Source organism: Saccostrea cucullata, unplaced genomic scaffold, assembly GCF_032062105.1.
Source record: "Saccostrea cucullata isolate Sc308-1 unplaced genomic scaffold, CSIRO_AGI_Scuc_v1 ctg53, whole genome shotgun sequence".
Lineage (NCBI taxonomy): Eukaryota > Metazoa > Mollusca > Bivalvia > Ostreida > Ostreidae > Saccostrea > Saccostrea cuccullata.
Genome location: NW_026936258.1, coordinates 1 through 112758, shown reverse-complemented (window position 1 = coordinate 112758; position 112758 = coordinate 1). Strand labels below are relative to the sequence as shown.

General features: G+C 32.5%; 7 protein-coding genes across 7 annotated transcripts; 2 read left to right on the top strand and 5 right to left on the bottom strand.

The window, feature by feature from the left end:
• Positions 1–1173: 1173 nt before the first annotated feature.
• Positions 1174–18123, bottom strand: LOC134245119 (phosphatidylserine synthase 2-like). Its single transcript, XM_062727377.1, has 12 exons — positions 17991–18123; positions 16411–16578; positions 13868–13969; positions 13164–13246; positions 10569–10636; positions 9714–9845; positions 9502–9552; positions 8893–9006; positions 6906–7024; positions 6682–6796; positions 5680–5825; positions 1174–5416 (listed from the first exon to the last, which is right to left on the bottom strand). The coding sequence occupies exons 2-12, from the start codon at positions 16533–16535 to the stop codon at positions 5095–5097; spliced, it is 1377 nt and encodes a 458-aa protein (XP_062583361.1). The 5' UTR covers positions 16536–16578; positions 17991–18123; the 3' UTR covers positions 1174–5094.
• Positions 18124–18993: 870 nt separating this feature from the next.
• On the bottom strand, positions 18994–24972 carry LOC134245118 (NEDD8-conjugating enzyme Ubc12). Its single transcript, XM_062727376.1, has 5 exons — positions 24813–24972; positions 22551–22645; positions 21720–21862; positions 21107–21170; positions 18994–20659 (listed from the first exon to the last, which is right to left on the bottom strand). The coding sequence occupies exons 1-5, from the start codon at positions 24916–24918 to the stop codon at positions 20519–20521; spliced, it is 549 nt and encodes a 182-aa protein (XP_062583360.1). The 5' UTR covers positions 24919–24972; the 3' UTR covers positions 18994–20518.
• Positions 24973–29459: 4487 nt separating this feature from the next.
• LOC134245117 (alpha-crystallin A chain-like) lies at positions 29460–30237 on the bottom strand. The gene has a single exon (XM_062727375.1). It carries the CDS (start codon positions 30094–30096, stop codon positions 29614–29616), a length of 483 nt encoding a protein of 160 aa, XP_062583359.1. The 5' UTR covers positions 30097–30237; the 3' UTR covers positions 29460–29613.
• Positions 30238–46451: 16214 nt separating this feature from the next.
• Positions 46452–47180, bottom strand: LOC134245104 (heat shock protein 27-like). Its single transcript, XM_062727364.1, has one exon. The coding sequence runs from the start codon at positions 47077–47079 to the stop codon at positions 46615–46617; it is 465 nt and encodes a 154-aa protein (XP_062583348.1). The 5' UTR covers positions 47080–47180; the 3' UTR covers positions 46452–46614.
• A 6212-nt stretch (positions 47181–53392) lies between these two features.
• LOC134245115 (RNA-binding protein Ro60-like) lies at positions 53393–59396 on the top strand. Its single transcript, XM_062727374.1, has 2 exons — positions 53393–53559; positions 57492–59396. Exons 1-2 carry the CDS (start codon positions 53441–53443, stop codon positions 59023–59025), a joined length of 1653 nt encoding a protein of 550 aa, XP_062583358.1. The 5' UTR covers positions 53393–53440; the 3' UTR covers positions 59026–59396.
• A 1346-nt stretch (positions 59397–60742) lies between these two features.
• LOC134245114 (RNA-binding protein RO60-like) lies at positions 60743–66372 on the bottom strand. Its single transcript, XM_062727373.1, has 2 exons — positions 66233–66372; positions 60743–62396 (listed from the first exon to the last, which is right to left on the bottom strand). The coding sequence occupies exons 1-2, from the start codon at positions 66337–66339 to the stop codon at positions 60821–60823; spliced, it is 1683 nt and encodes a 560-aa protein (XP_062583357.1). The 5' UTR covers positions 66340–66372; the 3' UTR covers positions 60743–60820.
• Positions 66373–74637: 8265 nt separating this feature from the next.
• On the top strand, positions 74638–98719 carry LOC134245130 (epidermal retinol dehydrogenase 2-like). The gene is made up of 6 exons (XM_062727391.1): positions 74638–75092; positions 83827–83992; positions 91455–91536; positions 91829–91991; positions 93700–93825; positions 96959–98719. Exons 1-6 carry the CDS (start codon positions 74761–74763, stop codon positions 97074–97076), a joined length of 987 nt encoding a protein of 328 aa, XP_062583375.1. The 5' UTR covers positions 74638–74760; the 3' UTR covers positions 97077–98719.
• The last annotated feature ends 14039 nt before the right edge of the window (positions 98720–112758 follow it).

The window sequence follows — 112758 nt, the reverse complement described above, 5'->3', positions numbered from 1 at the left end:
ACGACATCTATAGTACAATTTTGTGGAAAGTATTATTTTTTATTACACTTCATGTATTTTAATTCATTAATCATTTTGTTTCACACAAAATTCGGCGTTCACATAGCGTATATGACTTTAACGCACGACGACGGACGAAAACAGATAGCGATAGGTCACCTGAGTTTACTCAGGTGACCTAAAAAGTGAAGTCAATGTCAAAGGAAAGGTCAAGGCCGAAAAATTCTGATGCAGTTGAATAGCTTACATCAGTATGCATCAGCTTATGAACTTATGAACTTTGAATTCGCTATCTTGAATTGTTTCTTTAAAACTGAGCTAAACACTAATTTTAGAAAAAGTGAGGTCAAGGTCAACAAGAGATCAAGGTCACAAAATGTTGATTCAGTTGAATAGCTTACATCACTGCATCAGTGTGTGAAGTTTGATGACACAATCTTTTCAATGCATGGTTTCTTTACATTGCAACTTAACACAAATTTAGGAAAAAAGAGTTCAAGATCGAAGGAAAGGTCAAGGTCGAAAAATGTTAATGCAGTAGAATAGCTTACATTAGTATGTGAAGTTTGATAACACTATTTCAAATAGTTTCTTTTACACTGAGCTTTGAACTGATTTTGCAAAGCGGAAGGGAAGGACAATAGATGGACATTAAAAACTCTACATCTATATATGCCCAGGCCACTTTCACGGCAGGGCACAAAGTATGGAAAACCATGTGGGACAAACTGACAGCTGGACGAGGAAACCTATAGTCCCTCCAGTTACTCCAAATGTGGACTACAAGTAATAACACATATACATTGTTTACATAGTGTGAAAGGTCACTTTGAATAAGAGCTATGCATTGTTTAAACCAGATGAAAAGTCAAGGTTGAAAGTTGAAATAGACTTCCATGTATTCTCCATGGTTTTGATTACCAGTAATAAAAGATAAATACCCTCCTAATGATTGACAGTAATATTTAGTTGTACTTTATATAAAGCTACAGCAATAAATTCCAATACACAAAGATCTACTCTCTGACCTTTACACATTACTTTATTTGTGCTTGGGACAGGTGCAAAACGTATTTTTAAAATCTTCAATATTCCATCTGTTATTGCAAGTACTGTTTGACTCCTAGTATTTGTCAATTTTTGTCACTCAATTTCTGAATTAAGGAGTCCAACTTTTACAATTAATATACATTCTTTATTTTCTAACTGAAAATATGACATTTATTTTCATCAAGGCACAAAGTGAAATAAAAACATGTACAGAGATGTAAATAAACACATTTAACATTTTTAACAAACTTAAATTGGAACAACTAATTTGTGCAAAATTGTATCATATATGTGATCTAGCTATGTCAATTCTCAGGATTTAAATTGTAGATCGAATATATTTCTGTGACTTTAGAAATGAAACTTTCAAAAATCATACTTTGAAATATGGGTCCTATAGTTTAAAATATATTTGTTAAATGTACAGTATGTTGTTCTTACAGAACTAAATTGTGCAGCACCTTTTATAATAGTGTGGATTGTATTTAATGCAATTTCTGACCAATTTGAGTTATGATTCACATGGAAGATTTCTTAAAAATATCCAAGAATTTAATTCCCCTTCTGCAAATTGTTGCAAATTGTTTTATTTACATTGTTTATATCTTTTATGTGTGACAGAGTAAGACATCAAGAGACATTTGGTAACAGAAGTCATATAAAACATTCAGAAAACTGAAAATGACTGACATTTAGAACTACCCTGTATTTCTGAACTGGCAGATAAGTGTCAATAATCTTAACAGAGTTTGCAAATCCATATAATTATCATACTAGCAGAAATATGAATGTTTAGCTAAATGGTTTGTATTTTTCCCTCCAAAGCCATCAAATGTTTTTGTAACAATGCTTTCCAAAAGAAAAAAAAAATCCAACTTAACCCAAATCTACCAAGTGTGCAGAACTAAATACATCATAATCAATGTAAGTATAAACGGTAAATAAAAATATTAATCATTTCTACATTCACTACTCTGTAACAAAAATATAAAGGACTAGCTACATATAAACTTCTGAGCTTACAACAATGTCATTTAAATATCTTAATATGATCATAATTCACAATGGTTCAAATCTGACAAAAATATAAAAGAATATAATATAAAGGAAAACATTAACTTTTTCCTTCAAGTAGGAGTACAGCTAGATTTTCCTACATTCCAAGCAATATTAACTGTATATAGACTGAACTTCAAAAGCACAATAATTTTTATGGGGACGGTATTAAGCTACATTTCAGCTTCTGCGCTCCAACATTGGATTAAATGACAGTTTTCAAAGTAAAGAAGATTAGCTTTATGATTTTCCAATAATTACACCTGTGACAAACATGACAGACTGAGATCATTGAGATAAGTGTGGAATTCCCTCAAGTAATTTTAATATGAGGAATTCAGTCAAGTGATTTTCATTCCTTGTGGCTTTAAAATGCTTAAATTTAATGGATGTAATGAATTACATATATATGAAAAGAAGCAAAATTTGCCCATTTCAGGCATTTTACCAGTACATGTATTTCATTTTTCTTGCTTCAAAAACAATTAAAGCCCTTGGAAAATAAGGTACACTCAAGTCAAAATTAATCTATTAAAGATAGACATGTAATAATTAACTAATATAGTTTTTTATGGTAAATAGTTCTGAAAGCAGAATAAGAACACAGGTACAATTTATTTATAACAAGATAAAAAGATCAGCGAAATCATTGACCAAGACTGTCAGGGATAGACATTAACGTTCAAGTCCTTTTCTTATATGGGGACAAGTGAACTCAAATTTTGACTTATTTGAAAGACCTTGATTGTCCCAAAATTAAAAGTTAAAGCAAAATTTTACTGCAAGTTTTTAGGGAACAAAAATGCCTTCTATTTGGCAAGTTCAGTTACCTGTTGAAAATTTGATGTATTTTGCTTTAAATGAATTTTTGGTGCACTTTCAAGTCCAGCCCCAGACAAACAGACTTACAAGCTTACATTTAATTCATACGACCATATTCACATAAAGAAAAAGAAGCCTCCTTTATTTCATTTTTTTACATAATTTGGGTCTTTTAAATTTATGTTCCCCCTTGAATACTTGAACAGAGATGACTTCAAAGCCATGAAAAGTATTACTGAATGGACATTGATATGGGACTTTCTATAGACCAAGAGATTCAAAATGCAAAATCAATTTTCTGTTCCATACAGACATAAAGTTTTCAATTTATTATTTAATTTACAAACTAATGTAAGATAAAGGTCATCATTATTCACTACCCTGATTTAACAAGTATGCTAGTAATTTCACTCGCTCAAACCGAGATACTTGCCCCAGCAGATTGAACATCTGTTCATAACTATCCCTGACAGTTGTTAAACATTTACATTTATTTTATTATGTCATCAATATTGCACCAAGAAATGTTCTGTTTTACTTCACAATATCATATACCCTGACATACATTTTATTGTCACAAAATGAGATGTATAACAGATTGACATCAAGGTTCATCTCTATAACATTTACCTGTCATGTTAATTAAACAGAGAGAAAAGAAATGGAGGATGCAATGTCTCTCCCCCTTTACATAAAGCACATTGGAACAGTCACACTTTTAATGCCCTTGAACACCGATGTTGAGCAAAAAGGACCCAAACTTACATGTAATAATTAATTATAAACTAAAACAGAATAACAGGTCATATAGCACTTCAACAAAAAAGACTTTCATACAATATTTCTATAAATAAAAGACCTTGGTTCTATTGGGGACATGGCATAATTGGTATGCTTAAGAAACCCCAATGGACCTTCTACTACAGCCTCAAACAACCAAACTATCCAGTACATTCATTTGAACATTCTAAAATATCAAAAATCTCAGTTAGAATCCATCACAGACTGGTAGTTTTCTCTTAACAGTTAAGAAACAACCTTATTTATAAATCTATAAATCTAGTTCCTAAGTTCTACTTTATATAAAATCTATTATACATCTAATGGTATGTTTTTCATAAACACAATACAATTATAGGCACTATTTGTAAGCATTAATATTTGCACAATATAATTTTATATTCAAAATAACACTAAACTTAAATTAAACAACAGTTTACCATTGTGAAATTAAGATGTATGGACACACATGCATTATAAAATGTTACCAAAAAACTTACGGGACTTTGAGATAATAGGCAATAAAAAAAAAGAAAGAAAATGAATGAAGAAATAAGTGATTTAGAGAAAATCTTTGCAGGAATTGTTCATTAACTTGTATACATTTACCGCTTCTGAAGGGGATTATAAAATCTGATAATTTTTGTAAGTGCTTGCTTACATGTGTGAATTAAAATACCTATCTTTCAGAGCTAGGCCCTTTCCTTTCAGTAAAAGGAATTAATAGTATTGTGGTTTAAATATATGCTGTACTTAAATCAACTTTCTCTTTTAACCCTACATATAGTTTCATGATGGTGGGGGATTGGAAAAGTATATTGCCACAATAAAGTCTTCATTTCTTCATCTTACAATCACTAAAATAACCTGAATGAAAAATACAACCCCCCCCCACTTCCTCCAACCCCTCAAAAAAAGCAGTAAAAAATAGTCCTGAAAGAAAGTTGATTTGCAGCATAGAATAATTAAAGTTGTAATATTGAACTTATTTTGGATTTCAAATTAATATATCATAAATTATACAAAAAAAGGGTCATACATCATGCTACGTAATTTGTATACTATATATATTTAAATATTTCTGTTCAAAGGAAATAGCTAATACTAATATATGTCCTCAAAACAAAAATATCTTTAAATCACAAACCTTTAAATAATTATTCTAAAATCAAAAAATTTTGAGTCTTAAATAATTGAAAAACCACCTGTTAAAGAAGCACCTTGAGAATGTGGACTGCTCAATAATAAATAAATAAAATATTGGCAGGTCTATAATTCATATCACAAAGCACATTATGGCCTGATTTCTATACATTGCAATGCAAGGTTTTCATAAAAGAGAAAAGAAAAATAGCGATTTATATAATAAATATAAGCAATTAGATATTAATTAGTTTTCCGTAATCTTGCTCTTGGAGTTACGCCATTCCCATTCATGGATGCCTGTTTATACTTTCCATTGCCATTTCTAACACCATTTGTTTCTTTTTTCTCCTCTAATAACACATCGTTTTTAACATCTCTGTAGATGAAGAATTTCCAGAAAGTAAAAAATAGAAGTCCTAGGGCACCTGCTATCCAGAACAGTGCAATGTGCTGGGGGAGGGGCTTACTGATGGTCTCCCAGTCAAACTTGACCACAATAAGGAATTCTGTGATGATTATCATCGCGATTAACCAGGATTGACGTCCAAACTTCTTACAGGACCTGTAATACATAGTAAAGTTCATAATATCTAGACCCAAACACCACTAGTGATCCAATCTGATTAATTCCGATTGTCGCTGTACAGCAACTATCAGAATTTTGGAGCATAACAAAGATCTTGATTTCAATCAGATTGCTAGTGATCTCTCAAAGAAGTTAAAATCACAGATAACCTTACAGCAAATAGATTTAATTTAACTAAATACCAATTAAAATGAGAATAACTTTGTATACTTCATTTAAGAAGTCACTATCTGACTTACGGATCATCTAGGTATTGGAATGTCTCTCTCATGGCTGCCGCCCCCATGAACAGGAAGAATGCCAGGCGAGTCAGATTGAGGTAGTGTTCTGGAGGAAGCCATAAAACAAACTTCAGATAAAACGTGTTCAGCTCCGCCACAAGAAACTGAAAGTAGATAAAGACAAAACTCAATTCCATGTAAAGCTTGATCAGAGAGTAATATTACACTTTATCAATCAGCAGAATTTCACTAAAACTATCCAATCCATTTTTTTTTAAAACTAACTCTCATGATCTCATCTACTGTATCATTTATGGCTACACAATCTGGAGTCTATACATGTAATATTTCCATTTTTTTTTCTGTGATAACTCTTTGAAAGTAAGCAGAGTTGATATCTTGATAATTCTACTGGAATGTAAATTAGGCAGATTGATAGGTCATGAGCTAAGGAGGCCTAATATGCATACAAATCTTGTGCACATCTGCCTCTAAGTCTGTCATTAAGGAAGCCAATTAAATCTTGTCTTTGTGTTTGATGTCAGTGGGTGAGGAGTAATTTAAATCTATCTCTACATTTTTTAAAATCTAAATTTACAATTTTATTTTACAATGATATGGAAATATAATGAATCACTGCCTAGTTAGTAAAGTATGCCAGAACATCAACGATAGTGGGAAACATGGAATAATTTATGCAAAACGGGATTCGCCCATTATGCAAATTATCCCAGGTTTCCCACTATCGTTGATGCCCTGGCATACTATACTAACTAGACAGTGATTCCTTAAATCATTCCAAAGAAATTTTCCTTTGCAACATGCATATACAGATGATAAGATATTATTTTCTCTTTTCCATATCACACCCTGTATCAGCCTTCGGCCAATATTAGCCCTAGGGCATCAGCTCTCTGGCTGCTGTGTCTTCAGCTGACACAGAGTATGATATGGAAAAGGGTAATATATATTATTCTGTGTATAGAACTCCCTATAATGGTATAAAGTAGTAATACTTACAATAGCTATAACACCTAACATACACAGCCATCGTCTGAGACTGGACAGAGGCCGCCAGTCAAAGTCTGTCCAGCTATACGGGGTGAACTGGAGGGCTATTCTCTTCATCTTACCCCTATAATACAAGTCAATCTCATCCTATTGATCAATTGCTCCAAAAAATGAAAGTTCTTCCATCATCTTGTACTTGATATCTATCATTACCCATTGTCACTTGTGTTTACCTGTATGAAGGTATGTTCCACATGCCCCTCCAATGATAGGGCTTCATTGATAAATAATTCAATGTTTTCATCCCCAAGTATATTCCTAGTCCATTACACACAATGGCATCCATTATCCACTGAAAATTGAAAGATTCGTTGAAAAAAATGCTGTTACTTAAACAATAAAATGCTTTTCTTTGGTTGTTAGTATGGGAATGAATGTCGCAGCTGTTGCAGAAAAAATAAGTGGGTTTTGTAAATTTTTTCTGCAATAGCTGCGACATTCATTCCCACTAACAACCAAAGAAAGACATTTTATTGTTTATATTTATATCTGTTTAAATAATCATTTCAAGTGAGATTAAAAAGATTAATTAATGTATTAATGATGCGAACGTCTTTGTATGTTTCATTGATGGAACGGCCACTGATCAAGAAATCTGTACAGGTGACATGCCAAGTGTAGTTCATGCACTGATTTACGCAATGGGTTTTCTTAAGAAATAAAGGAGGAAATATTCAGTGGATGTAAATATAAAGTTATAAAGGCTTCTCTTTGATATATTGGATTTAGATAAGAGAAGATTTGGATTTATGACATGGATATATATCAGAATACATGTTAATTTACAGTTTGTCAAAATTACTAGATACCTAGATAACACTGACATGTGGGATTGCATATACCCTAAAAATGAAGGGCAATCTATGATTTGAATATCATTGTTAGTATCACTTAAAGGCCGAAGTTTTCAACCGTACGGTTTTCCTCAGGTAAGTTTGGTGTGGGGTGGAGCTTAAATATATACACAGGATGTTACCTGAGTGTATAAATCAATTTCTTTCTTTTAAAATAATTGATATTTATAATAATTCGACATTTTTTATAAACAGTGTGTTTTTTAATGAAGTGCTATAACGAAAATACATTTAGCACCAAAATCTGTCGTTGTAATCTGGCGACAAAAAGGGAAGTAATTCAAATTACACGTCGTCTATGAAAGTGATATATTTTGAGAATAAAATGTTGATTTTTGTCTTAATAAATATCTTTTTAAGATAAGAGAACAGCTATTGGAATCATTTGCATTTTATTCCTTTCGACATGGAATTTCAAACATTATACAAAGTAAGATGTTATATTCCAGAATTTCTCATGTTCATAATTTATAAATATAAATTCGCTTGACTCATGAACAATGTTACAATTTGTCATACTTGTTTTAAAAAAAATAATTTTATGATACAAAATTTTAACTCATGTTTTGACACAGAAATTAAAATTATCGATTGTAATCGTGATATGAAATCCTCCCTTTTAAAATTAAATTTACAATATATATTATACAGCCATGATTTTTCGTGTCATTTATTTATTTGATAGATTGATTATATTTATGGCATATTCTTATGAATTTAAAAAGAAAACAACGATTTGATTGCTTCTTTATCAAATTAAAAGAAGGGCAATCTACAAAAGATATACACAACAGCAGCAAACTAAATCAATCAAATTGAATTTCATGATGTTAGGTAAATTTTAAGGAGGTGCACTTAAGTTTACAGTCAAAATCAATAAATTTTACAGTCAAGATCACACAATTTTACAGTAAAAATGATTAGATTTTGCACTGCAGTGAATGTTGATCTACAATGTATTAATCTTTAAACTTATAATGACATAATTTCAAAATTTAAATGACAAAGACATAATTTTTTTACAATGTTTAAATGACAAAGTAAAAGGAGTAATCACAGATATTTCGATTTTTAGTAATAATGGCAACACTGTTCATCAAAATCAAAAACTGATGCACTATTTAATGTATCTTAGTGTAGTCTACTTGTGTGCCAAGTTATATTGAAATCAGACCAAAATTGTAGGAGGAGTAGCATTTTGAGAAGACAACGGACAGCTAGACAGACAGATGGATGGACAAATGAAGCTCTTCTGGTCTCTGAGATATTCATTTTACAATTTACAGTAATGTGGTGTCTGACTTACATGATCCCACCAACACTCGCTGAAGTTTGGCAGCTGGTGTTCTAAGGTGTACTCCAATACTTCAAACATAATACTGAGGACCGTGCAAAGCCACCAGTCTCTTAGGATCAGTGTCTGTGAAAACGAGGAAATTCACATACAAAACAGTTAAAGTGTCAGACCCTCAAAAGCTAAAATAAATCATTAATAAATGAAAGACCCGTGGACCATGATGTTGACCTGAGTAACTTTTGAATATTGAATACATGTTATGAATATTGAAAGGAAAATGAATATTTAAAATATCGAACATCAATTCCTTCAATAATTTTTATTTTTTATGTGTGCAAAGTAAGTTACAGAAAAACAGCCTTGTTAATTTTAAAAACATAATAATAATACATCCAAATTTAATTTTTGTTGTTTTCTAAATGATATCTCAATGCTCTTCTCTGTTTTATTTGAAAAGATTATTAACTCTCTCCTGTGTTTTCTCTTTGCTGCTATTGAAGGGCTGATTTTTTTTCTGCAATGTTTAACCTTGGCCAATCAGAAAGCTGGGAAATGTTCAGTCACATAAAATTAAATAAAATACATTATCAGAAAATATATAAATATATTGAATCTTACCTTAAACCACCATCCAAAGAAGTGAGTGGGAACAAATCCATCCAATTTATCCTAAAATAATAAATCAAAGCTCACCAAAAACAATGTGCAATAGTTTGAGGATAAGGGTGACCCACGAAATCTACGGTATAAACATCGGTCCCCCACAAACCATGTAGATTCCATAGTAACCCTTGAGACTTTCATTCATTTTAACCCTTTATTTGACGTACCCAGAGGTTATGCCATGGGTCTGTGGCATTAGCATCAAAGAATAAACAGTTTCCACCATATGCCTTCTCTGGAAGTTTGACTCCAAGACTGGAATCAAAGTGCTTCATCATGGCCCTGGCATCAGAAACATTCTACAGATAAATGTAAAATGAATAAACAAGCCATTTCAAAATCTACTCAGATAAAATACTTTTGATTTCCTAGACAATGTCTAACTACCAGGAAAGATAAAACCTTCAATCCAAAAAGTAAAATTAATTAAATTCACAAACGTCAATTTACAGACCCTTTCACTGCATATGTATACAAACCAAATATTTGCTGTGTTAGCTATATTTATATTATTCACCAAACCTTTTCTGTGTATTACTGAAACATGTTTCTTTTAATTCAATATTTTTTAATTAAGATACTGTTAAGAAAACTGAACAGAAATTGCACTAGGTGCTGATTACTGCCCTTGATTAAATATAATGATTACATTTACACAATGTTCATATGTCCCCTCCTGCCAATAAAATACATTGTGAATCACTTTTTATTCGCGAGAACAAGAGAACTTTATTTTAATTCACATAATTATGCATGATAGTCTGGTCACCAAATTTTCATTTTTCTGTATACATGTATTTTTTCTGGCATGGGATATATATTGCTTCAACCAGAAAATTTTGTCTTGCAGATAAATACCAAATACCAGTACATATTTCACCACATTTGGTGATCTACAGTATGTCACGAAACTATGATAAGAAAGGTGTTTGAAGAAAATAGATAATTAAGGATTGCTCTAATAAACTGATTAAGTAGACTGTGATTGAGAAAAAAATTAAACAAAGGTGAAAAGTGATTACCTGGAATAAAAGCCAAACCAGTCCCAGTTCATATACTACACTCATGCACATTACAAGTCTCCAAAAGGCTGTAAATCAGGAGAAAATTAATCTAAGGTGAGGCACAATATAATAATACAAACTCTAAAATAACAACATGCCGTCTGGTGATTCCAACTTGTACGTTATAGCATTATACATGTAGAAATAAGACTCTGATACATCTGATACAACCTGTGATTATATTTTGGTAAGTTAGGTAAGTACTATAAATAGAGATTTTTTTCTTACATTCTTTCTTGTGTTTATCCAAACATATTGAAACCATACAATAAGATAAGATAAGATAAGATTTATTAATACCAATATGGGGCCCATCAGGGCATACAAGTAAAGAGAAAAACATACAAGAAGAAGTTCAAAATTGATAGTAGTAACTAACAAAAGATTAATGATGATACAGCAGTTGGGGATTACAACATATATAATCGATATACTGTACATATAAGGCTTTTTTTACTAGAGTATAAACATTATTACTCTTTTGCATTTATTTGTTTCTTTTTTTAACATTGCATAATTCGCTATTTCTTATTTTAAAGATATTGATTGAAAAATTACCCAGCTTGATAAGCAACATGTCATTTTTGTTAGACATAATCCATAAAATTTTTCTTTATTTGTTAAAGTATGGAAATTTTTATTACTTTTAGCAATAATCTTAAAAAAGTCAACTTTATCATGTTTATATAATATACATTCAATCAGTGAGTGGATCTCATCTTCCACACAGTTCATGTCACACATTCTACAAATTCTTTCATTTCTTGCAAGGGTGGTTATGTGAACTTACTCTAAATTTGCATATAATTTTTCTTTGTTCAAAATTTTTTTAATAATAAATACTTTTCAATTTCAAAACTTCTTTTTATATAGAAATATGTTGTAAGTTTACCCGATAGACAACCATCATCTCTTTTTTTTTAACCAATATTGAAGGCAATCCCCTCTAATAATTTTTTCAGTTGTTTCTTTAAAGTTATTAGTTTCATTGATTTACATCTTGACCAATCTATGGCTATGCCCATTTTTTTCTCTACAGAAATATGTTACATTTGAAAACCAACTATTTACATTACAACTGTCCAAGATAATTTTTTCTTTGTATACATTGTATAACAAAGAGTTTTCAGGCATGTTTTTCAGTCTGTGCCAGTAAGATATAACTGCTATAATAATTGAATAAAATATTGGTTGTCTACCCTGTTCAGATAGAACTGCAATATTTACACTTCTTTTCCCTGACCCTATAATAAATTTGCAAAATTTCATATGAAGATTTTCAATCTCCCAATTGTAAACATTTTACAATATTTAGTTTTATGCATAGCAAACCCTTCTTGCTGTATTTCATTAAAAAACTGGTTCATGTAATAATAACACAGGAATACAGTTAGGTTTAATCATTTCCTCACACTTTCAAAGAGATATACACCAATACAGATATTTTATATGGATTATAATTATACACTTATGTTTCAAGGGAAGTTTGAAATCAAGGACACTTTTCTAATTGTACATGAAAAACACTCCCTCCCTTATCACTTAAGAAAAACACGACATTGTTCCCTCTCACTTCCTTCCCCAAGTAGACAGCAAACATGTACATTTTTTTAGTCAATTTACAACCAAAACCCAAGGAAATAGTAATTAATTTTCTTTAACCATACTCATAACAGAAACATTAAAAAACAGAGAATTGCATCTACATTAATTTTAGATTTGATCTGGGAGTCCTATAATTTTCTTTTTTCAAATCTCATGCAATTCAAATCACAAAAATCTTTTCATTAATGAAGAAAAACCTTTTAATGTATACTAATAAGCAATGCAGAAAGTTATATTTCAGAAAGTTTCATTATTTAATACAAAGGAGAAATCTGAAACAGCAATAGGTGACCTGGTCAGCCATATCTGATATAATTATATTGCCATCTTCCCATCATCCGTTTCTTCAATTTGCTTTGTTTGTTTTTAACAACAAATGCAGCGTTTTAAATACAAATCTTACACCCATAACTCATATAAGTGATATTAATTTAAGACTGAAATACACAACCACTCTTTCCCTTGCAGAGTTGCTTTTCATTCCTATCCCAGACTCCTTGGCAATGGGCTCACATCAAAGGTTTTCAATATTAAGTGTTAAGCATGACATTTCAAGGATAATTTCAAATTATATATAACTTCTAGTTTTAGATCTATTCAGTAAATATTCATCATAAAGGACAAACATTTAAGCACAAATATTTGATTAAAATGAATAATTACATCAATACAATTTAACACTGTCACAGTGATGACGTATACCAGCCAGTGACAGAGGTGATTTTATGAGCCAATGGTAGAGAGACACAACTTATAAAGAGAACAATGCCAGGAAAGGCACATCATTTAGCAGATAAACACCATAATGGCAGAGTTGCCCATCTTTGTCATTTACAGTTGTCTTTGTTTATAATTAGGCCAACATGCATAAAAAGTGTGCCTACAAACTGAAACTCTAAAACTGTTAAAAGATAATGTAAAGGTGAATCTTCTGATCTAGATTTCTACCTGGGTGTGGTCTCCTAAATACACCATCTGGGGTCTGTGTCACTCCAAAGAGCAAAAAGGTCAGAACCATGGCAACAATACCCCTGAAAATTCAATAATAATACCTGATATATTAAATATCTTAATCAAATACAAATGGGTTTGATATATATCAGAATTTGTGTCTTAGTTGATTCCATTCACAAAATAAAATATATATGTCAAAATCCCACCATTACAACTAAATATAAATTAACATGACATGTTATGCCATGCAAAGTTAATTCCTTGGTTCTCAGGCCTTTTTTTTAAAAGAAATATGATGAGGAAGGCAGACATTTTTTTTTCCACTTTTTTATCGTCCCCAAAACATAATGAGACAGCTTTTTACATTGTACAAAACCTCAAATAATGATTAGGGAGGTGATGTGTTGTTTTTTTTAAATTGATTTAGCAATAAAAAGGATCAATGAGGCACCCTTGGAAGAGATGAGGGAGGGCCTGAGAGCCAAGAAATTAATTTTTTATGGCCTAGGCTTACAATAAACTTAAAGATCCCAATTTAACATCTTATAAAATAACTTATCTTATAGAAGTCATAAATTAATGTCAAGCTTGAGTTTTTAAAATATTACACATTTTAGTTCTAGACATTTGTGTTCTCACTTAAATATACCTGGCTGACCATTGCTGTCTTTATATAACAGTGAACGACCTGAACTGACCTTTTGTTGTTGTACTCAGCATCATATGTGTCTTCTTCAAACAGCGTAACATACACCAGGATACAGCTGAACACCACAAGGACAGTGATTGTATGTGCCCGCCTGTAAAGAAGTACTTAGAGCTATATATTATAATGCCAAACTGTAACAGAATACACACTGCTAAATACAATGTACCACAAGGACAGTGATTGTATGTGCCCACCTGTAAAAGAGTACTTAGAGCTATATATTATATATGCCAGACTATAATAGAATACATACAGCTATAAACACCACAAGGATATAACTACAGAATTAGGGAGTGAAAGCTAGTTCATTGACCAATGCTGGAAAGTGGAAAAATTCTCCTAAAAAAGTGTGCAGAAAGTCTTGCAACAAAAATTGCACTGTAATTGAATTAAGGATCTGTAGCATTATAGTCAAAGACTTATGTATAAAACCATAACGCTACATTTCTGCAGCTACACGAAGACAGTGACTGTGTCTGCCCACCTGTAATAGAGTAAAAGTACCATGAATTAAACTAACATAGATCTGGTCATCAGTTAGCTAAAAACTGACAGTGATGGTAATTTTAGCAAGACGTTCTACAAAACTTAAGGTCACATGAAAAAGAAAAACATATTACAAGGGTGAAGACTATACACATTGCATTAGGCTTTTCTCCTTAATTCTCAGGTGTAGAAAACATAGGATAAAGGTTTACCATTCTTCAACTAATATGTACAATTTTATTTTTTTTTTTAATGCTTCAGGTTTTCCAAAAGAAATCTTAGGCCTAAAATAAAATCTTGTTTGTTTGCAGTTGCCTACAGACTCACTGAAAATGCACCCGTCAGACCCAAACATCTTTCAGCTACAGTAAATGTATTATATTGGCATGCAATATGTTTGGTGGAAATTTATTTTCAATAAGATAGTGTATATTAGATTTAGTGCTATCTGAATGTGCTAGATATGATATACAAGACATTTAATGATGTACTTGATTTAGCAAACCCTGCTTACTGCCAAAATCACTAACTAGAATACACCTAAATGTAATATGTTTACCATGATATTTTGTATTATTTTTTGTTTTACTTTCAAACTTTCAGGATATTGACACTGTTTAATTTGGTATTTTTGACTTTTGTTTTATCAACCAGTAGCTTATAACAAGTGGAGCTTATATCTTTATACCTACCTACTTACCCATTCTTAATACTTAGTATCAAAATTCAGCAACTGCAACCAAAGAGTTTTTTAAGCTTGGCCTAATTTATAATTTAATAAATGCATCGGTGTCCAGTGTCCACATGCAAGTAATGAAGATTCTCAAAGATAATTGTGAAATTTATGCAGAGAAATTCCTGGATGTAAAGAATCTATGGTATTAACCTGATGATAGTTTCCATGATTAGTTACTGACATAGTCAAAATAATTGATGGTTTTGTACTGTGGTACTTAAAATTGGTCATATAAAGAATATTATAAAATACACTGAAGTAACACTATAGGCTGGAAAAATATTGGGGTGGGGTGGGAGGTGGGGTGTATTTAAATTGGCGAGGTCCTTAATAAATTTACTGGACCTGGATGCAATTCCCTGTTTATTATTTATCAAAACATCTATACCGTAAATCTGGAAATTTTTACGTCGATTTTATTTTGCGAATCTGGGTCAAAATGCTGTTGATTAATTTTTACGTTTCAAAATTTTGCGAATGACCACTACTTTGTTTACATTTTCTTTTTGTTGAATTATTTTTAAGAAAAATATTTTTGCGAATGCAATGAACTCGCAAATTTGCTAAAAATTTATCTACAGCAAAAATTTCCAGATTTACGGTAATGTGTTAAATGTATCATATTATTTGAGATACTGACAGGAACAATATAGGAGATAACACATATAAGAACATGCTAACACTGTATGTAACACATCGGGGTATAGAGTCATATCAGAAGTCTGACATTGTACATATCACACGGGGGTATAGTGTAGTGTCAGAAGTCCAGGTCCTTGATAGAGTAAATAAAATCAATGGAAAATTTCACACACATACACTGATGACAAAATTTTCCAACATTGTATTTTCTGTATCAGGATATTTATACTGATATCTTATCTGTGTTGATGAGCCCTTGTTCCCGATTTACTTTAGGAAAACTTTTAGGCTGTATAATACCAGGTATTGTATTTGCTTTGTTGGGGAATTTTTTTAAATCATTGGTTATCTGGTTATATAAGACCAGGGTCAGTACAAAGATTGTCAAACTGAATGGATCTAGTTTTAATAAAAGCAAATAATTTATTCCAATAAAATCTATTTTGCATATTACATTTATTTTCTTAAAGCTTTAAAGTGTAGACAATTAACATCTTAATGTTTTAACTGTTTAATCAACGCATATACCCTCAGTAAACAGAACCTACATAATAAAACAAATGGAACATTTAATTTTCTTTTAAATGTGGAATACATAATCAAAACTCCTTAAATGTATTTTCCCCAATCTTCAATTAATAAATCCTTATACTGTTATTTATAATTACCAGAAGAAGGACATGGTGCCATCATCCTGGATATCTTTAAACTTGTTTTTTTCCTCCTCCCAGTTGTGAGCTGTGGTACTATGTAGCCTCAGGATGTGGTCTGGTGTGTTCCTCGCTGCAGCCATGATGACCAGCGTACAGCTGACCCCCCAGTCTTATCCTCCTTACCTGTTAAAGATACAACACTTCCTTATTCAATGGACGATTTACATGTAATCCAACAGTTCTACCCCCCAACAAACTTTTAAGATTACCACAATAATTACAACCTTAACTTATAAATTAAGGAACATCACTGTATTGAATAAAATGTCACAGGGTGAATTATAATTAATTACCGTAATATGACTAATTATCATTTTGATATATTTTTATAAGGCATTATATTATTACAGTACCTAGTAAATTTCGTAGTCACTACAGAATTTACTACGTTCATTCACTGCCTTATTCACTGAATGATTCATTCATTCATTTATACAGGCGAGTGGTCAGTGTGAGTCTACGAGCGTGTGATTGCATGGTCAAACAGGTTTTTCTCTGTCCCCTGCGCATCTGCACCTATACTAATTCCCAAGCACTCAAACTTAAATGTTGGGGAGAGAAGACAATCTCTCTCCCCAGCACAAATTATATCTTAGAATTATTGTGGGCTGTGATTTATGGTCACTATTTTTCTGTTTAACATAGAATATTAAGATATGGAACCCAGCAGCCGTGTTGTGTTTTTATTTCTTCAATACTTAAGGCTGGACAATAGCGTCCAACATGGGGCTTTTGATAATGAATTGATTAAGAATTACATGCATAGATGATAGTATAAAATTAATTTTTTTCTCCTTTGACTGTAATTAAAAATATTTCTCTTCATCAGGCCAAAATATTCCAATGCATTTATCATCTTTACACTCCCTTCCTTGGTCAGCAGGTAAAAAATTATACAATATGTTTAGGCAAAGACAAATCAGAAATACACTGCAATAAACAGTTATTTTAGAATGCTAGTGATGATATAGGGGTCTAATTTTTTTTCTTCATACTGAAAAAAAAATGAAATATATATTTGTTTAAAATCAGAAGTCAAAAAGTATCACTATCAGTCTGCGATACAGAGGAAAAAAACAAACCAAAAAAATGCATGATGTTTACACTGGGAAAAATTTACAATGTAACTTTTAAAAAAAGTTCAAAATGAACGAATTTTTATGGAATTTGTTATTCGAATGTAATGTTGGAATATTTTTATTTCCAGTGTACATGCTCTACTTTTGAAGAAATTATTATGAAAGAAATAATCACAGATTATTTTGGTTTGTGGTAATTCTTCTAACTCAATTTTTCCAAGTGTTAACTGTACCTTCACTCTCAGTGTTTAAGTTTGATGGACCTCTAACATAACTGTGATCTAATTTGTTGTTCCCAATAGTCATTGGCAGATCAATAATAGTTATTAGTGTGTCATGGCAGTTGCTACCTGTACGGCAAACTGTTTACAGACAAGCAACAAACTTGTCAACAGATTTTAATCTCAATATTAAGAAACCGATTTCAAAAAAATCTTAATCAAAGTAATTCCTTACCTCTAAAATTTTACGCAGCTTCTTCGTTTAATCTACCGTCTGGAAACTGCGTTTGAACACATGGAGAATCTGACGAAAACAAACTCATCACGCGATAATTCAAACCGGAAGTAACATGGAAGAAAAGATAACTCGTTCAGAGAAAAATTCGTGTGCTTCTGTAAAATTTCACCTTCCAATTAATTTTAATATTACTGTCTCCAAGCCTTGAAAGAATAATTACTGAATATATTAAGAGCATAACGTTTTTTTATAAGAGTGACTGAACAATTACAGCTTCCCTTACAGTTACACACAGTCATAGAAACTTGTATTTTTCAATTTTCAAGCTATATATTGCCTGTTCTGTCTTATGTGAGATACTCAGGCAAGTTTGATCACCAGGACCTATACTCCAGCATTCTAGAAGTTCATGATCGAGATACCTTTGGCTTAACTTGTCCAGGGTATATATCAGAACTACTGTAGAGACATTGACTGGATGCTCTTACTTGTAGAGGTAATTGGGCACCTGACTGGTGATTTACGGGACTCGAGTTCAAACCTTAGATAATTTGACTCATTTTTTCTACTATCCTTTTACAAATAGTTCCATGCACATACCATGCACTGGCATCCGGCAAACCTCAGCTGATTTTGTCACCTTCATTGAAATTGTTCGATTAGATGAGGTACGAATTGGTCGAGGTGTGCCGTGTGCGGGCACTGGAAGTGAGTCTCATAATAGATGAAAACCTGCCAGCGAAGGGCCCTAGTTGGTATTATTTTGGAAGCAACGACCTCAAGAAGGGAGGAATGTAAGGGACAGACGAATTAGATTGCTAGTGACAAGATACAAAGAGGCCAAGTTGATAGCTAACACCTGACTAGTCATTAAAATTCAAATCCTGATCTAGTCATCACATTTTCTCCTGTCTGTTACAAATGCATTAAAATCAAAGATAATCAGTGATAATGACCAAAGGAACCACTGGTAGAACAAAACACATCTAAATACCTTAACTATGTCTCTATAAGCTTTATAGCATACAAATCTATCCCAGTTTAACAAATCAGACCGTTTTTGCCTTGATGTCTCCAAATTCATTTGACAAAATGTCTTCTTCCCTTTTAAGCAGCATGCAAAATAATGTGTCCTAAGATTACAAATCTGATTTAAAGTGACCTGAGCAAAATATCGGTTTGAAGACTACATTTTTCACCAGTCAGTAAAACAATATGATGATCATGACTTTACCAAGATTACATGTAACAGAATTTCATCACATTTACTCAAAATCAGATTTTGTAAAAAGATGAAATTTGCCATTCCTTACAATGATGTTGTTGGAAAGAGGACAAAATATTAAAAAATAACATTTATAGAATACGAAATTAATGACCATTTATTTAGGTTTCTCATACACATGTCAATATAAAAACAGCACTTAATGTGTTCAAATTTTACTTCAAAAATTAGAATGTACTTTTTTTCTTATGATAATTTTTCAGATTCTTTTTTGTGAATTCACAAACTGAGAATTTAAATTAACAAAAAGGATCAAAAGAAACATTAACAAATTTTCTGCCCAGCTATTGGTATATGGAAAAGTAATTCATACGAAATTGCTAAAGTTCACACGAATTAACACAAATTAAATATCTTAGTTACGTGAAATCAAGACATTAACTATCAATATTCTATACCAATACTTTAGAAAACGTTCTAACTATATAATGCAATCTTCATTTTATGCAATGCATACAAACTACAAGCCTCATTATAAGTGGATTAATAGTAATACCAAGTAAACAATGCTGCTAAAAATGCAACATGACATTATGAAAGAACAGCAAAACCTGGACACTTGACTTCAGTGCTTGCTCACATATATAAAATCCAACTGAGTACTGCCCATACTTTGCAGGGAAAAAGTCGTCCATTAATCCAAACAGAGATTACAGTTGTGGTACTTAGAAAGAATTCAAAATTACAGTGTCACCATTTTCCACATATTTTGTATATAAATTACATGTAACATTTAGGTACATTGTATATAGGGATACATATATTTCACACAAAAATATTAAAGAAAATATGAAGGATATATTGAGAAACAGGATTCTGATTTGAAGATAGACTTTAGCTATGGTATCTTCAATGAAAGCAATTGTCTCCAACTGCAACATTCTTAAAATCCACATAAACAACAAAAAATTTCACCCTGTCAGGACTTCACAAATACATGTAGGTAAACATGCTTCAAACAGAAATATATTACAGAAGGATTAAATGAAAAGTTGACAAAAATATCCATTGTACTTAAACCTGATCACACTGAAATTTCCTTCTGTCCCAGAGACAACAGAATCAACATGCTTTTCAGCAAACACCTTTGATCAGCATGATGTTCTATTTTAAAATAAGCAGCCATAGATCACATTCAGATTTCTCATTCAGACAAATACCCACTTTTGGACACATATCATAATGATTAACAAAAGCACAGAAAAGATCACAATATTTCTCCATTAACATCAGACAGTCATCATTTTAGGCATCGGTCAAAGTACAGGGACCCGATGTAGCCTCCCCTCATTGACTTTGTGACGTTCTGCTCAAATAATCGCCGGTTACTTTGAAGGACCTCAGCAGCCTCTTTGTTCAATGGATCCTCGGGATTAGGTTCCTACAAACATGTCAAAGGGAGAGAAATCAAGTACAGGATAGACTCTAAAGACCATCAGATTATAAAACAGCCAATTCTTAAAAAAATTAATTTAAATAGTTTTTCATAAGTTTTGCAAAAATAGGAAGATCCTAAAATTTCATAATTATGTTATTATAAACAAGTACTTAATGCTTTTTTTTTTAAAACAAAGACAGTTTGAGAGAGGGACATTGTGGATATAAGAAATTTGCTTCCAACATTCTAAGATGCAAAACAAGAGAGATGTTTTTCACTATAATTATGCTTTCTTTTCAAACAAATTCATAACATACCGAAACACTGTACCTGTATTTATTTTTTTTATTTTTATTTACTGAAATCAGATCATAACAACTTAACCAGTAACAAACACATTTATAATTAATCTTTTTTTTTTAAATTATGGGTTAAACAAAGATTCCTCACCAAAAATAAATACTGCAACCCATAGACAATAGAATTTATAGTTAAAACAGGCTTCCAGTCTTCTCTGCAAAAGAAAACAAAAAATTTAATGCTTTTCATACATCATTATATCAATATCTTTAAACAACAAGATGTGTTTGTTAAACACTGATGCCCCCATATGGCAGCTAATAGCGAGGGTTGAAGTTTCTCAGGTTCAAGTCAAACTCCAAAGATCAAAGTCAAAATTGTTGGTACATGTGTTCTAAGGAAGGTCTTGTTAAAAGGAATGCACCTGTGAAATATGAAAGCCCTACTCACTGCCTGTTCATAAGTTATGACCAAGGTCAAAATTTTTTAAAAAGTGGGTCAAACTTTAAGGTCAAGGTCAAAAATATTCTATATATGAATTGAAAGGTCTTGTCACAATGAATACACATGTGAAGTGAAACCAACTGGTTGTCCCACCTTACCCCCCCCCCCACCCCAAACACACACACACAAACAAAGGAGGAGCAGAAAATTTTTGAAGTATTATCTTGGCTTTGAATATTTTTTTCTTGCACATTTTGTATTTTCTATTGTAAAATAACTACATGTATTTTTCACTTATATAATTTTATAACTGTTTTACCTTAATATATTAAGACAAACATTTCCTTCTAGATCAATGTTGGGGTGATACACCATTGTTTCACATTTGACTTTAGGAGGGTCATGTGGATATCCTTGCAAAACCTTAAAACTGAACACAAATCGACCACCTCTGTAGAAACCCTGTAAAGAGAATTAAGAATTCATAATTCCAAGATCAGTAAACTTAAACTGTACCCAACCTAGAGGGCTTTGACAGTTTAATTTAAAGTACTTATTTGACTTACCTTGGTATATAGATTTGAATCTTTAAGAAAATATTCTCCTTTGAGAAGCAAACATAATGCAACCACTTTTATTTTTAAAAGTAATTTCCATAAACACCATATGATATATAAAAAAATCTAAAATTGTGGGACTTATCAAAAACTGATTAATTAAGTATCAATATATACAACCCTTCTTCGTCAAATTGTGCCATCCTGTATTAAAGAGTGCACTGCATTTAAGAATTGTTGTGAAATTCATTCTGAACCCTTTAATTTCCCAGCATTATAATACTTTAAATAATATTGTTAATAAAAAGAAAATGATAAGTTGAAAATTTATTTAAAATCCTGATTTCTAACTACCAATCTCCCAAAAGAAGTTGAAGCTGGCTAAATTATATATTTTTTATTGTTTTAATACTCTTTTTCCTGGTAATACACATGTAAAAAAGAAAATATTTTCCCTATCCTGTTAAAATATCAGGTCTACAAGAGACACCAAAATTTTTATGAAGGATTCATTTCTGAATCATTAAACATTGCTTTATGAAATGAAGAGTAAGGGTTACTTTTAAATAAATACATGGATAACAAATTCTCACTTCATCTGGTGAAATAATGAGTTTGAAGTTGAGTAGATCATCAGGGTCTGGAAAGTCGACTTGGCATGTCTTTGGTAAATTTAGTTCATTAATATCTGAAAAAAAAATTAAGCAGAAATGTATGCGTTCTTTTGTCAGTGATTTATTGTATAAAAAGAACTTTATAACAACAAGTTGGTGACTAATCTCAAAAGGGTGCAATGCACTTTTAGTAAAGAACATTAAAATGACAAGAATGCCTTAGGAGTTTGACCTTCATCCATGAGCATTCAATGGGTGGGGTATATACCTGGTATAAGCCAGAAGGAACCAGGGAGGGGGAAGGGGAGATAAAATGCTCAAGAATGATTTTTAAAATAATTCACACCACAAAGAGCTGTTCTGATCATGATTTTGACCTAAAATCTTTGCTCATGGACACTGCACAAACTGGGCCACGCGAAGAAAATAAATCTTAACAATGGTTTCTTAGATTTCTTAGGATTCTATGACCTTGACCTACAAAATATAATGATACAAGGTCAGAACACACTCTAAAGCCTTTGCACTTATGAGTAAAGTATGAGCCAGAGAGGACCAGAAATTTTTTTTTTAACTAGTCTAGATCTTTACTCCATCAAATATATATGTGGAAAACAAACAGTATTCAAGCTCAAAAGTCCATTAAAAATACAAATCAGGAAAAGAGCAAAATCAAACCTCTAAAAAATCAGAGGTTGGATCGGATGTCATGGAGGAGTGAGCATCCCCTGCCAACCGTTCACATCTGCCGTGTGCTCTTTGTCATGATCAGAAAAAAATCTGTCTACAATTCAGTGTGTAAATAATGCCTAACAATTACTACAAAAAATGCCAGTCAGAAATTAACTAAATCGCATTAACTATTTTAGGTTACTCCTCAAGTATGAGCCAGATTTAAGATTAGGCCAAGGGAATAGAAAATGTGCTCTTGGAGGAGAAAATATCCCCTGTCAACCACTCCAAAGTGATATTCAGTATGAGAACAAACCTTACAATTATTACTTCAATTGAAATTCATTCATTGGGCTCAAAATGGGTGTGACCAGTTAACAAGGAATGCTTACTCCTCTAAGGCACCTGATCCCACCTGGAATTTCCAGGGTTTAGTGTTAATGTCCTCTTCATAGTTTTGAATTGTTTATAGACTTTCTAATATCAATCCTCCCTTCTCATTATCTTCATCCTTTCCACCTGTTTAAAGTTGACATTTTATCAATTCTTTTGAAGTTTTCTTTGGACATTATAATGATCGACCTTCAAGGCTTGTTAGCACCATGGGGTCATATTTTGCCTTACTTGGTTCAAACTGGCAGGGAAGACTTAGAGCCTGGCTTGGTGGCTTGGGAAGCAAAGACCATTGAGGGAGGAATGTTGCAGTCAAATGGCTTTGATCGGTGGCCGGATAGCTCTGTTGGTAGAGCACCTGACTGGATATTTAAGGGGTCCAGAGGTTTATATCCCTTTAATCAAAGATTCCCCTGACTCAAACCCCTGCTTTTTATTATTGACATGTGCAGGGGCCAATAGATAGTTTTCAGTAGACCCAAATTAACAAGAGTTATTTCCCGTTGGCCGCCATATTGGGGGTCAACCTGGTATTTTTCCCTCCTTGTCCTACCAAATATAAGAGGGTGTAGCAGAAATATTTGGGGGAAAATCTTATGGAAAAAAATTATGAAATAAAGGAGCCTCTAACAAATATATATTTGAAAGAAAAACAATGCTTCACACCCCACAATTGTTTAAAAAGTTAAAGATGGTTGAATAATGAAGGAATATGAGCATATTTACCTTCAATATGGCGGCCAATGGGAAATAACTCTTGTTAATTTGGGTCTATTGAAAACTATTATACCATCAAATTTTTCCTTCTTTATTATCTCCTCTTGAAAAAAAGGTGTAACCTTCATTTGTCAAAAAAAAAATGAATCCCCCTTTTAATACCCAAGGATGCGCTGTGCTAAGTTTGGTTGAAATTTTGGACAGGTGGTTCTGGAGGAAACACAACATTTTGGCAAAATTAAATGACATCAGAAACAAAGACTGAAATGAACTCAAATTAATATGTCTACAAGAATGAATAGTTCAAACAAAAATCCAGAAATTTACACGATTAAAAGTAAATTTATTATTGGGTATACAAAAAATGCGCAGTGGTGATGTAATTTGTGCACTGATCACGGATGGAGTAGGGTACCACTTCTTGGTCTTTATTCATGTGTATGTTACACAGTAAAGTACCTTTCTGTATACGGAGCTGTGCTGCTGATGCCTTTTTCTGTGATCCTCTGTCCGAAGAATCGATTCCATCCTTTTTCTGTTGTTTCAAAGAAAATAATTTAATCATTGTTTTATTTTGTTGGAAAATGTTCTTATAACCGGAAACAGACAAATTACACAGAATGTTGAGCCCGAGGACTTAAAAGCTCGGTAAAACAAATCAGACACATCCATCTATTCATTTTAATTATAAACAATCACGATTACTTAAAATGATTTTGTTTTATTTAGATATAAAATAAAATTATTCATAGGAACCGTTATTGTATAAGATATTGCTGTATTTTCTTTTTTAAATTGAAGCTTTTCTTCATTATTAAAAAATCAAAGTACAGAAAGTACTGAAAAGCGTTTAACATGCTTTCATCTAAGATGTACAAAAAATGTAAAGGAAATAATGATATTAAAGTATGCTTATCTTTGTCCAATGTCATTAGAGAAGAAGCAGACATTCTGAATTTTGTAATACTCTACTAAATAGTAAAACCAATAACATTCCAGATTGATTAAAAAGTACAGCAAAACTCGGTTATGAACGAAGTCACTGGGACCCATGAAATCACTTCGCCAAGTCCGTTAATCGTTATAATCGCGGCGCGTCGATTTACCCAAATGGACCCAAATGGAACCCAAATGGACCCAAATGGAAACACAAATGGACCCAAATGGAAATCAATTGGAATATTAAATATGTATTATCGTATTTTAATACTTATTCAAAATGATGAAAATAAATGAACTTACAGTTACAAATGAATTTTTTTATTATTAATCTCTAATATTGTATTTTGAAACATGAAGTTTTCACAGTATCCTATATACCGGCAAAATTATTTGGGGGTATTTCCGTTATATAGAAACTATCAAATACTTCATTTTTGTATTCAATTATGTTCAATAGTTATAACAAATAGAATTAAATCGCATTTTTAAAAATACAATTAAAGAAATTAATGATATTAAAATATTCTCTTTTTGTTTTAATTTCATTATTTTCTATGTTTTAAATAAGTAAAAACTTGAGAATACGATATACTATATATATTTTATATTCCATTTGATTTCCAAACTGCATTTGGGTAAATCGACGCACCCTTATAATCGTATAAGAAATTAATTAATTTCATATAACTGGGAATCCAATATGATTTCGTTATATACGTAAATTCGCAATATCCGTGTTCGTACTAAACGAGTTGGGCTGTACGTGTTACAAAAACTGCATGTACAACTTACAGATACTTCAAATGTATTCAGTGTTTACATAAAAGCTTCCTTTTTTTCAAAAAAAAAATTACTTAAGTTAATAAAAGGTATGTCTAAGCTTAATACTTCGGGGGAAACATGGGAAATGATTCGTCAAAGAAAATGTAACTCGAACGAGGGATTTGCCCATGCTTTGCAGTCGGTACTGATAATCATCAGCCCCTTTAGTCAGCAATGAACCTGTCCGTCCAATGCCCAGTAGCATAATTCGGTAAAATATTTATTGTTCATAAGGGGTGCTGTATATATATAATAAATACAAATCGTTCAACTTCCAAAACTAAACTAACAATTGCTATAAATCGTGATCGCAACTTTTAGCAACGAGTTTATAATAGGGAAAAATTCCTGGTTCTTTAAGGTTAGTGTTCTGAGTATTGTTAATGCTTTGGTAAATAATGTTACTACTACAATGTATAAGGACTCGGATTAATCATGATAATAACACAATCTAATTAAAATTAGATGTTAGATCCGATCTTGCTATACTTACACTATTTTGAATTTTAAATCTACCTTTTGTTCAGAAAGTTTACGCTTAGCAATCCAAAATTCAGTAACATATTTTGTGTTTTAATTATTTCAAACTTACTACAAACTTTTAGTTTGGAAGATTGACCTACTTTTCAAAAAACCTTCTCCTTAGCTATTACTTTTTAACGGTAAGGGCTAGGGCTTTTATACTTCATATAAGTAATCCTTGTGACAAGACCTTTACTCGGATACCATCAACAAGGACCCTTTGACCTTGGAGTTTGACCTACTTTTCAAAAACTTAAACCTTGACCATAACTTTTGAATGGTTAAAGCTAGGGCTTTCATACTTCAAATATGTATTACTTGTGACAAGACCTTTCTTTAGAAACCAACATTTTTTACCCATTGACCTTTAACTAGATGTTTGATCCACTTAAAAAAAAACCTTTGTCACAACTTTTGTGCAGGTGGTACTAGGGCTTTCATATTTCACAATTGTATTTCTCGTGAAAGGGCATTAATTTGAGTACCAACATATTTGATTTGCATTTGAGAAGGTTTAACCGTCGCTATGTTGCCATACGGAGACATCAGTGTTACATATCTGTATGTTACATATAATGTAAAAATATCTTGTAATACCCACGCTTGAAAAGAGGGAGAGTATATAGCAATCGGAATGTCCGTCCGTCCGTCTGTTACGCTTAAAGGTACCCATTTCTTATCCAATGATTAAAATCTAATTTAAACAAGAGATGTTTGTTAAACACTTTATGCCCCCTCTCCCACAAATTGGAATTTTTCTTAAGTCAAAAAGGGCATAACTCTGTCAATTATGGTGCGATTGTACCCAAAACATAACTGGACCTAGAAGTACATCTGACTAATCTGTATACTAAATTCCATTTCAATATGTGCAACCTCTCCGATGAAAATGAAGTGACGTAAACTGCAAATAAATAGAGTTTTTCTAGGTCCAAGAGGCATAACTCTGTCAAAAATAGTGCAATCATACCCAAAACAGAACTTGACCTAGATGTTCATCTGACTAATCTGTATACTAAATTCCATTTCAATATGTGCAACCTCTCCAAAGAAATTGAACGGAAACTGCAAATAAATTGAATTTTTCTAAGTCAAAGGGGCATAACTCTGCCAATTATATGGTGCGATCATACCCAAAACAAAACTTGACTTAGATATTCATCTGACTAATCTGTATACTAAATTCCATTTCGATGTGTGCAACCTCTCTAAAGAAAATGAACGGAAACTGCAAATAGTTGGAATTTTTCTAAGTCCAAGGGGCATTTCTCTGTTAATTATGGCGCGATCGTACCCAAAACAGAACTTGACCTAGATATTCATCTGATATACTTGTATACCAAATTTCATTTCAGTATGTGCAACTGTTGAGAAGAAAAAGAACGGAAACTAAATGGACCGACAGACCGACCGACAGCAGCAAAGCAATATGCCCTCCCTTCTTCGAAGGGGGGCATAACATTATTTATTATGTATAAACATAACAGGATTTGAAAACACTAACAGGCACTGCCTATATGTGTATTAGTGCTCTACATAATACAAAGGTCAAGGCCATGCATATACAAGTAAATGTTAGCTAGATAACATTGAAAAATATAAATATATACATGTGCATCTTCAAAAGAAATATATATAAAAAGGCAAATTTTATAAATTATAACTGAGATGATGATATATTAATTTAAGCTTGTATTCTAACATAATTATATGACTGACAATTATGATAATAAGTGTATAAATTTGAAAATTAGTAAGAAAATAGAAAATTCAAAAGAAGAAACATTATCATGTAAATCCCTTTGTAGATGCAATAAATTCTAAAAGAAGTTTATTTTTAATTAATTTACAAGTTTAAATACTAGTATTGCAATATTTTGGTTGTAAGTGAGATTATTGTCTCCTTTTAAAATAAATTGTAGGGGTCAAAGCATCATTTGCAAAGCATTAAAGAAATTTAATGAGACTTTCACAGAATCTTTGTTATACCGGTATACTAGTACATGTAGTGCCATTGTGCAAAATTTTACTTTTTGCTCGGATACATTAATTTTAAGTTCCTTATGTTATTAACTGAGAATCTGTTGCCGAGGATAACACGCTGTACTGAAAGTCCAAACTAACCTGGAATTACTTTTACAAATTCTATATTACATAACGCCGTTGTGCAACTCCTATTTTATTTTTTGATCTGACACATAGTTCATCTTCCAGAGCAAAACATTGACTTTGATGTCCGGTATATGTATAACCGTATGGGAGGCGGGGGTATCATTTAGTGAGCACAATGCTCACAGTACCTCTAGTTTAATCAAAACTATCCCTGATATTCACAATTCCAGAATTTTATGAAGTAGCAATTACTTGGGAACTTTTTACATCAGAATGTTGTATTATAACCAGTTTTTTACATAACGTTTATAAATTATAATACAGCTGTACTAGGACTTTCTTATTTCATAATATTCCTTATAAAGAGACTTCCTTTGGGTACCAACTTATTTGACCACGACCTTTTGGAGTTTGACATTTGAGAAAATTCAACCTTCGTCATATTACAAGGAATATAAGCTACCATAAGGGTGCGTAGACCTATGTTTCACCATTTCCTTTTTTAATCAACACGGCATTAAATGCCAACATTGGGAACAGTTCACGTGTACATTTGTAGTCTCATAAAATATATTCTTCCATCACACACATGCCTCCGTCTTCGGCGTAATATCGTTGTCTGTTGAAGTACACTCCTCAAAATAACTATAGTTTCAAGACGCACAGACGACCCTAGCCTTGTACATGTTGTAAATGAACAAAACAACAAAGAATGCCACACATTTTTAATGAATTTCTGTAACGTGATAAACATGCGCAAAATGTCAACAAAACAGGTAATTCTTACCAAAAATCGTCAATTTTTTTTATTACAATCCACAAAAACATGAAATTATGCTATGCCTACATTTCACGAAGAAAGTCATGATTTAATGGCCTTGGTACTCTTCGGAACAGGAGCCTCAATACACAAAACTCCGTCTGAGGAGAGAGAGGAGGACATTTTCCCGGGGTCCACGCTTTCAGGAAGAACATAAGACCTCGTAAACTCCCTGTACACTTTTTTATCGGGTCCTGATTCCACATGTTTTGCATGTACTGTCAACTTGTTTTTATCCATCGTTTTGACGGTGATCTCCTCTGGTTTGAAGTCTCTGCAGTCGAATTTCAGGTGCAGTTTCTTGTTTCCAGCTTTGTCTTCCACGATAGGATTCTCAAGTTCCAACAGATTTTTCCCAAAATGCTGTAGGTCAAAAGGGTCGTGGTCAAACTCCCATGGGTCCAACTTGAATAATTCCTTCTGAAACTCATCAAAAACCTTATTAACCTCACTTGGGATGAGCGCTGTTTGATTAAAGGTCACGGGTATCAGAGACATCAAGTTATCCCTAGGCACCAGCGACATGATTTAGAAATTCTGCAACAACGGAAATAGATACCCTAAATTTTAAAAAAATTATTCCTCCTTTATACCCGCATGCGTAAATACTAGAAAACACCGGAAGATCTGGAAAGACAGTGAGAAATCTAGAATCAACGCGAAAATTCGAGATGTAAAAGGCATAGTCTAAAACATGGATGTGCCGAATAAGCTAATTATTTCCACAGATAGAATGGTCGCTACAGTAAACTATAGTCTGTTCGTCTGTCTGCTCCTCCATCTGTTTTGAGACTGTCACACTTTCCTGCACCAGTCTTTTTTTCTAAATCAATCTGATTTTTTTTGTTCTGTGAATGTATTTTGATGAGTTTAAAATAGAATTCAAGATTAATTCGATCTGCTTCAATGATTTTAATGAAATTGTGGCATCTTTGATTTTAAGGGATTCCGGCACATTTTTCACATTTTTTAACGCTTCCAGATAACTATATATACACATTGTATTGATCTGATTTTGGTGAGCGAGTTTCCCTTGAATTATAGATAAAGTTTTCATTTTGTTTGCGGTCGCAATTATGGGTTTTCATTACTGATTATGATCACCAGTTTTCATTACTAATATTTCATTGATCACCAAAAACAAACAAACAAAAGACTTACAGAGCGAGATTAATTTCCTACGCTCTAAGACTATTAAAAAATATTTACCCATAAATAATTAGTAAAAGAAAGCAATCAAATTAGGAAAAAATTATACTGACAATACAAATTTTCGCAAAATATATCAGTTCTTTTACTTGATGTTTCTCACAAAAAAAGGAGATTGTCCTTGCCTTGAACACTTCCATTTTATTTTATTCGCTTCAGTTTACTTCGTTTTTGAAAAAAAATTATTTTACTTTGCAAACAAAAACTTTCCTGTGAACAGGACATTAACAAACAAAAGACTTTGATTCAGAGCGAGATTAATTTCCTAAAATAAATAATCTCTAAAGAAAATAAATAATCTGACCTTGACTTATATATTTAAATATTGTGAAAATACCTTTTTATTTCCGTGTAATAAATAATTAATATTTTAGAAAAATAATATTTAAAATCAATCAAATTAGGAAAAAATGTATACAGTAGATGTGACAACACAAATTTTTCTTGTCAAAATATATTAATACAAAGTATACAGTTCTTTTACTATGATGTTTTAATATTGCCATACTTTAGTACAATAAATATTTTTGTGCAAAAAAAAAAAAACCCAAGAGATTGTCCTTGCCTTGTAATATGACTTATTAATTATGTCCATTTTATAATTTATTCGCTTCAGTTTATGACCAACATTTTTAATGTCATACTTTGAACATAATAACCAATACCACTATAATTGTCCTGGTTTTATTTTACTTTGCATTGATTTACTCCGAATTAAACTTTCCGGTGAACAGGACATTAAAATAATCCGCCTATGGTATATAAATGATTAGTCTTTTAGAATCAATCGATCAAGGTGCGCGTAAATAATCCCAAAATAAATAATCACAGGCATGAAAATAAATAATCTATCTCAAAAAAAATTTGCGACGTGGTCGTCCCCTAAGGATTTTTACTCTGCGACTTGAGGGCAGACCTCAGATATCGGTAATTTTGTAGAGACAGGGTGATGTGATCTCGTTTTTAACTCAAATTACAAGAACTTTATCTTATACTTTGCCGAGAATGTAGAAACTATCTTGTATATTAACTGCATTAACCAGTAATCTGATATAGGTATTTGCGCAGAATATTTATGTACCTATTATACGCATAAACATAAGACCAATGAACCGAACATAAAATAAAAAACAATAATCCCCCGCTCTCCAACAGAATTATCCGTTTACTCAAAATAGCACTTATAAAAGAAACATTAAAATCAGAAATTAATATAGCAGTTTATTATATTAATGTTAATGCTTCTATTCAACATCAGTTCACTTTTACAAAAAAAATTCCTGACTATGTAAAATTTATAGATTTTCAACAAGTTAATTTTAATGTATATGAAAGTAATAACAAAAATAATAATGAGTACCTAATTTACACATTTCCTTACCCAATATTGTATTATGCAAATAAATCCAAACACACATGCATATGCGTATCAAGTTACAAATATATATATCATTAAAACAATGTTTAAATCAGGAACCATCGCTGTTTTGCATCATATTACAATGCATTACAAACTACATCTGCATAATATGGAAAACTCGAGCAACTTAATTACTCACGTCAAGCAAGCTTTTTTATACTGCAGAAGACACTGAAAAATCTAGAAATACTGGAAAAAAGAATGTGGGGTGTAAGTGGCACATTGTAAAATTTGGATGGGACTTCTACAAGAAAAAATGCGTGATAGCAGCTATTGTCTATTTAAGGAGGCACATTAATCACTTTTTGATGACATACTACACAGAAAAATAAACCACCATTGTTTTGACAGTTTATCTCTGGGAACGAATTGTACAGGTACCTCTTTAATATGACCCTGACCTTTAAAAAGCTTTATAAATAGATGGAACATGCGGTGTTATTAAATGTAAAATCAAAGGAACGGATTCGTGATGCAAGAAGGATTGCTTTTAAGCAGAAACAAAAGAAAACAACAGCCAAATCTTCGCCAACCAAGTAATGTGTCATTTCATAGCGAACCAGTGAGCTCTGTCTATCACCGACATGTTTGTATGGAGGAAATTCGAGTTAAAATCTACAACCTTGTTGAAATTTAAACAAGCTAATTCAGATAATTCGTGTCCCCCGCTTAGGGAAAAAGTCAGATCCCCCTGACTGAATTTGTAGAATTATTAAATGTATACATGTATACTGAAGCAAATAAAATACATGTATGTCAATATGAATATAAAGATTTGATTGCTTACTCTTTATTATGTACATAGAGTATTCTTTTTATATGGAATATTCATCACACTGTAATGAAGATTTTAAAACCTCATAATTTTTTCTCAACTATCATTTAGTAAAAAAAAGAAAAGAAAAGTATTTTAAAAACAAACTAATTCAGAGAATTCGTGTCCCCCGCTTAGGGAAAAAGTCGGCTCCCCCTGACTGAATTTGTAGAATTATTAAATGTATACATGTATACTGAAGCAAATAAAATACATGTATGTCAATATGCATATAAAGATTTGATTGCTTATACTTTATTATGTGTATAGAAGATTTTTTTATATGGAATGTTTATCACACTTTAATGATGATTTTATAACCTCATAAATTTTTCATTTCACATGCTGAATACTATCATTTAGTAAAAAAAAAAGTATTTAAAAAAAAAGAAAAAGAAAGGATCGACCGAGATTCGATCCCGAGACCTCTCACATCAGAAGCGAGAGACATAACCACTAAACCACGGAATCGCTTTACATTCCGCGAAGTATATGCAGGACTGAAGTCACATACATGTATTTATCTCATACGTGTTGGTGATACAGGCCGTTGGATAAACTTATGCTTTATCAACGGGTAGATGCTTTATCAATAGCACTTCCGGTTTTGACACGATCCCTCGCTTCAAGACTTTATTTTATTGAAACTTTTCTTTGTGAAAATTGTTGCCCTTATAAAATGAATGATAAAGGGCAATAATATCGTTAAAAGCAAGAAAAAGACTGGTATATGTCAAAGAAGTGTTTCATTTTATCAAGGAACCCGTATTGGCTACTTGAAGACAGATGCTACCCCCCCCCCCCCTCTTAAATTGTTTTCGGAGAAGGTAAAGCATACCAGTTAAGTTGTTATAAGACTCCTTTGACATCTTCATCAATGCTTTCTTATATTATACTACGTATGCCTACCTAGTAATGTAGGTGTAACTTACCATGGATCAGCAATGAATCTAGACTTCTAGGCCCCTAGCCTTGCCTAACACGTTCTGTACTGCCATCGTAAAAAGAGTTGATTTTCACGATCCCCAGAATCCTAACAACTTTCAGTGAGAAGTTCGTTTGATGTAAAGCTCCAGCAATTGTCACATGATGTTTTCAAAGACGCAGATAGCAAAAATTCTCAATTTTGAACAGATCTACTTTCTTTCGAGGAATGTAAACATCAACCGTGCTACGTCATCAAGTTATACGTCATCAATTTGATTTTGGCAGTCATTCATGTAGTTTCGCAGGGGAAGTCTCAAAGTTTTGTTAAAACGAAAGTCGTATGAGATAAATAGAACATCTATAATTGTGTGATTTGATATTGGCTTTATCCAACTCGTTGAAATGGTGTATATTCGCTCGGCAAGCCTCGCGAATATATACACCATTTCAACTCGTTGGATAAAGCCAATATCAAATCACACAATATAGATATCCTCTATTTATTCATAGACCTAAAACGAAGGGTTCGTTTTAGGTCTATGATTTATTACACACTTAGTAATAAATACAGGTTTTTTGCATATGCGATATGGCTGACGTCACAGTAGCCGTATCAACTCTGCAGGGCTGATATGGATTTGCGGGGCTGATATCCGTATCAGCCCTGCAAATCCATATCAGCCCTGCAGGGCTGATACGGCTATTGTGACGTCAATATCACACCCTTAGTAAATTAAACCACAAAACAGTACTTGTGATCATACACAATTTTTGGTGCGTTCATATTCTCTTAACGAGGCCCGATCTAGTTGAAAATTACGAAAACGGTATGATAAAAAATTTTAATATTTGGAAATATTTTTGCATGTATTATGCTAAGAAAAATTAGAATGAAATTTTATTACCTTGCCTTCATTGTAGTCAAATGGGGGCACTGTCAAGATATGGACCTTTTCTTGTGTTTTTATACACAATGACATAGTAAAACCCTCCAATAAACAAAGAAATTGAAAATAAAAAAAAAATACATGATGAAAATTTTTGTTTTTCACATATATCATGCAATTTTCATTCTTCTTATAAAAAATGAAAAGAAAATTGAAGGTAGCCTTTATTGCAGTGAAAAGAGGGCATATCAAAACACAAAATTAGCACTTATTTTATCCAACTAGACATGAAATAAGTCGCCATGGGTGTACATAACATCAACAAACGATTGCAATACTGTATTATTTTCTAAAAAATAGATAATTCTTACATTTTGAAATAATTTTCTCTTCATGCTTTCTTTTTTTCTTTATACGCGACGTTGTTTTACATGGAAAAAGGGGGGGGGGGTAAAAGGCGAAAAATGACGAATTTTACTAATATCATGTAATATATAGAAACATAAAATATATCGGGGGTTGCATTTAAATGATTCATAGACTGATTTTTTTTTTAAATCAAGCTAATTCATGCATATTTAAGTCCTCAATAAAAAAGGTGTGTATAAAGACTTCAACATGTTCAAGGAGAAAGACTAAAATCGTTTACATTCGGTTGCAGTGTTTGTTTTTTTTAACTCACAAATTGAAATAAAACAACGTAAAATTAATGAATATGTACCAAGAAATTGATACCTCAAAATAAATCATGTTCCAAAGTTGTTTATCAATTAAAAGAAATATTTTTTAAAAAACATGTAAATAATAGAAATACCAGCTTTCAACATGTACAATCTATAGAGTTACCAGGTATGCAGGATCAGCGAAACATTTTAGCGCGATTTGACGTCATTTTAATTGTGACGTTATTGTGTTCAATTGTGACGGCAGTCAAGGGTACTGTGACGTGCCCGGGTCAACGCTGCGTTAAAACGTATGCGCAGTTCAACTAGATCGGGCCTCGTTAATTTTAACTTTTTGAAAATAAGGTTAATCTTAATTTACAAATACATGTAATACTATAGAATATTTTCAAATGACGGATCAAGTGCATTGAAATAGAAGTAGAAACAAACCCAAATCCTATGAGACATTAGACTATGTACATGTATGTAAGAAGTCCATGCATGATTATTTACTTACTTTCTTCTCAACTATATTTTATTACTAAGTATGTAATAAATATAATAAAACATACCCTTTTCCACATCACATCCTGTATCAGCCCTCGACCAATATCAGCCCTCGGGCCTTCGGCCCTCTGGCTGATATTGGTGTCTCGGGCTGATACAGGATGTGATATGGAAAAGGGTATGTATTATTCTCTATATATTCATGTTTTCATATTCGGTATACTCAAAATTTTACACAATCCATGGTGTTTGATTTATTTAGCCTTTATTAAACAGTTCTGATAGATCTAATAAGAACATAAAGTCCGCCGAGAACCTGTTTTATACTCAATAACTCTCCTCATGCCCCTGCGCTAAAAATAGCGACATGTAATACTATAAATACTAATAAAACAAACGGTGTCTGAGGTACTTTGAGAGGGGCGAGAGACGTCCTAGGGAGTTTTGGTATAAAATTACATTGCGTAACCTCAAAATCTTCTTGAAATATCGCCCGGAAATGATAGTATTACACACAGACAGAATGTATAAATTTACGACCTTGAACTTTGACCTTTTGACCTCAAAATCAATAGGGGTCTTTATAAGGCCACAGGGAGTTGTTATATAAAATTTCATTGCAATAGCTCAAATGGTTCTAGAGATATCGTGTGGAAACGAAAGTGTTTTAACAGACAGAATTTGCTTATTTATGACCTTGACCTTTGACCTTTTGACCTCAAAATCAATAGGGGTCTTGTTTAGTCCATAGGGGGTTGCTATGCTAAATTTCATTGCAAAAGCTCAAAGGGTTCTCGAGATGTCGTGTGGAAACGAAAGCGTTACAGACAGACAGAAAGACGGACGGACGGACGGACAGACGGACGGACGGACAAACCCAAATTAATATCCCCCACTTTTCAAGCGGGGGACAAAAAGCAGAATCGTCCGAGATTCGATCCCGGGACCTTTCACATGTGAAGTGAGAGACATACCACTAGACCACGGACACGCTTTACGAGAAGTCAAGTATATGCAGAAGTGAAGTTACATACATGTATATATTTTCATGTTTGGTATTGTCAAAATTTTACACAATCCATGGTGTTTGATTTATTTGGCCTTTATTAAACAGTTCTAATAGATGTAATAAGAACATGAAGTCCGCTGAGAACCTGTTTTATACGCAATAACTCCCCTCATGCCCCTGTGCTAACAAGCTAATTCGGAGAATTCGTGTCCCCCGCTTGGGGAAAAAGTCGGCTCCCCCTGACTGAATTTGTAGAATTATTAAATGTATACATGTATACTGAAGCAAATAAAATACATGTATGTCAATATGCATATAAAGATTTGATTGCTTATTCTTTATTATATGTACAGAAGATTTTTTTTATATGGAATGTTTATCACACTGTAATGATGATTTTATAACCTCATAAATTTTTCATTTCACATGCTGAATGCTATCATTTAGTAAAAAAAAAGTATTTAAAAAAAAAAAAAGAAAGGATCGACCGAGATTCGATCCCGGGACCCTTCACATTTGAAGCGAGAGACATAACCACTAGACCACGGAGTCGCTTTACACGGTATGAAGTATATGCAGAACTGAAGTCACATACATGTATATATTCATGTTTTCATGTTCGGTATTCGCAAAATTTTACACAATCCATGGTGTTTGATTTATTTAGCCTTTATTAAACAGTTCTAATAGATGTAATAAGAACATAAAGTCCGCCGAGAACCTGTTTTATACGCAATAACTCTCCTCATGCCCCTGCGCTAAAAATAGCGACATGTAATACTATAAATACTAATAAAACAAACGGGGCGGGGCACTTTGAGAGGGGCGAGAGACGTCCTAGGGAGTTTTGGTATAAAATTACATTGCATAAGCTCAAAATCTTCTTGAAATATCGCCCGGAAATGATAGTATTACACACAGACAGAATGTATAAATTTACGACCTTGAACTTTGACCTTTTGACCTCAAAATCAGTAGGGGTCTTCATTAGGCCACAGGGAGTTGTTATATAAAATTTCATTGCTATAGCTCAAATGGTTCTAAGATATCGTGTGGAAACGAAAGTGTTTTAACAGACAGAATTTGCTTATTTATGACCTTGACCTTTGACCTTTTGACCTCAAAATCAATAGGGGTCTTCTTTAGTCCATAGGGAGTTGCTATGCTAAATTTCATTGCAAAAGCTCAAAGGGTTCTCGAGATATCGTGTGGAAACGAAAGCGTTACAGACAGACAGAAAGACGGACGGACGGACGGACAGACGGACGGACGGACGGACGGACGGACAAACCCAAATTAATATCCCCCACTTTTCAAGCGGGGGACAAAAATAGCGACATGTAATACTATAAATACTAATAAAACAAACGGGGCGGGGAACTTTGAGAGGGGTGAGAGAGGTCCTAGGGAGTTTTGGTATAAAATTACATTGTATAAGCTCAAAATCTTCTTGAAATATCGCCTGGAAATGATTGTGTTACACACAGACAGAATTTATAAATTTACGACCTGGAACTTTGACCCTTTGACCTCAAAATCAATAGGGGTCTTCATTAGGCCACAGGGAGTTGTTATGTAAAATTTCATTGCAATAGCTCAAATGGTTCTAGAGATATCGTGTGGAAACGAAAGTGTTATAACAGACAGATTTTGCTTATTTATGACCTTGACCTTTGACCTTTTGACCTCAAAATCAATAGGGTTCTTCTTTAGTCCATAGGGAGTTGCTATGCTAAATTTCATTGCAAAAGCTCAAAGGGTTCTCGAGATATCATGTGGAAACGAAAGCGTTACAGACAGACAGAAAGACGGACGTGTAACACTATCATTTCCGGGCGATATATCAAGAAGATTTTGAGCTTATGCAATGTAATTTTATACCAAAACTCCCTAGGACGTCTCTCGCCCCTCTCAAAGTGCCCCGCCCCGTTTGTTGTCCCCCGCTTGAAAAGTGGGGGATATTAATTTGGGTTTGTCCGTCCGTCCGTCTGTCCGTCCGTCCGTCCGTCCGTCTTTCTGTCTGTCTGTAACGCTTTCGTTTCCACACGATATCTCGAGAACCCTTTGAGCTTTTGCAATGAAATTTAGCATAGCAACTCCCTATGGACTAAACAAGACCCCTATTGATTTTGAGGTCAAAAGGTCAAAGGTCAAGGTCATAAATAAGCAAATTCTGTCTGTTAAAACACTTTCGTTTCCACACGATATCTCTAGAACCATTTGAGCTGTTGCAATGAAATTTTATATAACAACTCCCTGTGGCCTAATGAAGACCCCTATTGATTTTGAGGTCAAAAGGTCAAAGTTCAAGGTCGTAAATTTATACATTCTGTCTGTGTGTAATACTATTATTTCCGGGCGATATTTCAAGAAGATTTTGAGCTTATGCAATGTAATTTTATATCAAAACTCCCTAGGACGTCTCTCGCCCCTCTCAAAGTGCCCCGCCCCGTTTGTTTTATTAGTATTTATAGTATTACATGTCGCTATTTTTAGCGCAGGGGCATGAGGAGAGTTTTTGCGTATAAAACAGGTTCTCGGCGGACTTTATGTTCTTATTACATCTATTAGAACTGTTTAATAAAGGCTAAATAAATCAAACACCATGGATTGTGTAAAATTTTGAGAATACCGAACATGAAAACATGAATATATACATGTATGTGACTTCACTTCTGCATATACTTCACATCAAGCAAAGCGATTCCGTGGTCTAGTGGTTATGTCTCTCGCTTCATGTGTGAGAGGTCCCGGGATCGAATCTCAGTCGAACCTTTCTTTTTTTTTTCAATACTTTTTTTTTTACTAAACGATAGTATTCAGCATGTGAAATGAAAAATTTATGAGGTTATAAAATCATCATTACAGTGTGATAAAAATTCCATATATAAAAAAATCTTCTATACACATAATGAAGAATAAGCAATCAAATCTTTATATGCATATTGACATACATGTATTTTATTTGCTTCAGTATACATGTATACATTTAATAATTCTACAAATTCAGTCAGGGGGAGCCGACTTTTTCCCTAAGCGGGGGACACGAATTCTCTGAATTAGCTTGTTTTATTAGTATTTATAGTATTACATGTCGCTATTTTTAGCGCAGGGGCATGAGGAGAGTTATTGCGTATAAAACAGGTTCTCGGCGGACTTTATGTTCTTATTACATCTATTAGAACTGTTTAATAAAGGCTAAATAAATCAAACACCATGGATTGTGTAAAATTTTGAGAATACCGAACGTGAAAACATGAATATATACATGTTTGTGACTTCATTTCTGCATATACTTCACACCGAGTAAAGCGACTCCGTGGTCTAGTGGTTAAGTCTCTCGCTTCAAATGTGAGAAGTCACGGGATCGAATCTCGGTCGAACCTTTTTTGTCCTCCGCTTGAAAAGTGGGGGATATTAATTTGGGTTTGTCCGTCCGTCCGTCCGTCTTTCTGTCTGTCTGTAACGCTTTCGTTTCCACACGATATCTCGAGAACCCTTTGAGGTCTTGCAATGAAATTTAGCATAGCAACTACCTATGGACTAAAGAGGACCCCTATTGATTTTGAGGTCAAAAGGTCAAAGGTCAAGGTCATAAATAAGCAAATTCTGTCTGTTAAAACACTTTCGTTTCCACACGATATCTCTAGAACCATTTGAGCTATTGCAATGAAATTTTACATAATAACTCCCTGTGGCCTAATGAAGACCCCTATTGATTTTGAGGTCAAAAGGTCAAAGTTCAAGGTCGTAAATTTATACATTCTGTCTGTGTGTAACACTATCATTTCCGGGCGATATTTCAAGAAGATTTTGAGCTGATGCAATGTAATTTTATACCAAAACTCCCTAGGACGTCTCTCGCCCCTCTCAAAGTGCCCCGCCCCGTTTGTTTTATTAGTATTTATAGTATTACATGTCGCTATTTTTAGTGCAGGGGCATGAGGAGAGTTATTGCGTACAAAACAGGTTCTCGGCGGACTTTATGTTCTTATTACATCTATTAGAACTGTTTAATAAAGGCTAGATAATTCAAACACCATGGATTGTGTAAAATTTTGAGAATACCGAACATGAAAACATGAATATATATACATGTATGTGACTTCGGTTCTGCATATACTTCACTCCATGTAAAGCGACTCCGTGGTCTAGTGGTTATGCCTCTCGCTTCAAATGTGAGAGGCCCCGGGATCGAACCTCGGTCGGACCGTTGTTTTTTTTTTTCTTTTTTTTTTTAAATACTTTTTTTTTTTACCAAATGATAGTATTCAGCATGTGAAATGAAAAATTTATGAGGTTATAAAATCATCATTACAGTGTGATAAATATTTCATATGAAAAAATCTTCTATACACATAATAGAGAATAAGCAATCAAATCTTTATATGCGTATTGACATACATGTATTTTATTTCCTTCAGTATACATGTATACATTTAATAATTCTACAAATTGTCAGGGGGAGCCGACTTTTTCCCTAAGCGGGGGACACGAATTCTCTGAATTAGCTTGTTTTTTTTTTTTTTTAAATACTTTTTTTTTTACTAAATGATAGTATTCAGCATGTGAAATGAAAAATTTGTGAGGTTATAAAATCATCATTACAGTGTGATAAATATTCCATATAAAAAAATCTTCTATACACATAATAAAGAATAATCAATCAAATCTTTATATGCATATTGACATACATGTATTTTATTTCCTTCAGTATACATGTATACATTTAATAATTCTACAAATTCAGTCAGGGGGAGCCAACTTTTTCCCTAAGCGGGGGACACGAATTCTCTGAATTAGCTTGTTAGATGTAATGTTCAAACGTAACGTTCCTTAGTGTTTTGAGTCTTGGGTAATTAGGAAAGATAACTCTTGAAAGTGGAATTTTTATACCAAATATTTTTTAAATTGGAATTTTCATTTCGTTTTAACATTCTTCACTCAATTTGTCCATACAATTCATGGAAATACATTCCTTGTCTCTTCAGAACTCATTTTCTCAATATTTTATGCACAGATTAAAAAGATAATGACATTAATTGTTTTTTAGGAGAAAACTATTTTTTCTAATAAAATCAATATTAGGTATTATGAGGTATTTTCATTGTTGTGTACTTGTCTAATGAAGATGTCCATCGTTTGACACTGAAACTTCTGAAATTCTGGTAAAAATAAACTTGAAATAAACACTTTACTAAAATTAGAAAAACAGTTTTTAAAAAATCTCTGAAAAATATTTATGATATCAATACCTCCATTTGGATATTTGACATCTACATTATAAGTGATGCTATAATGAAATCTAAAAATAAACTGTGGGTGTAATGAGCCACCTTAAACTTCCGAATCTGTTACTGCTTGAAAAGCAATAGCGAATTCATAAGATCGAATTCTAGTTTCTCTAGTGTGATATTTTAGGAATCTCTGTCTTGTTTGATGGATATGCGAAGCCTGTTATAGAAATTATTCCACGTTTCCAACTGTCGTTCATGGCCTGGCATACGCAGCACAGTTAAGGTTACAGTAAGGAGGCGGAGCCTAATTTATACGGGAAATGTTCATTATGACATCACACAAAAATGTCAGTTCTTTAAAATACCACAAACATAAAAACTTAATTATACACACAGTTTTGTGGTTTATTAAATTTCACATAACAAAATATGAACGAATCATGATCGTAATGCTCTTGTCAATGTGGCGTAATCTCGTAAAAGTTGACACAGTTTGTGCACAGTGAGAAGCTGATCAAGTAACATTTTGTACGATGAAAAATGTCTTGAATTCAAATAAAATATTATTCGCAGTTATGTAACAGGCGTAAAGCGATGTCTATTTACTACCGGGGGTATTTTATTTATATATTAATGTCCGTATATTTTCTAGAAAAGTGATACTGTCGTGTGTTCGTATGCAGATTCATTGAAAGAGTAATATAGGGGCCCTAATAAATCGATTCAGAGCATGAGATCTACATGCATATTAGACCTTCTTAACCTTTCTCTTGGCAAAATTTACATTCCGGTTGAATTATCAATAAATCAAATCACTTCAAAAGAGTTCATAGAAAACAAACTTTTATAGAAATTGAAAAAATATAGCAAAAGTATTAATGGTTAATATTTGTTTTGGACATAAAGTATTTAAAAACAATGTATGTCAAGAAACGATTAATCAAGATAGAGCTGAACCAGGACCACAGCAAGCGAACACGTCAAAATCGTTGGTACCTATGGAAAGGTCTTGTCACAAGCTAGGAAAATACCTGTGATATATGAAATGTGATGAAACTGTGATATAATTTTAAATGTTCAAAGATATTGTTGAATGGCTTGACTGTGGTATTCTTATTTTGCAGGTGCATGTCCTATGTCCAGACCTTTCTCTCAGTACCAAACATATTGACCTTGGAATTTGATTTAGTTAAGATACCGTACTAGTATCTAAAAAAATAAGTTAAATCTGTTGGTTAATTTGTGATTAATTTGTTGACCCCCAGCCTCCTTAAGAAAAAAAGACTTTAACATTGACAATAACTTTTGAACTGTGGGTACCAGGATCATATATCACAAGTATTCCTGATGACAAGACCTTTTGGTTCCAACATTTTAACCTCATGATTTAATCTGAGAGTTTAACCTGCGTTTAAAGAAAATAACCTTGTCTATAACTACATGTAGTAAACTGCTGATTCAAGGGTTTTCATATTATATCTATGCATTTTTTGTGATAAGATCTTTTCTTTTCTACCAGTTAAAAAAAACCACTTTTTGGAAATATAGTTTTCACAAACACTGATACACATATATCAATTTATTGTAAATTGTTAATTTTTATTACGTAAGTAAAAAAGGCTCTTGGACATCAAACCGCGAGAACAATAATTCGGGGGTGGCTAATCAAGAGACTTTAAACAGCTAGATTTCAGGACATTTAATTGTTCCGTTTAAAAAATCTTAACCTATAGTGTAATAATAACACAATATTTCCCTTGTCTGTCTCATGTTATTTGTTTTATTATATGTTGTTGGTCTGTTATTTTATACTATAGTATACTCCATTTGTACTTTAAAAAGCGGGCTTCATATTTTAGCGGCTTTGGGGCAGACAACAATGCTAATTCATGAATACCGCCAAGAAATCCAATACAATACACTGAACGAACATGCGTAGTACTAATTTCTGATTACACCAACAACTTCTCTCCCAGTGAATACTAGTACGCTACATTTTGAATACACGCACAGTATGCTGTGGGTCTTTTATTATATATGTTGTATGTATCTATTATTATACATGCTGTAGTTCTATTATTATATAGCGTGGGTCTATAATTATATACTGTGGGTCTATTATCATATGCCACGGGTCTAGTTTTATATGCCGCAGGTCTTTTATTATATGCCATGGTCCTATAATTATATGCCGTGTTTCTATTATTATATGCTGTAATTATATGCTTTGGGTCTTTTATCATATGCTGTGTGACTATTATTATTTGCTGCATGTTCGTAATTACATGTATATGCTGCGAGTCTACATTATTATATGCAGCATAATGCTGTTAGTTCATAGATATATGCTGTGTGATATATTATGTATTTGCAGAACCATGTGATATGTAATTAATATAATGAGCCAACAGCGCATAATAATAATAATAAGACCCATATATGCTGATTAGTAAGTTATTTTTTACGATTAAAGATTTTTTTGTTTAAAATGGTAATGTATCGCAAAAAAAAAAAAACAACAACAAAAAACAAAACAAGAGGCCCATGGGCCACATTATTATATGCAGCATAATGCTGTTAGGTCATAGATATATGCTGTGGTTTTAATAGTATAATAAAAGAGCTACAGCATATACTTTTGAAACCACAATATATTAAATAACAGAACCATGTGATATGTAATTATATAATGAGCCAAAAGCGCATAATAATAATAATAAGACCCATATCGTATGATTTTAACAATTTAGAATCTTTACTATCCCAGCATGCTTTTTTTTTTCTGGCTCAGTGGTTCGCGTGTTGGAAATTTTGCGAAAAAGGGGTAGAAGATTTTCAAAGATTTTTCAGTGGCCCCACAGCTTTTAATTTGCGTAAGTTATTTTTTACTATTTTTTAAAGATTTTTTGTTTAAAATGGATAATGTATCGCAAAATTCCCCTTCACCCAAGGATGCTTTGTAAACCAAAAAAAAAAAACAGACCAAAAAAAAAAAAAAAAGACCAAAAAAAAAAAAAAAAAACGGATATACGGTATACGGTACTAATTTATAAGACACCTAACATAAGGAAGCCATGGCGTTCCATAATCCCAACTCTGATTTCCATGGAGTACCTCTCCCAGAGTCGCACTTCAATTCAATTTTCTTTATTCACTCAAAACCAGATCACTGGCAAATGCACTGGCAAACTGTTATTACAATTGTTTTCTACGATAATTTATATACATAACCATAAATGACATGCTTGTCCTATTTTCTTTTATCTCCGTAAACCGCCAAAACTCTGCTCGCCGATCTGAAAAGTCGACTTAAACCATGAAATGGTATTTGCTGATCCGGACAAAGAGCAATTTAAAAATGAACTAGTTGAAAAATTCAAATATTGAAGTGAAAAAAAAAATGTCGTCATGTCATTTTCTATTAAAAAAAATTACATTTTCTTCCGGTATAATATTTTAGAAACACATTTTTAGCCAATCAAAATCCAATCCAGAAACACATTCCGCCAGAGGTTAGCAAACACCATTTCATGATGTAAAGCGACTCGAACCATGCTCTAATATTATTGGCTGATCAAACAGGGGAAAGTCTTGTCCTATCTGGGTGCAAAACACACCCTACCAAACAACCTCTTTTGAACTTTCATGACTTTTGCATCAACATAATGGAGTTTGAATTCCAAACCAGTCAACTATTTTTAAGGAAAGCTGGTACAAGTCTATGTTTTAGATTACGCCGATAATAAATTCAGTGCACGGTCAATGGCCGGTGATAGCCTGTCGACAATTTTAAATTAGTACTTGTCCATGACCCTTGTCGTAGTATCAACATTTCCATAAACTTATAAAGATGGCTGCAAAACACGAAGTCTTATTTATCCGAACAAAGTAATTTTTCCACATTATGAACTGTTTAATAATTAATTAGTCTACAGAAATTGACTTGTTTTACAATGCTTCCTATCAACTTGCTCTTTATGTTTAACATTTATACCCAGTTCTGTTGATTTACTGAACTTAATTATATTGGAAGCACGTTTGCAGTGCTAAAACAGGAGATTCTAAGCAGGGACATATCCTATTTCTGTTCTGAGTAAATTTGTACAGCCAAAATAACTGAAATTATTCAATAAGGTTAATTTTTGGTTTCACACGTGCACATTTTACCGCCATTTTTTGAAATAAAAAGAAAAATAATAAACACATTTCGATCTATATATAGTTTATTGATTTTTCAAGTATAACTCCTAACATATATTCAAATAAAAAAAGATGGACAATTTGAGCTCGTAAGCCTTCTTACCCATTTATGAGACTATATATCCAAACACACACAAAAAAGAATTGAATAAAAACGAATGAAGAATGTCACGATTTGATGGCCTTGGTGGATGGCGGTACAGGTGCTTCGATACAAAGGTGACCGTCTGAGGACAAAGTGGAGGTCAGTTTTCCCGCGTCCACGCTCTCCGGGAGAACATAGGATCTAGTGAATTCTCTGTAGACCTTCTTCCCTTTGTCGGACTCCTCATGCTTGGCGTGGACTGTTAGTTTGTTTCCATCCATCGTCTTCACAGTGACCTCCTCTGGTTTGAATTGGCTGCAGTCAAATTTCAGATGCAGTTTCTTATTTCCCTTCTTGTCCTCCACGATGGGATTCTCCAGGTCTAGCATGTTTTCCCCAAAATGAGCAACATCAAATGGATCTTTGTCTTGTTCCCATGGACTCAACTTGAATAATTCTTTCTCGAAATCTTCAAAGGATTTCTCAAAATCACGCTGAAACCTTGAAAAGAGGGAATTTTTCTCAAAATCCAAAGGAACTAGTGCCATTGTTGCTTTTTTCCCCCTTAAAATTGAATTTTGCCTTAGTGCACGTTACCGACGCTATCTATTGATTTGAATTACCGGGCACTGTGTTATATTGCATGCGCAGAAAACGCTAGAAAATTTGAGAATATTCTAGGTTAAAAAGAAAACATGTTGACAGCATAATCTAAAAGATGGAGTGGTGTTTCTGGTGAACTGAAATAGTGGACTTGGTCCGAGATTCCGATACCGTGCATACGTAGCGGTTGATAGTTTTTGCCCAAATGTTTTAAGCTCACCTGAGCTGAAAGCTCGAATTTCTTTTCTGATCACCCATTTTCCGTCGTCTGTCTGTCTGCGAACTTTTCACATTTTCAACTTCTTCTCGAGAACCACCAGGCCAATTTTAATCAAACTTGATACAAACCATCCTTAGGTGATAGGGAGTTTAAAATGTTAAAATGATAGGACCAATACCCCTTACAAGGGAAGATAATCAAGAAAAGATAAAAATATAGTGTGGGTTCATTAAAAAAAAATTTCAAGAACCACTGGGCCATAAAAGCTGAAACTTATGTGGAAGCATCCTGAGGAAATGTAGATTAATTAAGATCCTAAAATTGTTAAATCATGACGCCAGGGGGTAGGGCGGGATCACAATAGGAAATCCAAGTTTTACATTGAAATTTATAGAAAAGATCTTAAGAAATCCTCTCAAAGGCCAGAAAACCTTGAGCTCGTGTTGAGGCATCATTGGGTTAGTGTAGATTCTGTATTGTTAAAATCATAACTCGGGGAAGGGCGAGGCTACAGTAGCTTTACGACATAACCAAAGTTCTTTAGGTGAACGATAAGGCCCCCCTGGCCTTTTGATTAATATGTCTATACAAATTGGATCATTTTTAATAAGCAGACACTTTTGTCACATGGTTTTGGCGATGTTTGGTAATATTCCCGTGTAAGTAAATGAAAGTTGTTTTTTTTTTTAATCTTTATTGAACAAAAACAAGTTGATTGTTTTTCTCAAAAACTAGTGGTAGATATGATAGAAATTGTTTATCCTGTAAGATTGTTTGAATTCCTTCACCCGACTATGTACCAAGTAGATTATCTCAATTGTAAAACATAGAAAAAACACTGAGTAGGCTCAGACTATCCTCACATTGTGTGAGTATTGAGTCTAGCAGATATATGCACTAAACGAAAATAACGATTAGACGAATGCCGTTTTACTTTTAATACGATTTTTTATACTGACTTAAGAGAAAGATATATTTTAAAATATTTAGCTTGCGTTGTAAGACCTTTAGTATGATAAAATTGATCGAAGCGTTAAAGGGGTTAGGTGGTTGTGGCCATTTTTAGACTCTTTTGGTCTCCTTCAGAAGAAGAGTTCCATATATATAGATATACAAAAATGATCAAATTTTAAAATTAAAATGTATGATTTTTTTCTTTGCCAAATGATAGTTGACAGCTTAAGTTATCATATCTAAAAACAAGTTACATATGTGGTTAATTTATTGACCCCTAGCCTAATTCTTAAATTTCGACTTGGAAAACACAGGCCTATTCGAATGTTTTCAAAAAAGGAAAATTTTACTCTCAAGCAAGATATATATGATATATATACTCCTGTATGGTTCTTTTTAGCCTTTTTTGGTTCTTCCTGAGCCGAAAGCTCAAGTGAGCTTTTTCTGATCACCTTTTGTCCCTAGTCCGTCCGTCTGTAAACTTTTCACATTTTTAACTTCTTCTCAAGAACCTCTGTGCCAATTTTGACCAAATTTGATACAAAGCATATTTGGGTAAAGGAAAGTTAAAATTGTGAAAATGAAGGGTCAAGACCTCCTCCAAGGGGAGATAATCAAGATAATACAAAAGTAGGGTACGTGGGGTCGTTAAAAAATCTTCTCAAGAACCACAGGACCAGAAAAGCTGAAATTATGTGGAAGCATCCTGGGAAAGCGTAAATTCTAAATTGTTAAAATCATAACCCCCGGAGGTAGGGCGGGCCACAATAGGGAATCCAAGTTTTACATTGATTGAAATAAAGCATTTAAAAATCTTTGGACCAGAATTGTAGCATAGATTCTAAATTGTCAAATTCATGATCCCCGGGGGTAGGGAGTGGCCACAACAGGGAATCCAAGTTTTACATCGAAATACTAGTACATGTATATATATAAGAAATTCTTTTCAAAAATCTTTTTCTCAAGAACCACTGCACGGGCCAGAAAATCTGAAACTTATGTGGAAGCATCCTGGGGTAGGGTAGATTCTAAATTGTAAAATCATGATCCCTGGAGGCAGGGTGGGGTCACAATAGGTCACAATAGGTATTACAAGAGGAAATCTGGTAAAGAATAGAGAGAGAGAGAATATTCTTTTCACAGTCGTTTCACGTATATATACTGACACGCAAAAGAAACGCAACACCATTCTTTAGGGGGAAATAATTATGTAAAGTAAACAATTTTGTATCTTAAAATTATGAATATCTTCAATTTGGTAAACATCGGTAATTTAACGGTTGAATGATTTCCAAACCATAACCGGAAGTCAAGTTTTAGTCTGCTTAACAGAAATCAAAAATTGCATGTTTAACAAAACATTCGGCAATTTTATGGAGTCTTAAGGGTTTTTTACTGTTCATCAGATGTAATGCAGCAATGTTTCAAAAAATAAACTCTCCTTTCGTTTCCCGTAACGATGCTAAGGCTACTTGAAAATGGCTTATGTACGCATTTCCATTGCTCTGGCTGGAAAATTTCAATGTAAATTTATTTTTTATATATATTTTACTTAGTAAAGTAAACAGATAAACATTTAACATTTTTATCAAATCTCTGATGTTCTGAAAAGTGAGTTTAGCCTTACTTTATTCGCTTTTGATAATCATCAGATAAAAAACAAACATTTGTAGATTACTACTTGTTGCATTTCTTTTGCGTGTCAGTATATACGAGGGCTGTTCAATAAGTAATGTCCTGCGTGCTCGGAAAGAAGCAAAGACGCTTTTCACTGATTTAGTCTTCATGATTTAACTTAGTTATTGATCTCTTTTGATTAAAACACATGTCCGTAATTTTTTTATCCAATTTTTGATTGTTTTTAGAACTCATTTTTGGGTATGTCCCTTAGTATACTGGAAAATGGCAGATCCAATGATTTCCTGGACTTGGTTCTTCCTTCTGAAAGGTGTTTTTTCAAGTTTGTAAGTAGAAACATGTCAAAAGGTCAAAGATCTGGCGAATATTGTTAATGTGAAAAAAACATTAACTTTCTGTTTATCCCGAAATCCCCTTTACTCTTCAGGGCGTTTTGGTTTGGACGCTGTTTTTATGAAGAAATTTAATGTAGTGGATTCCTGATTCTGGGTTCTTCCTCTAATAAACCTTTCGATTTTGGTGCAAAAAAATTGCTTTCTAACCTCCTCCAGAAATTAAACTGTCTCCCCGAATATGAAACAATACCACTATAATATTTAAGAAAATTGCATATAAATCTGTCTTTGTGTGTGTGCAATTCTTTGTTTTGTTTTGTTTTCGCTGTTTTTATCAAGTACATCTTATGGTAAATTTTGTTTGGAGGGTTTTTTTAAAGCAATAGATTCAAGCTCCATTATCTGTTAGAATATCAAACAAACGTGGATAACTACAATTACTGATATTTAAAATAATTGTTAAGACATTCGTACATGCTGTCGTTTTCACTCATTTTTCAAAATATAGGGTGACCTTTGAGTACTAAGCTTTTTTACCGTCAAACGTTTCTTAAAAACAGTGTAAGCTACTCCCGAAATGATGTCTATCAAGTTTGTTATGTGTCTTAAAGTCAATCATACAACATCTAATATTATTTGTTGAAATTTGGCAAACAGTACATAAATTGTTATAATTTTTTGTTGGCTAGGACGGTACCCATTGAAATCCACCTGCTCATTTGTCTTATAAAACAGGTATTGGTCGCTGTAAATGTCACATACAATTTGTATTTCAGTGAATATTTCTTTGGAATTTTTGGCATGTTTTACAGCAGCTTTAATGAAGCTATTATTTTCACTCTAGTTTACTTATACTTTACCATTCATAAATAATGCAGTGCCTCGAATGGCCTTGTTTTCCAGCTTCTGACAATGAAACTATGTGACAAAAAGTGGTCACATAAACTGTTATAAATTCATTAAAGATTAAATAATGAGAGAAAGTCAAGCTTAATGTCATATGATATCTGTATTGTATGTTATACAGTTCAGGACATTATTTATTGAACAGCCCTCGTATATATAAAGATTTTTATACACATGAAAAACTGTGAATAGAAATTGCATAATTATGATTGATATAATTATGAGATTTTCAAATAGACACATATACTAGTAAAGTTGTCAGAGATTAGAAATGAAAAAATATCAGGTTTTTTTTTTTTAATGAAAGGGGGGGGGGGTGTACGGACAATCCTGTTCACGAGCGCCTGTGGAGTTAGCTAGAGTGACGAAATGATGTGTGTACCCCTGTTTGTTTATGTTGATTGATAAACGACGATGTTTTTTTTTAAATACAATTAATCTTGAAATAAAGAAACTATTCAGTGCATAAAACTTTTTCAACTATTGCTACATGTAACTAAATTTCCAAATCAATTTTATGATTTAACATTTACTCTAGCTGTTGAATATTGCATGGTTTGTTTGTTTAACGTCTCTCTATCTAGAGCATTTTAAACTTGCATTAAGACACCACCATTTGCCTTGAGGGGGGGTAACGGCCTATGGGTATTTCACTGGGTTCCTTTTTGTAACAGCTATTACTGCGACACTGGAACTTGTTAATACAGCCAATCTCATTCGGGGGCGGTTATTGAAAATTTTTCTACATAAATGTTGAAGACGTTGCGCACGGTGTTGATACTATAATATCTAACTCTTTATGTCGCAAAGAAAATGGCGGTTTCGCGATGTCATATTTACTTTAAATTAAAAATAAAATCATTTATGGTATCTAAAGTAATGAATAATTCTTAAAATTTTCTTTTAAATAATTTAAAATTATTTTAACTATGATGAGGTGTTACTCAGTATTGGTCATTTACGGCGAAATTCCCGTGTCCGACGTTACATCAATAATTGTTCGCGCAACTAAAAGGTATGAAAAAATGCACTTACAATTCTCTGAATTAAATGAAAGAATCTGTCAAGTTTTGTATCACGTGTATAGTGTGATAAAGTGATTAAGGGACTCCGACCCTCAGCCAGGAAGGACAACTCGTTGAACTTCTCAGAAAGGTCTAATTAAAAGTAGAAATTTTTATCCCAATTTTAGATACCAATGTTTATGAACATGAATGAAATTAGAAGTGATTTATGGAGCTTTGCAAAGAACCTTGAAGCACATTGAGAGGCATTTAATGAAAATTGTTCCATGAAAAGATTTAATTTTCAAGCTTCATTTAAAGACTTTTTGAATTAAATTATAAATTAAAGAGTTGTCCTTCCTGAGGGTCGGAGTCCCTTAAGAAGTCAGGCGGACTAAAATGTAAATATGTAGGCTACTTGTGCACGTTGAATAGAAAACAAAAGTGTTATAAGTTACACATTTATAGAGATTGATTTTATCAATAATTAACATTTTACATGCGATTACAATTTCCATCCAGAGTTGTTGATGAGACAATGGTAGAGAGTGACTGGAAATCATGCAAGTCCTCTTCAAAGTGTTATGACGTTGCGCACGGTGTTGGTACACATTGACGTTACGTCAAAATAACGCAAAAAAGTCATAACGTTGTTATAACGTTTTTAACCTGCATATTTTAGACCTTTAAATGAATTTTATTTTTCAAAAATATAAAAAAATTAAATAAAAGGGCACATAGTGTGCAATGTTTGAACCTTCTTTTTTGAAATATTTATATGTTTATTAATAGATCTTAATGATAAAATTTTAATTACTGAAATGCCAAAGGCACTCGGTGAATATTCCTCTTTCTATTTTTCTCACGGGATCATAACACTTTGAAGAACACACTTTTGATTTTGAACTAGGGGTCAACAAATTAACCACCAGATTACTAATTTTTTTAGATATGATATCTCAAGTTGTCAACTAGGCCTATCGTTTGGCAAAATTTTTTTTATACATTTTGATTTTAAAATTTGATCATTTTTGTATATATGGAGCTCTTCTTCTGAAGGAGACATAAAGAGTCTAAAAGTGGCCACACCCACCCAGTCCCTTTAAAGGGATTATAGATCTATACACGGGAAAAGTAACACTGTCTTAGATCATAAGTACGTGAGTTTATCTATATGTTATGGCTCCTCGTCGTTCAAAATTATTTTGACGAAAATTGCACGCCATAAGTAAATAAAAGTGGGTATAACATGGCTGCTCTCTCAGTTGAAAAAAATATTTGGAAGTTTCTTGTATTTGGGGTCAATGGCAGAATTAATAGGCCTCCTCTCGAAATCATTAGGAATGAAGTAGATGGAAAAATTGACAGGTATATATAACTATAAATAGATATGTGCATTTTCATTAACAGAGAACACAATCAAACTCTTGCTTTATCGAGAAAATTTTAAAAATGTATAGGACGTCGATCCGTCTGTCTGTCTGAATTTTATAAACATGCTCTACATCAATTTGAAGTAATCGTAAAAAACAGGATGCATTTTTGGCAACTTATGGCGCTCAGGATTGATCAGAATTTTCTCAAATACTCAAAAGGTCAAAACTTTGATACCCAAAGCAAGGTCTTGTCACAATGAATTTGAAGTAAAAACCCTAGCACCAAGTTGCAACCAGCTGTTCAAAGTTATGGTGAAGGTAAAAGTGTGATATATTTTTTGTAAAAATATGTCAAACTCCAAGGTCAAGTGGTGGTGGTATCCAAAGAGAGGTCCTGTCACAAGGAATACAACTCAACTGTGAAATATTCAAAAGTAAGTGTTTGCAGACAAACACGCGAACGGGCAGGGCAAAAACTATATACCTCTGAATATTTAATTACAGGACATAAAAAACGACAAAAAAATTTATGATATTACTAAAGCATCGTCTCAAGCCATGGTCCGGAGTCCGCATATGGCTCTCTCCTACCCGTGGCTGTTTGATCACAAAAACTCTCGTACTTTTGAATATCTACGCCACTCTATTGTGACGTCATATTCAGTCATTGGCAAGTTTTGTTTCCATCGCAATTGAAATCAACAATTGACGTCAACAGTATAAAAGAAATATTTCCTATAATGCGATTGGACAGTGAAAGGTTGCGATAAAGTTCATCAACCAACTATGCTTTACTCGCAAAGGTCAATTTTTTAATGAACTACGAAGAATTCTCTCCTCGTTCAACCACAGCCAGAATGGGAGAGGTTCATACATTTTGGCACAGGCACCTGAAGTATGGAACGACAATCCCCCCCCCCTCCCCCTTTTTTTAAATGAAAAAAAATGTAAGAGTGTATAATACCTCGAAAATATAAAATTTCCCCGTCAAACACATCTATATGTCGTTATATGCAAGCAGATTGTACTTTTTCTCACGTTTAAAGAATGGCCCTATTCGGTATAATAAAAATACACAAGGTAAGAAACAAAAGTTGTAAACAAACGGGGGTTCCCCACTTCAAGACAGATTTCTATGGTAATAACGGTGTTACCTATCATAATTTTGCAAACACTCTGTCTGGGAGATGTTTTTCTACAAAACTATTTAACCTAAACCCCGCCATTGATGGTTAATATGCCGTAACCGGACGATTTATTAATCGGATACATAAAATTTTCTCCATTGGCAGCGTTGGAGGAGGTTTTGGAGCTGCTTTTCTGTTTCGCCTTATCTGATTGGTTAGATATTTAAACTATATTACAATTAACCAATCAGATAAGGCGAAACAGAAAAGCGGCTCCAAAACCTCCTCCAAAGCTGTCAATGTAGAAAATCTATGTATCCGATTAACAGAACGTTCGATTACGGCATATCAAACGCTTTTAGCGGGGTTTAGGTTTAAGAGACTAGTAAAAGAACATCTCCCAGACAGAGTGTTCGCAAAATTATGATAGGTAACACTGTTATTACCTTGGAAATCTGTCTCGAAGTGGGGAACCCCCGTTTGTTTACAACTTTTGTTTCTTACCTTGTGTATTTTTAATATATTCGATCAGTGCTTACTATCTGTTCTAGATATATTACTGTAGTCAGCGGCGACTCACACAAATTGTTCCGACGAAAATAGTTCCATCATTAATAAGTAGATACAACATAATTGTTCATGATAAGAATAATGTTGTGTATGTCATACGTAAAAGAAACTAAAATTAATGTAAATTTTTCCTCCAAAGATCACTTTCCCCCCTAAATGCAAATAAAAAATGTTAATATTCCTACGCTCGCTCCCTCCTCCCTCCTCAGCTATTTCTTTTTAACATGTTTGATAACAGAGAATATCTAGGTCATTCTTCGGTTGATATTTTTTCACCGATGAATTGATTATACTATATATCAACAACTGTAGTAAAATCATGTTAATTGTTCGTTAATCATCATATAGTTTCCTCTTACAGAAAAAAATCATTCTATGTGTGTAATATATTAATTGACGGAATTTTCGATCCCTGTCAGTGAGCAGATTCCTGCACGTGTGTAAACAAACTACACACAGGGAGAGTACCTATGAATTGTGTAACAAAACCCGAACTGGCCGGGGATTTCTAAACTGACAATTGTTTAATTTTTATTAATCAGAATTTGTATTCATGTTATCTAATTATGAAAAAAAGTTCTGTCTGTCATCGTAACTTCTCTGTTCGCGGGAGTCCGTTTGACAACTCCATCGCACGTGTGTAGACCAAGGCTAACTGGACTTGCGGACACGGGTATGTGTACTGTTTATTAGGAGACTGGGTGACAGTAATGCTACCGACTCACGAAATTTACACAAGTTCTATAACTAGACAGTACAGTTTTAATTTCATAAAAGTCATTAAACACTCTTAAACATATTAAATCTAAAAGTCGAATATCTTTGGATATGGGGTAACCCATATATCTATTCTTGTTATTATACCGAATAGGGCCATTCTTTAAACGTGAGAAAAAGTACAATCTGCTTGCATATAACGACATATAGATGTGTTTGACGGGGAAATTTTTTCGAGGTATACACTCTTACATTTTTTTTCATTTAAAAAAAAGGGGGGGGATTGTCGATCCATACTTCAGGTGCCTGTGGTCGCTATATCTATGGACTGACCGAATTAAAGTGCTACATTTGCTATATTATTTTTTTACATTAAGGTTTACAAAACAAAATGTGAAAATAATGGGAACAAGGCACAAGTTTTCTCTCTTTAACTCTTAAACACTAGAGATAAAAATTGATTAAGCTGTTATGTGTTAATGTGAGTGTTTCATTGATATTGATGGAGTAATTTAGAGGATTTACTTTAACTTTATTTGATTATGTTTTGTATCAATTTTTGACAAACATATCCAATATGTTTTAATATAAAGTAGATCCTATATTCAAGACTTCAAGGCATTGTTACGTATCATCAATTACGAAACATGAAAAAATATTAAATGAGTTAAAGTAAATAAGTAAAGATTTTTTTCAGAAACATCAAGTCATATTCTGTATTAGCTATAATTGTGAAATCAGTACTAATTTTGTTTTATAGAAAATTGTCTCCATTTTAAGAAACATCAAGTCGATATGCATTTCATATTCTACAAAATGTAATTCGTATTTATGCTGTTCTATACTCAATCATGTGATCAAGTTTGAGCCAATCATCATGATCATAGAGCTTGGAATAAATGGTAAAAATAATATTTGTTCATAGCTAGTATGATTGCGTATATATATAAATTAACATCATTTGTACAACATTAAGAAATGGTTGTACCACATTTTTAGCTCATCTGGACAAAGTATAGATGAGCAGCTCATGTAGACAAAGTATAGATGAGCTTATGATAGTCCTGTTAGCATTGTCTTCCCTGTTGAAGTTTTAGGAGCAGGTCCTACCTGGACCAAACCTGCATGGATGATGCACTATCTCTGTACTTTTATGACCTGCTATGATTCAATTTGCATGGATGATGAATGTTAGGATCACAGACACTTAAATACCAGACTTGGTCCAGATGTTTGAATGCAACATTTTTCTTGATAAGTGAATAGGTTATAAATTAAAGTTTTTGAAGCAAGTATGAATCCTAATCAACCAAACTTGCATGGATATTGATCTTGGGGTGCACACACTTGCTAGAAAAAATGATGTGATATTTCAATTCCTTACTAATAAACAACATATGCTGAGGTGAGCGTTGCATTGTTTCATGCGTGGATCTAGAGGAGGTCGCGGGATCCAGATTTAACACAATTTTCAATCTAAAATCTTATCTGTAATTATTTTTGTTTTCAGTTTTATCCGAAGTGGAAGTGGAATGATTGTCATCAAATTACTGAAAAAAATATCCGGCAAGCACTTCAAATTTTACCCGGTGGCATATGCTTTGGCAAAATGTGCAAGATGTGGTGACAGACAAGTTTCGAAAGAAGCTTATTTACTGATTCCTAAAGTTTGTAAAACACCATCTCAACTATTCCTTTTCCACTACTACTGCAAAGCTGCAAATCTCAGAGGAGACTGGCCTAGATCTCATAGGAGGGCTATAGCTGCCTGGTACACTGAAAATAAAGAAAACAGGGAAGATGTGGTTCAGTTTGCAAGACATGTTACAAAATACAAATGTCGGTATGGGATTAGCCAAAGAAGAGTGATTAAATCATGTCACCCTAAACCACCAAATGAGAAATTTGGTTTTATTTTCCGATACATTACAAAAGGATTGAAAAAGGCTAATGAGAAATACCCACCCCAGAATTCAGCAGGCAAGAAAGTGATGTCAGATAGAGGTGAAGATTTTTTAAGAGATTATGAGGCAATAAAATCAGGACGTGTCCCATTAAGTCAGGTGACTGATGCCATTAAAAAATGGAGACTAACTTGGGAGCATATCCCTCCAAAGTTTTTTGAAATGAAAAAAGATGAAGAAAATAAGAAAAGATGTAAAGAAATTTGGAGAACATTATTGCTTCAATCACAAATGCCAATGACAGCAATTGTGAGGAATCTTGTGAAAATGACTAGATTGGGTTTACTTGTACCAAACAGTAAAGAAGAAAATACTGTCTGCCAAAAATTGAATGACCCTATGATCTTGGAACAGTCAAATATACATCCATATCATGTCCTTACAGCACTGGCTGCTTACAGAAGAGGACAGAGGAGAAGAAACGGAGAAGATATAAAGTGGGCAGTGAGCGAACAGGTTGTTCAGGCTCTTTTCCAGTCTTTCTTGCATACGCAGGCTCTGCCTTTTACAGACAAAAGACTACTATTGGCCATTGACAGTACAATAGAAATGAATAATCGAGTTGGAAGTTCATGCCTTCCTATGAAAGAAGCAGCAGCTGCCTTAGCACTAGCAATACATCAGAATTCCAAATGTTCTGAAACAGTGACATTTGGAAACGTGACCTCTAAATTTGAGTTTCAGCCACATGATCAGAGTGTATTTGACATAGAAAATGCCCTTGAGAGAATTCACCAAAGGACCGAAAATTTTCAAAGATCTGATTTTAATGCTCCTTTCCGTTTTGCTAAGCAGAACATTGAGACATACGATGGAATAGTCTTGCTGACATCTTTAGTTGACACAGAGGAGGCAGCAACCATACGAAGATGTTTCCAAGAATACAAAGAACAAAGAAATGGCAGTGTAAAAGCTGTAGTTATAACACACTCTCACTCTAATCATGTTGGGACAGAGGAAGACGATGACATTTTGGATGTTGAGGGAGCCGATGGATGCGCTGCTAAACAGATCATAGAGTTTATCAGTGACGATAAAGAAGGTTTGGAAGAAGTTGATTTTGTCGAAATGAGAGATTAAGATTATGGCATCATTATGCTACAAATGTACTTGTTTTTGTTCATAATAACATATATCCTGTTTAGCTTTCATTCTCCATCAGAGAAGTGCAAGGGGAACCACAGAGTGGATGCCAGTATTGTTGCTAGTCAAATACGTATACAAACTGTATTCATGTACTGTACAACGTGTTACCAGTATTTTCTTGAGATGCCCGGCTCAATTAATTTGTGTTTAATTTGCTTAGTCTTACTACCCCGGTAAAACATGTATTTGCTGAAAATATTGTTTTAATTGATAGTTACTCTGACCTGTGATTATAGTGATTATACCATTAGTCTTTTGTGAATGCTTCAACAAAAAAAATAATAATAAAATTGTTTAAATTTTTTACCTCTAAACATTGTGTCAGTATGTTTTAAACAACTATATACGTGTTATGACAAAAATTAAATTATATGGAAATATGAATCTAGAACAGAGCCATGATTAGCCATATTTACATGGAAGCATCCTCAGCTATCGTAGATTTTGTTCACAATCATAACTATGTGGGGTTTGGATGAGATGCAATGGCCAATGAAAGTTTTACATACAAAAAATCATCTGTCTCGAGAACAGCAGAGCAATGGTTTGGTCAATGACCAATCCTTACCTTGCTATTCCTGAGAAAAAGACTTTACGGGGAGTCATGATTCAAACAAATCTCAATCTACAATACTTGAAGTTGCATACACATGCATATGAGCAGTCATGGCTTTGCTGCTCTAGACTAGTATACATTTTAGAAGATTTTCCCAATGTATTCATATCATGTAAAACTTTGATCACCTGTTGTGGCCCCATCTGAGGGATCCTGATTTGAATACTACCTTAGGATGATTCCATATTTAAGTTTCACAGTCTGGCTCTAGGATTCTTGAGAATATTTTCAAAAGATGACATTAATTTTTCACGAATTTATAATCCTTTTGAAAAAGTCTTGAAATCCCTTTAGTCATGGATAATTTGTGGCACGTTTTGTTGAAAATGGCCCAGTTATAAAGTACTGTAAGTCGTTTTAATTCCTTGTTGTTAAAATTTCATGATTTCTCAAAAATGAATGATAGCATTCACGGTGGGTTTAATTTCTCGGAAAAATTATGAATCGTGAACATTGAGAAATTAAAACCATCTTGATTATTTACCAATCTACAGTATTATGTTTGTCGTTTATATAGTGATAATGTTGCATCAAATATAGTGTCTTAGGCTAAAAAAAAATTAATCAACTGTTTCTCAGGCCAAAAAAATCAAAATTCAATGCGGCAGGCAGGCTTTTTTTTTTTTGAAGCAGGATTTAGTCTACACCTTTTTTTAAAGTCATTTGTTCAATAAAATGATAATATCTACTAATTCTTAAGTTTTGTTCTCTGAAATTAGTTATAATATGTATTCAACTTTAAATAATGTTATTCCAAACATTTATTTAAAAGTTTATTCATAAAATGCTGTAAAATTTATAAGAAATATATTGTTTTTCTAATAAAAATGTCTGTCTTAGCATTTATGAAAAGGGCAATAACTCGATTTTCTTTTTCAACTAATTGGGTTATTTCCCTTTTCAATAATCAATAAAATTTATCAATGCGGCCGTTTTTAACTGATGCGGCGGTGCCTGAGAAACTATTGATTAATTTTTTTGGGCCTTACCAGCCCCTAAGCAACATTTGTCAACTGCAGCAATAGAGATGTGAAATTTTCGAAAGTTTAACTTTTATTTACTTAAATTTTCACTAAAAAATACAGATGTACTTCATAAAATAGTGAATATATTTTATATTCGCAAATCTACAACATCCCCTATAATGCTTGCCATGTCATCATGATAACCTAGTATGAAGTCTTGGATGACTTCTAAAGCATAAGCATCTACACCAATCACATCCAACATGCTGGAGTCGTGTGAGAATGAGGTAGGTTTGCTGTGTTTAAAATGCACCGTGATGCACTTGGCAGTAGAATGACACAGTTTGTAATTAGAGAAACCTGACTGGATTTCTTGAACTTTTGGTAAATTAACTTTGTCTGTAATCAATATGATGACATCAAAAGGCTCTTCTCTTCCTTCTGCATAAACAAATGGTGCAGTGAACGACAGAGGTGCGTTTCCCTCCTCTCGTATTGAAGCAATTCTTTCTAATGCAATTTCGATATCTCCCATACTGTCGTTGTGTCTTGGAACATCAAATCTACGCACAAAGTGTCCAAAAGTTACAATTTCAGCAGACCTTTCATTTTCTGCTAGCATCATTGCCATAGCTACAGCTGCTTCCTTACAAGAAAGCCACTGCTTTCCCACTACATAATTGTCAAAGTTCATTTTGATATTGATGGCAATAAGCAGTCTTTTTTCTGTTGAGGGTCGGCATGATAATTTATTCATGTACGCTCTATAAAGAGCTTGTATGATTTTCTCGTTGATGGGCCATTCCTTTCCTCCAGATCCCTCTCCCCTTCTATAACCTGTTAACGCTGAGATGATATCTATAGGATGTAGTCTACTGCTGTTGACAAGTTCAATGTTGGTTAGCCTCTCACAAACCCTCCTTTCTTCATCACTCCCAGGTTGAAGAAGCTCCATGGATCCTGCTTTTCCAAGATTCCTAATTAAGGCCATTAATGGCATATCTCTCATCAAAAGTGTTTTCCAAACACGTGGATTTTTCAGAAATTTTGTCGGAATGTGTTCCCATGAGAGATCCCATTTGTTGATCATTTCAAAAACAAGTTCAACATTAACATCTGGCTTTTTCAACTCTTCCAAGTCTTTAAAAAATTTTGTGACCTGACCGTTTATCCTCCCATTTCTTATGGCATCTGCAAAGTTTTGGTTTGCATGGGAGAGTCCTTTTAGAACATAGCAAAATATATATTTCATGTTTTCATTTCTAGATTTTGGGTGACACGACTTTATAACTCTTTTGTGACTGAAGCCATGTCGATGCTGATATTTAGTGACATGCTTAGCTAGATTTAGAATATCCTGCTGATATCTTGGATTTGCTGTATACCAGAGTGCGATACCCCTGCGGAATTGCCTTGGCCAGCTTCTTATTCTCACTAGCTTTGATATTCCTTGCCTTCTTTTGTACTGCTGCTGTGTGGAGTACCTCCAGTATAATCCATTCTGTGAGCTGTCTATCTGTGCGCAATACGATAAAAACATAAAGAGCTCTGTTGGTGTGCTGCAAACAAATTTTAAAGCATCCAGTGCTTCTTGTCTTAATTGTGGCATGTTGCATTTTGCACATATGGCAAGAGAGTATGCAAATGGATAGAATTTGCAACATTTCTCTTTGTTTTCTTTAATCCAGTCAATAATTGCTTTTCCTCTTCCTCTTTGTATCAATCTGAAATTAACATATAAAACAAAATTATTAATTAAAAATAAAATGTATATTCAATTTTGGATCTCTAAACAAGAACACTGTTTTATCTAAGCTAAGGGTATTCATAATAATAAAATCTTTTGAAGAAGAACTGGGCCAGAAAAAAAAATTATGTGTATGATTCAGTATATAATAAATATAGGTTAAAAAGTTTAAATCATGACCCTTTCAGGTAATAATAGTCAGTTTTGGATGGTTTCCCTTCCCCCATTCTGAGAATTTTTACAAAAACACAATGATTTTCACAAACAGGAATGCCCCACTTCAACGGAGATTTTCAACATGTAATATTTACAACATAACTAATGGAATTCACGGGAAAAGCAGAATGTGGTGACGATGTCCTTCATGTTGCCTCTAATAAGAGCTGTCAAAAACTTTTATTTTTATTAAAATTAATGAGTATTAACAGGACTAAGACTAAGTCCATTTTCTTTCCACTGGCAGCCAAAGAGGTAGATAGAATGTTCTATATGTTTTGCTTATATTGGCAATGTAGCAAAAAAAAAAAAAAAAAAAAAAAAAAAGGAGATAACTCTTACCGAGTACATATATATTTCAAAAGTCAACATGATGTGTAAATTTGAAATAGTAAAAAAAAAAAAAAACTTTCTGAAAAAATGTCAAGTTCTTCCATTATATCCATATTTTTTCCTATGTAAGATATTCAAAACTTCAAAAAGGTTTATAAGATTAAATTGATGTCAGATGATTATATGTTTTCAATGCAAATTAAACTTCAATAATTTTCTCACAAATCATTTCAGAGCAATTCTGCAATTTTCTGCTACATTGTGGGTATATCATAGCTAGTGCACCCCATGTAATTCTGTAAATGACGAAAGATAAGTATATATATAGGTCTACCCCTCTATACTATAAAATCAACAGTTGATTTTATAGTATAGAGGGGTATCAGAGTAGACCTATATATACTTATCTTTCATCATTTACAGAATTACAAGGGAAATGCCTATGGGGTATATGTGGGAGATATTCTAACTATAATGGTGCAGCCTGTCCCAAGACACCATTAGATTATTCTAACTATCAAAGAGGAGGCAATTCTCTGAAACTTGACAAAAATGGAAAGTGATATCAAATGTAGGCATGACAGACTAGGAATTCATGGCTTCATGCACATGTACTTTGGATGAATAATAGTATCAAATAAGTTAAGGCAAGTAGGGATTTCATTTCAACCTATTTTGATCATTAATGTCACTGTCAAATGGGATTGATCACCGTTGGCCAGACAACTATTAATTGGTTGAGCATCTGACTGGAGTTTTAGTAGGTACAGGTTCAAACCTCTGTATTTTTTTCCTCTCCCATTACATTTGGTGCTGAGCCATGTCCTGGAAGTGACAGTTGAAGGAACTGCCAGGGAATAGCCTGGATTGGTGTCTTTGGCAGCCAAAGACCTTTAAAGAGGGGGGAAGGTGGCGGTCAAACCAGTTTGATTCCCATTGACTAGATAGCCCATTTAGTAGAGCACCTGAATGCATGGAGATTTAATGGGTCTGGATTCATATCATGGGGCTCACTCGATTGGGACCCTTCTAGAAGCAGGGGGGAATGTTAGAAGGGTTGGAATATGTATGTCTAAATCGAATGTTCAGAAGGATATTGAATAGGATGGAATATTATCTGCAATGTTTTGAATTACTGCAGTTGTTGAATTTCAAGAATTTAAATCCTTTTTTAGGCATTAAATGTTAGTTTGAAAGGGAAACTTGAGATAATTAAGAGTGGAAAAATTAATTTAATATAATAGTATTGGGAATTTTTTCTTTATTTATGTAAAGAAAGATTTAAAACATCAAGTGTCTGAGACAAAAGAATATTAAAGAGCATGTAAAAAAAAAAATAAAATAATTATGATCAAATCAGGGACCTATTTACGGCTCAAATCTGCACCTCATATTACATGGTAAATTATGAAACTGTGTTCAATGGTTGATTTTACTGCAATTACACAACAGAAAAAATGCTTTTTAACAACAGAATTACCCTTCATACATGATAAGAATATTTTTTTGCAACTGTATTTTGTTTTAAGTTTGGTTTATTTACAATAATAAAAATCCCCCAAGTTTTCACCAAACCGCTTGACGCCATATTAGAATGCTATCCTTCAGCTATCCTTCCATCTCTGACGTGGAAGGCTGAGAAGGCCTTCTAAGTCTACCCTACCAAACCAATCGAGCAGACAGAATGGTTATTCTGGAATAAGAAGGGTCCCAATCGAGTGGGCCCATGGGCCCATCTCAAAATTTGATAAATCGAACTGACTTTATTTTCTCTTAGTATGTGTATATAAAATTCAATTCATAATAAAACCTTAGTTATCGAAGGTATTTTTTGTAATATTTGCTCCCCTAACATATTTGGTAGTAATACTTGAAGGAAAACATGTATATTGCGAATTCGTTATATATGATTATACAAATTCTTTATACGGATATAACGAATTATGGATATAGCGAACTAAATTCACAGGTCCCCAGGACTTCGCTATAACCGAGTTTTACTGTATTTCTTTACATTTATAAATAAAAAGTTCCCAAAATTGTAATATTTAATAATTTTTTTCATTTTCTCTTCAAGTTTCCCTTTCTAACTATAACATTTAATGCTTTAAATTCAAGGAATTTCAAATTCTTGAAAAACAACTACTGCAGTAATTCAAAACATTGCAGATTATATTCCATCTTATTCAATATCCTTCTGAACACTCGTTTTAGACATACATATTCCAACCCTTCTGACATTCCACTCTGCTTCTAGAAGGGTCCCAATCAAGTGGGCCCACTGAATTTCCCTCCACTCCCATTTCTGTAACAAGTGGCCCCTATCTCCCTGTCACTTAATTAAAACATTCTAGTACTTTCATAATGATTTCCTATAGAAATGAATCATTAAAAGAACTACGCATGCTAACTCTAGATTCCCGCCTACATTTTATAACCATTTAATTGAATATTGATGACAATTTGGCCATAAAACCATTGTTTAACACAAAGAACAGTTCAATGATAATTTATATAAATTATTTTAATACCAGTGCTAAATAGTAAAATATCCCAAATTCCAGCTCTTGAAATGGGGGGGGGGGGGGGGGGGGGGGGGGGGGGGTAGACAATATTTTCCACTGAAATCGGGCTATGAATCATCACCATATTTTTAAATAGTATTTGATATGAATAAAAATCTTTTTTAATGTATTATGCATATAACATTAAGCATATATACTAGTAAAATACAATGTGTCAGTTGTAAAGCTCTTCGAAATAGCTGGAAAAATAAGCATATTTTTGTCAATGTTTGTCTGTAAACACATATGTCCCCCCCCCCCCACCCCCCTTCCCGTGAAACGCAAAAAGCTCTTGTATGAATTTGTGAAATGACAGTCGATATTACCCGTAAAAAGGAATTTGTGATTCACGGGGGGGAAAAGATGTATTAAAAATATTTCCCGTTTCCCATTGATTGCTACATGTATAGTGAAAAACAAGAATAATACCCAAAATTTTGAGTTATCTCTCGTTGTTTTCCTAAATAAGTCGTGTTTTATGAAAATTCATTTAAATATCAATATAAATGCTAAAAATCATTCGAATAATTATCTTAACTTTTGAAAATTGACTTGGAGGTAGGCGGGAGAACAAGACTATCGTTCGCACTTCTTTGTATTTGCGATCTGACAAACCGAAAGTAGAACTGTTGAGCGCTTTAGTTTCTACAAACTAACAACGATGAATTAAGCATATTGTCTTTGGTGACTTCATTTTTACCTATCAATGATATTAGACTCCGGAATCTCCTGTAATCTTGGTCTATACACATTTTCCTCGACCCCCAAGAACAAAAATCTCCATAACAAACTTTCCTCATCTGCCATGCCTCTTCTGAACAGCTGAATGATAGATTGCCGTGCCCGACTAAAAAAATATCGATCAAAATATCAGACGCAGAAATTTTTGGTAAGAAAACTGTTAAATGCTACATGTAGTATGTATATAATATATATCAATACATGCTATAAAAGTTTGTAGAAAAAAACCCTGAAATTATGAAAGCCTATAGAAGGATCCAAACGACCAAAGAGAAAAATATATTTAAATTTGATTGAACCTTCTCAAACTTTCTTGATAAATATTTGTCCAAATTCCAGAGAATGCCCTGGGGTCCATATTTCCGGCAGGTGTTATTGTATTCAGTTCTACCTGAGTGAAAAAAAAATACAGTTAGTCTCCTCAGAAAAGATAACGGATTTGTTTGTTTGTTTGACTTGCCTTGTTTGTCCATTACAACAAATAACAGACTTGCATAATATATATCCAACCACCGAAATAAGATTTTCTAGTTTGGGTAATTTCACGCTTATCACGTTTTTCTTTTCGGGTAAGTTGAAAGCCCTATATGTTTTCTCATTCAAAAATTATCACCATTTAATTAAAATTGAAATTGAATATAAAAATTTCTGAAAATTGGATCAAACTTCAAGATCAACATCACAGTGTCAAATATTATAATAGTTTATTATATATATAGCTAATAAAAAGTCTATAACAAAATACTACCAAAAATCTAGAGAATTTTAGCGTTCAATATCTTGACGTTTTATTTAAGGAATGAAGCTAATTTCAACTTATGTTATACGATATATATGGCACGCCAAATTCACAAAAATGAGATAAACCTAGTTTCACATTTGATAAACTAGGTTTATCGGCTGTAAACTATAGTTTACAAACCGTAAACTATAGTTAACGATTCGTTAAGTATAGTTTTCATCTGTAAAACTATATTTAACGGTTGTTAACTATTATAGTTTACGAATGATAATCTTAGTTAATCTGTCTGTAATAAGCGTTAACAATAGAGTTTGTTGATAAACATAGATTCACGTTTGTAAAGTATAGTTTACAATCGTAAACTATTGTTAAGAGTTGTTAATCATAGTTTCACAAATCGTGAAACTATATTTATCAGATCGTTAACTATAGTTAACGGTTTGTAAACTATAGTTTACAAATCGTGAAACTGTATTTATCAGATAATCTATGTTTTGCAATCGCAAATGATAGTTTTCGGTGTTAAGTATAGTTTACGGTTGTGAAACATAGATTATCGTGTTAACTATGGTTTACAGATGTGAAATATAGATTAACGTTGTTAACTATAGTTTACAGTCCGTAAACTCTAGTTTACAACCGATAAACCTAGTTTATCGATTGTGAAACTATGATTATCTCATTTTTGTGAATTTGGCGTGCCATATGAAACATAGATTATCGCGTTAACTATGGTTTAAGGATGTAAAATATATATAGATTAACGTTGTTAACTATAGTTTGCAGTCCGTAAACTCTAGTTTACAACCGATAAACCTAGTTTATCGACTGTGAAACTATGTTTAGCTCATTTTTGTGAATTTGGCGTGCCATAGATATAACATAACTTGGGACAGTTTACGCTTGATAAACCGTGAAGCGGTTTATAAAAAAGCGTAAACTGACCCAAGTTATGTTATATCGTATAACATAAGTTGAAATTAGCTTCATTCCTTATAATTTAATTTCTATGGAATGCCATATACGACAGCCAACTACTTACTGCCAGCTGCTAACTCCTTACTGCCAACTGTCAGCTGCTTACAGCCAACTGCCACACATATTTGAATAAATTTTATTTTTATATTGATATTTATCTAAAAAAAAAAGGCGCGGATCAAACATTTTTTCCAAGAGCATTAAAAAAAAATTTTACAGTAACGTAAAGTCCTTTCCTAAATGTGAAAATTTATTTCGGCCGGGAAGAGGGGGTTCTATGCGTCATACCTTCATGTGTATGACATTTTTCATACCAACTTAACACGAATCCACATTTTCGGTTGGTGAAGGTGGGGGGGGGGGGGGGGGTTGGTTCTAAGGTCCCTTTTAGTTGATTTATTTTATACATTAAATAACTTTTAGTTGGTTTAGTTTGTGCATTTAATAACTTTATAAATTTCAGAGGGGTGTTCCGGACCCCTCTCTCTAGATCTATGGATGTAAAACATATTTTATTTGTACAAACAAAGAGATATATTTTGATCGGCGTTTTCTAAGTGGAGGGTCCAAGGTCAATATAGTTCGTTTAGTTTATTTAACGTATGACTGTACAAATTTTAAATGCCCCCCCCCAATCTATGCACGTGAAACATTTATTATAACACACAGAGATATGCATCTTTAATTTGAGGAAATTTTGAACTATAGAATAGAATGGAAAACGGAAATTTATTTTCAAAACATCTTTCTCTGCGAAACGACAAATCTTTTCTTAATTATTCTCTCTTCAAAGGTTTTGTTGTCTTTCTTTAAAGATTAAAAGCAGAAAATGGTCATTTTATTACCTTTTCAAATAGGAAAACAAATAAAAAATAGACAATGTACTTTATCAACTGCATATATTGAATATTACATAAGATAACACATATTGGTCATTTTATTCAATTCAATTTTACCAGGATGACCCCCTTGAAAAAAATGGTGCAAAATTCATATAAATATCATACAAATATAAAATTTATTCAAATATGTGTGGCAGTTGGCAGTAAGCAGCTGACAGTTGGCAGTAAGCAGTCAGCAGTTGGCAGTAAGCGGTTGGCTGTCGTATATGGCATTCCATAAATTTCAGTATAGACAATAAGACAATTTTTCCTCCAGAATAAGGCTTCAAATTGAGCATTATTTTAAAAGTAACGTCAAGCGGAGTAATACGTTTTTGACGTAACCTGACGTAGGCAAGTTATGTTATACAGAATATTATATGTTCCTCTGAATGATTCAGCCAATGAAATTGCTTGCTACAGTTGAAATTAAATTATTGAACGCTAACTTTGGGGACCAGGCAAAATTTATCATAATGATGGGACCAGTACAAAACAAAATTCTCATTTTAAAAAAGTAATGTGTCCCATGGCATTTTATTTGAAAAAAAAATTCCGTCCCATATGCCTTAAGGTAAGTCACTCGTCAGCTTTTTGGAAAAGTTCCCGCAGAACCCCTTACTTCAAAACTATTTATCAAAATTCAATTTTTATAACATATTTAATTTCAGCTATGTTAATGCTTTAACACTCAATCAAAAAACTGCTCAAAAATAAAGATGCAAGATTTGTGAGGGACTATTTTTTGTGGTGGAAGGATATTTAGGAGATAATTCTGCAAATCTGCACATTTATTAAATTTAATATCTTGGACTTTTAGCCTCACCTACTTTTACTCGGAGAATATTTTCCATTATATTGCTAGGAATATTTAATTTAGGTCTTAATTTATATTTTTAGAACAAGTTTTACACCTTCCTTTAACAAACTTTGCCAAAAAATGAATATACGTCAAATAAGTCACTATAAAATTAACACCATTTTTTGCCTGAAAATCACATATTTTGACCAATATTTCAAAATTTACATAACTGACCCCAACTTTTTCTTTCATTATTTTAAAGTACTCGATACTTGTGACTGATCAGCACTTAAGTCGTAAAAAGCTTGATTTCAGAAAATGTTTTATTGCCTATTTAGTTTTTAATACCCCAAAATATGTTAGTTTTTAGTGCAAAAAGGTCACACAATAATTTACGCGCATTAATTTGCAAGATCTTTTCAATGATAAATATCATTCAAAATATTTTACGTAAGATAAGATAATGTTTTTTGCCATGGTTACATTTGATAAAATATAATAAAGGTTTAAGTAAATAACCAAAGAGTTAAAATTTAAGTGCAAAAAGGTCAACTTCATTGTACCGTAGATCAGTAAGATGAACACTGACCCCCTATTTTCTCGGCGATTTTCAGTCACTCTGTATGAGTACTTATCCAAAATATACTTCTCAATAAATCCTTGATTTATCAAATTTCACGAGTGACATGCCTTAAGACTATTAAATGTAATACGTATATATGAGTATGCCCGAAACATTCCGAACACGAGCGTTCAATATCGAACGCCCCGTTGTAAACAAAAAAAGTCGTCTGGTCAAATTCTCAGAACTAAATTAAAGAAAGGAAGTGGCATCTAGGTAAGATGTGTTTATTTTTCACACAAAATGAAATTTATTAAGATAAAGTACGTATTAGACCCATTAAAACCTGAATAAGCAAATCATTTCGCTCAGTAGGGTCATCGGAATGATGCGATATTGAACGCTAACAGGACAGACGTTAATTTGAATACCGAAACTAAAAAAAAACATTAATTTTAGAGGTTTTTTGTTGGAATAATTATTATAAATTATGTGGAAATGTTTAGGCTATATAATAAAGGAGTTATTGAACTTTATTTTGGTGAATATTGGCACTTGTTGGCTGTTCAAATGCACTCGTGCCATTATTCACCAATATAAGTTCATTAACATAATTAACCCTATAGTATTTGAAACAGTATTTTCACAGGCAATAATACATTTGACATTATATGAAATTCTTCAATCCTTTGAATAGTATTGGTGGCGCAGTGGTAAGAGCGTCTGCTGTATGTGCTGACACAAAAAATCCCTAACGGCTCAACCCTGCGAAAAAATGGCCCATTGTTCTGGAACTGTTCTGGAATTTCATGAATGGTTCTGGAACCATACCCATAATATTTTCTAGAAAGAACTATATGCGGTATATTGCATATATTTGCCCCCACAAAAGTCAAATTTTGAAAACTTCCTGAAATGTGCTGAATTCAATAACTTTTATTAGAAATATAAATTAACACAAAATATTATAGTGTCAAAGCAGTTTATTCACAATTTTTGTTTTTATGACGTCACATACTAGTCCGATTTTATATCCTTTTTCAGAAAGAGGACAAAATGGACAAAATTTCAACAATTTTAGCTTTTAAATTTATAGAGTGTAAGTTTGTTCAGGAACAATATTGATATATTTCATTGATATTATCATTCTACACATTATATCAAAATATTGATCCTGAACACACATGCGCTCGGTGACTTTTACTCACAATATCGACGAAATATGTACATTTTTCTGTAAAATTCATAAAAAACTGAAATTTACGTCATGTTTGTGACGTCATTACGTACATATGGCGTCATTACTTATGAAAATATTCAGTGTTTTGAAGTCAGCATATACTCCCCTGTTTAAGAACTTAATTAAATATATCTCCATCAAAGTTTGATTTGGGGGGCAAATATTGATTATTACCGCATAAAGTTCTTTGTTCTTGAACTGTAACAGAACCTTCATAAGGAAGACTTGTTGAACAGATTAAGGATTTGCCAAATCCTTGTTCTGTTTTGGAATATGGTAATAGTATTAGCCAAAAATGAAATAGAACAGGTCATGATACAGTTTGGAATGGACAATTGGGACAAATCTGTAAGTGATATGTTACAGATCTGTAACAACATTTTTAAGGAACAAATCTAGAACTATTTTAGTTCGGATAATCCTGTCTAACAAAAAGATCACTTATTCTAATTTGCATGTCAATCAATCATGATCAATAATATATTCTCATATTGCATTAAACAACATACCCCCGGTATTAAATATACACATGTAGCCTGATGTAGGTTTATCATCAACATAAGAGAGTTGACTCTCTTATCGTTGACTCTCTTATCGTGTACGCTACGATAGCGGAGTCTCCTAATTTTCATGCAGAAGCGAAGAAATGCTGTTCCAACTTAAAAGAAAAAAAAGATTTTAAGAGAAATGAGCGGTGATTAATTAACGGCATCTTTTGAATATACGCTTATTGAAACTTACGTTGTTTGCAAAAGCTAAAAAAATGCAATTGAAGTAACAACTACTCAGTATACGCAGTGATTTGAAACTATAGCCTCAATATTCATGTGTTCTTGCACAACGTACATATATACACACTTACAGTACTCACAAAAAAACAAAGTATTTGATCTTTCCAATGTCATTATTGCCGTATAAAACTACGGTACAAATGCGTTTCGGCATCCGACTATATTCTTCAGAATAAAACCTCTTTTGATTTACAACTATTCTATTAACTTAAAAAAAACACACTTTTCTGGTATGATGTCTAAAAGTGCTGCTTTCACTGAATATTAATTTTCCAATTAATGTTAATGAAGAGGTCATGTTAATGAAGAGGCTGCAAATATCCACCAAATCAGAAAAAAATGTATGCACTCAGTTACAGAACTGCTCCAGAACAAACATATGATCCAGAACAGTACATGAACGTTACATATTATGGAAAATCCCTTGTGTCATTTAACGTATCAGAACAGTCCCAGACCTAAACGAGTCCCTGTTCCAACTGTTCCAAAGAATCCCAGATATTGAATGTTCTAGAACCGCTGGTGTTCATGAACCTGCGTGTTCTGGTATAATTCAAGCAAATGTCTCATTTAACATATTTTAACGTTCTAGTAATGCACAGAATGAGTAATAGAACTCATCGGGAACATTTCAGGGTGTTCTATTCCAAAAGTACTAGAAATATTCTGTTACAGTTCTAGGAAAGTTCAAGGATTATCGCAGGGGCAACGCCCTGAGTGCCGAGTATAGGACAAAATTTGCAGCTCTCCCACTGCAAATGGTGGTGTCTTCATGATTGAAAAATTCTCGACATTAAATAGATCAGCATACAAACAAACAAAAAATCTTTTCAAAAGTTATGTATACGTGTAGTTTTGTTAGTTAGATTTTTTAGACAGACAGATAAAAATGAGAATGTCAGTGTCCCCTTGCATTTGCGAAAGTTAGAAACCTCGATCGTCAATGGCCTACAGGAGCGGTGTGCCCTGTTTCCTAAGACTATACACACTAAAAGGGCTAGGTTTATTTAAAGAGTCCCAAAGTAACTTACCATGCATTTCTTTAAATATGCATTGGTTTAAAAATAAGTTTAAAACAAAACATAGCCTGCTTTCAGGTTTCTATAGATGGGCAAAGTCATTGCTGGTCATTATTGATCTTTGCTTCAAGAACAGGAGTTGTGCAATACCTATTCAAGTATGGTATCAAAAACAGTGCTACGAATTGTGATTACTGTGTACGAATGTACTACAGTGTAACCGTTCTATAGAATTTAAAATAAATTTATACCAAGCATTCTTTGTACTGAATCTACTGATACATGTACTGTGACACAGTTTAAAGCTGAAATCAGAGTGAATTTCTCAAAACGAAACTGTATTTGTCTTCAGCTTGTACAATAGCTATAGTTTAAGAAAACCAATACTTATACAACTGGAAAAACGTGTAAAATACATTTAGAACGTCTTCACACTCTTCTAAATATTGAAAAAAAGGAAAACACAACAATATCATATGAGGGAGTGTTAATTATGGGACTGTTTTATGATACAAACCTTATGTTAACAATGCCACAGTGCATACTAGCGCTACAGTTCTGCAGCTAAGTGGATACGTGCCATGGAAAATGTCATATGTAGGTTATTCAATACCTTTCCTAATCAGCTGTTCATGACAAGTTCATAACAAGGGCGGTGTGCCCAGCTGAAAAGAAAAGTCAACAATGAAGTTTTATAGCTTTTATTCAACAGTCAACAATGAAGTTTTATAGCTTTTATTCAACGAATAATAACTAGTGGAGTTGATCAGAATTATCGATTTTGAACATGCCGAACCCCCATTTTCCTGAGAAGTCTTGCTAGTAGACCCCACTTTTTGTTACCCAGTTTCATAAGTAGCAATTTTATTTGAAAAGGGGGGTTACTCTTCCATTGAGTTCGATGGAAAAAAAATTCCTTGACGACCAAAAAAAAAAAAAAAAAATCGTCCGTGGCTATTTTTTGAGGGGGCACAAACATTAAATACCTATGTTTTCTAGCTATAGTACAGGTATGCTACATGTGTAAAGATTTGTCTATCTTCGGTCCCGACGATTTTTAAAAAAAAATTTGCTTCCCTCTCAAAACGAATTTAGGTAGGCCCCCTATAAATTTGTTTGTTTTATACAGCATAATTTATTAGGCAACCCTCCCTCTCTCCTGTTTTTAAAGAAACCTGAAGAGAAAACTCTTGGAAAGCTTAGAGCATTGTCGTTTACTAACTTTTATATAAAGAACGATATATGATTCATTTTGAGATTACTTGCTGTATACAGCTGGTAAATCTATAGCCTATTGATTTTTTTTACACCGCTAAGCTTCCATACATCACTTCTCGGGATTTTTCGCTGATATAAATAAAGCGGCCCGATCAGTCATTGTTATGTTTACAACTCCGAAGCACACCTGACATTTCAGGATGGGTCAGATGGCTAACTTAACACAAACGGTCAGTGTCTAGACGAACTGACAGATGGAGGCACGACCTGAAATACCGACATTGCAACAACGGAAAGATGGGGGCATATTCCTCGAACTGTTACAAACCTTGCAAAATTTTTTTGCTGCAATTTTTGTCGGCATGTGGCGATTTTTCGTCCCGCCACCAAGAAAGTCGGTGTTTGGAGAAATTGTTTTAATTACGGGTTCAGGATCTGGAATCGGTCGTCAGCTAGCCAGGGAGTTTGCCAGACTGGGGGCTGTATTAGTTCTCTGGGATATAAACGAAACGTCAAACTCGAAAACAGCGTCCATTCTGGAGGAAGAATTCCACGCCAAATGCTTCTCCTACACCGTTGACGTCGGGTGAGTACCATGTTGAAAACAGGGAGAGAGAGAGAGAGGAGGTTAAGAGAAATTGCAAATCGAAATCATATTATAAGTGAGCAATGGTAAATAAGGAGGTGAAAAATGAAATGGGTTTAAAATCTGCATTTTTTTGCAACAGAATTAATAATTTTAAATAAAAAACCCCAATCATCCTATATGAAAAAAAACACACAAAATTATAAAAATATCATCATTTGAGAATTTTCCTTTCATTGGAACAAAGATAAACTACAAGTTTATTAACAAAATCAAAATGTTTGGTACACACATCTTAAAAAAGCCATGTGATGCTGATATCAAAATGTATTTGTTAATTTTTAGTGTAATTGTGTTTAATTATGACCTCAAAACTGATTCGTCTAGGAGGCTAAACATTAAAAATCTTGAAATGACCTTGTATCGCTGTGCATATTCCATAAATTCGAAAAAAAAAAATTGAGGAAGGGTGAGGCTCGTCCTCAAATTTTTGACAATTTCTTTAATTAAGGGCACAGCATTTGAATTATATAAAATCTATGTAAAATCTACAACGGTTACAAAAGACTTCTGAGAAAAATTGCCACACAAGCATTCACCCTCTAGTCTAGATTAGAACTCCATGGGCCTACATTGTTAGTGATAATGAAGATGACTGAAGTAAATTTTAATTTGTACATTGTATTTTATTTCTGTTCAAATTTAAGTGTTGGAACCTCCCATCCGAACATCTCATTAATTGAGTCTTTAACAATTAACTAAGCTTTTACGTTTTTTATCAAGTAATCTTGAAAATCTGTGAGACCAGCCATATTTTTAGTATATGTATAGTTCCGTTATAATTGTTTTTTTCTCTCTCCATTAGCAAATCTTGATGCTTCCTTTAGTGATGCACCAGACTGTCACTGTCAATAAATCTTTATTAAAAAGGATGCTCCTTTATTTATTTAAGAAATAAAGTCTGCGTTTTCATGAATATTGCAGGATAACCTCCGAGGTCGAGAAATGTTGTTTGAAAGATAAAAGCCGAGGCGTTAACCGTTAACAAGGACTTTATTTCTATTCTACCATGTCTACTAAAATTGCTTAAATACGGCTGATCGTTTCCTCTATAGAGAAACAAATTAGGTCACCATGTCTCGATTACGCTGTTCCATTTAACACCAGAGGTTAAATTTGTTTGCTTACCTGTGTATGAAATGCAGACGATTTGAGCTTTCGTTGCATTAGAAATAGCTTTTTTAACCCTTTGTGTGCGGGAACCCAATATATTGGGTCTGACGTCATAAACGCTACCGTGCGGGAACCCAATATATTGGGTCTGAGTTTGGAATTAGCACTTCGTAACATAAAACTTTGTATAAAACGTATAAATGAGTTGTGAATTACTAAAAATCTATCAATATGTATTATAAAACTACAATATATTGAAAAATATGTAATTAAGATGTGAAAATATGCGAATTATTTGTGAAATTGTGATTTGAAGTGAAGGTGTTGGCGTTTGTTACGATGCAAGTCAGTCCGCTATTTTTGGAAACAGGGAAAAAACGCGCATGTAATAAATATCTACTAAATTGCTCTAATGTAAAGGAAAATAAAGAAATAAACCTCAAAAATAGTTAAATATCAATAATTCTAATAAATTTGTGCTAGTAGACATAAAATTACTGAGAAATTGTCGATATTTTAGCAGAAAAAACTCTGGTTAACTTGACTTGACCTTAACCTTGCAAAGTTCTTCCTATTAAAACGAAAGTAGGGTGCACATGCTACTGAACTTCAGTCTGAAGCATATCGAGAGCTTATATGGTCGGCAAAGTTTTCTATTTTGGACATAATGTGGTTATTATTTGTTTATTTGGCGTTTTGTAAGTAGACATGGACATTACATCGTCTAAATGAAAACAATAATGCACGAGATTGAACCTGGCACGTTTTTATTTTCCTCAGTCAGTCAGTGGCTGTGCATGTTGTTTACATACGTAATTCAAGCTTTGCTTTGAAATAAAGGTTGGAAAATTGAAGCATCTTGTCAATTAAGAGTATTTGTTTTTTTAACAATAAATAAACAAATAAATAAGTAAACAATTATTTTTTTTAATCTAAAGACCCATTTAAAAAATGTTGAAAAATAAAAAAAAAAAGTCACCTAATTAAAAAAAATAAACGTGGAGGACCTTGAACACTGTAGGAAATTTTCCAATGAGTTATTGCATTAATAAGTAAGTGCAAAAGAGATATATAGAGAAATATATATCCATCAACATATATTTGTGATCAAGCAAAATTAATTCATGATGCATGCAGGTATTCGAAATGTACTCAATATGAATTTTAAAAAACTGACAATTATGGAGTCAATTAAGTGGCCCTAATTACATCTTAAATTTCTGGTTTAAAGCTGCTTGATGTTCCAACTATTTGGGAAAACTTTCAAATATTTTTTATAACAGTATAATAATATATTGTAAAATTTTTAGCACAATTAAAAATTAAAAACTTTCAAATATTATAACAGTATAACAATATAGTGTAAAATTTTTAGCACAATTAAAACTTAAAAATAAACTTGATATTTTCTAGTGTATTCAAATGTAAGCTAGTTCTCCACACTAAAACTGAAGTTTACTTTAAAAAAATCCAAACAGAATTGAGAAGAAATGAAAAACATTAACATATCAGAAAAGATGCATTGATGCATTCACGCATGTGCATATACATGAAAATGGTAAAAAGTAATGAACAAATTTTGAAGTGCTGATTTTCCCTGAAATGACTGTCATTTGTTTAAACTGTGGTATTTGTTTTATTTCAGTAAGTATTAAAAATACCATTTTATAACCTTGATGAGGATTATAATATAGACTCAAAAATTTCAAAACCAAAATATGTTCCGGGATCTTTGGTGTCTTAGAGTTAGATTTCTTCAAGGCATTTACATACTCTAGTTTGCATAGAACCTAATTACTAGGTGAAAATAATTGGTAATTGTATCAGAATTTTTTTTTCTTAACCAAGTAGAAGTATAAGTTTAAGTATCAGGGAGACATTTTCTTTTTCTTTAAAATAGACTTTTGCCAGAATAAAGCATGTGGATTAAATTGCACATTTCCCCCACTTTTTATTTCTATTTTATTAAAACCAAAAACAGTGAGTCTGCCCCAACCTATACATGCACACATAAAATTATAAAATTCACTGGTTAAATAAATGGTAACTATACAGTTTAAAATTAAGATGAATTGTCATTTTTGTAGGCATAAGAAGGAGATCAGTCTTTAAAATGAGTAATTTGTGAATTGTATGGACTTGCATGTACATCTGTTCATTAAATTACAATAAAAACTGGGTGATAGGAATTGTACTTCTCAAACTCAAAAGTACACACTGTGCATGTTTTTACCTAATAAATTAATTTGTAATATGTCCTCTAGTTTACAAGTTTATAAGGCCCAAGAAGCTTCTACATTTCATCCCTTCTAAATATGTAAGATAGGTACATTTGATATAAGAGATAATCATATATGCCTGAATTAATACAGTAAAAAAGCTAAGATACTGTGAGAATTTTTTTTAATGATGGTCCAGAAAATTTTTCAAAAAATGCAAATTCCTATACAGTTATTAATCAGTTATTAATCAACAAAGATTACATTTTGGTCTCCAAAGATATGATTCTTTTTAAATATAAAAATGTGAATAGTTACTTAGAATACAAGGAAACCCCATGGTAGAAATAAAATATATTTTATCATTAGGAATAATTTTTGTGTTGAAGTAAAATTCAGGCACATTTAAAACTTGTAACAGGTAAGGAGAAAATTTGTGGTTGGACCAGGAATTGAACCCAGGAACCCAGCTTCAATAGTCAGGTGCTCTAGCGAATGAGCTACCCAGGTTGATACCCATAGCATAACCATTACATATCCTTCCTTAAAATTATCTTCATCCTTGCAGACACAAACCAAATAATAGTTTATATTAATTAGCCCCTGAAAGTACTTTCACTTGCAAATCCAGAGGGGTCAATAGCATCAAATCTGTAACAAGGAAGGAGAAAATGCATGGCTGGACCGTGAATCGAAGAAGGGACCCCTGCATCACCGGTCAGATGCTCTACTCACTGAGCTTACTTGGCCTATATCCATGACCCATACCATTACACTTGCATAAACTTAAAAGTATTTCATAATATATTGATTGATATTACGATACATATCTGTCAACTATCATTAACTAAAATCAATTGAAAAAAAATCAAAACACCAGTGACCACAACGAAGTAATTCTTAAAAACCATTATTAAATGACTGTTAACGGTGCTTATAAATTTCTAAAATTTAAAATTCTAGTTTTCCTGCTGGCAATTATTGTTGCCAGCTAGGAATAAAACTTCTAAAATAAATGCCGCATTTCTTACAGAGTGAGAAGTATTGTGGGAGGAAAGTTGATGAATATGTTAACTTTACAAATAACATGGTGAATTGCATTTTCTTCAATAAAAGCACAATTAAAAAAACTTAAAGTGATATGAGAATTACTAGAGTATATTTAGGGGTGTTAGATACAAGTCATTAGAAAATAAGACCTCAATAACTTAGTGTAATGAATATGTTATTTTATTTTTTTAAATTTATTTAACCTATTGACTGCTTTATTTGAAAATGAATACTAGTAACAGCAAATAGTTCATTGTTGTGCTAATTTGCTTCAAGATTTCCCGACCTCAAAAACTGCATATTCTTTGAGGATCATACTTTCTTATATGATTGCCAATTTTTCTTAAAATAATCACTGGTTTTATATTTACAGGCTAATTGAATCTTCAATTTATTCTCTTTTAAGTAAAAATCTGAAAAAAAAATTCCATTAACTTAAATCAGAATTCACTTAAACCTACATGAATATATCCCTTACTCAGATAAGTATACAATGATTTTTCACAACATAACGGTATATAAAACAATAAAACATTGACTTTATAATTGAGTTATTGTTTAAATTAATTTTTTTTTTTACATAATATTAAATCTAAAATTGAATTTTAAAGCAATTGGTTAATTTTTTTCATCAAAGTGCAATATTTTCTTTGAAAAATATAGTTAAAAAGCTAAAAAATCATTTTAAAATATATTTTTTGAAAATTTGGTTTCCATGGCAACATAAAAGAAAAGATTTTTTAAAAAAAATTTATCAATTAATAAAACACAACATTTGCTATATATTTGCCAAATTTTAAGCAAATTGGTTGTCAACAATTTTAGATATTTGCATTTTAGTACACCATTGTGATAATTTTGTTGATATTACAAAACAACTCAGTCCTGAAGTAACAGCGCGCGTAAAACAAGTCAGCACACAAAGGGTTAAATTACAACTTTGTTCGTAATATGTATTGATTAGTTTTAATGAATATACAATAACAAAATCATGTTCCTGTTTTACTGCTCTTTTGGGACTAAAATAATGTGTTTAAATGTGTAGAGAAGTCCGTGAATAGCCCCGCTTAGCTATAAAAACCGATATTCATCAGCAACTTGATGCAATTTACATTGTTTATACTGCAAAAGACGACACATCAATGTGGTGTAAACAAGTATTTCATGCTACAGCCAAACATGCATTTGAATTGTTCAGGTTTGATACGTGTTTCTGATCTGATAATTTTTTGATGATGTTCGTGATTTATTGGAGAATAATGTTTGCGGCTTTTCTTTGATCCTTGCAATAATCGTGGTAGAATAAAAAATAAAACACTATGGAATTTGATTTCTGTGATAATTGTTTTTTAATATTGAAATATAAACTAAAATGTTGCACTACATTCCAAATAAAACTTTCCACCTGCTTATAAGACACCTTAGGAGATATACCGGTATTCTTATCTTATCACATGATTATAAATAAGTTATATTGAAAATATATTACAATATGTAATAATCAACATTATAAGTTAATTTAGAAAAATCCGTATCAAAGTTAAGAATTTTAAGGAAAATATTTTTCCCACCTATACTTCTCTTGCCAATCTTTTTATTCAAAGCTGGGAATGGGCAAACAATATTATTTTAAAGTCAGAGGGCCTGGTCTTGTATATTTTATTGTTTTATACAGGTTTGTTTTACATATGTTAACATGACTCATTGACAAGTGGTGCAGTGGTAGAGCATCTGCTCTAGAGTCACAGAGTAAGGAGTTAATTGTCATCTGAAGTTTTGTCCCTGCCAGCATGAAAAATTGATTGTCTTGGGTGGTCGGGCGGGCCATAATTTCCAACTCTGCTGACCTTATGTCGCAGGTTCCAATCCCATTGTGGGATGAGGAGACTGGTTCCTGGGATGCAACGGTATAAACCGAGGTCCAGTGTTGCAGTAGGTGCTGGCACAAAAAAGATCCCTCAATGCTCAATGGCCATGAGTGCTGAGTATTGGTTAAAATTTACAGCTCCCCATCGGCAAATGGTGGCATCTCCATTTTGAAAAATTCTTGACAGAGATTTTAAACAACAAACAAATAATTGACTTATCTTACATGTGCAAACATGGTTTATCAAAAGTCTATATTTAACCATAAAGTTAATAGTTTTGGCAATAATGCATATCGCGTGCAACAAACTTCAGGAGATCCTCTAATTGTATACATGCATCATACAGCTGTAATACTGTTATAGTGGTACCTATAGGCATTAAGAACCAGTTATCTCCCTTTATGAATTCAGCAGCTGCTCTTTAAGAAATTGCATTTTAATTTTCTTGTTCTCTATAATGTTTAAATTCTCCTTCTTGGGGTCAGCAAAAGTTGAAATGCATGCTTGACTCATTCAAGAAGTATCAAATTGAAATAAGAAAAAACAAATCTTCACTGGATATTTTAACATCACAATATCGACATGGAACTTAATCGCAGCCCATTTTTTTTCACCGGCATTGAAAAGCTAGATGTATTTTTTTTTCCATTGTGTTCCATCTTGTACTGGATAAAATTTCATCTCCCACTTTATATAGCCCTTAAAAAATCTTCTTTTTTTTTTACTAACAACTTCTTCAAATCTGAAATGTTGTTGTGTTATATGATATTTTCTTAACTTAAACACCAAAATGCTTTCTTTGTGTGAGACAAAAAATAAATAACCTGCTTAAGCTATGGTTGCAACTATTAATCCTGCATGAAGAACAGAGAAAAATATTTTTTATTATTTAAATTATGTCTTTTTAATGATAGCATATAGTATAAACAAGGTTTAAGCACAAGTCATATTAAACATACTGTTTTATTGTGAAGTTGGTAATATTCCATTTCATTAAATGAATAGCACACTGCTTTATTTATTTTTTTTTTTTAAATCAAGAAACATTTTAATATATAACAAATACTTGACATACTACTGGTAAATTAAAAAAGTAGGCTATTTAGGAAACATTTTAATGTATCATTATATTTCAAATAGATAATTTATTAAATTTGAAATGGATATTTTGATTTTCGTGTATTTGTTAATTGGAAAATGTGCATTTTTTTTTAATATTTACATTTGCTGAATTTTTCTATTTTAACTCAATAACTATGAAATTGATTTGAAGGCCATTCTCATGTATACTCACATGTAGAAATTAATATATAGGGAGAAACTTGCACTAAACTGATGTTATGATGATGATTAATTAATTAAGGTATAAAAAAATATAGGGCACCGAGAAATTAAAAATTGAGTACATTTCCATTGCTTTATAGTTATAAACATGTAAAAAGTAAAAAATATAAGAAATGTTTCAAGGTTAAGTGTGAATTATTTGTGTGAAAATCTCAAGGACTTGAAGGTAGGCGTACATATTTTTCTTTAAGCGCCATAAGCTCACTTCATGAAATATGCCTACGCGACAAGTCGATGTGATTTACACACCAATAACTCCCACAAAACTTTAAAAATTCCTGAAATAGATTATGAATACAGAATAAAAATATATAAATATCCCTCATATTATAACATAGTATGCAAGGATTATATCTTTTAATATATAAACAAATACTATTAAATATAATTTAAAAAATTATCAGTAAAGATTTAGAGGTATTAGTTAATTTGATAATTTTACCTCTACCCTAAAAAATGATTATTAATAATATGAAGTGCAGAAATGCAACATTCACTTTAAGTTTAAGTGAGCCTAAACATCAGTGAGATTTTCTAGACATTATTAAACCATTCAATTCAGTTATTCTGCACCTATATATGTAATATTACACTGTTAAATTCCCTTTTCCTTTCATCAAGGGAGAAAAATGCAGTGCACCACCATTTGTAAATATTTTCTAAAGTGACAAAAGTCATGCCCCTTTCCTATGGTAATTTTCATAGTAATAAACCCCAAATAATGCTTCCCCCACATCCAATTTTGTTCAGATTAAAAAAAAAAACTTTTGCATTATGACAATTAAAACTTCTGCATTAAAACAAAAGAAATTGTATTGTAATTAGTTTGATTGTGTCTCATGGTAAATTGAGAGGATCAGTTGTCAGAAATCCCATGAAGGATGAGTTCAGCTCCCTTTGGATCAAGGGAAGGTTTGATACGGGTTCAAGATTTTACTTACGAATTGGAAGAGAAAAATGTTTAAAAATGTTCTGAAGAGCATGCAATCAGGGCCAAAGTGATTCAGATGAGTGTTGTTGTGCCCTGGGCATGAGTCTACCAGTATTAGTCACAATACACGTATCATTAAACTTTTTCAGAGACAAAAACCAAATAATAAAGACTGCTGAAAGAGTGAAGAGTGAGGTTGGAGATGTTACCATCTTAATCAACAATGCAGGAGTGGTAACGGGGAAAAAGTTGATAGATACACCAGATATGCTAATTAGGAGAACATTTGATGTCAACCTCCTAGCACATTTCTGGGTAAGCAATGAAGCATATAACAATGTTACAATTTCATGAAAATTCATCAAGAAACATATACATATATTAAGAAACATTGTTAGTCTGACTCTCTGAATAATGAAACCTGTAGCTCCCCTTTGTCACAGTAACATTCCTTGGCATCAAGTGATATAAAGAGGATTGACTGGTGTGCAGATCGAACTTTTTACTGCATTTATATAAAACATTCAATATATTCATGATATTATAATAAATACTGTAAGTAACTGGGGGTAGCATCGTAATATTTATTCTGAAAAAAAAAAACCCACAAAAACATTGCCATCCTTGTTTGTGCCTCGGTTGACAGTGGTTTTATTGGGGTGAAAATTTTCATTGTTACCCTAAATATTGCAGTACTTGTGGATCATGTATTTATATGTATAATGTAATAATTAATGGGCAAGACTGAACAATATTCAATGCAAATCATCTCTAAAATTCCAGGAGGAAGAATGTTACTTAAAACTTGGACACGGGGGAGCTACAGGTTTCATTATTTAGAAAGTAACAAGTTTCAACATGGAAATATTGACATTTAGCTTCATTATTTTTTCCTCATTTTTCAGAGACGATACAAAAATTGTTTTATTTGCAAATAAGATGCTTCAGGGTGTAGAATTGCTGTTAATAAATTGAATGTACATTTGTACATGTGGTAAAGTATGATTATCCAAAAAAAAAAAACATGAAGAAAAGTCATGCAGAAAGTGATTTCAGTTATTAAATTAAAAAAATATGAAAATCTCTCTCTCATGTGATGACCAGTTCACACAGTTACAATATATGTTTTGGTATAGACAAGTAATTTTCTGAATCGATCTTCTTACATTTCTTTTTAGAAAAATCTTTAATACTGTATGAATTCATTACCCAGTAACAGTATAAATTTAAAACTCTAAAACATTTAAAATATTTCCCATGTAAAATACCATGACTTAATTGTTTGATGAATCTGTCAGAATTTCTAATCAAAGCATTTAGAAGCAACAATTTACAAGAATTTCAAACTATAATTACAATATGTTCCATTGTGAAAAACCTTTTAATCAAGAAACCATGTATTCATAATAAATACCTATTACATGAATTCAAACTGCTATGAGAAACTGTGAATAGAAATTATTTCTTATCAGTTAATGTTGGGTATATACTTACATCTTAACACATTCTAACATGTGAAACACAACTAAAACTAATCCTTTAGCAAGATTAATTGAATGACTTAGTTTGTAGTTTCCCTATATTATCAGATTTAATCTTTATAATAAAAATCCATTTGTATGAGATGTACAATGTATTTATACTCTAAAACATAGATTTTATGTTAATTGAATTAATATTTTGATATGTCATTTGAAATATTGAAGTGTAAACTGGGAAGTGTTTAAAAATCACTCTGAATTTACATACTCCCTGCTTGTTGATCTCCATCAAAATGGTGCAATTAGAAAGCTAAATGTATACCAAGATGTTTACATGATGTTAATGGAACATAATTAATAAAAAAAACCCATAAAATTCTATTCTCTATTTTTAGCCATGGTAAAACATGATTATAGCAAACAAACTTACATGAATTAACAGTATTGAATTGATGCTTACGCCTTACAGCGAAGTTATTTTCATTCCCCTGGCTGTAAAATGTTTTACTGTACATATTTTTAAGATTTGGCATGCTACCTTTGAGAGTCAGCAGATATAATAGATATTGTTTGATTAAGGACAATGGCAAGTCACAGTTATCCGGAGAAAAAAAGGTTTATATCATGGGTTTATTCACTTATACAAATGTGATTGAGAGTGATCTCCCGTGTAAAATTCTCTATGAAATGAAAACCAACGAAGCGTATTTTACAGAGGTAAACAATAACACGTGCTTCCTTCAACGGGTAGAATCATCTCTACAGCAAGAAAGAAAAACGGTTTTGTTGTACATTGTGTTCAGGGACAGACAGTACACAGTGGTCAACAGACCGTTATTTACCGTTTACCCATGCTGGGAATGACAATCACATGACAAGACATGACAAATGCCGAGAATGTAACTGAATGAGGTCGTGCAAAGGAGGCACCATTTACTGTAAACAAATATAAAACAAGTCTATGCCAATATTTTTATGAAAATTTGTTTCCAATATGGTAAATTACTTAGTAACATAAACAGTCAAACAGTCTTTACCATTATCAGGGTTCGACATTCGCGCTCGTCACCTCGCCATTTCCACCCTAAAATGATTTCGGACGACCTGATTTTCAGTCTGGCTCGCCCAAATGACGACCTGGGACAAGTTAGGAATATTTAATAATGATGTTTAATATTTTAAACTTAACTTCATAAGACCTTGAAAACATATTTTCCTGTAACAAAACCAACTCATTCAACATGTTCAAATTGCAGCCGCGAAGATTTCTGCCAAAGATCCTGCCAGATCGTTCGATTAATCAGCTGATGCAAATTTTACTAAAAGTCTTTAATAAAGTATTATTTGAGATATAAAAAATGCCAACTTAGTCAACAATCACATTAAATATAAATAGTAATAATCATCATTGTAACATCTTGCATTTTCCCCTACAACTAATTTTTGATCATAATGATCGTTTTCTGCTGCTAGACAGCCATTTTGGGTGTCCACTGTAATGTTACACCTGATTAATTCAGTCCAGGGCTATTTGACTCTATATATTTAGACCTTCATGGCAAGTGAAAATGAATGTTTTGAGTTACAAACTTTAGCAATCTGCATGTCTGATTCTTCTTATATTTTTGTTTGATAAAATACTAGAAGACATCTTTAAATTCCAAAAATGTCTGGTTTACATTTTTTAATACAAAAGTGAAAAACACAACTTCTATTAATTATCTTAAGAAATTGTAAACAATTGTACATTAAGTTTTGTTTCAATGAATTTTATTTGGACGACCTGAAATTCATTTGGGCAACCTGTGATCATACCAAGGTTGCCCGAATGGCGAGACCAAATTTTGACGAGTGTCGGACCCTGATTATGAATATGAATTAGATTCTTAAATGATGAAGAAATACCAAAGCTTTCTAGTAAGGAAACAGAATCTATAGAAGGTGAAATTACTTTGGAAGAAGCCTCAGAAACACTCTACAAAATGAAATCTTATAAATCTCCAGGTTCTGATGGTTTTTCTGCTGAATTTTTTAAGATGTTTTGGAAATATATTGGTCCCTTTGTAGTTAGATCTATAAATTACAGTTATAGAAGTGGAAGTCTCTCTATTACACAAAGACATGGCATTATTACACTTTTACCAAAAGGTGATAAGCCAAGACAATACTTAAAGAATTGGAGACCAATCACTTTGTTAAATACTATCTATAAAATTGCATCGGGTACTATAGCAAATAGAGTAAAAAGATACCTTGACAAAATTATTAACAAAGATCAAACAGGTTTCATCTCTAATAGATATATAGGTGAAAATACAAGGTTAATATATGATATAATGCATTATACGGAAGAAGAAAATATACCTGGGTTATTATTACTTATTGATTTTGAAAAAGCCTTTGATACTTTGTCCTGGAATTTTATTCAAGGAGCACTTAAATTTTTTAACTTTGGTCCCTCAATTAGGAATTGGGTGTCACTTTTTAATACGGACATTACATCTGCAATAAATCAAGGTGGTAATCTTTCTGAAAGAATTAACATCCAGCGGGGTTGCAGACAAGGGGACCCATTATCCCCTTATATATTCATTATATGTGCAGAAATACTAGCAATTCAAATTAGATTAAACAAAAATATTAAAGGAATAACTGTGAACAATACTGAAAAAAAGATTTCTCAATTAGCTGATGACACTTCTCTTATTCTTGATGGTAGTAAAGAATCCCTTGTTAAAAACATTAAAGAGTTTTTCAGAAATGTCTGGCTTACAATTATTAATTATGCCAAAACTCATATAGTATGGATAGGCTCCAAAAAGTATAGCAATGAAATATTACTGCCAAATTACAATCTTAACTGGGGAACTACTAGATTTACCCTTCTAGGAATACATTTTGATGTGGAATTGGATAAGTTACTATATTTAAATTATGATCCCAAGCTAGTACAGATTAAATCAATACTTAGACAATGGGAGAAAAGGTACCTAACTCCAATTGGGAAAATAACAGTCATTAAGACATTAGTTTTACCTCTATTAAATCACATTTTAATGTCAATACCAAATCCCACTGAATCATACTGCAAAGAATTAGACAAAATATTCTTCTCATTTCTATGGAATAATTCAATTCATAGGGTTAAAAAAGAAGTTATTATTAAAAATTATGAAGATGGGGGATTGAAAATGTTAAACCTAAAGTCTTTTATATCATCTATGAAATTATTTTGGATAAGACAGCTTATTTTTACAAATAGGGGTATGGAACATCTCATTCCAAATTTCAACTTAGACAAATTTATAAATTGTGGAATTGACTATGTCACAATCTATCTGAAGACTTTGAAAAATAAATTTTGGATAGATGTTTTCAAATCCTAAATACTACAAAATCATGAGATAGTATCTGAGGTTGCTGGTGACTCACCTCTGTTTTACAACCCAATGATTCGTATTGGGGGGAAACCCTTTTATAATAAACAAATGTTTAACAACAACATTAGAAGAGTTAATGATATTATCAATGAAGATGGTTCTTTTTTAAGTTTTGAATCTTTTTGTAATACCTATCCCATGATTAAGATGAATTTTTTAGAATATAGTAGTATTATTCATGCTATAAAATCTTGGATAAAAAATTCTGGCCTTGACATACCTATTAAAAAGCTAGAAAACCCATTAATTATGAGAATTATCTACAAGGTGATGAAATGTCACAAATCCAAATGTTTTTATGAAATTCTTAACCATAACTCCTCTATGTCAACAGGTAAAACAAAGTGGAGTGAGATGTTACAGATTGACAATAAAGAATGGAAAAAATTCCACAAAATACCCTTCAGAGTGACAAAAGACTGTAAACTCCAATGGTTTCAATATAGAATTATAAACAGAATTCTAGCGACAAATTCATTTTTATTCAAAATTAACAAAAATGACTCTAAATACTGCAACTTTTGCCTCTCAGAAGAAGAAACAATAGAACACCTTTTATGGGAATGTGATTATACACAATCTTTTCTAGAAGAATTTGTAATTTTTCTTGAAGATAAGACTGGTCTAGTCATTAATATTACAAAAAAATCTTTTATTTTAGGTTACATTGAGAATAATACTGATATTCAAAATACTATTGCCCTTTGGCTGAAATATTATGTTTACACATCAAGATGTACTAAGAAATCTTTGAATTTATGTGCTGCAATATCACAAATGAAGTTTTATTATGAAATACACAAATTTATATCTTATAGAAATAGTGGAAAAGAAAAATTTGATGCCCAGTGGATCAGATGGAACCAACTTTTCTATTAAACTCTCTCTTTCACTACTATCTCTCTCTCTCTCCTCTCTTTCTTTTGCTCTCCTCTATTCCTCTTTCTACCTATCTCTATTTAAAAAAAAAAAAACATCATGTATTAATTCAATGTTTTATATTGTAAAAAGAGATGTGAATAAAAAAAAAAAAAAAAAAAAAAAAGATTCTAAGGGAAGTAACCCTAAAATAATGCATAGTGTTGGTAGATCTGGGTCATGTTTCTAAATTTGTGTTTTCAGTCATGATATCTAGATATGATTGGAAATGAGGATGCAATAATGTATATAATATATAAACTTTCTGAAATGACTGGATTTTGGAAAATTTTTATGGTAAAAAATTAAGTAGGTCCTTTTTATCAACACTTTACATATGAAATGCATTGAGAATTGTAAAAACATTGATTTGACAAAATCTAACTAGTGCTAATTGTAACGGGAACCGTTACAGATGTTCCCCAAACGCTCCCCAACTCCCTTCTCGTGCCATATTCCCTGTAATCTCTATTAAATAAGAAATACTTTATGGAATTTAGACTTAATCAAGGTCTTCCCAGAAAAATACAAAATATATTTAAAAATAGGCATTGCACGCGTGTTCATGTGCGTAACGACCATATTATCTTGTCTACGCTATCTAAAATTTTAATATACTTAATATCAAAGCATTTAATCCAAAAGTATTAAAAAATACACTCATTCGAGTGTATTTTTTATTTTACTCATTTCACGTGCACGTACGTGCAAGCACGTGCATAATTACTACACCTTCTTGTAGGAGTCCCTTATATTTATCTATGTTCTAAATCCCATCCTGTTTGGTTGAAAAACAAGGGAGTTATAGCCATTTGAAGTTTCAGCCAATCACATTGCAGCACACATGCATGCGCGTGATTTCATATATTTTTATCTTTTTCGTATTGAAGGATATCTAAATGAATGACTATATTTTAAAATTCCAAACATTTCGTCAAAAAACAAAGGAGATATAGCCATATAAAGTTTCAGCCAATCAGATTGCAGCACACGTGCATGCGCGTGATTTCATGAATTTTTTTTCTATATCATATTTTAGGATATCCTAATGCATGACTATGTTTTAAATTTCAAAGCATTTCGTCAAAAAACAAAGGAGATATAGCCATTTAAAGTTTCAGCCAATCAGATTGCAGCCCGCGCGCATGCGCATGCTTTCATGAAAATTTTTATATATCATGCTGTAGATATTCATAATGTAGGACTATGTTCAAAATTTCAAAAGATTATGACAAGAAACAAGAAAGATATTGAGACTTTAGTTTCAGCCAATCAGAGCGAAGCGCACGTGCATGCGCGTGAGATCTTGCTATTTTGACCATGCCATCTTATCTATACTACTAATGTATCCTTCCATTATGAGTTTCAAAAAATTTGATCTAAAAAAAGAAAAGTTACAGCAATATCCATTATAATGGTCATTTCACGTGTTGCACGTGCGCGCTCTTGGAAGCACGTGCGCGCAAAATGACCTTCGTTCGGCAAATCTACATAACATGTCTACTGACCCTAGAAACATTTTACCTTAGTCGTATGTGTAGTTTACAAGATCACTCGTGGACAAAATTTTCCCAGGAAGAAGAAAAATAATAATAATAATAATAAGAAACAGAGTAAAAACAATATGTTCCCCAACTTCGTTTGGGGAACATAATAAGGAAGGGTGGCTTGGTGGGTTAAATGTACCAGAATATAACACGTTTTTTATCATTAAAACTGTTCAAGAGTTCTTGAAAAAATCTATACAAAAGCCAGGAACCTTGCCAATGTCCTTAATGAACCTAAAAGAACTTTTAAACTGATATGTCTAATATATGTATCCCTAATATTACATAATTAACTAATTAAGGTTGTATGGAACTTGTATCTGGAGGAAGGTTTGTATTTTGTTAAAGTGATGTTATTCTTACAAAATGTGTTTTATTCCTTACTTTCCAGACGGTGAAATGTTTTCTTCCGTCAATGCTGAAAAGTAACCATGGTCATATTGTGAACATATCCAGTTCTACAGGATTAGTGGGTAGGTATTACTTGTTCTGAAAAACAACCATGATCATATTGTGAACATATCCAGTTGTGATTATTGGCTAAAATTTAACGGAATTTTCAACCTCTTTCAAAGAATCCCTAGGCTAAGGTGGACAAAACAAACTAGAGCTACAGTTTAAATAGAGACCTTTCATTATTCAAAATATGACACAATAACTGGGCTACACATATCATTTTAGGGCTGAACAAACTAGAGCTACAGTCTCAATAGAGAACTTGCATTATAAAAAATGTAGGATCGTAATTGAGCTGTATCATTTCAGGGTTGAACAAACTGACAGACTACAGTGCGTCTAAGTTTGGTGTGGTGGGATTTACAGAGGTGCTGAATTACGAGATCATCTTCTCAGGTTACACAGGGGTTCACACCACTCTTGTGTGCTCATCTTACATCAAAACTGGCATGTTTGCTGGATGTGAAATGAGGTAAGAAAAATTAATATAACTGGAAAAAATTATTTCAGTATTTTTAGCTCACCTGAGCTGATGGCTCAAGTGTGTTTTACTGATCACATTTTGTCCTGCACCTGTCTAGCTGTCCATCATATATATCTATATCTGTATAAAATTTTCACAATTTTGACTTCATCTCCAGAACCATTGGGCCAATTTCAACTAAACATACCACAAAGCATCCTTGGGTGAAGGGGATTCATTCAAGTATTTTAAGTGAAGGGCTACACCCTTTTTCAAGGGGAGATAATTAAGAAAAAATGAAAATTTGGTGGCATGTTTTAAAATTCTTCTTCTGAAGAACCACTTAGTACTGGGTCAGGAAAGATGAAACTTATGTGGAAGCATCCTCAGGTTGTGTAGATTCAAGTTTGTTCAATTCATAACCCCTGGGGGTAGGGCAGGATCACAATGGACGATCAAAGTTTAACATAGGAATACACAGGAAAAATCTTTAAAATTCTTCTCAAGAACAACAAGGCCTGATTGGTCATATTTATATGGAAGCATGCTTAGGTAGTGCTTAGGTAATATAGATTTAAGTTTGTTCAAATCATGACCCCTTGGGGTAGGGTTGGGCCATGATGGGGGGTTAAAGTTTAACAAAGAAACATATAGGAAAAATCTTTAAAAATCTTCTTCTGAAGATCAACAAAGCCATGATTGGTCATATTTATATGGAAGCATTCTCAGGTAGTGTAGATTCAAGTTTGTTCAAGTCATAACCCATCAGGGTAGGGCTGGGTCACAATGAAAGTTCAAACATGTATTGAAAAAAGCCACAGTAAATCAAAAAAATATGTAAGCATTCTTAGTTATTATTGATTCAAGTTACATGTAGTACAAATCATACCCCACCCCACCCCCTTTTTAAGGGTAGGTCAGGAACATTTTAGACATTTAAGCTTTTTCAATGCTGGATTGATATATGCTTTTTTTCTAGTCACAGTGCTCAGGTGAGCGATGTGGCACATGGGCCTCTTGTTTTATCGCAGTTAATCTAAGTTTGTAAAAAGGTTTATATAATCTTTAGGTGGCATTTATTATTTGAATTGTTTCTTGGCATTTGTTTGGAGATGAAACAATACATCTACTCTTTATGTTTTATTTTAGCATTCTGTTTATTAACTGAGAAAATTTATTATTTGTTAATGTAAATAAAAGATTGGATGTCAATGGCAGAAGTCTTTGCTTAAGGAATGAATTTAATAGCTACCCATTTTATACGATATAAACTGGGTTGGGGCAGTTTACGCTTTAGAAACAGCGAAGCGGTTTATAAAAAAGTGTAAACTGTTCCAACCCAGTTTATACCATATAAAATCTGTAGCTATTAAATTCATTGCATATGATTTAATTTTCATTCATTTGATGTAAGAAAAAAAGATGATTGTTCTAACAAAATGACTTCAATTTGTACAAAATTTGAATGTAACGTCAGGCAGATTGATACATTTTTGACGTAAGTCATTGTGACATAGGCAACCCATTTTATATGATATAAAGTAATTTTTTTATCCAATCAAATACAGCGTTACAACCAGAATTAAATTATATTCAAATATAGACTGTCTTTTGCGAATAAATTAAGAATTGATATTGCTCTAAAGTATCTGCTTGTCACTGTCCACCAATAACCAATTCTTACCAAAAAATTGATCACAGAATTCTATTTTACCAGATTTCCATGGTTACTCCCAGCTTTGGAGGTTGAGGAAACAGCCAATAGAATAATGCAGGGAATTCTAACCAATCAATATATTATCTGTATCCCACGACTAGTTTACTTTCTTACCTATTTAAAGATGTAAGTTTTTAACAAGTTAAGCTCTTTCTTACTTGATGAAGTAAACACATTTGCTCATTTAATCCAGTAACATCTTCTAAGTAAAGTCATTTTATTGATAGATACATAATATACAGATTTGCTATAGTTCATTAATAATTTAATGGTATTTTTATTGACACCCATTTTTGCAGATGACTTTTACTTATAACAGATTACTTATTTTGGTCACTGAGTCACTCAAGTGACATATTGCTACTTGTTTTTGTTCACCATCATACATCTTCCGCCATGTTAACATTTTTAGCTTCTCTATAACCAATGAGCCAGTTTCAACTTTTAATACGGGTATGATCATATAGTGAAAATGCAAACATTTTCAGAAAATCTCTGTTCCAGAGTATTAAGCAGACAATCTAAGTGCATTGAAATGATGAACAAGGGTGCCTCTTCTAATACTTTGAAAGTCATGGTCCGTGCATCAGGGTAATTCTTGCGTTCGGGTGGGGCTCTATTGACTATATACTGCAATGAAAATCCTTTACCATTTTCTTTTGTATTGTAAAACTTTTTGATCTTAATTAATGGATTACTTTGACTAAAAAACGTATTTTTAGCAATCACTTAAAAAAACTGTTTTTAGCTCATCTCAACAAAGTTTTTAGCTCACCTCAATGAAGTTTGGGGAGCTTATGTGATACCCTCAGTGTTGGTGTCGGTTAAGTTTTTTTGAGCAGTTTTCTTTTTAAGTACTTCTATGCCCTATATTGATTAGACATGCATGGAAGATGCGTCTAGTGTGTTTCATTGTACCACCCGAGGTTTCAGATGCTGCAATTTCAGCAAATAAATGACCAGGTTAATGTTTTTGGAGCAGGTTAACATTTTTGGTGCAATTTTTGGTGTAGGTCTCATTTCCAAGAAACTATAAGCCCTATGTTGACCAGACTTGCATGGATGATACATCTAAGGATGTACACTTCCAGGCTTGCTTTGGATGCTGAATCTGACCTACATTTTCCTGAAGAGAGAACAGGTTAAAGTTTTTGGTGCAGGTCTCATTTCCAAGTTACTATGAACCCTGTAATGACCAAGCTTGCATGAATGATACATCAAAGGATGCACACTAATGGTCTTGCCTGGTTGCTGAATTTGACATAAATTTTTCAGAAAATGGACCAGGTAAAATTATTGGGTGCAGGTATATCGCCAAGAAACAGTGCCGTCTATTTTAATCATACTTGCACAATTGATGCATCAAGGAATGAAAACTCAATCTTGCTTCAGAGGCTGGATTTGAATTACGTTTTCTTAATGGGCGACTAGTTTGAAGTTTTTTGATAGGTCTATTCCAAAGAAACTGCAAGCCCTATCAGATCAAAATTGCATAAATTTTTAACATTTGTATGTGCACTGTTAGAATGTTGGTTAATTGCATGAGTTTGCCTTACTTAAAGACAAAATTTGTTGAGGTGAGCTCTCATCTATGATTACCTATGTTTTTTTTTGAATTACTTGTAATTTTATAGATAAAGCATGCATCCTAGTCAGAAATAAACCCTCTTCTCTTAATTTGTTTAAAAAGCTTTACCATATAGTCTGCAATTTTAACTGAATTTCAGGAATGGACTACATTCAATTCTTATACAATTAATCAACCAAAAAGCATGATTCTTGGTGTTAGCATGAACATTCTGAAGTTGCTCAAATTAAGAGATTGCCTTTGAGATTAATTTTCAGTCTATTGTGGAGAGTTTAAGGGGTTGTCTACAGAAAAGCCTTTTCTCATTTAAGTAACTCAGTGGACACATTTACATCAGATTTAAGGCACGATATGCAGTATTGATTTTACTTTTCATTTACTATTGTCTCATTATTTCTAATTAAGCTAGGTGGAAGTAGAGTTAATTGCTTTAGGAACAATCAATTTTTATGAATTGAGACTTGTGTGCTCCATTGCACTCCATATCTTTCTAAAAATTGCCATAAAAGATAAACTCTAATGTTTCCATATGTAGCATAAAATTATGCTTAATCAATCTGTAAACATTAAATACCCCATTTTTGAGTTCTTAGAATGATTTGAAAGATTTTCCTTCTATTATTATAAATCACCCTTGGATGGTAAATGTCTATTCATTTTGAGGAAAATATCCGTAAAGCATTATCATGCCATTGAGAAAATAATCTGTTTGTGAGGAGACAACCATCATTGATTTTGAAGTCAGTAATAAGTCTATCATAAGCTACCTGCAGAGAAGAATCCTTAATTAATCATGAAAGAGATTGTACTGGTTTGTATAGAACAATACCAGATTAATTTTGGCTCACCATGAATATATCCATATTAAGGAAATGACTTCTTAATATTTTTAGTCAGGGAATGTGTATGGTTTTGCATTGGGAAATAGCTTTTCTTTTCTTAGAATTTTTATATTGAACAGTGAATGGGAAATTGGTCAACTTGGTAAAAGTTCAGGCAGACATACATGTAGCCATGTGTAGAAATTGCAAATAAGCAAATAATAACCAAAGATGTGTTCAGAAATATCCAAAGATATACTGTACTTGCTCTACCACTTTATTTAAGCATAATTATGAGAGAAGTGTTATCTTGTGCAAAAAAAAGGTGTCACGAAAATTTGGTGATCTACATTACATAACATTTAAAATCATGTTATATTATATATATTTTGCATTAAAAAATGAATAAAGGCTACAAGAGATTGCTTCAGGGTGATGGGATAAGGAGGAGGCAAAACAGCTCACAATATCACTGGTCCTGAGTCTGCTTGTGGCTGTGGGACTCCTGATAAACGTCATTATTATTTTAAGGGGCTGACTGCATGTAGGGATGTTCTCTGAAGAAATTGTAAATCCTGACTGTTTTCTTATCTCTCCGCCAATCAGATGAAGCTTTTTAGTGACAACTCAATTGGTGCTTCATAATGAAAGAATCCCCTGCCCCTCCCCCCAAAAAGAGAAGTTTTCAGGGGTCCCATGGCTACTACATGTAGTTGAATTGGAAACTTTGACATTGTGAGGATGGGATGGCAAAAATGAACATGAATTTGTCAATATAAATTACATATTCACTGACACTGATGCATGTCATCTTTTTGAATAGGATGGTACATTGCATTTTTCTTTATAGGATCCTCCCTGTTGATGCCTTTCTGGAAGTGGTCAGATTCTTTGGTGCTGCAACATTTATGGACACATATGTTGGAAAAGAAGCCAACATTTTAATTCACCAAAATGGGGCATCATAAAATCCAAACCTATATGTCATTGTTAACACTTTAATTTATGTTAGCAAAAGAAATGGGAAGTCTGCAATATATTGTTATCATTCTCCAGTGGCAATAGCATGTAGTTTGTTTTAATGTCACTCTGTTGTAGATTGAAAATATTGGTTCTGAGCTTTTGAAAAGAATAGCAATTTGTTGCTGGAAAAGTATACTGTATATATTGCTTTACAAACCAAGGTTTAAGGAATGGCAAAAATACATGTTTATTCTCTTTTGAAACAATAAATTGAATGATAGCATTTGTACATGTATTATGGAGCTAAACTAGTCTGGTTAGATCACTGTTGTGTACATAAACTCTTCTCTAAAATCAGAATATGTTATTCTTAGAGCACCTTGGTTGATATCTTCCATTATTTCGACATTGCAGGAGTGAAATATTGATGAAATGAAAATAAGAGATAAAATGTAAGGTACGGTGTACAAGTATATAGTTAATGAAATTAGAGATTACATAAGACAGATAAGTAGTATTGACTGTGAAGAGCTTAGGAATTAAGTAAGGACAGATGAGGACCATATTGTATTGTTATGGATGATAGAAATTTTTTGTTGTTTGGATCATTAGTTGTCAGCTATCCAATATTAAGCTTAGTATTGCTTCAAGTTATGTATAAGATTTAGATTGCATGACTGATATATATGGAGATAAGGAACAGTATTCGAGCTCAAATGTACATTAAACAATACACAATAGGAGTGGAGCAAACAAGAACCTCCAAAACATCGGAGGTGGGATCAGGTGCCATGGAGGAGTGAGCATCCCCTGCCAACCAGTCACACCCACCATGTGCTCCTTGTCAGGGTCCAGAAATAACGGAAAATGACTGTATATTGTTATTATTTTCCCATGTATATTTACAATGCTTTTATTATATGAAATTTAAAACTCAAACAACAACATCTGACAATTTAATTAAATATTGTGTTATCATAAGAAATCTACATAGTTATGACATTAAAAAACGACATAAGAAATTACAACCAAATAGAGATTATTGCTGTTTTTATGGTCAATACAATTATCTACCTTTCTCTGTAGCATTCACTGAGCCCAAAGACAAGACTTGATATGGTTGTTCAATCATTTTATTTGAATTAAGCAAAGTGTAGGTATTAAGAATAATTGTCTTATTGTGTGATTCATGAATGATGAAATGATACAAATTTTTACAATTTTTTTTAACAAACTTTGCCTTCTAGTTTGTTAATTTCTGCTGAAGCCCTATAGCTGAAGGCAGGTTGAGGTTTGGAATTTCAACTGACAACAAAAACAAGCAATCTTTTGGACATAACTGACAAACAAATTCAATTTTATATTAACCTGTAAGATCAGTTGTAGGTAGATATAACTTTATATTGTCCTGTTTAAATATGTTTTGAAGAAAGATTTTTGGGATATTAGTCAGTGTTTTTGACTTGTAAGTCCCCAGTACATTGTACATGTATATTGTTGTTTGATATTGATTTAAGCAATATGTGTAAATATAAAATTGTGTTATATATCATATAATATGTATTGTATATCTTTTTATGATGTAAATAAATCTTGCAAAGAAGAGCACAGAAATTGTTGATTATTGGCAAGTAATAAATTTCATTGAAACTGTTTTCAACTGTTTGATTACTTTGCTTTACAATTTCATGTTACCTGTATGTTATTTGATTTTTTTATTAGCTCACCTGAGCTGAAAGCTCAAGTGAGCTTTTCTGGTCATCCATTGTCAGTTGTCCGTCTGTCAACTTTTCACATTTTCAACTTCTTCTCAAGAACCACTGGACCAATTTTAACCAAACTTGGTTCAAAGCATTCTTGGGTGATGGGAAGTTTCAATTGTTAAAATGAAGGACCAAGTCCCTTTTCAAGGGGAGATATTCAAGAAAAGACAAGGAAAGGGTTGGGGCATTAAAACTTTTCTTCTCAAGAACCACTGAGCCAGAAATGCTGATGCTAATGTGGAAGCATCCTGGTGTAGTGTAGATTCTAAATTCTTAAAATCATGACCCCAGGGGGTAGGGCGCGACCACAATAGGGAATCCAAGTTTTACACAGAAATATATAGGAGAAATCTTTAAAAATCTTCTCAAGAACCACTGGGCCAGAAAAGCTGAAAGTTATGGAAGCCGCCTGAGATATTGTAGATTCTAAATTGTTAAAATCATGACCGGCCGGAGGGAGGGGGGTAGGGCTGTGCCACAATAGGTATTACAAGTTTTTCTTACTTAATATCATGAGTTCGCAAAATATAAAATAGGAGCAGAGCAAACACGGACCCCCAAAACATCAGAGGCGGGATCAGGCGCCATGGAGGAGAGTGCATCCCATGCCGACCGGTCACATCTGGACATGATCGAGATATAACGGAAAAATCCGTCGTCAATTCAGTGTAAAAATAATGGACTAACAATTAGTATGAAAAACGCCAGGCAGCATTTGACTCAATGATAAACTGCATTTGCTGACAAGGTCATGGTATCGACCCAATCTAATTAAAAATCAGATCCTTGATCCGCTCACATAGATCGCTACACAAGGTATGTGAGCGGATCAAAGGATCTGATTTTAATCAGATTGGGTATCGACTGTAGAATGATGACTTTAAAACCAGACTGCTGATTCAATAATTTATAAAGGAGATGGGTGAACATGATGAGAGATAAGCCCATAGTGCAACAAACATAAAGGTGAAAAATTAAATCTCAATTTTATCAAAATTTTCCTTAATATTTCATCTAACATTAAAGTATAAACACAACTTGCACAAATCTCATGAAAATTGAAGTTATTTGCCTATGAAATATTATACACACACGAAAGAGGACAAAACGAGTCATTTTTTCACATTATAACACTATTTTTTCGTTATGAGTGGGTCTTCTCTCCATTTTTTTTGAAAGGTAATCCTCAAAGTTTGCATAAAAACATACATATTTTGGTTTCCAAAATTATGGAGCAATGACCCACTATACCTAAAAAATATAAGTTTATGACATAACTTTCGTATCTTTTCGAGAAATACTTGAAGTCTCTTAAGTCAATGGTCATATCACAAACATGATTTAAATGCCACACTTCATCAGGGCTTGTGTAGCGTAGTGGTTTAAGCGTGCTAGTCTCAATAGATAATGCAACTCAGGATTTTTATTGCCAGGGTTCGAACCCAATGGATACCACATTATTTTTCTTAATAAAAGAATAAATTTTAACGAAAAATTTCCCTCAAACCTTTTTGTTTATCATGATTTTACAAAAATCAATGATGGGAACTTTAATCTAAATACTAAAATCACAATTTGAATATGATTTTTATATATCTGAAGCTTGTGGGTTTTTTGCACGCTAAGTTCACCCATCTCCTTATGAAATACTAGTAAATAGCAAGTACTAAGTAAGCGCCGAGCAATTCAAAAATAAGAAGCCAAACCCGTAAAATCATTTGAGATTTTCATAAAGATACAAATTCCTAAGGTTGCAGTCAGTAAAAAAACCCACTAATTTTCCAAAAGTTGTCTGTAGGACAGAATTTGTGTAGTATATCATGGAATATTAATTGATAAAGGAAGCTGGAGACGCTTAATTGTCGGTTGTGTTTGTAGTAAGCAGAGTTAAAAACCAGTGTTAATACTCAGTCTGTTATAGTTTGCATATTGTTAATACTCAGTCTGTTATAGTTTGCATATTGTTAATACTCAGTCTGTAGTTTGGATATTGTTAATACTCAGTCTGTTATAGTTTGGATATTGTTAATACTCAGTCTGTTATAGTTTGCATATTGTTAATACTCAGTCTGTTATAGTTTGGATATTGTTAATACTCAGTTTGTTATAGTTTGCATATTGTTAATACTCAGTCTGTTATAGTTTGGATATTGTAAGCTGTTTAAAAAAAGTCAGTTATGCGAGAGGTCCTGTAAGCACCATTTTTTAAGTTTAGATAAGGAACATGAAAATATATATGGCAAACCTTCATTTAATTGACTGAAAATTGCATATCAATCAGACAAAATAATTTTTTATCATACGAACTCTTCTTTATTTTTTTTATTTATTTATTTGTTTTTCAATATCAGGACAATTGTTATATTGTACATAATTTATTGGAATAATACAATTTTTAAAAAGATATTTTTTTTTATCTTTAAATGTCTTTGTTTTGTTAAAATAAACTTTCAAATGAACACTGCTGAAGAAAGAAAAAATAAATCTTTAATGTCTGATGGTAAATCTTTCATAAAATATTTCTCAATAGAATTAAAAAAAAAATCCTCGTTTGTTGTAAATTAACTTAAATTCTTCTCAGCTCACATGAGCATTTTTGATCAATATTTGTACATTGTCTGTCGTTGTTGTCATGACTGTCTTTCACTTTTCAGTTTTTCAGTTTCTCCTCTAGAACCACTTAATTCGCTTATTTTAACCAAACTCAACTCAGAGTATCCCTGAGTAGAGGGGATTTAAATTTGTGCAATGGGAGTATAAATCTTTCCAAAATAAGATGAATAAGAAATTCTGAAAATTGATTAGAATTATTTCTTCTTCTCAAGCCAATTGAATAGTTCTAGAGGATAAGAAAAGCTACTGCAGTCACTGGTTGCTATGTTAAAAAATGTAACTTCGTTTTTAGCTCTACTGGTCAGAGACCAGAAGAGCTTATGCAATAGTAATGCGTCCGTCGTCCGTCCGTCCGTCTGTCTGTCTGTAAACAATTTTTCAAAATGCTACTCCTCCTACAGTGTTGGTCCGATTTCAATATAACTTGGCACACAAGTAGACTACACTAAGATACATAATTCTGTGCATCGGTTTTCGATTTCGATGAACGGTGTTGCCATGGTTACTAAAAATAGAAATTTCTGTGAAATTCTTTCAAAATGCTACTCCTCCTACATTTTTGGTCCGATTTCAGTATAACTTGACACACAAGTAGACTATACTAAGATACATAATTCTGTGCATTGGTTTTTGATTTCAATGAACGGTGTTGCCATGGTTACTAAAAATAGAAATTTCTGTGAAATTCTTTCAAAATGCTACTCCTCCTATAGATTTGGTCCGATTTCAATATAACTTAGCACACAAGTAGACTACACTAAGATACATAATTCTGTGCATCGGTTTTTGATTTCGATGAACGGTGTTGCCATGGTTACTAAAAATAGAAATTTCTGTGAAATTCTTTCAAAATGCTACTCCTCCTACAGTTTTGGTCCGATTTCAATATAACTTGACACACAAGTAGACTACACTAAGATACATAATTCTGTGCATTGGTTTTTGATTTCAATGAACGGTGTTGCCATGGTCACTAAAAATAGAAATTTCTGTGAAATTCTTTCAAAATGCTACTCCTCCTACAGTTTTGGTCCGATTTCAGTATAACTTGACACACAAGTAGACTATACTAAGATACATAATTCTGTGCATCTGTTTTTATTTTGATGAGTGGCAAGGATCATTTTTCTATTTATTGCTGATTTAAAGTCCCAACTGCTACTGTTCTCTTCCTTTGTTTTAAGTATAAACCAGTAGAGCTACAGTCTCGACAGAGACTTCTGGTTTAAAAGTGTGTCCGCATTGTAAAATGCATCGGCAGAAAATTTAATAAAATTCATAGTATGCAAGGGTGCCAATCAGTGTCCATTTTTAACTGTCAGCTGTGTTTCTAGTCAACTGTGTTAACTCTCAGCTGCGTCAACAGTCAGCTGTGTTTACTGTCAGCTGTGTGTATAGCCAGCTGTATTAACTGTCAGCTGTGTTTATAGCCAACTGTGTAAAATGTCAACTGTGTTTATAGTCAATTGTGTGTATAGCCAGCCCTGGTAACTCTCAGCTGTGTTTATAGCCAGCCCTGTTAACTGTCAGCTGTGTTTATAGCCAGCTGTGTTAACTGTCAGCTGTATTAACTGTCAGCTGTGTTTATAGCCAGCTGTGTTAATTTTCAGATGTGTTAACCGTGAGCTGTGTCAGTTCAAAGCTGTGTTTAAAGCCATCTGTGTTAACTCTCAGCTGTGTTAATAGCCCCCCGTGTTTAGTGTCAGCTGTGTTTATAGTCAGCTGTGTTCATTGTCAGCTGTGTTTATAGTCAGCTGTGTTCATTGTCAGCTGTATTTATAGTCAGCTGTGTTTTTAGTCAGCTGTTTTAATTGTCAGATGTGTTTTTAGACAGCTGTGGTAACTGTCAGCTTTGTTTCTTGTCAGTTGTATTCACAGACAGAAGTGTTAACAGTTTTCTGTGTTAATTTCCACCTGTGTAGGTAATCAGCTGCATTAATAGTCAACCTTTCAATAGTGGCTGTTTTCATTAGTCAACTGTGTAAATTGTCATCTGTATTTACTTTCAGCTGTGTTAATAGTCAGTCACGTAAGTAGTCAGTTGCATAAATAGTCAGCAGAGGCAATAGCCCACCGTGCTAATGTTCAGATGTTTTGATAGTCTGCAGTGTAAATAGTCAGTTGTACTAATGTTCAGCCGTTTAAAAAGTCAGCTGTGTTAATGATCAGCTGTTTTAATTGTCAGCTGTATAAATAGTTAGCTATGTCATTAGTAGCCTATATTCATTTTCAGCTGTGTTAATATTCAACTTTGCTGATAGTCGGTTCTCTAAAGAGTTTAATAGTCAGCTATGGTTATTTTCAGTCATTCTAATAATCAGCTCTGTCAGTCTTTAGTTGCATTAATAGTTAGCTCTGTCAATCGTACGTTGCATTAATAGTCAAAGGTATCAATTATCAGATGTTTTATTATCAGGTGTATTAATTATCAACTGTATGAACAGACTGTCCTTCTTAATATGAAAAGTACTAATAATTAGTTATCTTTATAGTAAGCTGGGTTAAAAACCAGTTGTATAATCAGCCTCTTATAGTTTGAATATTGTAAGCTGTATAAAAAGTCAGTTATGCGAGAGGTCCTGTAAGCATCATTTTTGATGAAAGAAATTAAAATATGATCGAAATATTTAAAAAGAAAATTGACTTAAAAACGTATTTCTCATTTTGATTTCAAGAAAATAAATCATTTGAATTTCAATTTCACTCTTCCATAAATCATTTTTTAAACTTGTAAATATATACGGCAAATCTACATTTAATAGACTAAAAACTGCATATCAATCAGACAAAATCATTTTTTATAAAACGAACCCTTCTTTAATTAATCATTTATTTATCACAAGATATTTTTATACTACCTATATTGTACATAATTTATTTGAATAATAAAACTTTTAAAAAAGATAATTGATTTTTTTTATCGTTTCAAATGTCTTCTTTTTTTTAAAATATTTTTTCAAATTAACAATGCTGAGGAAAAAAATAAATCTTTAGTGTCTGATGATAAATTCTTTCATCAATTTTTTTCTCATTGAAATTAAGAAAAAAAAACCAACTCGTTTGTTGTAATACAAGTTAAACACTTTTTTGTTCACCTGGCTGAGCATTTCTAATCAATATTTGTCCACTGTCTGTCGTTTTTGTTATGACTGTCGTTTGCTTTTCACCTTTTCATCTTCTCAACTTAACACAGAGTATCCTTGAGTAAAGGAATAAATTTATACAATTGGAGTACATGTATAATTCCTTCCAAAATAAAATGATTAAGAAATACTGAAAATTGATTGGGATTATTTCTTCTTCTCAAGCCAATTAAGTGGTTCTTGAGGGTAAGAAAAGCTACTGCAGTCACTGGTTGCTATGTTAATAATGTTACTTCGTTTTTTTAAAAGTTCTTTTGCACTGTGAAACGCATCGGTAGAAAATTTCATAAAATTCATATGCAAGGGTTCCAATTAGTGTCCATTTTTTTACCCAGCATGACTTGTGCCATAAACAGCAAGGAAATAATCTAATGAATTCAAGGACAAATACGGCTGAAAATATCAAAATATAATTGAATCTGACTATAATAGTGATATACTGTACCAGAATTATAGCGGAATTTACATTTCCCTCAACCTGTTATATACTGTCAGAGTATCTATAACCACCAATCAATGCTCTTTTAAAACAATTTCTTAAAATTGTTCAACATTTTTTTAAAAGAAATATTCCATGGGCAGAAAAGAGATCAAAGTCGTCAATCATTGGAAAACCAAATGATAATTGGCATACTCAGTTTCAATATAAATTCCAACATCGGTAACCTTACTTAAGAATATTTACATTTGTAAATGTTTTCCTTTATATAACACTACTGAAAGCAAGCGTTTTTATTACTGTATAAGTACAGGTACGGGGTCAAGAGGTCATAGATGTGCATATGGATAAACGTTCGACGTAATTTCTCAGTGACGTCATAAAGGGTCGACGCGCGTTCAGTGGATTACATACATGCCGTTGGGTTTGAAAAATTGCATTTCACAAGTCACAATCAGGAAAATTTATGTATGAATAAGTCACAAATGTAAATATGAGTAATAAGGTATCATTTTTTGAGTTTTACTGGGATGTAAAACGGGTTGGCACATGATCAAATCTTCCATAAAGCCCGAAGGCTTTATGGGATTTGATCACGTGACCAACTCATTTTACATCCAAATAAAACTCAAAAAATGATACCTTATTTCTTGAATAAAAATAGAAACATGCTGATCAAATCATACTCAGCATAGAGTATAAAAAGAATATAAATGTATAGCTTTAAAAAATGACTGCTCATAAGTGGCAACTAGTTTTAATTGTTTGGTAGACTCCAAAAGCCCACTTTAAGGTATGTCCAGACTTTCAAAATTTTTGTCAAACTAATATTTTTTTTCTTTTAAATACTATAAATAAGTACATACCTCTCAAAATTTAACGGTCAACATGGATAAGTATGATTTCATATGTTCTTAGTTATTCACCAAAAATTATAATATATAGATTAAAGCTTATGAAAATCAAAAATATTGATTTGTTAAGAGAATTTTTGATGATTTTCACTGGAAAATATTAAGAAATTGATGCTGAATCTGCCAGGTCTTTCTGAAAATTATCACAAAATACCTTAATTTTGAATAATTCTTAAAATCTAGGCCGATTAAATGCCATTTTTTCTTTTTAATTATTTAGAATTATATCTAATGTTTAGGGTGCATAGACACATATTTGAAGTTAATAATTTCTGTATAATATTACGACTTATGCATTGTAATAGCATTTCACACGAAAATATATTGATATTCTTATTTCATCTAAAAGTTATTGAAACTTCAAATTTTTGGATGGGTTTGATTGACACATCCTTGCATTTTCACAAATTTTAATTTTATTCATTATACTTAGGAAAAGAGGCAATCTAGTTGTGTATTAATGAAAAATATTAAAACTTCAATCCAGAAAAATAATTATATTCATAATAGAAATGTTCGAAAGCAAAACCCCTTCACATTCGTCATTCCGCTCCTAGTATTGTGTACAGTTTTTAGCAAATTGAACACACCCGTGAAACGTACACCCTTTTTTTATAAACACCGGAAAATAAAAGGTTCCGAACGAACACATTAGTAGGGGTGACAGGGCACGAGCTCTGTTATTGTTAGGTTAACGTTTTACCGGGTGTGTTCAATTGTTAAAGTCTGCTCACCACAACTGCACGGACTGACAATATACTGTGTGTATGTTTTGCTTTCGAACATTTCTACTCTGAATTTTCTGAATTATAGTTTTAAAATTTTTCATTAATACACAGCAAGATTGCCACTTTTACTAAGTATTAAGAATAAAATTAAAATTTGTAAAAGTGCAAAGATGAGTCAATCAAACCCGTCCAAAAATTTCAAGCTTGAAGTTTCAATAACTTTTAGATGAAATAAGATTTTTAATATATTTCCGTTTGAAATGATGTTTGAAATGATGTTGTAATATATAAGGTAGGATTCTTCTATGGTTTCTGAGTAGAGGAAATATTCAATATATATTTGCTTATATTTCTTATATATTTAGGTAAAAGAGATTTAAAAGACCATATTTTTCTTTCCTCATCACAATTATACAACTTTAAATAGAAATGGTCAATTGTGTTTGAAAACTAGCAGGGACAATATTTTTGGCGGAGTGGTGGTGTATGAAAATATCTTCTTTTCTGCCTCTCAAAATTATTATAGATATACGAATTTAATTATAATTTTTACACAATCAAAGACTAGAAGAATTTTTCAAATGTTAGTTTATATAAAACTATAAGACAAGGAATAAGTTTCAAAATTTTAATTTGGCTTTTGGAACTACTCATCTAAATTAATAATAAGGAACTAAAGTTTTAAAATATATCAAGTAAATATGAATTTCCAAACAAACTACAATTATGTTTGCTTTTAAGAGTTTCGACTTGAAGTACAGATATGAGCAAAAAATCCATAGAAAGTAGTTTTATTCTCTTACTAAACGGTCAAAACTTTTTGTTTTTGTATCATTTTGTATCTCTATATGACTGCTTTACTATATGTGAAAATAAGAAAAAGTTAAATATAGGGCGCATATGAAAATAACTTAAATATCCTAAAAATTACGGAAAGCAAGCGTTTTTATTACTGTATAAGTACAGGTACGGGGTCAAGAGGTCATAGATGTGCATATGGATAAACGTTCGACGTAATTTCTCAGTGACGTCATAAAGGGTCGACGCGCGTTCAGTGGATTACATACATGCCGTTGGGTTTGAAAAATTGCATTTCACAAGTCACAATCAGGAAAATTTATGTATGAATAAGTCACAAATGTAAATATGAGTAATAAGGTATCATTTTTTGAGTTTTACTGGGATGTAAAACGGGTTGGCACATGATCAAATCTTCCATAAAGCCCGAAGGCTTTATGGGATTTGATCACGTGACCAACTCATTTTACATCCAAATAAAACTCAAAAAATGATACCTTGTTTCTTGAATAAAAATAGAAACATGCTGATCAAATCATACTCAGCATAGAGTATAAAAAGAATATAAATGTATAGCTTTAAAAAATGACTGCTCATAAGTGGCAACTAGTTTTAATTGTTTGGTAGACTCCAAAAGCCCACTTTAAGGTATGTCCAGACTTTCAAAATTTTTGTCAAACTAATATTTTTTTTCTTTTAAATACTATAAATAAGTACATACCTCTCAAAATTTAACGGTCAACATGGATAAGTATGATTTCATATGTTCTTAGTTATTCACCAAAAATTATAATATATAGATTAAAGCTTATGAAAATCAAAAATATTGATTTGTTAAGAGAATTTTTGATGATTTTCACTGGAAAATATTAAGAAATTGATGCTGAATCTGCCAGGTCTTTCTGAAAATTATCACAAAATACCTTAATTTTGAATAATTCTTAAAATCTAGGCCGATTAAATGCCATTTTTTCTTTTTAATTATTTAGAATTATATCTAATGTTTAGGGTGCATAGACACATATTTGAAGTTAATAATTTCTGTATAATATTACGACTTATGCATTGTAATAGCATTTCACACGAAAATATATTGATATTCTTATTTCATCTAAAAGTTATTGAAACTTCAAATTTTTGGATGGGTTTGATTGACACATCCTTGCATTTTCACAAATTTTAATTTTATTCATTATACTTAGGAAAAGAGGCAATCTAGTTGTGTATTAATGAAAAATATTAAAACTTCAATCCAGAAAAATAATTATATTCATAATAGAAATGTTCGAAAGCAAAACCCCTTCACATTCGTCATTCCGCTCCTAGTATTGTGTACAGTTTTTAGCAAATTGAACACACCCGTGAAACGTACACCCTTTTTTTTATAAACACCGGAAAATAAAAGGTTCCGAACGAACACATTAGTAGGGGTGACAGGGCACGAGCTCTGTTATTGTTAGGTTAACGTTTTACCGGGTGTGTTCAATTGTTAAAGTCTGCTCACCACAACTGCACGGACTGACAATATACTGTGTGTATGTTTTGCTTTCGAACATTTCTACTCTGAATTTTCTGAATTATAGTTTTAAAATTTTTCATTAATACACAGCAAGATTGCCACTTTTACTAAGTATTAAGAATAAAATTAAAATTTGTAAAAGTGCAAAGATGAGTCAATCAAACCCGTCCAAAAATTTCAAGCTTGAAGTTTCAATAACTTTTAGATGAAATAAGATTTTTAATATATTTCCGTTTGAAATGATGTTTGAAATGATGTTGTAATATATAAGGTAGGATTCTTCTATGGTTTCTGAGTAGAGGAAATATTCAATATATATTTGCTTATATTTCTTATATATTTAGGTAAAAGAGATTTAAAAGACCATATTTTTCTTTCCTCATCACAATTATACAACTTTAAATAGAAATGGTCAATTGTGTTTGAAAACTAGCAGGGACAATATTTTTGGCGGAGTGGTGGTGTATGAAAATATCTTCTTTTCTGCCTCTCAAAATTATTATAGATATACGAATTTAATTATAATTTTTACACAATCAAAGACTAGAAGAATTTTTCAAATGTTAGTTTATATAAAACTATAAGACAAGGAATAAGTTTCAAAATTTTAATTTGGCTTTTGGAACTACTCATCTAAATTAATAATAAGGAACTAAAGTTTTAAAATATATCAAGTAAATATGAATTTCCAAACAAACTACAATTATGTTTGCTTTTAAGAGTTTCGACTTGAAGTACAGATATGAGCAAAAAATCCATAGAAAGTAGTTTTATTCTCTTACTAAACGGTCAAAACTTTTTGTTTTTGTATCATTTTGTATCTCTATATGACTGCTTTACTATATGTGAAAATAAGAAAAAGTTAAATATAGGGCGCATATGAAAATAACTTAAATATCCTAAAAATTACGGAAAAACAGAGAAAGTTCGGATTAGCCGAAATCCATTTTTGTTAAACTATTTGTGCTAATTTGGTAGTATCATCTTATAGACCCTATATGGTAATATCTTTTTATGCAAAAAGAAAAACATTTAATCTGATCCTATCTCATGATTGGATGCCGTTTATTTATTTTTAATGATCAGGGAAAAGGTTATGACCTTGGCCTGACCTTGACTCTGATATAAAACGGTCAAAACTAATCAAACTAATACCATTACTTTGTAACATTCTCTTCATGATTCTGTGAAAATTTCAATAATTTTTAAATACAAGAACTACAGTTTTGTGCGAGAAGAATCCTACCATAAGTCGTGATATTATACAGAAAATTTTAGAAAATATTAACTTCAAATCTGTGTCTATGCACCTTTAACAAAAGCACATTTCATCATAGATAGCCGCATAAAGAATGAGCGCACTTTAGTACGTCATTTGGAACCTTTTCGGCTACCCATTTAATCTTTACAATATATCGCTAAATTAATCTATGATTATCGTGTAAGCATGTACTTTTGATATTTATGCCTTGAATTTTTTGTCATACATATTTCTATAATCATAGACAATGCCATTGAAAAGAACATGTATAAGCCTAAAATTCTCGAATTTTGAATTGGACCACTATCGAATTTAAGGCACCTGCAAATAGGTGGAGACATTTAAATGGCATGGATATGGAATGTAAACTATAGCACATATGATTTTTTTCGCAATCAAATGCTACACTACGAATTTAAGTGGTGAAGAGAGAGATTGTGTAGTTTCATGGTGCACAAATAATAAATGATTCTAGTATTTAGGGATAGGGTAGATGTCCATAATACAGAGGCGACATGAGCCTTTATTTACTAATCTTACTACCAATACCAAGATCCTTTCAAAACACTCCTATCGAAAAATACACAGTAAAATAAGAGACATATAATCTTCGAACCTTATTAAAATTTGCGCAAAAATCTTCAATAGTTTGAAATTGGAAGTATGATAGATACTGTCCGAATAGAAACTTCAAAATGACAAACACAATGAAATGTTCAATGAAAGCTGGCTTACCGAATCTTGGGATGTCACATTAGTTAAGTGATTATTATATCAATTGCTGACACTCGGGGACCTGTTAATTTAGTGGACAACTTGACGGTGACGTCGCGCATAGTATTGGGGTTTCAAATTGCGTAACTTGTAACATTGTAAACGACGGGCGTTAGAATTTTTGGTCATTTTAAAGTTTTTGCTACATGGATTTTTCTGCCAATTTGTACTAATCTTCTATAATGTCCTGGGATAATGTCAAACAAAATTCATTAATAAATTTCCAATATACTGACCGATTTCGACTGTTCGTAAAATTGGAAGCATTCTGTAATATGTCGTGATTTTGACAAGTAACAAGAAAAGATAGAATGGTTGGTAAAGATTTTATTACTATATAACATGTTCTTTTGTAAAACTAAAGTAACTAATGAAATGTTCAAATCAAGAAGTAGTCAAATGTATCCTTAAAAAATTATACGCAAGTAATAGCAGAGATTGATAGAGCGATTTTGATGTCTAGTCGGTTTTGTTACCACGACATAAATATACGTATTATGGTATTTAACTGGACGTATATCGTAAATCCTTTAACAAGAAAGTCTTTTGGACATGTATACCCCCATTTTGGGGATATCAAGATTTAAAGTCATTCTTCGTGAAACTGGGAAAAAGTAAAATATATTAAGATGATACAGTCTTAAAATCAATAAAAATAGATCATTTTATATGAAAAATACGAACAATTTGAGCCGTGCAGGCAGTTAAAAATTATGTATCTGAAGGAGTGTGTATAAAACGACTTAGAGATCCAATGGACAGAGTGCCAAGTCTTAATTTCCATAAGTAATATATATTAGATATCTTGTATGCACAATAACACTATAATAAACAATTATATACTTGCTGTATATATTGTTTTCCATTGAGGTGATTTAAACAAGAGTTATTCCCCATGGCGGATATATTGTAGGACAACATTCTCAGATCCCTTCATAATTCAAATAAGTTCAATTTGTTATACTGTTGACTGAGATAACACTATTTTTTCTTATGAATATACGTTTGTTAAACCTCTATATTAATTCATAATTTTAAGATTGTAAATATTTTCCCCGATATATTTCTGGTATGCGTGTTTAAAATTGGTTGCTTGAAGAGGAAAATTCACTGCTTTGCCCTACAAGATGGCGGCGAAGGGTATAACAGTAACTCCGAGGCAAAATTTGTCATAGGAAAACCATCTATTATTAAGGGTTATCTAAAAAAAAATCATGTCTTTAGTCAAATGATGATTTTTTTAATTGGTGTATGAAACATATAGAGATAACGAACAGTATTCTAGATCAAAAGTCCTTAAAACAATACAAGATAGGAGCAGAGCAAACACGGACCTCCGAAACATCAGAGGTGGGATCAGGTGCTAACAGGTGTTTAAAATTAAAAGCTGTTTAAAATTAAAAGTATGGACCTTCCTTAATTTCAAACTTGTTTATGATATTTCTTTAAAATATTTTTTACCCTACTCTTGAGTTCCTCTTTCACAAGTTGTAATTTCAAGTGGTGTATGACACTTTGTGTAAAGTGCAAGTCATATCATGACGAGATTTGTAAGATAACCAATTTCATTTCTTGCTAATAAACAGTGTATTTGCGCAGAGAAAATCGATTTCTCCTTTACATGATAATAAAAGCAGATTTTAGAACAATACTTAAACTAATATAACTGTCCCACGTGAAGAAATATTATTATAGAAAGCACAACGAAATTCATTTTTATAAATATACCAACAAC

Bases quoted from the DNA above. Each gene is read 5' to 3' on its own strand.
- LOC134245115 (XM_062727374.1), top strand. From the start codon at position 53,441: ATGGCTGCTCTCTCAGTTGAAAAAAATATTTGGAAGTTTCTTGTATTT. The intron at 53,560-57,491 runs GTATATATAACT...TTTTGTTTTCAG, and splicing joins GTAGATGGAAAAATTGACAG to TTTTATCCGAAGTGGAAGTG.
- LOC134245114 (XM_062727373.1), bottom strand. From the start codon at position 66,339: ATGGCAGATGAGGAAAGTTTGTTATGGAGATTTTTGTTCTTGGGGGTC. The intron at 62,397-66,232 runs GTAAAAATGAAG...TGTTAATTTCAG, and splicing joins GAGTCTAATATCATTGATAG to ATTGATACAAAGAGGAAGAG.
- LOC134245104 (XM_062727364.1), bottom strand. From the start codon at position 47,079: ATGGCACTAGTTCCTTTGGATTTTGAGAAAAATTCCCTCTTTTCAAGG.
- LOC134245119 (XM_062727377.1), bottom strand. From the start codon at position 16,535: ATGGCTGCAGCGAGGAACACACCAGACCACATCCTGAGGCTACATAGT. The intron at 13,970-16,410 runs GTAATTATAAAT...ACTTCTTTACAG, and splicing joins GGCACCATGTCCTTCTTCTG to GCGGGCACATACAATCACTG. The intron at 9,007-9,501 runs GTAAGATTCAAT...TCGTTTTCACAG, and splicing joins TCTTTGGATGGTGGTTTAAG to ACACTGATCCTAAGAGACTG.
- LOC134245117 (XM_062727375.1), bottom strand. From the start codon at position 30,096: ATGTCGCTGGTGCCTAGGGATAACTTGATGTCTCTGATACCCGTGACC.
- LOC134245130 (XM_062727391.1), top strand. From the start codon at position 74,761: ATGGAGGCACGACCTGAAATACCGACATTGCAACAACGGAAAGATGGG. The intron at 75,093-83,826 runs GTGAGTACCATG...AAACTTTTTCAG, and splicing joins TCCTACACCGTTGACGTCGG to AGACAAAAACCAAATAATAA. The intron at 91,537-91,828 runs GTAGGTATTACT...GTATCATTTCAG, and splicing joins CAGTTCTACAGGATTAGTGG to GGTTGAACAAACTGACAGAC.
- LOC134245118 (XM_062727376.1), bottom strand. From the start codon at position 24,918: ATGATTAAATTATTTTCTTTGAAACAACAGAAAAAGGATGGAATCGAT. The intron at 22,646-24,812 runs GTACTTTACTGT...TTTTTTTTTCAG, and splicing joins ACAGCTCCGTATACAGAAAG to ATATTAATGAACTAAATTTA. The intron at 21,863-22,550 runs GTGAGAATTTGT...TTCTCTTTACAG, and splicing joins TCATTATTTCACCAGATGAA to GGTTTCTACAGAGGTGGTCG.